The sequence below is a fragment of the Hordeum vulgare genome, chromosome 5H (genome assembly GCF_904849725.1).
Source record: "Hordeum vulgare subsp. vulgare chromosome 5H, MorexV3_pseudomolecules_assembly, whole genome shotgun sequence".
NCBI classification, from domain to species: domain Eukaryota; kingdom Viridiplantae; phylum Streptophyta; class Magnoliopsida; order Poales; family Poaceae; genus Hordeum; species Hordeum vulgare.
In genome coordinates this window covers 288,728,556-288,872,734 of record NC_058522.1, presented here as the reverse complement: position 1 = coordinate 288,872,734, position 144,179 = coordinate 288,728,556, and positions in this window count along the sequence as shown.

Sequence of the window (144,179 nt, the reverse complement as noted above, 5' to 3'; positions counted from 1 at the left end):
AGCGTGTTTAGACTAAAAAAATGACAACGACCCTATCATAGGAATCGCTTCGGACGGTACACAGCCACATCCATAACTATGTGACGGTGCCAGAGCTATAATTTTATGTATTTAGTTCAAAATTGCGTAGTCAAATATACAGTAAGGGTTTGTACTATTTGTTATAGGATTTCTGAGAATGTATGTTGATTGTATCAAAATGCTAGATAGTCAATGGACTACCCAGCTTGTACGTGGCTTCCCCACTCTCGTAAAACTAACTCACACTCACCTTCAAATTGGGCCTAAATTTGATTACTTTTCTTAAGGTAAGGTTTTGTTACACTGGTTTTAGTTTAGGGTTTAATATGACGAAGGTCACTTTTACCATCTCAAACGCTGACAAGCTACACACTTCATGTGCTTCACTTGTCTATCATGAAAGTTTTTATTTTTGTCTTCGATTTGTTCATTTAAAACGTTTTATTTTTAAAACTATGCGTTTAAATCTTGAATCGTTTTCATGATTCTCACATCAAGATCTTTAAAATTCGATCCCACGTTAATAGGGTTCTCCGAATTGTTTTTTCATGAATAAAACCGATAGAACCCCCAAAATAAAAAACCCTGTTAAAAGGTAAAAAACGACAACAACAAAAAAGACGACCTGAAAAGAAACATATGATGAAAAGCATGGTTTTTCATTTTCTTTTTCTTTTTGAGAAGCACGTCTAAGCAAATATGTGCATCCATGAGAAGCAAATCTGAGCACATATGTGATTCAAATAGACACATATTTTTCATATGTGATTAGATAGACACATATTTTTTGCTTTTTGAGAAGCATATATGTACTTCTCGTGGAAACAAAACTATGCCTCCACAAGAAGCAAATATGTGCTTTAGAGCATCTTTAACAAACGCGCTACGGCGCGACGCACAATTTCTTTTACAGCATCGAAATAACCCTTTTGCGCGTCAGACTTGTCAGTTGCTTCACCAGGTACTGTAATTTTTTAGCGCGCTAGAGCGCCACTTCAGCATGTGTGGCAAAATAGAGCGCGCGCCCAGCAGAAACAACATTTTGCATTCAATGTGAAATAAAGAAGATCAAACAAACACAAAATATTTCACCAAAAATAGTTCAATTATTATTACAACTCAAACAAATAATTAAACTTCAATACAACAAATAGTTTATGATCAATACAACAAATGTCTACAAAAATTTAACACTAGAAACAACATACTCCAATATCATCTACAAAAATGAAGTTTAGCAATATATACCTCGCAAGCGTTTTGTCAAACACCTTGTGGGAGCCGAGCTGCAAACCCCTGTCGGGCGCTGTTCGTTGCAGCCACACGGGAAGAGGGGAAGCGGCGCGCGCAATGGGGGAACGACAGGTGGAAGCGCCGACGGGTCGTCGGAGAGGATGGGGAAGTCGCGCACGCGAGTGGATGTTTCAGATCCGGCGGTTGGTGGACATTCGTGCGGGCGAGTCGTTGTTCAGAGTAGCGGACGTTCAAAAAAAGCAGCACACAATGTAGTTCTATTCGGCGCGCAGAGTGGTTTTTAACGCGTGATTTTACGCATGTGCTAGAGCTATCGATTCGGTCACGCGCGCTAAAAACTGTTTTTAGGCGCGGCTTATTTAACGTCTCTGTTGGAGATGCTCTTATTTGAAACCACAAAACATTTTTCCCGACAAACACAATGTGCTTCTCGTAGAAGCCATGACAACACATTTTTTTTTTCACGCGAAAGCATATCTAAATTCACAAGAGTCGAATATGTAATTCTCGTGGAAGCATATATTTTTTCTTTCCTTAAGAAATAGAACTGTACTTCTTACGAAAACAAATATATGCTTATACAAAAAGTAAATTCGTACTTCTCATGAAAGCATAATTTTCTGTCTTTTTTTCAAAAAACATAATTTTGCTTCTCATGAAAGTAAATATATATTTATTATGGAAGCATAATGCTTTTCCATGAAAAAAATATAGTTTCATGATTTTTCTTCTTCTCCAAAACCTAAAAAAACTGGATGAAAGCCAAAAAAAATCAAAAAACTCATCTAAAACCCGAAAACATGTATATAAAAGTAAAAAGTATGTAATCTAGAGAGTATGTCGAGTACGTGACATGTGATGACGGTTGGATGCACTACTTAACCGGCTCTCAAAGCATCAAAAGTGACCCTCAAGGTTTACCGTAAGGGGTAACCTCGAATTAGTTAGCTCTCCTAATATGGGTCGACAAGCGACTGCGACGGCTCGTGTTCGCCGCATTCTGCGTCGAAATGTCGAGGCTACTCGCCGGTTTTCCTCTTCTTCGCTTGAGCCCTACAAAAGATGGTTATTACGTTAAAATAGAAACATTGACGCCCAAAGAACATGTTTGCGAAGGAACTTACCCCTGAAGGCGGATTAAAGGGGGAAGATTTGAAGCAGCGGAGTCGCCAGATGAAGGAGGCGAAACCTGTTAGGCATAAGATCCCAAAGATTGTGTAAATCATAAAGAATCGGTTGCACAAGAAAGGACATCTAGTATAACACATACCTCGCTCTGTCGTTTGCGACCGACCGTTTTCTCAGGCAACCCGGACAAAAGATCACTAGAATGGCTTTGAGTCTGACGTTTTGGTGTAAAACTCGCCTTCTTCAAAAGAAAATTGGGATCCAGATGAGCATCCGGGTGAGACAGGGGAACTTTCCTACAGACTCGCCTTGCCGACCTGACAGGGGAAGAATTTGAGTCGGAAGAAATGGAAATTACCTCGACTTCTTCATCTTGGCTCTCCATGTCACCATCCTATAAACAAAAACGGCAAAGCTTAAGTATGGACCGAGGTAGAATTAAAGGACAAAAAGCATTTACCTCTGAGTGCTCCTCTACCGCACGAGACTCGCCCACAACAAAGGACTCTTTGGTGTCGGCTTTGCCCTTAGCTTTCTTTTTCTTTGGGGCGGTTTTCGTTGTCGTCTTCTTGGCGACGATTTTTAGATCTTCGCTTTCAGAAAGGCGAGTTCTTCTGGTCAACATGATTGGAGACCGGGTCAAAAAACAAGCTCAAAATTATAAAGAGAACAAGACAGGCGAGTCAAGTTATTTTACTTGTGGTGCAGGGTTGGAGACACAGAATGGTTTTAAGCCAATCTTGGCGCAATTCTCAATTGGCTCACCACATTGTTTCTTCACGATATTGACAATATCCTCCTCTGCAATCATGACGTTGTAGAAGCATTGCGGATGGGTTAAGCTGCCATCGTATTCGCACATTAAGCCGCCCCGGCGGCTCAGAGGCATGATCCGCCATTCCACCCAACAACGGATCAGATCAACTCCAGTGAGGCCGTTGGCGGTCAAGGCCGTGAGTTTTGCGAAAACAGGGGCGAGTGAAGCTTCTTCTTCATCAGTTAGCTCAAACCCCATGGGTAGACGTTCGTGCCTAAAACCTGGTAGAGGGTTCTCGGTGGCTGGAGCAGTGTCGTGGCAGTAAAACCAAGTCTTTCCCCAGCCCTTGGGGTGACTAGGTAGAGCGGCAGCCGGGAACCCGCATTCCCGTCGTCTCTGAATGTTTACCCCGCCAAGTTCTAGGGAGGGCCCGTCAGCGAATTCGGTTTGGCGATTCAAATAGAAGAAGTTCCTGAAAAAGTGGACGGTAGTCTCTATCTGCAAGTAAGCGTCACAGAATACTTGGAATTGACAGAGGTTGGTGATCAAGTTCGGGCCTAAGTCTTGGGGATGGAGATTAAAGAAATGCAGTGCGTCTCTGAAGAATTTTGAGTCGGGCGGTGTGAAGCCCCGCTCAATATGGTCAGTAAAAACCACCACCTCCCCGTCGGCGGGTTGTGGACGCTGTTCTCCTAAGGTGACTCGCCAACCGATTGTTTCCTTTGGAGCTAGGGTTCCCACTTTGACGAAATCTTCAAGGACTTCGTCGCTGACCTCAGATGGCAACCAATTACACTTGGAAATGTGACCCATGGGTGCAGAGGCACAAAGGAAGAGGTTTGCATAAAGGCGATTGGCGGGTCGTAAGGACCCGAGGAAATATTAACTCGCCAACAAGTGGTTGGGGAAGCATCTAAACAGAAATGGTGACTCGCCGCAGCCCGGAAGGCACTTAAACAGAAAACTATGGCTCGCGGCAGCCTAAGAGGTGTCTAGATAGAAATCTTGACTCGCCACAACCGGAGAGGCGTCTAGATAAAAGTTATGACTCGTCGCAGCCTAAGGACGAATTGCTTTTCAAGTTTTCCTTAGTAAAATTTCTGGATATGAGGCAAACATGTTTCTCACACGGTACTAGGAAATATGGATCTACGGGTGCCCTAAATAAAAGAAATGTAATAATATAATTTGCAGGTCCTAAGAACACTAAGGATGCAGAAGCACCGCAGCGTCCACGAGGGGATCTTACGAATCCATGGAAAAGAGCAACATATTTGTTGTCATTACTAAACGAATATACTACGGATTTGTACTATGCTATGGGATTCAAATGGTACCTATAAGGATTAATGGCGCAACCTACAGAGGATCGAAGAACTATATTTTGGGGAACGTAGCATGGGAAACAAAAATTTCCTACGCTCACGAAGACCTATCAGGGTGATGATCATCTACGAGAGGGAGATCGGATCCATATACCCTTGTAGATCGCTAAGCGGAAGCGTTAATAAACGCAGTTGATGTAGTGCTACGTCTTCACGATCCGTCCCACGAACCGTCTCATGATCCGTCCCGATCAAGTGCCGAACGGACGACACCTCCGCGTTCCGCACACATACAGCTCGATGACGATCTCCGCCTTCTTGATCCAGCAAGAGAGACGGTGTTAGGGCATATTTATGCCTAAGTGATTTTGGTGATTGATGACAGTACCTCAGTGGACTAATCGTGTGCATTGAGCATTTCAGATAATACATGACAAAGGTACAAGACGATTCGGCACCCCTCCGTGGAATAGAAGCATGGTGTCCTCTACGATTTTCTTTGGTGGTTTTGAGTCGTAGGAACGCCGTACTGTTAAAAGGGGATCCGTGTCAGAAAGGTTTGGGTGGAATCAATCTCGCACGCACACATTTTATCTCCATCTCTTTTCCCTTGCAGCTATGGAGCTTGTTCCCCCTCTGTTCTTTCTCTCCATCTTGCAAAAAGGCCTCTGGCGGTAGTACCGCTGGAGGTGAGTGGTAGTACCGCTCTGGTCCTAGCGGTAGTACCGCTAGAGCTGGCGGTAGTACCGATGGAGTTGGCGGTAGTACCGCCTCAGCCTGGCGGTAGTACCGCTAGCTGGCGGTAGTACCGCCCGTGGGCAGCGGTAGTACCGCTCCAAGACTGTAGTACCGCCTTCCTTGCGGCTGTACTGCATTGGACTTTTTGCGAAGACTTTCTTGGCGGTGGTAGGCCCGGTAGTAGTCCTTGCGCTACCATGGGATCAACGGTAGTACCGCTCTGGTCCTGGCGGTAGTACCGCTGGAGGGGCAGCGGCAGTACCGCTGCTGCCAGCGTTAGTACCGCCCTGCTCGTGCTGAGAGTGAGGGTAACGGGTTGATTTGTTCCCTCACTATATAAAGGATTCTTCCACTTCAAGAACCCTACCTTTGACCCTTCAAGACTCCATTGTTGCTCCCTAAGCTCATATGTGCCCGATCTCTCTCCCTAGCCAATCAAACTTGTTGATTTTCTAGGGATTAGTTGAGAAGGCCTAGATCTACACTTTCACCAAGAGAAATTTGATTCCCCCCACTAATCCCTTGCGGATCTTGTTACTCTTGGGTGTTTGAGCACCCTAGACGGTTGAGGTCACATCGGAGACACATTCCATTGTGGTGAAGCTCCGTGGTCTTGTTGGGAGCCTCCAAGCTTTGTGTGGAGATTGCCCCAACCTTGCTTGTAAAGGTTCGGTCGCCGCCTTCAAGGGCACCTATAGTGGAATCACGACACCTTGCATTGTGTGAGGGCGTGAGGAGAATACGGTGGCCCTAGTGGCTAATTGGGGAGCATTGTGCCTCCACACCGCTCCAACGGCGACGTACTTCCTGTCAAAGGGAAGGAACTTCGGTAACACATCCTCGTCTTCATCGGTTCCACTTGTGGTTATCTCTAACCTTTACATTGTGTATGTTATTGTTGTAGAGTATTTCTTACTTGCCTTAGCGATTATAGTTGGTAGCATCATATAGGTTGCTCACCTAGTTGTCATTTTAGAGAACCTATATGTTGCTAGCCCTAACTTGTTAAGATTAGGTAAAAATTGGTTGTTGCCTATTCACCCCCTCTAGTCAACCATATCGATCCTTTCAATTGGTATCAGAGCCACGTCTCTTTATTAAGGGTTTCACCACCCGAAGAGTATGGATGATGATGAGGGAGGAGCTCATGGGCAACCCGAGGCCATGGCCTTGACTTCGGTCACAAGGGACGACTTGAATGCGGCTATGGCCAACCTCAGGACGTCCTTGATGAACGAAGTCAAGACCATTCTTAAAGAGTTAATTGAGGGAATTAAAAGTTCTCCCGAACCGGCATTGGTGGTTAAACCCACCAATACGGATTCACAGGACAATTCCTCTAAGGAAACGGCTAAAGGTATGCGACCTTCTTCCCCTCTGGAAAATAATGGGACTGGAACCTATGCCTCAGTTCCACCTCCCATGGTCTATGGAGGACCGGTTCCTACACCGCGCATTAATCCTGTTGGTCCTCCTCCTAAGCTTGTTAAGGGTGATTTTGCTAACTGGGTGTTTTCTATTAAGTTTCATTTGAATCACAGCTCAACAAATTTGTGGAGAATCATCGAGCAAGGCTACTATCCTCATGACCCAAGCAACCTCACTCCAAGAGAAGAAGCGGACAATCAATATAATCACTCCACATTATTTATTCTCCAGTCCGTAGTGCCTCGTGAAGATCTTCCTCACTTGCGCCCCTTCACTCTGGCCAAGGACTGTTGGGAGCACATTATAGTGCTGTACAAGGGAAGCTCAAGCATTCAACGGTCCAACTATGAAGTGGTTCTTGATGAGGCCGATGATTTTGTGATGAAGGAAGATGAGGACTCTCGTGGTCTCTATCGAAGGGTGACTGCTATTGCTGTTGCCTTCAAGGATCATGGGAGAAAGGATGTGGATGACACATGGATCAAGCGCCAGTTTCTCAAGGCCATCATGCCATTCAACAAAGCCATGTCATCCGTCATTCGCCAACGGGCAGATTTCCACTCCTTGTCCTCTAGTGAGGTGTTGGATGAATTCATTGCTATGTCAATCATGAACAAGACCACTTATAATTCTCTTGCTCGCGTTCGGTCAAAGACAGCTTCACCCAACCTTGCTTTAAGAGCAAAGGCTGCTTCTGAAGAACAAGAATAGGAGGAGGAAGAGGAAGGCTGCCCTGAAGACACTAAGTATGCTTATCACGAGCACATGGATCTTGCGTCGAGGCAATTCTGGGGCAACAAGAGAAACTCAAGGCCCAATTTCTCCAAGAACAATTCAAGTGGGTTCAAGACCAAGCAACGTGTGAGAACATGCTATAACTGTGGCAATGCGAGTCACTTTTTCGCAGAATGTCCATATGAGAAGAGGGAAGACAATGGGGGCAAGCTCATTCGCAAAGACAAAGCCAAGTCTTTCCCAAACAAGAACAACTTTGTCAAGAAACCCCATCCAAAGGGTATGGTGGCACTTGAAGAGTACCCATCTGATGATGATGATGATGATGACTTGGTAGCAATGGCGACTGTAGCCATTGCCACCCCCTCTCCCAAGATGTCTCTCTCCAACGCCCCCAACGATAACCGCATCGCCAAGTTCCTTATGGCCAAAGGTATCGATCAGGTAACACCCAACATTAAGACCACCATCACTACTGCTCCTTCACTGTTAAACTGTGTTGATAATAGTGATGCTGTGTAACTTAATGAACATGACTTTGACAAATTTCTGTGTAAAGTCAAAGGAGAATCCAAGAAGCACTTTGTTGCTCTTTTGGAACAACTGGGTGAGGCTAATGACCTCATCGAGACTCATGAGGAGACTATCTTCGAGCTGCAAGGACATAGTCATGACTATGCCGATGAGATTGCTGAATTATCTATTGCTCTAGAAAAGAGCGCGGTCTTCGTTTGGCTCTTGAGGAGTCACACACTGATGATTGTGCTAAATTACAAAAGGAGCTAGATCACGCTATTGTCCTTACTCGTATGATTAAGTCTGAAAAGGCTGTACTTGGGGTTGGCCATGACAGACTCAAGGAGGAGTTTGATACACTGGACAAGGCTCACAAGGTCCTGAAAGGTGCTCATTTCTCCCTGAAAGAGTCTCATGATCAACTCCAAGCAAAGCTTACCAAGGAGATCTCTACTTGTCCTCCTTTTGTTATAATTGATAATGCTTGTACAACTAACCCTTGTTGTGAGCATGTACATCTTGTGGAGGAAAATGCTAAGTTGAAGGATCAACTTGAGAAGGGACTTGTGTCATGCATCCAAGGCGAGAAGAACCTAAACGACCTTTTGAGTAATCAAAAGGGAGTTGTAGGAAAGGAGGGACTTGGACTTACATCCAAGTCGAAAAGGAAAAGGAAGAACAAGAACAAGTGATCCTCTACCCTCAAGGACATCTTTGTCAAGGAGGGAGAAGGGACTTAGAAGGAGAACAGGGCCAAGGTGGTGGATGGTGGTGTCAAGAAGGGCAAAACCATTTCTACCAACAGAGCGGGCAAACTTAATCCATTTTATGTTCTATGTCATGCTGGTGATGGGCATGTTTATGCCAAATTTGTTGGTTCTTACTACGAGTCCATTGAATGGGCTATTTGGGTTCCTAAGACCCTTATTTCTAACATTAAAGGACCCATTCAAAAATGGGTACCTAAAACCAAGCCTTGATCTTTTGCAGGAGTTTGCTTCCGGTGGGGTGTCATGGTTGCTCGATAGTGGAGCAACAAATCATATGACCGGAAGCAAGGACTTAGTGGTGGATGTGCATCCTTCCCCATCTATGCCCACCCATGTCCAATTCACTGATGCATAAACATCTAAGGTATTGGGATTTGGTAAGGTGGTCATCTCTCAAGAGTTATCTATTGAGAAGGTCATGCTTGTTGAGTCCCTTTCTTACAATTTACTTTCGGTTCATCAACTTGCAATTATGGGCTTTGCCACATTCTTTAATCTTGATACCATGGTCCTTTTGTGGAGCAAGAATCTTAAAGTAGCCTATGCTGGATATGTCGAAAATGGTCTATATGTGGTGCACTTTTCACAGCGACCCACTAAGACTGCGACTTGTCTAATGGCTAAAGTTGATGTGGGCTGGCTTTGGCATCGCCGACTAGATCATGTCAATATGAGACCTTTGCAAAGTCTCCTCAAAGGGGACCATGTTCATGGACTAACAAATGTAGTTTTGCCAAAGATCGTGCTTGCAATGCCTATATTGAAGGGAAGATTCACGAAACTGCTCATCGTCCAACGACTCTCATTTACACTAAGAGGCCGTTGGAGCTTCTTCATATGGATCTGTTAGGTCCTCCATCGTTTGATAGTCTTGGGGGCAGAAAGTACTGCTTGGTGATTGTTGATGATTACTCAAGATACACCTGGGTATATTTCTTCAAGAGGAAGAGTGAGACTCAACAAACCGTCATCAACTTTGCTAATGAAGCTCAACGTCAACATGAAGCAAAGATTTTGATGATTAGAAGTGACAACAGCACCGAGTTCAAGAACTACACCTTGGATGAGTTTCTTAGTGATGAGGGAATCAAACATCAATATTCAGCACCATACACCCCTTAACAAAATGGTGTGGCGGAAAGGAAGAACCATACGTTGATGGATGCGGCAAGAACAATGGTGGCGGAATTCAAATCTCCGTATAACTTTTGGGCCGAAGCCATCAACACAACATGTCATGCATCTAATCGGCTCTATATCCGCAAAGGCTTGAACAATACCCCATATGAGATTCTCACCGGAAACAAACCCAATCGCAAGTACTTCCGGGTATTCGGGTGTAAGTGTTTCATTCTCAAGAAAGGTGCACGTTTAGCTAAATTTGATTCTAGAGCTCAAGAGGGCAACTTTGTTGGTTATGCTACAAACTCTCATGCTTACGGTGTCCTCAACAAATCCACCGGGCTCATTGAGGAAACATGTAACGTGGAGTTTGATGAAAATAATGGCTCCCAAGTGGAGCAAAGTGGTCTATGTGATGGAGGTGATGAAATTCCCCCCCCCCCAAGCCATAAGAAGAATGGGGATTGGTCAAATACTCCCTATTGAGGAACCCCTTTTGGCTGAAGGAGAAGGAAAATGCTCTACTAAAGTGGATCCATCACCCTCGCAAGCCCCACACGCTTCCGATGAACAAAGAGAAAACCCTCAACCAGCTGAACACGTTCAAGGACAAGATCAATCGCTCAAAGATGGTGATGTACCACATGATGTCCAAGTGCTTACACAAGGTTCCGAATCTACTCAAGATCAAGATCAAGCGCAGCTACAAGATCCAGATCAAATGCAGGCACACGATCAAGATCAAGAGCAGCCACAAGATCAAGAACAAACCAGTGAGCCTGCTCAAGTCGAAAATCAAGTTGATTAGGATGCTGTTTCTCAATTTCCTTCTGCAGCACCTAAGAGGGGTATCGGTGGCAAGGGAGGATCAAAATGCAAGGCCAAGCAAAGTAATCAAGTTGATGCTCCCCAGTTATCAAGTGCAGAACTCTTGGAGCGTCGCGCAGCCAAGATTGCAAACAAGCTGAGTGTAGTGCCCCAAGTGTAGAGCTTTCCCTTTTTGTAACCTTCCATGTGGGACCACCTTGACTTTGTCATGAGAGCTATCTATGCATGTGTGATTTCATGTGTCACCTTGTGTTCTTCTTTTGCATGCATGCATCCATGTCATACCATCCTTGCCATACCTTATGATGCTATGTCTTGATATGATTGCATGTGATCTTGCTAGGTGTGATTTATGTGATCTTGTGATTTCATGTGTTGATGCATATGTGATGATGTGGTGTGAAGTAATGAGGGTGTGGTGCTTGGCATTATTTTCAAACCCCCTTGTGTAGTTTCAAACCCTTTTTATTTTTTTTCCCAAGTTCAAATCCTTTTGCTCCTATGTTGTTATAAAAATGTTACACCTTTAGAGCATTTTAGTTGGTATGTGGGTATGAAGTAGAGGGGTTTTTAAACTTATTTTGTTTGGGGTTTTCCTTTACTTTCAGATTATTTTAATCTGATTGGCAATTATTTTTAGTTGTCAAATATCATTTTGGTATTTTAGAAATTTGGGGCATAATTCCCTTGTGCCCAGGAGTATTTGTTTCTATTTTTCTTAGGCCTTAGTTTTTCTTGGGGATTAATTTGCTGTGGTGGTGTTTTTAAAATTGGCAAGGGCCAGGTTTCCCTCTTCTCTCCCTGGCGTTTGTGGCCCAATTCCTGCCTGGCCCAAGCCTCTTCGCGCCAGAAGCCCAAACGCCGCCCCTCGTCTTCCTCCTGGCGACGTCACTGTGTACGATCAACGCTCCACCACTGATCTCCCTTCCCATCGATCTGGTGGCTCTAAGCTCGCCTCCCGAGACGTTATAAGGAGCCCACAGCCTCCCCACCACTCTAGGGTTCCTCCTCTCCCTCGTCCTCTCCCTCCAGCGCCGCCAGTGAGACTCTCGTCGTCCCTAACGCCATGACCAGCTCCGGGTCGAGCTCGTCGCCGGCGTAGCTACCACCTCATCGCCTCCCCGCAGCTGCGCAAGCAAGAGGACCCAGGAAAGGTTCCATTTTCACGCGGAGCCGGAGCCGGGGCTTCTTCCTCGACGTCCCCGTCGAGCACCTTCTTCCTCGGCCAGCAGCTTTTACCTGCAGCAGTAGACGAGCTTCTTCTTCTTCCACGTCGGGCGCCTCTCCTCTCGACGCAAGGTGAGCGAGACCGTGCCCCCCCTCCTCGTTTCCTCTTCGATAGTGGCGCCGAGCCTCCTGCTCGAGGCTTGCCGGAGTTGCACCGGCAGGCTGTGTAGCTGTTTTTTGCTAGTTGGCGCAGGCAGGGTAGACGTCCACGTTCGTGGCGAAGTAGTCGCGGCCTTGCCGAGATGGCCCCGTGGCTGTGTGCGTAGTTGTAGTAGGGTCCTCCTTCTCCTCGTTTTGCTTCGGCCCTCCGGTGGCGCAGCAGCAGCTACAGCACGATGAGGCAGCCGGCGGTCACCCTGTCGTTGTGCTCCTCTATCGAAGCAAGCAGTAGCTTCGATGATATATGTGTGCGTGACGGTTGTCTGTAGGCGCGGTTTGCAGGAGAGTAGATGTAGCAGGGGCTCCCTCCCCCTCGTAGCGCCATCCCAGATCGGTAGGTCGCCCTCGGGTGGCGCGGCGGTAGCAGCTGTTCGCTCCGGCGTCTTCTCTGTCGCCGGCGCTCAGAGGTGTTGCAGGGACAGCGAGAGCGATGGCATTCCTAGTTTCAGACTTTCCTCTTTGTCAGTAGCAGCAGCGTAGCGTAGTGGCTCGCGACTTGGGGTTGTTCCCGCGAGGTGCTGGGATCGAATCCCAAGGGATACACCTCCCCCTTTTGTTCATTTTTTGCCTGACAGTAGTGTTACAGCAGCAGTGCATATTACCCTGCTGAGTTAGCCTTCTCTGTCGAGCAGGGCATCTCATCCCAGTGGTGTGCGGCAGGGTTGCACACCAGAGGCACAGGGGTTCGACCCCAGGGTGCCCTTTTATTTTATTTCTTTTCCCTGTTATTTATTTCTTTCCCTTTTGCTCTTTTGCTTAGTTGATGGTTGTGCATTAAACTTAGATGGCAGAGGGCTTTTTTTATTGGTTTTCTTTGCTGCTATAGTATGGCCATTTGAGGTGATGTGTGTATGTGTTCTTGTGTGAGAGAGCATGTATGCAGTGTTCATGTGTGTTAGGGTAGATGTGTAGATTTATGTGTGTGTGAGTGAGTGCTTGAGGGTGAGTGTGTGTGCAAGTGTGTGTGTGACCCTACACAGATGCTTGTGCAATTGCACAAGCCCTTGAGTTTAAGCTTTGTGTGATAGTAGTTTTGTGCATGTGTGTGTGTCTCCCCACACACTTATGCATACACACCCATGTGAGTGTGTATGTGTAGGTGAGTGAGTGTGTTTGCTTGTTCTTGCTCAATTGTGGTGTGAGTGGGTGTGTCCATGAGCTTGGTGTTGGACTCATGCCACCATTGGCTTTGTGTTGGTGTGCAATGGAGTATGTGGGAGTTGTTCTAGTGATTTTGCACATGTGATGATGCACTAATCTCTATAGGTGATTCTATGTAGATTTTTTTTCTAGTTTGTGTTCACTTGATCCAAGTAAGTGCTCACATGTTATATATGTTTTTGGGGTAGAATCTCCCAAGGAATCCAGCGGTGAAGTTACTTTTGCCATTAGGAAACTTTAAGGAGTTGACATATTCAGTTTTGTTGCAAGTTTGATCTTTGATTCCATGGAATAGGTGGAGCCCAAGGGCATGAGCTTTTGTGTGATAGTAGTAGGGGTTTTGATCTACACTATAGTGGTGTCATTTATCACTTGGTGTTATGTGTGTGCAAACTATGCCTAGACAAAGTGGGCATGTGGCTGAAAAATTTCAGAGTAGTGAAATCTGAAATTTCAGTAAGTCTGGGATTCTGGAAACATTTTCTTCCCCTATAGATGAGGATATGCTGGTCATTCTGTTGAGAACTAGCCTTAGTTCATTGCTAGGATTTTGAACCTGGTATGTTTGTGAAGCTCCCTTTAAAAGTACAAATCATTTGGAGTCCAGTAGGTTGTGTTTTGGTTGCTGTCAGAAAGCTTCAGAACAGAGACAGAAACTCAGGTGCAGGAATTTTCACTAAGTCCCTGAGATCTGATGGTTTTGGGAAAGTTTGTGGCCTTGTATCTTCTAGAGTTTAATTCCTTTTGCTGTGATTCTTGCTGGTTCTTGTAGTGTTCTTGGTTGGTTTCAGCCACATATATTACTTGTCATGTTTGGAGGCCTGTAGCTATGTTGCATGTAGCTCACAATGCGCTAAGATGCAGATCATGGCAGATTATGTAGTATAGTCATTTTGCTCATTGTGTGAGCTTAGTTGATGTTGTGATGTTCTTCCTTGCTCCAATCCATTCATGTTGGGTTGTTACATGTCTTGGCAACCTGGGAATACCAGATTTGTGCCAATTGTGAGTGTGGTGTTGATTCTTCCACGTAGAGCTTCATATCTTGTTTCGTTGATTCCCGTTGATCCGTAGCTCCGTTTGCAATGTTCTTCATATGGTTTTGCACCATTTTCACGAGCCGCATCTGTTCATGTCATTCTCATGCATGTCAAAATAGCTTAGTGTACAGTTCTGTCCAGAAACTTGCAGTAGTTTATTCTGCTTGTGCTAGTGATAGAAATAGTGGTGCATGCTCAATTTTCATGTCATGCATCATGTGATTGTTGCATATTGTGGTGCTGCTGTTCATTGGATGTTATTATTATGTTGGGTAGCACCGGGATCGGAGAACGAATACGTGGAGTCAGGAGAGTACGTGCAGGACGAACCAGAACCATTCCAAGCTGAGGATATCACAGACAAGATGATATGACCTTGATTCCATCTCTAGACTTGTTATGTTAGTTTCGTTTCCATGTCATATTGCTCGCTGCCTACCACTGAATTAAATTGCCTCTTGAAATGCCATGAGCCCAAACACCGTTCTCCTTCCTAGCAAAACTTGTGTGGCTAAGTAGGCTTGCTCAGCTACTAATGTTAGCATTTCTAGTTGCAGGTGCTTTGCCTCATGTGATAACATGAGCTTGATATCATTATCTTAAATTCTGTTATTTAATTAATGCACCTATATACTTGGTAAATGATGGGAGGCCTAGCCTTTTGCCGGGTGCTTTGTTCCGTTATTGCCGCCTTAGTTACCGGTTACCGGTGTTTGATTCCATAATGATTGCTCCTAACATGTTCGGGGTTGTTATGGGGACCCCCTCGATAAATCGCGTAGTGCTAAGGCTTGTCCGGCAGGACCCAATGTGACGCCCTCGATTTAATCGTACGCTAAACATACACGCAAATGCGTACGATCAAACCCAAGGACTCACGGGAAGATATCACAACACAACTCTAGACACAAATAAAATAACATCAGCTTCATATTACAAGCCAGGGGCCTCGAGGGCTAGAATACGAAAGCTCGATAAACACACTAGTCAGCGGAAGCAACAAATATCTGAGTACAGACATAAAACATGGGGTGCCTTAGAGAAGGCTAGCACAAAAGATACAACGATCGAACGAGGCGAGGCCTCCTGCCTGGGAACCTCCTAACTACTCCTGATCATCAGCGGCCTCCACGTAGTAGTAGGCACCGTCCGGGTAGCAGTCGTCGGCGGCGGGGACCTCCATCTCCTGGGCTCCATCATCTGGTCGCAGCAACGGATCAAGGGGACAAGGGGGGAGCAAAGCAGCGGTGAGTACTCATCCAAAGTACTCGCAAGTCTTACATCAGAACTATTCTAATTATGCATCAGTATCAAAGAAGGGGGGTTATATGTGAACTGACTGCAGCAATGCGAGAATAGAGAGAGAAGGCCTAGTCCTATCGAAGACTAGCATCTTCAGGGTCTTGCAGCAATAGACGAGAGTAGAACAGGGGTAAAACATAAATAGTCATATTGTTGCAGCAATATTAAAGTGAGGTCACGCCTAAGGATCCTCCCTCGACTCCCTCCGAGGAAGCAATCCCGAGGCAAACTAATTCCAGTTAAGTAACAATTGTAGTTGTAAGAGATCGGGGCACAACTCCAAGTCGTCCTGTAACCGTGGACACGGCTATCCGAATAGTTAATTTTCATCCCTGCAGGGGTGCACCACATGTCCCGTCACGCTCGATAACACTCTGGCCGGACATACTTTTCTGGGTCCTGCCCGGCCTCGGAATATCGACACGTCGCAGCCCCACCTAAGACTAATCAGAGAGGCCAGCCCGCCGGTCTAAATCCTAAGCACAAAGGGTTCGTGGGCCCAGTTCCCCTTCACGCTCCTACACGTGGCGTGGGCGGCCGACGTCAGTCCTAGCGTCCCTTAATCACAAGCGCGATGCATCTCGGGACCACTCGGGCGCGCGCCGCTACATTGCTGGCATCTGAAAAGCTTCGTCTGATACCGCGACGCCGAGTACCCATAATTCTTCCCGCATAGCCGGTTAGTGCGAAAAGGTCTCCGACCAACCCAGATCAAATACCCAAATCCATTAGCATTTTAATTAGGCCACCAACACAATCTCACGGGAATCCACCCGTCTTACAACTAATCACCAAAGATCCCAGTAACATGGTCGAGTAACTGTGTGGTTGTAACATCGGGGGGGATCCGAGGTATCACCCTCGTTGGATTCCGAACGATGTACCCGTCAAGGTGGGCTTAGAGGAATCACCCTCGGGGGTCCCACACTTGAGGGGTTGCACGACAGGGGCGTCATCGGGAATGGTGAAAGAGGAATCACCCTCGATAACCACGACCGACTAGCTATACTATAGAGATATCATCAGGAGTACTTAGCGAGGCGTCACCCTCGGTACCCGATAGTATCCCTATAGCGTCGTACAACGGAGGGGGTGTATGTGCTGTGTCGGGTCTGGCTCGTCGATCAGAGATCGAGATTTGAAAACAAGCGGGGCAACTGAACTACGGGGTCAGAGGGGATGACTGCTCCACCTATACTAAGCATATTTAAAGTACATGACTGAAAGTAGCAGTTCATCAAAAATAGGCTATGCATCAGATATAGGAGCTAACTACAACAGTAGCAAAATACTAATGCAAGCAGTAGGAAGAAAGACATAGGCGATATAGGAATGATCAAGGGGAGTTTGCTTGCCTTGCTGCTCTGCGGCAAAGGACTGATCGGCACGGTCGTAGATGTACCCGGCAGCAGCGTCAGTCTTGGGGTCTACCGGTAAGAAGAGGGGGAAGAAACAATAAATAATAGCACCGATGCAACACAAAGCATGACATGGAAAGATGCAGGCTAGACATGAGCTAACGCATCAACATCCGTCATAGACGGGTCGGAAGAATATCTGACGATATTTTTCCGGGTCTCGGGCTACTACCGGTAATACTGGAAACGATGGAAATGTTCCAAGTTTGCTATGCTAGGGACGCGTGACAGACGAATGGACCGTGTATCCGGGTTCGTCTCATTCTACTGATCAACTTTCATGTTGAAATTATTTTGATCTGACTTACGGATTATTTTATATTAATTTTCAAAGATTTATTAATTATTTAGGAATTAAAAACAGATTTAAATGATTTAATAAAAGGCTATTATGGCATCATCATGATGTCATGCTGACATCAATGGTTGACTGGTCAAACTGGCCAGTGGGTCCCCGTTGTCATAGACACGGGTTTTAATTAAGACTAAATATTAATTAATCAGATTAATTTAGTGGGGGACCCACGTGTCATTCTCTCATTAGGTTAATTAATTATTCTAATTAACAGATTAACTTATATATCTATTTAACTAATTCATTAACTCATTAATTAATTATTATATCTATTTATTTATTTATTTAATAAAACATATATTTTTATTATTTATATTAACTATCACGTGGGGCCTCCCTGTCATAGACAGCGGGTGCGTTGGCCCCACCGGTAAGTGACCCTAGGCCAAAAACACATTTTTAATCACAAATACATAACCATACAAATGTTGTATTCCTCCACATACCTATATACGCAAATACATACATACGTACGGGCATCAATGCATACATACATATATACGGAATACATCATTTGTTTTTATTTCTCCTAAAACTCTCATCTCCCTCTCTGTGTTAACAAATATAACAGAGAGGTTCTTTGCTAACTCCACATAGAAGAACCAAATGTTCAATCCTTCCTACCGGAGTCTACCATCGACGGATCAAAACCTCGTTTGCCGGAACGGAACCGGGACGGCGAGGAGAACGACATGGTGGGGGGAGCCCGAGGAGGGGCTCACCGACGTTGACGGGAGGGGCCGGTGAAGCCGGAGTTCGCGGGAAGGGGCGGAGGAGACGGCGTGGAGGCGGACGAGGCGGTGACGGTGACGGTGACGGCGCGGTTCCGGTGGTGATGCCAGTGAGGACGGTTGCCGGAGAAGCCTCCCGGAGGTGGCGAACCGGCGTGACGAGGAGAGGGAGTCTCCCTGCCCGGTCCCTCTTGGACCGAGCGGGAGGGGCTCGCCGGCGGGGTGGAGGGCCGAGGTGGCCGGGGCTTGGGGCCGAGAGGGTGGAGGAGGTAGGGGAGGGGCGTGCCGGCCGGGAGTAGAGGGGCCGACGAGGGGGCGGGGGGGGGGGGGGGGGGGGGGGGAGGCCGCCGGCGGGAGGACCTGGGAGGGAGGAGGCGACGTGGGAGAGGAGGGCTCGATGGGGGGGGGGGGGGCGAACGAGAGGTGAGGGGGGGGGGTCTGGCGTCATGGGGAAGGGGGTGGGGAGTGGGGCTCTCGTAGGCAGGGAGAGAGAGAGACTGCGAGAGGGGAAGGAGAGGTGGCGGCGGGGTGGGGGGATCGGGAGGAGGCAGTGGGAGGGGCTCGCGTGTGGATGCCTAGGGTTTCAGGGGAGTGGGAGGGGGCCCGATGGGGAGGGCCTGGCCAGCTGGGCCACTTGGCCTAGCCCGGCGAGGGGGGAAAGGTTAGCTTTGCTTTCTTTTTTTTCTCTTTTTTTTCTATTATTTATTATTTAATATACTATGTAACTTTCTTTTTAAATACTTTTCTTATACTTTCTTTTACAATTTATTATACATACTTCTAATTCTTTCTTTTATTTATTTATTTTCATTTACTATATTTCCTTTATTCATCTTCTTCAATATCCACATTTAAATATATAGTGTTTACCGATAATCCCTAAAGTGCCCGATTCGATATTATAATCCGTTAGGGAATTTTTTGATAACTCCCCGACGTTTTTATTTCAACAACACGAAAATCTTTTCTCGTCTGACTTTATTTTAAAGCTTCGAATTTGATTCGGTTTCAACCAACACGAGATCATTGATATCACTTCCGATGACGTGGCATCATTAGTGCGGGATCAGTGTCGCTTAATTACAATCATTACTGTAGCAAAAGTCGAGGATGTCACAATTCTCCCCTACTAACAAGAATTCTCGTCCCGAGAATTAAGAGGTAGAGGGAAAAAGTCCGGGGTATTCATCACGAAGATGATCCTCGCGTTCCCAAGTGGCCTCATCTTCAGAGTGATTTGACCACTGCACCTTAAGGAACTTGGTGACCTTGCGACGAGTCTTACGTTCAGCTTGGTCGAGAATGCGGACCGGATGCTCTTTATAAGAGACGTCTTGTTGTAGTTCAAGCATATCATGATCCACTGCTCGAATAGGGTTCTTGAAGCAGCGACGGAGCTGAGAAACATGGAAGACATCGTGAACCTGAGAAAGGTTCGCCGGCAGTTCCAATTGATAAGCCACTCTTCCATGCCTTTCGAGAACAGTGAAAGGACCAATATAACGAGGAGCTAACTTGCCCTTGATTCCGAAACGGTGTGCACCTCTCATTGGTGTGACACGAAGATAAGCCTTTTCGCCAGGTTGATAGACCATATCTTGATGATGACGGTCATACTGACTCTTCTGACGAGACTGAGCAGCCTTCAGATTCTCATGAATAATGCGGACTTGATCTTCGGCATGTTGAATAATATCCGGACCGAAGAGTGATCGTTCCCCAGTTTCTGACCAATTCAGAGGAGTTCGACACCTTCGCCCATACAATACTTCGAAAGGGGCCATCTTCAGACTAGCTTGATAGCTATTGTTGTAAGAGAACTCGGCATACGGGAGAGATTCCTCCCATTTCTTACCGAAAGAAATGACACAAGCTCGAAGCATGTCCTCGAGAATTTGGTTGACTCGTTCAACTTGTCCCTAGGATTGAGGATGAAATGCAGTGCTGAAGGACAGATGAGTCCCCATAGCCTTCTGAAAACTTTCCCAGAATTTTGAAGTGAACAAGCTGCCACGGTCCGAACTGATTACCAACGGAATACCGTGAAGTGAAACAACTCTTGACATATAAAGATCTGCCAGCTGACTAGCATTAATCGTTTCTTTGATGGCCAGGAAATGTGCAACTTTGGATAGTCGATCAATGACGACTAGAATAGCATCATTACCTTTCTGAGATCTGGGAAAACCAGTGACGAAGTCCATTTCAACGTGGTCCCATTTCCACTCGGGAATAGAGATAGGTTGCAGAGTTCCAGCAGGCTTTTGGTGTTCTGCTTTGATACGCCGGCATATATCACATTCTGCCACATAGCGTGCAATGTCTTGTTTCATATTGGGCCACCAGAATCTTTGCCGGATGTCTTGGTACATCTTGGTACTACCCGGATGAATAGACAATGGTGTGTCATGAGCTTCTTCCATCACCTTCCCAGTCATCCTGAGATTTTCCTTCTTATTTGGGACGAATAGGCGACCCTTGAAATACAAGGCGCCACCTTCATCAACAGTGAAAAAGGAGGGTTTACCCTTCGCAATATAGCTCTTAATCCTGTCGACATCATCGTCAAAGTCTTGCAGATTCTTTATGGAGCTCACAAGATCTGGTTCAACCACTAGGTTACTGAGGGAACCCTGATTAACAACACGAAGGTTCATCCTTTGACACTCTTCAGGAGGGGGAACAAGGTAACCCTGAGGAACAATGTGGAGGTTCAGCTTACGGAATTCCTCTTGCAGACGATCGTGAACCTGATGAACCTGGAGGTGGTTGCAGTATGACTTGCGACTTAAGGCATCAGCCATTACGTTAGCCTTGCCAGGGGTATATGATATACTACAGTCAAAATCTGCTATACGCTCCATCCATCTTTGTTGACGCAGGTTCAGCTCCGGTTGAGTGAACAAGTACTTCAGACTTTGATGGTCGGTGTAGATTTCATAGCGATTACCGACAAGGTATTGTCGCCACTCCTTCAATGCATGGATGACTGCGGCAAGCTCGAGATCATGAACTGGGTAGTTCTCTTCATGAGCACGCAGTTGACGTGAAGCATAAGCGATCACCTTGCGATCCTGCATTAGGACACAACTTATTCCTTGACGAGAAGCATCACAGTATATGACGAAATCCCTTTTCGTATCTAGAGGAGCAAGTACTGGAGCGGACGTCAGTTTGTCCTTGAGTGCCTGGAAACTTTCCTGGCATTTATCAGTCCATTCATACTTAACACCTTTGTGAAGCAGGTTGGTTAAGGGCTTCGCAATCTTGGAGAAGTTCTCGACGAATCGACGGCAATAGCTGGCGAGTCCGAGAAAACTTCTGACTTGCTTGACATTCTTCGGGGGAGTCCAGTCAAGAATAGCTTGAATTCGTTCGGGGTTGACCGCAATACCATCCTTGGAAATCACATGACCAAGGTAAGTCACTTCGTCTAGCCAGAACTCACATTTGGAATACTTTGCATAGAGTTTATGCTCCCGAAGCTTATCCAGTACAAGAAGAAGATGTTCAGCATGCTCTTCTTTGTTCTTCGAAAACACCAGAATATCATCCAGATATACCACGACAAATTTGTCGAGGTAGTCCATGAATATATAATTCATCAGTCGAGAGAAGGTTGCCGGTGCATTGGTTAAGCCGAAGGACATGACGGTGTACTCGTATGATCCATACTGAGTAACAAAGGCGGTCTTTGGAATATCCTCCTTGCGAACACGGATCTGGTGGTATCCCAATCTCAAGTCGAGCTTAGAGAAAACGGTGGAACCAGCAAGTTGATCATGCAAATCATTTATCCGAGGGAGAGGATATTTGTTCTGAATAGTGGCCTGGTTGATAGGACGATAGTCTTGAACCAATCAATTTGTCCCATCCTTCTTCTTAACAAAGAGAGAAGGTGCTCCCCAAGCAGAGGAACTCGGACGGATGAAACCCAGACGGAGCGAGTTGTCAATTTCTTGCTTAAGTTCAAGGAGTTCATGTGGTGGCATTTTATAAGGACGCTTGGCAATAGGAGTGGTACCGGGTACCAAGTCAATGACAAACTCGACAGCTCGAGCAGGGGGGATCCCCGGAAGTTCTTCTGGAAAGACATCTTGAAATTCTCGGACCACTGGTATGTTTTCAATCCCTTCCAGAGGCGACGCATTTAATGCATTCAAAGCATACAGTCGTGCCTCAGCATTACGGACGAGATGCGCATGGTATCTTATTACTTCATCTGAAGGGTGTAGGAGGTGGACGGTCTTGGTGGCACAAACGATCGATGCCGTATGAGCTTTCAACCAGTCCATCCCCAATATGAGATCAATGTTGAATGACTTTAGTAGGATGGGGTTGGCAAGGAATTCTAATCCTTCAATTTCAACTGGAACATGGGGGCAAACCACAGAGGTTCGGCATTCGCCCCCAGGGGTGTTTACCACTATCGGGATGTTCATCTCTTCGCTCCTAATGTCATGCATGTATGCAAAATTTTCCGACATAAAGGAATGCGATGCTCCTGTATCAAACAATACAGAAGCAGGTACTGAGTTAATGAGAAGTGTACCCATCACGGTAGCAGGCTGGTCTTGAGCTTGACCCATATCAATGTTGTTGGCCTGACCACGAACATAAGCAGGCTTAGTGTTGAAGTTGCGGTTCTGGTTGTTGCCACTGCCAGTTGCGGGAAGTGTCAGCTGATTCGGATTCTGCCTGCAGTCTCTAGCACGATGACCTGGACGGCCACACTTGAAGCACAGCCCGTCCTCAGGACGGGAAGGAGGAACTCGAGGCGGTGGAGCTGGAAGCCTCGGCTGCCTAGGTGGTGGAGGAGGCAGGTGAGGTGCAGCATAGGACGGCCTCGGAGTAGGAGCAGGTGCATGGTACATGTTATTGGGAATCCAGATCTTCCGCTTCTGTGCAGATGAGCCCGAAGATGAGCCCATGTCACGGTTGCGCTTGCTGCTATCTTTGTATTCCTGCAGACCAGTCTCAACCTGAATAGCCTTGTTCACGAGGGTGGCGAAATCAGCATAGTCCTGAACGAGGAGTGTCAGCTTGATATCAGGGTGGAGGCCTTCACGAAACTTCTCCTACGTGCGTGCATCAGTCGCAATGTCTTCTTCAGCATAGCGAGACAATTCCAGAAATTTCCGCTGATAAGCATCCACAGTCTTATTGCCCTGGACCAAGTTGCGGAACTCACGCTTCTTCCGGTCCATGATTCCCTGGGGAATGTATCGAGCACGGAAAGCAGCCTTGAACTCTGCCCAAGTGATGATAGTTCCATCGGGCTGAGAGCGCCTGTGGCTGTCTCACCATTGAGCAGCGAGACCCTTCAGAAAGTAGGCGGCAAAGTTGACATAGCTCGCCAGGGGCACATTGGCAGACTCCAGCTCATAAGAAATGTCACGGAGCCAGTCATCAGCATCTAGAGGCTGAGTTGAGCTGCGGTAGATCGCAGGGTTGAGACGGCAGAAGTCTTGCAGTGTCACGCCTTGTGGTTGGTTCATGTTCGGCCTTTGGAACTGATCCATGAGCCCTTGCATAAACTGGCGGTTCAGCTCAAACTGTTGGATCATCCCCGCCATATACTCAGGAGGCGGGGGTGGTGCATCGTTGGTAGGGGCACGCGGGCGGCCAGCTGGTCTAACCATCCTATTAAATATTTAGCAGGGGTAGTTTAGCTTAAAGTAATTGCAAAGGCATCGCACGCATTCATGAAGTAATTAAGCATAATGAAAGGGAAATGGGATAGATACTCCATAGTAGTTGAGTTCGACATACAGACCCATACATAAGTTCGATTACAGACTAACGATTACAAACTCGAAATTTGGCGATAGCCCGGACGCATTAGACGATACCCTGGACTCACTAGGCGGTGCGCAGGCACGCGGTGGAAGAGTACCACAACGAGATGTAGCGATAATGCTACATCAACGTCGGAGAGGACGATCGTAGCTGGCGGTGATAGAAGGTAGGGACAGGACCCTGTGTCCCGTTGTGACTCTGGTGAGGGTACCGCATCCAGTCGAGCAGCTGAGGTCCAAGTGCAGGGGTTCTACCCCCAACATCAGTCCACTCGAGAGCTGATGGTAGCTCTGTCCTGCTCGGCTCGCGGATGCGCATAGGTGGAACCCTCGGACAGTGTGATGGCTGCAGCTCTGTCAACGCGTCGTAAAGACGAGCGCGCGTAGCATACAACTCCACAGTCAGAGCTCGGAAAGCACGATCCATTGCCTCAGTGTACTGCACCAGAACCCGCGCGTCGTAGCGACGCGTCACGTAGGGGGCGCAGACAGCGACGTAGGAACGATCGTTGCGCTCCCGAACGTCAGAAGCGTAGGCAGTGAGGTCAGATCCAGTCTCATCCCCAGCAGGAGCATGCGGGATGTATCTGAAAGGGCTCTCCTCCAGGTGAGGGTACGCTCCACGAAGAAGGGTGATGGCGATGTAGGCCGCATCATGGACGGCCATCTCGACCGACACTCCAATACCACAGAACACGTGGCGCTCGAGGGTCTCGCCGCCCCTCTGGTCGAAGATGCGAACCTCAGCCTGGTACTAGTACTGGTTGTACTCGCGGAAATCCTCGAACACAGTGTACTCGGGGTACCAGCGATATCCCAGCCTGGTCAGGAGATCGACCAAAATGGCCGGGAACCCAGTCGTCTCAGTGGCCTGTGTCAGGCGCACGTGCTGTCTTGCGGGACGCATCTGAAAATAAGATTGACGGATGTCAATGACAGTGTGTGTAATACATATTCAGGAGAAAAAGAGTAGATAGTCCAGCGCTCCGGATCGATGTGATTCGAGAACCTAATGTTAGAGTTAGTAAAATCTTTGACCCGAAAGAGAAGAGAAAGTAGAGCCCAGAGTATAGGAAAGGAGTAAAAGATACTAATACCACCCAATTGAGATGTGGGCCCGTAAGCCACAACATCAGTGTTAGTAAAGTTTTTCAAACACTAGACTCAACTTCGGCCAAGGAGTTGGAAAGGGGGCTACCTACAGGCAGTTGGCTCTGATACCAACTTGTGACGCCCTCGATTTAATCGTACGCTAAACATACACGCAAATGGGTACGATCAAACCCAAGGACTCACGGGAAGATATCACAACACAACTCTAGACACAAATAAAATAACATCAGCTTCATATTACAAGCCAGGGGCCTCGAGGGCTAGAATACGAAAGCTCGATAAACACACGAGTCAGCGGAAGCAACAAACATCTGAGTACAGACATAAAACATGGGGTGCCTTAGAGAAGGCTAGCACAAAAGATACAACGATCGAACGAGGCGAGGCCTCCTGCCTGGGAACCTCCTAACTACTCCTGATCATCAGCGGCCTCCACGTAGTAGTAGGCACCGTCCGGGTAGCAGTCGTCGGCGGCGGGGACCTCCATCTCCTGGGCTCCATCATCTGGTCGCAGCAACGGATCAAGGGGACAAGGGGGGAGCAAAGCAGCGGTGAGTACTCATCCAAAGTACTCGCAAGTCTTACATCAGAACTATTCTAATTATGCATCAGTATCAAAGAAGGGGGGTTATATGTGGACTGACTGCAGCAATGCGAGAATAGAGAGAGAAGGCCTAGTCCTATCGAAGACTAGCATCTTCAGGGTCTTGCAGCAATAGACGAGAGTAGAACAGGGGTAAAACATAAATAGTCATATTGTTGCAGCAATATTAAAGTGAGGTCACGCCTAAGGATCCTCCCTCGACTCCCTGCGAGGAAGCAATCCCGAGGCAAACTAATTCCAGTTAAGTAACAATTGTAGTTGTAAGAGATCGGGGCACAACTCCAAGTCGTCCTGTAACCGTGGACACAGCTATCCGAATAGTTAATTTTCATCCCTGCAGGGGTGCACCACATGTCCCGTCACGCTCGATAACACTCTGGCCGGACATACTTTTCTGGGTCCTTCCCGGCCTCGGAATATCGACACGTCGCAGCCCCACCTAAGACTAATCAGAGAGGCCAGCCCGCCGGTCTAAATCCTAAGCACAAAGGGTTCGTGGGCCCAGTTCCCCTTCACGCTCCTACACGTGGCGTGGGCGGCCGACGTCAGTCCTAGCGTCCCTTAATCACAAGCGCGATGCATCTCGGGACCACTCGGGCGCGCGCCGCTACATTGCTGGCATCTGAAAAGCTTCGTCTGATACCGCGACGCCGAGTACCCATAATTCTTCCCGCATAGCCGGTTAGTGCGAAAAGGTCTCCGACCAACCCAGATCAAATACCCAAATCCATTAGCATTTTAATTAGGCCACCAACACAATCTCACGGGAATCCACCCGTCTTACAACTAATCACCAAAGATCCCAGTAACATGGTCGAGTAACTGTGTGGTTGTAACATCGGGGGGGATCCGAGGTATCACCCTCGTTGGATTCCGAACGATGTACCCGTCAAGGTGGGCTTAGAGGAATCACCCTCGGGGGTCCCACACTTGAGGGGTTGCACGACAGGGGCGTCATCGGGAATGGTGAAAGAGGAATCACCCTCGATAACCACGACCGACTAGCTATACTACAGAGATATCATCAGGAGTACTTAGCGAGGCGTCACCCTCGGTACCCGATAGTATCCCTATAGCGTCGTACAACGGAGGGGGTGTATGTGCTGTGTCGGGTCTGGCTCGTCGATCAGAGATCGAGATTTGAAAACAAGCGGGGCAACTGAACTACGGGGTCAGAGGGGATGACTGCTCCACCTATACTAAGCATATTTAAAGTACATGACTGAAAGTAGCAGTTCATCAAAAATAGGCTATGCATCAGATATAGGAGCTAACTACAACAGTAGCAAAATACTAATGCAAGCAGTAGGAAGAAAGACATAGGCGATATAGGAATGATCAAGGGGAGTTTGCTTGCCTTGCTGCTCTGCGGCAAAGGACTGATCGGCACGGTCGTAGATGTACCCGGCAGCAGCGTCAGTCTCGGGGTCTACCGGTAAGAAGAGGGGGAAGAAACAATAAATAATAGCACCGATGCAACACAAAGCATGACATGGAAAGATGCAGGCTAGACATGAGCTAACGCAGCAACATCCGTCATAGACGGGTCGGAAGAATATCTGACGATATTTTCCCGGGTCTCGGGCTACTACCGGTAATACTGGAAACGATGGAAATGTTCCAAGTTTGCTATGCTAGGGACGCGTGACAAACGAATGGACCGTGTATCCGGGTTCGTCTCGTTCTGCTGATCAACTTTCATGTTGAAATTATTTTGATCTGACTTACGAATTATTTTATATTAATTTTCAAAGTTTTATTAATTATTTAGGAATTAAAAACAGATTTAAATGATTTAATAAAAGGCTATTATGGCATCATCATGATGTCATGCTGACATCAATGGTTGACTGGTCAAACTGGCCAGTGGGTCCCCGTTGTCATAGACACGGGTTTTAATTAAGACTAAATATTAATTAATCAGATTAATTTAGTGGGGGACCCACGTGTCATTCTCTCATTAGGTTAATTAATTATTCTAATTAACAGATTAACTTATATATCTATTTAACTAATTCATTAACTCATTAATTAATTATTATATCTATTTATTTATTTATTTAATAAAGCATACATTTTTATTATTTATATTAACTATCGCGTGGGGCCTCGCTGTCATAGACAGCGGGTGCGTTGGCCCCACCGGTAAGTGACCCTAGGCCAAAAACACATTTTTAATCACAAATACATAACCATACAAATGTTGTATTCCTCCACATACCTATATACGCAAATACATACATACGTACGGGCATCAATGCATACATACATATATACGGAATACATCATTTGTTTTTATTTCTCTCAAAACTCTCATCTCCCTCTCTCTGTTAACAAATATAACAGAGAGGTTCTTTGCTAACTCCACATAGAAGAACCAAATGTTCAATCCTTCCTACCGGAGTCTACCATCGACGGATCGAAGCCTCGTTTGCCGGAGCGGAACCGGGACGGCGAGGAGAACGACATGGTGGGGGGAGCCCGAGGAGGGGCTCACCGACGTTGACGGGAGGGGCCGGTGAAGCCGGAGTTCGCGGGAAGGGGCGGAGGAGACGGCGTGGAGGCGGACGAGGCGGTGACGGTGACGGTGACGGCGCGGTTCCGGTGGTGATGCCGGTGAGGACGGTCGCCGGAGAAGCCTCCCGGAGGTGGCGAACCGGCGTGACGAGGAGAGGGAGTCTCCCTGTCCGGTCCCTCTTGGACCGAGCGGGAGGGGCTCGCCGGCGGGGTGGAGGGCCGAGGTGGCCGGGGCTTGGGGCCGAGAGGGTGGAGGAGGTAGGGGAGGGGCGCGCCGGCCGGGAGTAGAGGGGCCGACGGGGGGGGGGGGGGGGGGGGGGGAGGCCGCCGGCGGGAGGACCTGGGAGGGAGGAGGCGACGTGGGAGAGGAGGGCTCGATGGGGGGTGGGGGGCGAACGAGAGGTGGGGGGGGGGCTGGCGTCGTGGGGAAGGGGGTGGGGAGTGGGGCTCTCGTAGGCAGGGAGAGAGAGACTGCGAGAGGGGAAGGAGAGGTGGCGGCGGGGTGGGGGGATCGGGAGGAGGCAGTGGGAGGGGCTCGCGTGTGGATGCCTAGGGTTTCAGGGGAGTGGGAGGGGGCCGATGCGGGAGGGCCTGGCTAGCTGGGCCACTTGGCCTAGCCCGGCCAGGGGGGAAAGGTTAGCTTTGCTTTCTTTTTTTTTTCTATTTTTTTATTTTATTTAATATACTATGTAACTTTCTTTTTAAATACTTTTCTTATACTTTCTTTTACAATTTATTATACATACATCTAATTCTTTGTTTTATTTATTTATTTTCATTTACTATATTTCCTTTATTCATCTTATTCAATATCCACATTTAAATATATAGTGTTTACCGATAATCCCTAAAGTGCCCGATTCGATATTATAATCCGTTAGGGAATTTTTTGATAACTCCCGACGTTTTTATTTCAACAACACGAAAATCTTTTCTCGTCTGACTTTATTTTAAAGCTTCGAATTTGATTCGGTTTCAACCAACACGAGATCATTGATATCACTTCCGATGACGTGGCATCATTAGCGCGGGATGAGTGTCGCTTAATTACAATCATTACTCTAGCAAAAGTCGAGGATGTCACACCCAACTTTGGTGTTAATTTGCTAATCACTTAATAGTAAACTGCATAGGGAATAGCTACCCCGAGGACTTTAATCAATAACTCGGGCTAGTGCTCCTCATGAGTGTTGGTCCAAATTAGAGCACTGTGCGGGGCCAACTCAAGGCAACTTGAGAGATTTCTATCAGGCCACTGTACGCGTCGCTCATCCGTCGTGTCCCGAGACTGAGATACGCGGCTCTTATCAGGGTCGTCGACACGTCGGGAGGTCCTGCTAGCCTTGCCTTACCTTAGCGGTATATCTTGCGTATAGGAATCCCAGTGAAGCTTTGGTTTCCCCCAGAGTTGAGGTTTTCCTCTAAGGAATCCGACGAGATCACGAGATTCGTGATAGAGGATGCCTTTGCGGCGTGTGTTCGTTTGTGATGGACTAGTTGGAGCACCCCTGCAGGGTTTAATCTTTCGGAAAGCCGTGCCCACGGTTATGTGGCAACTTGGAATATTTTGTTAACATCCGGTATTAGAGAACTTAAACATAAGCTAATAAAATTGCCAACTGTGTGCGTAACCGTGACTGTCGCTTCAAAGATCTCTCTTCGATCGGGAACATGGTGGGGTTATGAATGCCGTAGGTAGGGGTTCAGGATCACTTAGTGATCAAGTAAATCCCGACCGCTAGCGTAGACCACCTTCCCTTCTACTTTGCGTAAGTTAGCCATTTAATCAAGCATAGGATGCTGCAGCCTGATACACTTCTCCCTTACCCTTCCCAATAACATGACTAGTTCTGGCACCAAGGTCTTAGATTGCTGAGTCCCCGTGGCTCACAGATTCCTCCGAAACTCCCAGCAGGTACAGGTACCCCAGAGACAGATGATCCCGACGGCACCCAGCTGGCGTGGCAGTACGACGAGGAGACAGACCGCCTCTACGTGAACTATCCTGAGGACTGAGTCGTGGTCGTGATCGTGGGCCTGCAGGCAGGGTAGCATAGCATTTCCATGTTTTGTAGTCCGTAGCGGAACTACCTTGATTGTATCTGTGTTGTACTCTGAGTTATTAATAAGAAGACAGTTGAATCCCGAATTGTCTACTTTTATTATTATTTGTGCTATGTTACTTGCTTGCGAAACGCTACGATGCGCTTCTTTCCTATTCGGGGGCCTCAACCCCCATATCGGAAAGGACCGCATCATGGTCGTTACACTGAGAGTCAAGTCACATCTTATGAAGAACGTGCTTGGCAGTTTAAAAAGGGGAGTATCCATTCGTCAACAAATTTCAAATTATTGTGAGCATCATGCGTTTGTTTCGTATTGTGAACCTCAACAGGTACAGGAAGCGCTCGATGATGAGGATTGGCTTATGGCCATGCATGAAGAACTCAACAACCTTAGTGCCAAGACCAAAGGAGGAAGATAATGTCATCAGGACCAAATGGATATTCAAAAACAAGCAAGATGCCAATGGTATTGTGGTTCGAAACAAGGCAAGATTAGTGGCTCAAGGCTACTCCCAAGTCGAGGGTATCGACTACGATGAAACCTTTGCCCCCGTTGCTCGTCTAGAATCTATTTGCATGTTGCTTCTCAGAATAATTTCAAATTACAACAAATGGATGTGAAAAGTGCTTTTCTTAATGGTCCTTTAAATGAGTTGGTTTATGTCAACCCCCCCCCCCCAGGATTCGAACATCCCAAGCTCCCCAATCATGTATACAAACTTAATAAGGCACTCTATGGCCTTAAACAAGCCCCACGTGCGTGGTATGAGTACCTTATTGAGTTGTTACAAGATCGTGAGTTTGAAATTGGGAAGATAGATCCCACTCTTTTTACCACGAAGTTCAAAGGGGATTTGTTCATATGCTAACTATATGTTGATGATATCATTTTTGGTTCCCCTAACGAATCTTTCAATGAAGAATTTGCTACACTAATGACCGAGAAATTTGAGATGTCAATGATGGGAGAGTTGAAGTTCTTCCTCGGGTTCGAGATTAAACAAGGTTTAGAAGGGACCTCCATCAAACAAGCCAAGTACACCCAAGACATGCTCAAGAGGTTCGAGCTAGAGGATGTCAAGCCGGTCAAGTTTCCCATGCCAACCAGATGCAAGCTTGACAGTGATCCCAATGGTAAAGCTGTGGATCAAAAGGTATATTGTTCTATGATTGGATCCCTTCTCTACCTTTGTGTATCTAGACCGGATATCATGTTGAGTGTAGGGATTTGTGCATGGTTTCAATCTGCACCAAAGGAAAGCCATTATATGACTGTCAAACGAATCTTTTGATATTTGTCTCATACCCCAAACTTTGGCCTATGGTATCCCAAAGGAGCAAACTTCAACCTAGTGGGCTACTCTGACTCAGATTGGGTGGGAGACTAGGCGGAGAGGAAGTCAACTTCTGGAGGATGTCAATTTCTTGGTCGTTCACTGGTAAGTTGGTCTTCAAAGAAGCATGGCCGTGTCTCACTGTCTTCCACCGAAGCCGAGTATGTTGCAGCTGCGAGTTGTTGTGCACAGTTGCTATGGATGAGGTAAACTTTAAAGGATTACAATGTCACTTGTGACAAAGTGCCTCTTCTATGTGACAATCAAAGTGCTATAAAGATTTCCCTCAATCGGGTGCAACATAGCAAGACCAAGCACATTGATATTCGCCATCACTTCATTGTGAGCATATCAAGCGTGGTGACATAGAGGTTCACTTCATGAACACTAAAGAGCAACTTGCAGATATTTTCACTAAGCCCCTAGATGAAGCAAGGTTCCGGGAGTTAAGGGATGAGCTAAATATCATTAATTCAAGTAATGTGGATTGAAACTAGGCGCTCTGCACCTCACTCTGCATTATATCTTGCTCTAGGTGTAGGCATGGACATAGGTGGAGTGTTGTTCTCTCAATGAACTTTCCCTCCCCCCATTATGCATAAATCAATCAAGTCTTTCACTTTGACCATTATTAAATGGTACTTGTGCTTCAAAGACGAGCGTTGGTCCTGAACCCAAGGATAATTCTTCGCGGTGTCATACCTTTGTCTAAAACATAGGTGGCTCCGGCCACCGCCCACCTTTCTCTCTCGTTGAAGAAAGGTTACAAAATGACTAGTCAGCAAATTTTGCTTGTGTTTTCCCTTCCTCGACACTGACTAGTCGTTGCTCAATACATTTTTCACATCGTTCTAAGCCTCTATGTGTTTTTCTGGAGCGATACTACCGCCAGGACCCCAGCGGTACTACTGCCTTGGGGAGCGGTACTACCGCCAGGATCCCAATGGTACTACCACTGTGGGAGCGGTACTACCGCAATGACCAATCGATCCTAGGGCTATGTTCAATCTCTTTTAGGGCTGTTTCAAGGGGAGCGGTACTACCGCTATGACCCCAGCGGTACTACCGCCAGGGTAGCGGTACTACCGCTATGATCCCAGCGGTACTACCGCCCTGCCCGTGCCCTAAGGGCTATATAAAGGGAGGGGGCCGTTTTTCTTGCCCCTGTTTCTTCTTCTTCGTGGTGCTCTCTCCCTCTATACCGAAATCTCCCCGATCGGATCTCCCTCCGCGTAGCCTCCCCTCTCTTTCCAGTTGGAGGGTTTTCTCCCCTCCTCCTTCCTCCTTCAAGTGCAATGGAGTCCGGTACAACTCCTCTCCTTCCTCTCTTTGTTGGTGTTTTTGCTTCTAGGGTTAGGAGCTTGATGTACTCATCCATGGATACACTATATACTTAGTTTTTGGATGGAATGGAGGAGAAATCTTTGGAGATTTTAGATCTAATGTTCTTCCTTGCATTCATCTGACATGCCCTAGTATTCTCCATGTTTTGAATCTGATACTTCTTGCCACAAGCCTTTTGGATTTGGTTTAGATGTGGATCCCATTGACTAGATTTGTCTCCATCTAAATAACCTAGAGTTCCACATGTTTTAAAGATCTTGTGATTCTTGTCAAAAATTTATATGCTAGATATGGATCTCTGAATAAATATAGTTATTTTACATGATTTAACTCTATCTCGATATGCAAGTCCACCCCCGAGCAGTACTACCGCTCCGCTTTACCGCTGAGGGGGCAGCGACACTACCGCTGGCCTGGCGGTACTATCGCTATGACCCCAACGGTACTACTGCCAGGGCGAGCGGTACTACCGCCCCTCGGCACTTTGTTTCGATTTCCTTTGGAAACTTGTGTTTCTTTTTATGAGTTTTGAACGTTGCCATGACTCCTTTTGTCGCTCTTTCTGTGTGTGTGTCTTGTGTGTCACAGGTGGTGGTTCTCGTCGCTCGAACCCAGTGCGTGACACCCAGTCAAAGCGGTACCGCAATACCGAAGCTCCAGAAGGTTCCGCCACTTCCAATCTCAACCCTCCAAAGCGCCCATTCAAGAAGACTGCCACAAAGTCCAAGGAGGCCAACCTCAACCTCCGCACTATGCCTCCTAAAGAGTTTCAGGCACTCCATGGCCGCGACCGTTATGTCCATGAAAGAGCTCACCTCAAAAACCCTGATCTATTTTGGTCAAGGCAACAAGCAATGATTTATCGTGACGTGATTCTGAACTTCAAGAAGGCTTATGTCCCAGTGCAGTGGATTGACCTCCCTCACCTTCAGCGGGATCTTGCGTACTTTGGTGAGGCCCTCACCTTGATTCAGCAACTTGGCGTTGAGGACATCATCACCTTCCATAATGACTTTGATCCAGAGCTTGTGGCCCAGTTCTATGTTACTGTTCACTTTCACTATGATGAAGATCGCACTATGACTTGGATGGCGTGTGGTCAGAAATTGACTGGAACATGGGTTGAATTCATGCATCTCCTGAAGGTAGAAGACAAGGGGCCGCAAACAGCTGTTGGATTGCGTCCTCATAACCAACCTGGCCCACCCCCAAGAACAGGCTGCAACATCTCTATGTGAATAAGAATGTGCTTCCCCCGCACTTGGATATTATGCATCGGATCTTCCGCAACACGTTGTTTCCTCGTATTGGCAACAAGGACGAGGTTCACTCCCTGGTGGATTTGCTTCTGATGTGTGAGGAGGCAAGTACAAAGAACACCAGGCATCTCGACATATCTGATGTGATGTTCAATGAGCTCAAGAATTGCATCCTGTTCCGTAGGGTTCCCATCTATGGGCCTTACCTGTTCTATTTTATCCAGAAGAAGTGGGCAGAATCCTTTCCATAAGTGCCTCTCCCTATTGAAGCTGACTATACCACCCATGATCCTATCAAGCTGCGTCAGAAGGAGAAGTGGGCCAACACCTCAACGTCTACACAACCCATGGAGACTGACACAGAGACTGCTGCTGCTGGAGGAGGCCCTGCTTCGCATACCCGCTCCTCTGCTATGCCATCTTGGGCTGTGAAGCTGAAAGATCAGATGAAGACCCTCTTCTGCATACATGCCAAGGGACCGTATCAGTCTCATGTGGCCTAGAAGGAGAACCGTCACAGGCACAAGTGTGTCTTGAGGACACTTGATGTGGAGATCTCGAGCGGCTCTGAGAACATCATCACTCCAGAGACTGACTGGATGAAGGCTCAAGGCTACCAGTGGGATGGGTCCGATATTGAGGAGGAGGTTTCTGACGAGGACACTGAGGAGGAGGAGGATGAGGAGGATGTAGATGCTACGGACGAGTCTGATGCGGCTGCTTGAGTGACCACGTGTGTCCTAGGTGTCCTCTCTGCCCCTTTTTGGTGTCTTGATGCCAAAGGGGGAGAGAGTGTAGGGATTTGGATTTGCTTGCTTTATATTTTTCTTAGTATTTCTATGCTTTGAACTTGGCTGGTCTTATCGTGTTTGCTACCTTTCATGGGTGTGATGTGAGACTTTGTTTTAATTGTGAGACTTTTCTTTAGTCATATGGTGTGAGTCATATGCCCTTCATTATCTCTATTAAATTATCTTCATGCTCACATGCTTTACCTTGCTTCCTCTCTCCAATGTTGTATCAGGTCGTTGCAAGGAGTACCAGCTTATGTTTTCTAGGGGGAGATCTCTCCTTGGGCTAAGTGCACTACCATTCATAGCACTATCCTAAAATCATGCACTCATCCAGGGGGAGCTAGTCCCTGGACCATAGACTTTGGGTTTGCAGTTATATTCAGTATACTTTCTTTTGTGCAAATCCGTTATTGTCATCAATTCACAAAAAAGGGGGAGATTTTTAGGGCATATTTATGCCTAAGTGATTTTGGTGATTCATGACAGTACCTCACTTGACTAATCATGTGCATTGAGCATTTCAGATAATACTTGACAAAGGCACAAGACGATTCGGCACCCCTCCATGGAATAGAAGCACGGTGTCCTCTACGATTTCCTTTGGTGGTTTTGAGTCATAGGAACGCTGTACTATTAAGAGGGGATCCGTGTCGGAAAGGTTTGGGTGGAATCAATCTCGCACGCACACATCTTATCTCCATCTCTTTTCCCTTGCAGCTATGGAGCTTGTTCCCCCTCTGTTCTTTCTCTCCATCTTGCAAAAAGGCCTCTGGCGGTAGTACCGCTGGAGGTGAGCGGTAGTACCGCTCTGGTCCTAGAGGTAGTACCGCTGGAGCTGGCGGTAGTACCGCTGGAGCTGGCGGTAGTACCGCTGGAGCTGGCGGTAGTACCACCTCAGCCTGGCGGTAGTACCGCTAGCTGGCGGTAGTACCACTCGTGGCCAACGGTAGTACCGCTCCAAGACTGTAGTACCGCCTTGGTTGCATCTGTACTGCGTCAGCCTTTTTGCGAAGACTTTCTTGGCGGTGGTAGGCCCGGTAGTAGTCCTTGCGCTACCATGGGCTCAATGGTAGTACCGCTATGGTCCTAGCGGTAGTACCACTGGAGCTGGTGGTAGTACCGCTCGAGGGGCAGCGGTAGTACCGCTGCTGCCAGAGGTAGTACCGCCCTGCTCATGTTGAGAGTGAGGGTAACGGTTGGATTTGTTCCCTCACTATATAAAGGGTTCTTCCACTTCAAGAACCCTACCTTTGACCCTCCAAGACTCCATTGTTTCTCCCTAAGCTCATATGTGCCCGATCTCTCTCCCTAGCTAATCAAACTTGTTGATTTTCTAGGGATTGGTTGAGAAGGCCTAGATCTACACTTCCACCAAGAGAAATTTGATTCCCCCCACTAATCCCTTGCAGATCTTGTTACTCAGGGGTGTTTAAGCACCCTGGACGGTTGAGGTCACCTCGGAGCCACATTCCATTGTGGTGAAGCTCCGTGGTCTTGTTGGGAGCCTCCAAGCTTTGTGTGGAGATTGCCCCAACCTTGCTTGTAAAGGTTCGGTCGCCGCCTTCAAGGGCACCTATAGTGGAATCACGATACCTTGCATTGTGTAGGGCGCGAGGAGAATACGGTGGCCCTAGTGGATAATTGGGGAGGATTGTGCCTCCACACCGCTCCAACGGAGACGTACTTCCTGTCAAAGGGAAGGAACTTCGGTAACACATCCTCATCTTCATCGGTTCCACTTGTGGTTATCTCTAACCTTTACATTGTGTATGTTATTGTTGTAGACTATTTCTTACTTGCCTTAGCGATTATAGTTGGTAGCATCATATAGGTTGCTCACCTAGTTGTCATTTTAGAGAACCTATATGTTGCTAGCCCTAACTTGTTAAGATTAGCTAAAAATTGGCTGTTGCCTATTCACCCCCCTCTAGTCAACCATATCGATCCTTTCAGACGGGGATGTAGATGAGTTCTCCGGCAGCGTGACAGCTCGCCGGTGGTGGTGGTGATCTAATCCTGCCTTGAGTCTTAAGGGAGCCTCCTTGGCTTCGGCCGAAGTGGAGGAGGGAGGAGTCCTCCTCCAATCCCAATTGGATTAGGACTCCTTCCTAAATTTCCAACCTCTTTTGGATTTTCCACTTTTTCCTCATGGGATTTCCTTGGATGAATTTTTCAGCCCATTATGCCTTATTGCGCATCCAATAAACCCATGTGGACCCCTTGGGGCGTGGTGGGCCCACCCAGTGGGCCCTCGGTACCCATTCGTCACTCCCGGTACACTGTCGGCAATGCCTGAAAACCTTCCGAAATCCAAACACCAACTTCCTATATATCAATCTTCGTTTCCAGACCATTCCGGAACTCCTCGTGACGTCGGAGATCTCATCCGGGACTCTGAACAGAACTTTGGTCACCAACACATATAACTCAACTATACCGAAACATCACCGAACCTTAAGTGTGCAGACCCTGCGGGTGCGAGAACTACGCATACATGACCTGAGACACTCCTTTGTCAATCTCCAATAGCGGGACTTGGATGTCCATATTGGATCCTACATATTCTATGAAGATCTTATCGCTTGAACCTCTATGCCAAGGATTCATATAATCCCGTATACCATTCCCTTTGTCCTTCGGTATGTTACTTGTCCGAGATTCGATCGTCGGTATCTCCATACCTAGTTCAATATCGTTACCGGAAAGTCTCTTTACTCGTTACGTAATACAAGATCCCGTAACTAACTCCTTAGTCACATTGCTTGCAAGGCTTGTTGTGATGTTGTATTACCGAGTGGGCCCCGAGATACCTCTCCGTCACACGGAGTGACAAATCCCAGTCTTGATCCATGCCAACCCAACAGACACCTTTGGAGATACCTGTAGAGCACCTTTATAGTCACCCAGTTACGTTGCGACATTTGATACACACAAGGTATTCCTCCGGTGTCTGGGATTTGCATGATCTCATGGTCATAGGAACAGATACATTGACATGCAGAAAACAATAGCAATAAATTGACACGATCATATGCTACGTTTATAGTTTGGGTCTTGTCCATCACATCATTCTCCCAATGATGTGATCCCATTATCAAGTGAGAACACTTGCCTATGGCCATGAAGCCTTGACCATCTTTGATTAACGAGCTAGTCAACTAGAGGCTTACTAGGGACAGTGTGTTGTCTATGTATCCACACATGTATTTGAGTTTCCGATCAATACAATTCTAGCATGGATAATAAACAATTTATTATGAGCAAGGAAATATAATAATAACTAATTTATTATTGCCTCTAGAGCATATTTCAACAGTCTCCCACTCGCACTAGAGTCAATAATCTAGTTCTCATCACTATGTGATTGTAATGAACCTAACACCCATACAATTATGGGGTTTGATAATATCTTGTTTGTGAGAGAGGTTTTAGTCAATGGGTTTGAACCTTTCAGATCCGTGTGTGCTTTACAAATATCTATGTCATCCTATAGATGCTGCTACCACACACCATTTGGAACTATTCCAAATGACTGCTCCACTATACGAATCCGGTTTACTACTCATAGTTATTCGGATTAGCGGTAAAGCTTGCATCGACGTAACCCTTTACAACAAACTCTTTAATCACCTCCAAAATTGAGAAAAAAAATCCTTAGTCCACTAATTACTAAGGATAACTTTGACCGCTATTCAGTGATTCAATCCTGGATCACTCTTTGTACCCCTTGACAGACTCATGGCAAGGCACACATCAGGTGCGGTACACAACATGGCATACTTTAGAGCCTACGGCTAAGGCATAGGGGACTGATCCGTCTCCAACATATCTATAATTTTTGATGGTTCCATGTTATTATCTTGTCAAACTTTGGATGTTTTGTATGCCTTTTATATCTTTTTTGGGACTAACTTATTAACTCAGTGCCAAGTGCCAGTTCCTGTTTTTTTTCGTGTTTTGACCCTTTTCAGAGGAGAATATTAAATGGAGTCCAAAGGGAATAAAACTTCTGAAAAGATTTTTTCCGGAACAGAAGATACGCAGGGGGCGTGAGAACCAAGGCAGAGGCCACCAGGGGAGGCCACAAGCCCCCTAGGCGCGGCCAGGGGGCGCCTAGCAGGCTTGTGGGCCCCCTTTGGCTTGTCTGCCCTACCTCTTCCGCCTATAAATCCCTAAAAAATACAAACCCACGGGAGAGATCCACAAAAATACTTTTCCGCCGCCGCAAGCTTCTGTCTCCGCAAGATCCCATCTGGGGCACGTTCTCGTGCCCTTCCGGAGGGGGGATTCGGATACGGAGGGCTTCTTCATCAACACCATTGCCTCTCCGATGATGCGTGAGTAGTTCACCATAGACCTTCGAGTCCATAGCTAGTAGCTAGATGGCTTCTTCTCTCTCTTGGATCTTCAATACAAAGTTATCCATGATCTTCATGGAGATCTATCCGATGTAACCTTCTTTTGCGGTGTGTTTGTCAAGATCTGATGAATTGTGGATTTATGATCAGATTATCTATGAATCTTATTTGAGTTTCTTCAGATCTCTTATATGCATGATTTCATATCCTTGTAATTCTCTTCGAGTTGTGGGTTTTGTTTGGCCAACTTGATGACCTCACGCAGTGACAGAAGGGGTAGCGAGGCGCGTATCGTGTTGTTGCCATCAAGGGTAAAAAGATGGGCTTTACATCATGTCATCTTGCTTAAGGCGTTACTCTGTTTTTCATGAACTCAATACACTAGATGCATGCTGGATAGCGGTCGATGTGTGGAGTAATAGTAGTAGATGCAGAAAGTATCGGTCTACTTGTCTCGGTCGTGATGCCTATATGTATGCTCATTGCCTTAGATATCGTCATGACTTTGCGCGGTTCTATCAATTGCTCGACACTAATTTGTTCACCCACCTAATATTTGCTATCTTGAGAGAAGCCTCTAGTGAACACTATTGCCCCGGGGTCTACTTCACATCATATTTTCAGCCTTACACTTTTACTTCGTTGCACTTTCCGCCTTGAGATCTCACTTTGCAATCAATCTTGAAGGGATTGACAACCCCTTTATAGCGTTGGGTGCAAGCTCGTTTGTGTTTGCGCAGGTACTTTGGACACTTGGCTTGATTCTCCTACTGGATTGATACCTTGGTTCTCAAACTGAGGGAAATACTTACTGCTACTGTGCTACATCACCCTTTCCTCTTCAAGGGAAAAAGCAACGCAAGCTCAAGAGGTAGCAAGAAGAATTTCTGGCGCCGTTGCCGGGGATGATTAAGTCAAGAATAGTCTCCAGTCAACGTGTCAATTTCTGGCACGGGGGATGATTCTAAGTGAAGCTCATCCAAGTAAGTGTCGCAAACTCATCTCTTGCATTTACTTTCTTGCCTCTCGTTTTCCTCTCCCCCACTTCTGAAAAACAAAAATTTACAAAAATATTTGCCTTTTTCGTTCGCCCTTTTCTTTCGCTTGCTTTCTGTTCGCTTGTGTGCTTGTCTGCTTGCCGAAGTCACCATGACTGAAAACACCAAACTTTGCGACTTCTCGAATACTAATAATAATGATTTTATTAGTACTCCGATTGCTCCCGCCACTAGTGCGGAATGATACGAAATCAATGTTGCTTTGCTGAATCTTGTTATGAAAGAGCAATTCTCCGGCCTTCCTAGTGAAGATGCCGCATCCCATCTTAATACCTTCATTGAGCTTTGCGATATGCAAAAGAAGAAATATGTGGATAATGATGTGATTAAATTAAAGCTATTTCCGTTCTCGTTGCGAGATCGAGCAAAAACTTGGTTTTCATCTTTGCCCAAAAATAGTATCGATTCTTGGAACAAGTGCAAAGATGCTTATATATCCAAGTATTTTCCGCCGGCTAAGGTTATCTCTCTCTGTAGTGATATCATGAATTTTAAGAAACTTGATCATGAACATGTTGCACAATCTTGGGAGAGAATGAAATTGATGATTAGAAATTGCCCCGCTCATGGCTTGAGTCTTTGGATGATTATACAAATCTTCTAATCTGGTTTGAATTTCGCTTCTAGAAATGTCTTGGACTCCGCCTCCGGTGGAACGTTCACGGAAATCACATTAGGAGAAGCCACAAAACTCCTAGACAACATCATGACAAACTATTCTGAGTGGCACACTGAAAGGTCACCTACTAGTAAAAAGGTACACGCTATAGAAGAAATTAACTCGTTAAGTGCTAAGATGGATGAGTTAATGAAATTGTTTGCCAGTAAAGTTGCTCCTTTAGATCCAAATGATATGCCCTTGTCTTCCTTGATTGAGAGTAGCAATGAGAGCTTGGACGTTAATTTTGTTGGTAGGAATAATTTTGGCAACAACAATGCTTTTAGAGGAAACTATATTGCTAGGCCTTTTCCTAGTAATCCCTCTAATAACTTTGGCAACTCCTACAACAATGCTCATGGAAATTACAATAAATTACCCTCTGATCTAGAGAGTAATATCAAAGAGTTTATCAACTCGCAAAAGATTTTCAATGCGTCCATAGATGAAAAACTACTCAAAATTAATGATTTGGCTAGGAGCGTTGATAGAATGTCTATTGATATTGATGCTTTAAAAGCTTGATGTGCGCCTCCCAAGATCAATATGGATGAAACTTTGAAAGCTATGCGTGTTTCCATGAATGAGAGTAAGGAAAGAACCGCCCAAATTCGTGCTAGACATGAATGGCTTAAAAAGGTGTGTTCTCGTGATGAGAATCACGAAGATCTTAAAGTGCTTGGCGTGACTCCCATTGAATCCTTGTTTTCTAGTGTCAAACCTAATGATGATGGGGCTGGATATGAATCCACCTTTGTTGAAAAACGCCCCAATGATTCGGAGTCTATCTATCTTGATGCTAAAAGCATTGAAAGTGGAGTAGAGGATATTTCCTTGATGCATTAAAACTTTGAGTAGTAATGAAACTACTACTTTGTATTTCAAGGAATTCAATTATGATAGTTTCTCTTTGATTGAATGTATTTCCTTGATGCAATCCATGCTAAACTCTCCACACTCTTATAGCCAAAACAAGGCCTTTACCGATCATATCGTCGATGCTATGATAAAATCTCTTGAAGAGAAACTTGAGTTGGAAGTTTCTATTCCTAGAAACCTTCATGATGAGTGGGAACCTACTATCAAAATCAAGATAAAAAACTATGAATGCAATGCTTTGTGTGACTTGGGTGCTAGTGTTTCCACGATTCCAAAGTCTTTATGTGATGTTCTAGGCTTTAATGAGATTGAGGAGTGCTCTCTTAATTTGCATCTTGCGGATTCTACTGTCAAGAAACCCATGGGAAGGATCAATGATGTTCTTATTATTGCAAATAGGAACTATGTACCCGTGGAATTCATTGTGCTTGATATTGATTGCAATCCTACATGTCCTATCATTCTTGGTAGTCCTTTCCTAAGGACTATTGGTGCTATCATCGATATGAAGGAAGGGAATATTAGATTTAAATTTCCTTTAAAGAAGGGCATGGAGCATTTTCCTATAAAGAAAATAAGATTGCCTTATGAATCCATGATGAGGGCCACTTATGGTTTGAGCACCAAAGACGACGATACGTGATTCTATCACCTTATGCCTAGCTAAGGGCGTTAAACAATAGCGCTTGTTGGGAGGCAACCCAATGAATTTATCTTTGCTTTTTATTTTTGTTTTGTTGCGTCCACACCATCATAATTCTGTTATGATTGTGTATTTTGTGTTTCTTTTTGTGTTTGAGCCAAGTAAAACCTTTATGACTAGTTTGGTGATGGTTGTTTGATCCTGCTGGAAAAAGACAGAAACTTTTCGCTCATGAAATTATTTTTCATTTTTATCCAGAAAGAGCTTTTGAGTTGATTCGTTTTTCTGCTGGTTGATATGCCATTTTCCCAAACTCTCATAATGTTTCAGAATTTTTGAGATACCAGAAGTATACAAAGTATACAGATTGCTACAAACTGGTCTGTTTTTGACAGATTCTGTTTTTGTTGTGTTGGTTGCTTGTTTTGATGAAACTATGGATAATATCGGGGGGTACTAGCCATGGAAAAGTGAGAATACAGTAACCTAACACCAATATAAATAGAAATTAAGTTTGCTATAGTACCTCAAGAGGTGGTAGTTTGTTTTCTTGTGCTAATGATATCACGAGTTTCTGTTTAAGTTTTGTGTTGTGAAGTTTTCAAGTTTTGGGTGATGTTCTCATGGACAAAGGGATAAAGAGTGGAAATAGCTCAAGCTTGGGGATGCCCAAGGCATCCCAAGCCAAATTCAAGGACACCAAAAAGCCTAAGCTTGGGGATGCCCCGGGAAGGCATCCCCTCTTTCGTCTTCAATCCATCGGTAACATTACTTGGAGCTATATTTTTATTCACCACATGATATGTGTTTTGCTTGGAGCGTCTTGTATCATAGGATTCTTGTCTTTTTGTTGTGCCACAATTATCCTTGCTGAACACCTTTTGAGAGAGACATGCACTCATCGTGAATTTGCTAGAATACTCTTTGAGCTTCGCTTATATCTTTTGAGTTAGGCAATTTAGCTCACATGTGCTTCGCTGAGATCTTTTAGAGCAAGGCGGTGTCATATTTTGGAGAAATAAGAACTCTCGATCTTCACTTATATCTTTTTGAGAGTGATCTCTTTGAGTAACTTGGTAGTTGGCTTATGCTATGAAAGTAGTCCCAAAGGTGATAGGCACCCAAAGAGGATACAATGGAACTTCCATCTTCTTGTGCATTGATTAGAAAGAGAAGTTTGATTCCTCTCAATTAGTTTTGAGACATGGATTTGGTGATATTAAGAGTTATGTTAGTAGGGTGTTGTGAATCTAGAAATACTTGTATTGAAGTTAGTGATTCCCGTAACATGCACGTATGGTGAACCGCTATGTTAGGAAGTCAGAGCATAATTGATCTATTGATTGTCATCCTTTCTGTTGCGGTCGGGATCGCGCAATGGTTAACACCTACCAACCCTTCGCCTAGGAGTATGCGTTTAGCACTTCGTTTCGATTACTAATAAAAACTTTCGCAATAAGTATGTGAGTTCTTCATGACTAATGTGAGTCCATGGTACAGATGCACTCTCACCTTCCACCATTGCTAGCCTCTCTAGTGCCGCGCAACTTTCGCCGGTGCACAAACCCACCATATGTCTTCCTCAAAACAGCCATCATACCTACCTACTATGGCATTTTCATAGCCATTCCAAGATATATTGCCATGCAACTCCCACCGTTCCGTCTCATGAATTGTGCCGTGATACGTCTCCATCGTATCTACTTTTCCAAACTCTTTTGGCCTTGTTTTGGACTCTAATTTGCATGATTTCAATAGAACTAACCTGGACTGACGCTGTTTTCAGCAGAATTGCCTTGGTGTTATTTTTGTGCAGACATCAAAGTTCTCCAAACGTCCTGAAAATTTACGAGGAGCAGTTTTGGAAAATAAGAAAAATATTCGCGCCAAGTTCCACCTGAGGGGGTGGGCCAGTGGGCCACAAGCCCTGGCTCCGCCACCTCCCCCTGGTGGCAGTGGGCAGGCTTGTGGGGCCCACACGGCTCTGCCGCCCCCAATTCCAGCTCTATAAGATCCCTTTCGTCCAAGAAAAAATAAAAAGAGAAGTTTTCGTCGCGTTTGCGATACGGAGGCGCCGCCACCACCTGTTCTTCATCTGGAGGGCAGATCTGGAGTCCGTCTTGGGCTCCGGAGAGGGGAAATCGTCGCCATCGTCATCATCAACCTTCTTCCCTCTCCAATTCCATGAAGCTCTTCGTCGTTTGTGAGTAATCTATTCGTAGGCTTGCTGGGCGGTGATGAGTAGGATGAGATCTATCATGTAATCGAGTTAGTTTTGTTGGGGATTGATCCCTAGTATCCACTATGTTCTGAGATTGATGTTGCTACTACTTTGCCATGCTTAATGCTTGTCACTAGGGCCCGAGTGCCATGATTTCAGATCTTAAATTATTAAGTTGTCACCAATATATGTGTGTTTTAGATCTGATCTTGCAAGTTGTAGTTACCTACTATGTGTTATGATCCGGCAATCCCGGAGTGACAATAACCGGAACCACTCCCGGTGATGACCATAGTTTGAGGAGTTCATGTGTTCACCAAGTGCTAATGCGTTGGTCCGGTTCTTTATTAAAAGGAGAACCTTAATATCCCGTAGTTTGCTTTTGGACCCCGCTGCCACGGGAGGGATGGACAATAAATGTCATGCAAGTTCTTTTCCCTAAGCACGTATGATGACACACGAAATGCATGCCTACATCACATTGACGAACGGGAGCTAGCCACATATCTCTCCGTGTTATAGCTGTTGCATGATGAATATCATCCAAACAAATCACCGACCCATTGCCTACGAGTTTGTCCTACTGCGGTTACTTGTTTTGCTCTACTGCTGTTGCTACTACTGTTGCTACTGCTATTACTTGTTTTGCTCTGTTGCTGCTACTACTGTTGCTACTTCTATTACTTGTTTGCTCTGATGTCACTGCTGCTGTTCCTTACCGCTGCTATTGCTCATTACACTGCTGCTACGTGCTACAATCTTGGTTCGCTGGTCGTTGACGGGAACTGACAACTTCCGTCAACGAGGCAACTTGGCGCCATTGATACAATCGTTAGGCATAGTCTGCCGTCAACACATCGTTTCTGACACCGTTGTTATCATACTACTTTGCTGTTACTACTTTGCTTGTAGATACTAATCTTTCAGGTGTGGTTGAATCTGACAATTCAACTGCCAATACGTGAGAGTATTCTCTCACCTCCCGTCGTGCGAATCAACAAATTTGGGTTGAATACTCTACCCTCAAAAACTGCAGCGAACCCATGCGCTGGTGGGCCATCAACAACATTCTTCTAGTTTCGTTGCCGGGGAGTGCTAGCAGCATTCTTCTGGTGCTGTTGCAGGGGAAGGTTTGTTGTCATCAGCATTCGTCTAGCCATTGCGAAAGATTGCAATCAGCATTTTTTGGCGCCGTTGCCGGGGAGGTATTGCTATATTCTCTGAGTCACTTGGGATTTATATCTGCTGATCACTATGAAGAATCTAAAGGATCCGAAGACCAAAGTCTTGCCCTCAACTACAAGGGGAGGTAAGGAATTGCCATCTAGCTCTGCACTTGATTCACCTTCAGTTATGAGTAAGTTTGCGACATCACCTCCTGCTAGAAATCTTTATATGTCGCCTGTGCTTGATGATGCTTATGATGCTACTGTTAGAGATGCTATGCTTGATACTATGCCTGATGATGCTATGCTTGATACTATGCCTGATGATGCTATGCTTGATACTGCTAGAGATGCTATGCTTGATACTGCTTTGCCTGATGATGCTAGAGATGCTATTTTGCCTGATGATGCTATGCTTGATACTGCTAGAGATACTCCTTTGCCTGATGTTCCACTAGGAGTGTTCCTTGATGCTCATATTGCTAGAGTTACTGCCAATGCTCGTGATGCTTCTGAAACTGCCGATACTATTGAGATAGAACCTTCTTTTGCTCCTGCTAGATCTAGCTCTCCTATATATGAATTGCCTGATATACCTGAGGGTTACGTTATGGATGGAGAGATAGCGGAGGATTTTCTTGCGTGTAAGGATGCCTATGATGCTGAGAAATTACTTCTCAAGTCGAAGGAAAAATCTCGGGAAGCTAGGATGAAAAATGACCCGAAGTTTGCCACTTCACCTATCTTTGTCACCGATAAGGATTATGAATTCTCTGTCGATCCTGAGATAATCTCTCTAGTCGAATCTGATCCTTTTCACGGTTATGAGTCTGAGACGGTCATAGCCCATCTTGCGAAACTACATGATATAGCCAACCTTTTCACTAATGAGGAGAAGATCCGCCACTACTATATCCTTAAGTTGTTTCCTTTCTCTCTAAAGGATGACGCTAAAGCCTGGTTCACCTCTCTTGCTCCTGGATGTGTGCGTAGTCCCCAGGAGATGGTCTATTACTTCTGTGAGAAATATTTCCCTGCCCATAAGAAGCAAGCTGCCTTGCAAGAAATATACAACTTTGCTCAACTCCAAGAAGAGAGTCTTCCACAAGCTTGGGGGAGGCTCGTCCAGCTACATAATGATTTGCCTGATCACCCTCTTAAGAAGAACAAGATACTTGATATCCTCTATAACGGAATTACCGATGCCTCTAGAGACCACCTAGATAGTTGTGCCGGTTGTGTTTTTAGGGAATGAAATGTAGAACAAGCTGAGACCCTACTGAATAACATCTTGATCAACGATAATGCTTGGACTATTCCCGAACCACCTCCTAAGCCAACTCCGAAGAAAAGAGGTATTCTATTCCTCAGTCCCGAATATATGCAAGAAATCAAGAAATCTATGCAAGAGAAAGGCATTAGATCTGAAGATGTCAAAAAGCTACCACCTATCGAAGAGATCCATGGTCTCGATAACCCGATACAGGTAGTAGAAGTGAATTCTCTGCGTAGGTTTGATGAGAGTGATATTCCTTTTGATAAACTTGCTAGCCTATGCTTTGATGAATTTGACAACTTTGTTGCCAAACAACAGAGTTTCAATGATTATGTTAGTAGACATTTGGAACAAAGTACTCGTATGCTTAGCCATTTAAGTGCTTGTATAGACAGAAATGTCAATGATCTGAAGCTTCTGAGTAAACATGCCTCTATGATTACTACTCAGGTAGAACAAGTACTTAAAGCTCAGAATGACCTGCTCAATGAATTAAATGAAAACTCTGTCAGAGTCATTACTAGAGGAGGCAAAATGACTCAGGAACCTTTGTATCCTGAAGGTCATCCTAAGAGAATTGATCAAGATTCCCAAGGAATCAATGCTAATACACCCTGTCATCCTAAGGAGAAGAAGAAGGATGATAGAAAACTGCACGCCAGTTCATCAAATACTGTCACACCTGAAGAACCTAATGATATTTCTGCGTCTGATGCACAAACCCAATCAGGTGATGAACATGAACCCGGTGACAATATGGAGAGTGATGTTCATAATAATGCTCAACCTAGCAATGATGAGGATGTGGAGATTGAACCTACAGTTAATCCTGATAATCCATAACCTAAGATATACGACAAGAATGACTTCACTGCTAGGAAGCATGGTAAAGAAAGAGAGCCATGGGTTCAGAGACCTATGCCCTTTCCTCCTAAGCCATCCAAGAAAAAGGATGATGAGGATTTTGAGCGCTTCGTTGAGATGATAAAACCCATCTTTCTGCAGATGCGGTTAATGTATATGCTGAAGATGTCTCCGTATGCCAAGTACATGAAAGATATCGTGACTAATAAATGGAAGATACCAGATCTTGAGATCTCCACCATGCTTGCCAATTACACTTTTAAAGGTGGAACTCCTAAGAAACTTGGTGATCCCGGAGTGCCCACTATACCTTGCTCAATTAAAGGAAATTACGTAAGAACTGCCTTATGTGACCTTGGAGCCGGTGTTAGTGTTATGCCGCTTTCTCTTTATCGTAGACTTGAATTGGATAAGTTGACACCCATTGAAATTTCTCTGCAAATGGTCGACAAATCAACTGCTTTCCCTATCGGCATTTGCGAGGATGTGCCTGTTGTGGTTGCTAACACCACTATCTTAACAGACTTTGTGATCTTGGATATTCCCGAGGACGATGCCATGGCTGTCATCCTCGGAAGACCGTTTTTATACACTGCAGGGGCTGTTATGGATTGCAACAAAGGCAATGTCACTTTCCACGTCAACGGTAATGAGCACACAGTGCACTTTCCGAAGAAACGATATCCAGTACATTGCATCAATGCTATTGAAAAGACTTCATCGATTCTCATTGGGAGCTTTGAATGCCCTATTCCTCGTGTCAAGATGAAGTATGATTTGCTTGTTGGGGAGATACATATCCCCATTGAGGTGACTTAGTGGCTATTAGAAAATTCTCCGTTGCGATTCGAGAAGGTTTTGTCATAAGGACTTGATCAATCCCATGGACGGATTTCTTTCGATGACCATGAAACGGATGAATCAAAGAGTCACATACCTCTGTTTTGAGCTTTCATTTTCTTTTGCTTAGAAGAAAAATGATAGAATTAGTTTAGTTTTTCCTGTTTTTTGTTTTAGCGTCCCGGAGAAAAACACCTCGAAAATAAAATTTCTCCGATGGTCCTGAAAATTTAGTATGATTTTTTATGGAATTTTTGAAAATTTCTGGGCGTGAGAGCTGGCCTGGGGGTCAGACCAGTGGGCCACAAGCCCTGCCACCGCCACCTACCCCCTGGTGGCGGAGTGCAAGATTGTGGGGCCCACAGGCACCCCTCCACTCATTCCAGCTCCTAGCCTCTTCTTCCACCTCTAGAAAAAATTGTTTCGCAGCTCAAACCCGTGTTCTTGCTCATTTGGCTGTGATTTTCGATCTCCTTGCTCAAAGCAGCATTCTCCGAACCGTTTTGGGGAAATTACTCCTTGGTAAGTGACTCCTCCATTGGTCCAAGTAGTTTTTGCTCTAGTGCTTTATCCTTCGCAAATTCTTGCTACCTTGGTGACCCTGTTCTTGTGCTATAAATGTTGATTTTAGCTGGTCCCAAGTAGTTTTAGCGCGTGATACGGTCTCTAGGCACTAGTAGGAGTAGTTGCTACAAGGTGTGGTGGGTCTTTATTCACTTTTTTTCTTGAACTTCCAAAATTTCAGCATAAGGAAATTATGTTCAGGAGGAAGTTTCATGGTGGTTCCTCAAGTAAGAAGGGTCCTCGTCTCTCTTTTTGGGAGCTCGAACCTTTTCAACTAAGGGACGCACCGGTGAAACCATGTGAATGGCCTTCCAATGAGTTCATGATCGAAGCAGGTTTCAAGGATGAGTTTGATGCACTCGTCCGCAATGCCGGGTTAGAAGAATTCCTCTCAGATAAATGTGAACAGTATGCTATGCTCACTGCCTTTTTCGTGCGTAGATTTAAATTCTCATTTGGCCGTGACTCATCCATACTATTTGATCTGTACGATAAATCATATACCGTGGATCTGGAGGATTTCAATAGGATTTGCAAGATACCCGATGGGGGTAGTGTTAATGATCCTCCTAAGTCTTCGGTCAGAGACTTTGTCTCCAGTATAACTGTTGGAGAAACCAGAGATATCACGCAAGCCACCATAGGAAGCATCCATTTCCCTGCCTTGCACTACCTTGCCCTCTTCATAGGTAGGTGCATTAACGGCAAGGGTGCACATTGTCACCTATGCGCTTCCGACCTTAGTATCCTTAAGAGCGCAGTAACAGGTGACAGGAGCTTCAATATGGGAGCTATAATAGCAAGGAGGCTGAATAAAAATGCCAGTGAGGGGGATTTCTTTGTGGAGTTTATGCTACACGCTTTGCAAATTTTCTTGGGGTATCCATCCGTCCAGAAGACCCTCCTCTCCGTACAGCCTACCTTGATCGTGTCGCTCTAACACGCTACCAGTTCCTTGAGAGAGATCATGGATCCCTCCTATACCGCTTGATATTTAACCGAAACGTGTTTTCCATATTACCCTTCCTGCTCCTGCTTTCTTTGACTTTCAGGTAAAACGAAGATACTACATAACCATAGGAGAGGCAGAGGAGTATGAGAGGGAGGCGACGGCTGCTCGACTTCGTGAAGCAGCTATTCAGGCAGTGGCTGCAGCACTTCCGTATAACACCCATTATGACTTTGGATTTCGCCAGGATCACCCATGGGAGTAGACCAAGCTAGGCCAAAAGCCTAAGCTTGGGGGAGTACGTGTTCTCACTGACTTTACATTCATGCTTATGCTTTCACTTTGTTAGCCGGTGTTTACACTTTGCCACTGTATTATCCATGCTAGTTTCTTTTCGTTTTCTTGTTCTGTGTCCTTTTGAGAAAACCCAAAAAGATTTTTCTTTCTTCTTTTGCTTGTTGGGAGCTTTCCCGTGTAAATAGTTTTCTTTTTCTGTGTCAAGGAAGAAGATATTTGGTTACAATGTTTATTGGTTCTTGCATGCTTACCTGTTTAGCTTTCAAAGAGCCATATTACTTTGTCTTCTCCTTTGTGTTTGCCTGTAGATTCAACTTAGTCCAATGCGCTTATTATCATTTTCATCGTTCGATCGTGCAAATGAAAGGCAACAATGATGATATATGATGAAGTGACTCAGACTGAAAAGATGGTATGTACTCTATCTATTTTTTTTTGTAAATATAACTAACTTGTCGACCCAGATTTAGCTTTGTTGTGAGAGAACCATGTTTGCAATGACAACTTAGAGATCATAGTTTCTGATGCCATGCTTATTTAGCTCAGAGCTTATAATGGTTTGTCTTGGATGCGAACATAGATTTTGAGATGACTATGATGTAGTATGATAAGATGGTATTCTCCTTTGAATGTTTCAAGTGGCTTGACTTGGGGCATGTTCATGCATGTAGTTGAAATAAATCAACATAGCCTCTATGATGTTCGTGTTCATGGTGATTTATATCCTGTTCATGCTTGCATTCAATGTTAGTCAAGCTCATTGCATCTTGATGACTGTTGTCGCTCTCTAGTTTGTCGCTTCCCAGTCTTTTGCTAGCCTTCACTTGTACTAAGCGGAATACTGCTTGTGCATCCACCTCCATAAACCCAAAAGTTTTTCCATGAGAGTCCACCATACCTACCTATTTGCGGTATCTACCTGCCGTTCCAAGTAAATTTGCATGTGCCATTCTCTAAACCTTCAAGAAATAATCTGTTTTGCTTGACCGAACATAACTGTAAAACAAGACTCCCCCCGGATTGATGTTAGTATGGACGGTACCCGAGGATTCGGCTAGCCGTGGAGTGTGATTGATTGGTGGTGGGGGAGTTAAAACTTTACTTTTCTGTTTCGGAACCGCCTTTAGCATGAGTAGCATGGAAGTTATTGAGAACTATTGGTCATTGCGTTGACAATGAAAGCATGCCACCCAAAATTATTATCTCTGTTTTCAAAGCTTGAGCTCTGGCACCTCTGCAAATCAATGCTTCCCTCTGCGAAGGGTCTGTCTATTTATTTTCCTGTTGACTCATCCTCCTCTTATATAAGCACCAATTAGAGAGCACCTTTGTCATTTTATGCTTTTCTTTTGATTGATATTGAGTATGACTATGACTGGATCTTCGTTGCTATGGATTACAATGTTTAGTCAGCCCTTGTTCTTTGAAAGTGTTCTGCATTTATGTTTTGTGGTCTCAGAAAGAGCTAGCGAGATACCACCTATTCATATTGCTTCATGCTTGTTTTGATTGAGGTGTTGGTATTTGAAACTCATTATTATTTGCTCATTAGCTGATTATGCCATTGATATTAGTTTACCGTGCGACCTTTGTGTCATTTGCTTATGTGGTTAACTTGTGATCTTGCTGAAATTCTTGTTATGAGTTAGACATAGTTGCAACAACAAGATCAAACAGAGTTTGTCAAAGTTTTTCTTTCTCTCTCAGTTTGTCAACTGAGTTGCTTGAGGACAAGCAAGGTTTTAAGCTTGGGGGAGTTGATACGTCTCCATCATATCTACTTTTGCAAACTCTTTTGCCCTTGTTTTGGACTCCAATTTGCATGATTTGAATGGAACTAACCTGGACTGATGCTGTTTTCAGCAGAATTGCCTTGGTGTTATTTTTGTGCAGAAATCAAAGTTCTCCAAATGTCCTGAAAATTTACGGGGAGTAGTTTTGGAAAATAAGAAAAATATCTGCGCCAAGTCCCACCTGAGGGGGGTGGGCCAGTAGGCCACAAGCCCTGGCTCTGCCACCACCCCCCTGGTGGCGGTGGGCAGGCTTGTGGGGCCCACACGGCTCTGCCTCCCCCAATTCCAGCTCTATAAGATCCCTTTCGTCCTAGAAAAAAATAAAAAGAGAAGTTTTCGTCGCGTTTGCGATACGGAGGCGCCGCCACCACCCGTTCTTCATCTGGAGGGAAGATCTGGAGTCCGTCTTGGGCTCCGTAGAGGGGAAATCATCGCCATCGTCATCATCAACCTTCTTCCCTCTTCAATTCCATGAAGCTCTTCGTCGTTCGTGAGTAATCTATTCGTAGGCTCGCTGGGCGGTGATGAGTAGGATGAGATCTATCATGTAATTGAGTTAGTTTTGATGGGGATTGATCCCTAGTATCCACTATGTTCTGAGATTGATGTTGCTACTACTTTGCCATGCTTAATGCTTGTCACTAGGGCCCGAGTGCCATGATTTCAGATCTGAAATTATTATGTTGTCACCAATATATGTGTGTTTTAGATCCGATCTTGCAAGTTGTAGTTACCTACTATGTGTTATGATCCGGCAACCCCGGAGTGACAATAACCGGAACCACTCCCGGTGATGACCATAGTTTGAGGAGTTCATGTGTTCACCAAGTGCTAATGCGTTGGTCCAGTTCTTTATTAAAATGAGAACCTTAATATCCCGTAGTTTCCTTTTGGACCCCGCTGCCATGGGAGGGATGGACAATAGATTTCATGCAAGTTCTTTTCCCTAAGCACGTATGACGACACACGGAATGCATGCCTACATCACATTGACGAACGGGAGCTAGCCACATATCTCTCTGTGTTATAGCTGTTGCATGATGAATATCATCCAAACAAATCACCGACCCATTGCCTACGAGTTTGTCCTACTGCTGTTACTTGTTTTGCTCTGCTGCTGGTGCTACTATTGTTGCTACTCCTGTTACTTGTTTTGCTCTGCTGCTGCTACTACTGTTGCTACTGCTACTACTGTTGCTACTGCTACTACTATTGCTACTGTTGTTACTTGTCTTGCTCTGCTGTCACTACTGCTGTTCCTTGCTGTTGCTATTGCTCATTACACTGATGCTACCTGCTACAATCTTGGTTCACTGGTCGTTGACGGGAACTGACAACTTCCGTCAACGAGGCAACTTGGCGTCATTGATACAATCGTTAGGAATAATGTGCCGTCAACAGATCGTTTCTGACACCGTTGTTATCATACTACTTTGCTGTTACTACTTTTCTTGCAGATACTAATCTTTCAGGTGTGGTTGAATCTGACAATTCAACTGCCAATACTTGAGAGTATTCTCTCACCTCCCATCGTGCGAATCAACAAATTTGGGTCGAATACTCTACCCTCGAAAACTGCTGCGAACCCACGCGCTGGTGGGCCATCAACAACATTCTTCTAGTTTCGTTGCCGAGGAGTGCTAGCAGCATTCTTCTGGTGCCGTTGCAGGGGAAGGTTTGTTGTCATCAGCATTCGTCTAGCCATTGCCAGAGATTGCAATCATGCCGTCACTCTCATATTGCTATTGCATGATCGTAAGATAGCTAGCGAGTCATACGCCAAGCTAGATCGTTGCACATCCCGGTACACTGCCAGAGGCATTTCCTATAGAGTCATCATTGTTCTAGCATTGAACTTTGAGTAAATTAAAGTGTGATGATCATCATTATTAGAGCATTGTCCCATGTGAGGAAATAAAAAAGAGAGGCCAAAGTTGGCCACACAAAAAAAGGGAGATATGGAAAGAGGCCAAAGAGCACAAAAAAGAGAGAGAGAGAAAAAGAGAGAAGGGACAATGCTACTATCTTTTCCATACTTGTGCTTCATAATAGCACCATTTTCTTCATGATTGAGAATCTCTTGATTTGTCACCACCATATGCTAGTGGGAATCTTCATTATATAACTTGGCTTGTATATTCCAATGATGGGTTTCCTCAAAATTGCCATAGGTCTTCGTGAGCAAGCAAGTTGGATGCACACCCACTAGTTCTCCTTTTGAGCTTTCACATACTTATAGCTCTAAGTGCATCCATTACATGGTAATCCCTACTCTTTCACATTGATATCTATTAATGGGCATCTCCATAGTCCTTTGATACGCCGAGTCAATGTGACCATCTCCTCCTTTTTGTCTCACAACCTCCACCACACTCTATTCCACCTATAGTGCTATATCCATGGCTCACGCTCATGTATTGCGTGAGAGTTGAAAAAGGTTTGAGAAAGTAAGAGTGCGAAAACAATTGCTTGGTCAACACCGGGGTTGTGCATGATTTAAATTAGTTGTTTGGGGATGATGGAGCATAGCCAGACTATATGATTTTGTAGGGATAACTTTCTTTGGCCTTGTTATTTCAAAAGTTCATGATTACCTTGCTAGTTTGCTTGAAGTATTATTGTTTTCATGTCAATAGCAAACTATTGTTTTGAATCTTACGGATCTGAACATTCATGTCACATGAAAGATGTTACAAAGGACAAATATGCTAGGTAGCATTCCACATCAAAAATTCAGTCTTTATCACTTCTCTACTTGAGGACGAGCAGGAGTTAAGCTTGGGGATGCTTGATACGTCTCCAACGTATCTATAATTTTTGATGGTTCCATGCTATTATCTTGTCAAACTTTGGATGTTTTGTATGCCTTTTATATCTTTTTTGGGAATACTTATTAAATCAGTGCCAAGTGCGAGTTCTTGTTTTTCCGTGTTTTTGACCCTTTTCAGAGGAGAATATTAAATGGAGTCCAAATGGAATAAAACTTCCGAAAATATTTTTTCTGGAACAGAAGATACACAGGGGGCGTGAGAACCAAGGCAGAGGCCACCAGGGGAGGCCACAAGCCCCCTAGGCGTGGCCAGGGGGGCGCCTAGCTGGCTTGTGGGCCCACTGTGGCTCGTCTGCCCTACTTCTTCCGCCTATAAATCCCTGAAAAATATAAAACCACGGGAAAGATCCATGAAAATACTTTTCCTCCGCTGCAAGCTTCTGTCTCCGCAAGATCCCATCTGGGGCACGTTCTGGTGCCCTGCCGGAGGGGGGGATTCGGATACGAAGGGCTTTTTCATCAACAGCAGTGGCTCTCCGATGATGCGTGAGTAGTTCACCATAGATCTTTGGGTCCATATCTAGTAGCTAGATGACTTCTTCTCTCTCTTGGATCTTCAATACAAAGTTATCCATGATCTTCATGGAGATCTATACGACGCAATCTTCTTTTGCAGTGTGTTTGTCGAGATCCGATGAATTCTGGATTTATGATCAGCTTATCTATGAATCTTATTTGAGTTTCTTCTGATCTCTTATATGCATGATTTCACATCCTTGTAATTCTCTTCGAGTTGTGGGTTTTGTTTGGCCAACTTGATCTATGATTCTTGCAATGGGAGAAGTTCTTGGTTTTGGGTTCATACCATGCGGTGACCTCACCCAGTGACAGAAGGGGTAGCGAGGCACGTATCGTGTTGTTGCCATCAAGGGTAAAAAGATGGGGTTTACATCATTGGTTTGAGTTTATCCCTCTACATCATGTCATCTTTCTTAAGGCGTTACTCTGTTCGTCATGAACTCAATACACTAGATGCATGCTGGATAGCGGTCGATGTGTGGAGTAATAGTAGTAGATGTAGAAAGTATCGGTCTACTTGTCTCGGACATGATGCCTATATGTATGATCATTGCCTTAGATATCGTCATGACTTTGCGTGGTTCTATCAATTGCTCGATAACAATTTGTTCACCACCGTAATATATGCTATCTTGAGACTAGCCTCTAGTGAGCCCTATGGCCCCCGGGTCTACTTCACATCATATTTCCAGCCTTACACTTTTACTTCGTTGCACTTTCCGCCTTCAGATCTCACTTTGCAATCAATATTGAAGGGATTGACAACCCCTTTATATCGTTGGGTGCAAGCTCGTTTGTGTTTGTGCACGTACTCTGGACACTTGGCTTGATTCTCCTACTGGATTGATACCTTGGTTCTGAAACTGAGGGAAATAATTACTGCTATTGTGCTGCATCACCCTTTCTTCTTCAAGGAAAAAACCAACGCAAGCTCAAGAGGTAACAGGGACGACCTTCGTCCTTTGTCTTTCTTCTGCCGTGGTCGGCCTTTGAGTCTTACTAAAATTCACACCTTACAACACAACCAAGAACTCCTTCTTTGCTGATCTATTTTGAACTCCTTCAAAAACTTGTCAAGGCATGCATTTCATTGAAAGTTCTATTAAGCGTTTTGATCTATCTCTATAGATCTTGATGCTCAATGTTCAAGTAGCTTAATCTAGGTTTTCCTTTGAAAAACTCCTTTCAAACAACCCTTTATGCTTTCTAGAAATTCTACATTACTTCCGATCAACAATATGTCAACAACATATACTTATCAGAAATTCTATAATGCTCCCACTCACTTCTTTGGAAATACAAGTTTCTCATAAACCTTGTATAAACCCAAAAGCCTTGATCATCTCATCAAAGCGTATATTCCAACTCCGAGATGCTTGCACCAGTCCATAGAAGGATCGCTGGAGCTTGCATACTTGTTAGCATCCTTAGTATCGACTAAACCTTCTGGTTGTATCACATACAACCTTTCCTCAAGGAAACCGTCGAGGAAACAATGTTTTGACATCGTATGTGCAATATTTCATAAATAATGCAACAACTGCTAACATAATTCCAACAGACTTTTAGCATCGCCACGAGTGAGAAAGTCTCATCATAGTTGATACGTCTCCATCGTATCTACTTTTCCAAACTCTTTTGCCCTTGTTTTGGACTCTAATTTGCATGATTTGGATGGAACTAACCCGGACTGACGGTGTTTTCAGCAGAATTGCCATGGTGTTGTCTTTGTGCAGAAATGAAAGTTCTCGGAACGTCCTGAAAATTTGCGAAGAATATTTCTGGAATATATGAATAATACGTGTGCAAAGATCCACCAGAGGGGATGGGCCAGTGGGCTACAAGCCCTGTCGCCGCGGCCTCCCCCCTGGCCGCGACGACGAGGCTTGTGGGGCCCATGTGGCTCTGCCGCCCCCAATTCCAGCACTATTTATTCCCCTTCGTCCCGGAACAAGAGAGAAGAGTTCATCACGTTTCACGATCCAGAGGCGCCGCCACATCCCGTTCTTGCCTTGGAGGGCAGATCTGGAGTCCGTTTTGGGCTCCGTATCAAGGAGATCGTCGCCATCGTCATCATCAACCTTCTTCCCTCTCCAATTCCATGAAGCTCTTCATCGTTTGTGAGTAATCTATTCGTAGGCTCGCTGGGCGGTGATGAGTAGGATGAGATCTCTCATGTAATCGAGTTAGTTTTGACGGGGATTGATCCCTAGTATCCACTATGTTCTGAGATTGATGTTGCTACTACTTTGCCATGGTTAATGCTTGTCACTAGGGCCCGAGTGCCATGAATTCAGATATGAAACTATTATGTTGTCACCAATATATGTGTGTTTTAGATCCGATCTTGCAAGTTGTAGTTACCTACTATGTATTATGATCCGGCAACCCCGGAGTGACAATAACCGAAACCACTCCCGGTGATGACCATAGTTTGAGGAGTTCATGTGTTCACCAAGTGCTAATGCGTTGGTCCAGTTCTTTATTAAAAGGAGAACCTTAATATCCCATAGTATCCATTTGGACCCCGCTGCCACGGGAGGGATGGACAATAGATGTCATGCAAGTTCTTTTCCCTAAGCACGTATGACTATAGATGGAATGCATGCCGACATCACATTGACGAACGGGAGCTAGTCACATATCTCTCCGTGTTATAACTGTTGCATGATGAATGTCATCCGACAAATCACCGATCCATTGCCTACGAGTTTGTCCCACTGCCATTGTTACTTGCTCTGCCGTTACTACTGTTGCTGCTACTGTTACTTGCTTTATCCTGGTGCTGCTGCCGCTACTGTGCTACTATTGTTACTTGCTGTTGCTGTTACTTGCTACTGCTGTCACTATTGCCGTTCCTTGCCACTGCTATTACTCGTTAGACTGCTACTACCTGCTACAATAGCTTCTGGCGCCATTGATACAAGAGTTAGGAATAGTCTGTCTTGTCAATAGATCGTTTCTGGCACCGTTGCTATCATACTACTTTCCTACTGATACTTTGCTTGCAGATACTAATATTTCAGGTGTGGTTGAATCTGACAAATTCAGCTGCTAATACTGGAGAATATCCTTTCACTCCCATCGGGTCGAACCAACAAATTTGGGTTGAATACTCTACCCTCGAAAACTGCCGTGATCCCACACGTTGGTGGACCATTGCAGGACAATTGCTAATTGTTGAGCAACTGGGAGCAGCTCTTTTCTGGAGTCGTTGTCGGGGAGGCATCAAGTCAGGAATTGTTGCACGTCAATAGCATTTTTCTGGCGCAGTTGCCAGGGAGGCATCAAGTCAGGAATAGTTGCGCGTCAACAACATTTTTTTGGCGCCGTTGCCGGGGAAGGATAGCTATATTCTTTGAGTCACTTGGGATTTATATCTGGATCACTATGAAGAATCTGAAAGATCCAAGAACCAAAGTCTTGCCCTCAACTACGAGGGGAGGTAAGGAACTGCCATCTAGCTCTACACTTGATTCACCTTCAGTTATGAGTAAGTTTGCAACACCACCTCCTGCTAGAAATCTTGATATGTCGCCTGTTCTTGATGATGCTTATGATGCTACTGTGCGTGATACTGCTAGAGATGCTATGCCTGATACTGCTAGAGAAGCTATGGCTAATACTGCTATCCATGATGCTATGCTTGATACTGCTTTGCCTGATGATGCTAGAGATGCTATTTTGCCTGATGATGCTATGCTTGATACTGCTAGAGATACTACTTTGCCTGATATGCCACTAGGGGTATTCCTTGATGCTCATATTGCTAGAGTTACTGCCAATGCTCGTGATGCTTCTGAAACTGTCGATACTATTGAGATAGAACCTGCTTTTGCTCCTGGTAGATCTAGCTCTCCTAGATATGAATTGCCTGATATACCTGAGGGTTATGTTATGGACGGAGAGATAGCTGAGGATTTTCTTGCATGTAAGGATGACTATGACGCTGAGAAATTACTTCTCAAGTGGAAGGAAAAATCTCTGAAAGCTAGGATGAAATACGACCCGAAGTTTGCCACTTCACCTATCTTTATCACCGATGAGGATTATGAATTCTCTGTCGACCGTGTGGTAATCTCTAGTCGAATCTGATCCTTTCCACGGTTATGAGTCTGAGACGGTCGTAGCCCATCTTACCAAACTACACGATATAGCCACCCTTTTTACTAGTGAGGAGATGATCCGCACTACTATATCTTTAAGCTGTTTCCTTTCTCTCTAAAGGATGACGCTAAAGCCTAGTTCACTTCCCTTGCTCTTGGATGTGTGAGTAGTCCCCAGGATATGGTCTATTACTTCTGTGAAAAATATTTCCGTACCCATAAGAAGCAAGCTGCCTTGCAGGAAATATACAACTTTGCTCAACTCAAAGAAGAGAGTCTCCCACAAGCTTGGGGGAGGCTCATCCATCTACAGAATGCTTTGCCTGATTACCCTCTTAAGAAGAACGAGATACTTGATATCTTCTATAACGGACTTACCGATGCTTCTAGAGACCACCTAGATAGTTGTGCCGGTTGTGTTTTTAGGGAACGAACTATAGAACAAGCTGAGATTCTACTGAATAACATCTTGATCAACGATAATGCTTGGACTATTCCCGAACCACCTCCTAAGCCAACTCCTAAGAAAAGATGTATTCTATTCCTCAGTCCCGAAGATATGCAAGAAGCCAAGAAATCTATGCAAGAGAAAGGCATTAGATCTGAAGATGTAAAAAATCTACCACCTATCGAAGAGATCCATGGTCTCGATAACCCGATACAGATAGTAGAAGTAAATTCTCTGCGTAGATTCGATGAGAGTGATATTCCTTTTGACAAACCTGCTAGCCTATGCTTTGATGAATTTGACAACTTTGTTGCGAGACAACAGAGTTTCAATGATTATGTTAGTAGACAATTGGAATAAAGTACTCGTATGCTTAGTCATTTAAGTGCTTGTGTAGACAGAAATGTGAATGATCTGAAGTTTCTGAGTAAACATGCCTCTATGATTACTACTCAGGTAGAACAAGTACTTAAAGCCCAGAATGACTTGCTTAATGAATTAAATGACAACTCTGTCAGAGTCATTACTAGAGGAGGCAAAATGACTCAGGAACCTTTGTATCCTGAAGGCCATCCTAAAAGAATTGATCAAGATTCTCAAGGAATTAATGCTGATACACCCAGTCAACCTAAGAATAAGAAGAAGGATGATAGAAACCTACATGTCAGTTCACCAAATACCGTCACACCTGAAGAACCAAATGATATTTCTGCGTCTGATGTAGAAACACAATCTGGTGATGAACATGAACCTGGTGACAATATGGACAACGATGTTCATAATGATACTCAACCTAGCAATGATAAGGATGTGGAGATTGAACCTACGGTTAATCCTGATAACCCACAACCTAAGAGATACGATACGAATGACTTCATTTCTAGGAAGCATGGTAAAGAAAGGGAGCCATGGGTTCAGAGACCTATGCCCTTTCCTCCTAAGCCATCGAAGAAAAAGGATGATGAGGATTTTGAGAGCTTTATTGAAATGTTGAGACCCGTCTTTCTGCAGATGTGGTTAATTGATATGCTCAAAATGTCTCCATACGCCAAGTACCTGAAAGATATCGTGACTAATAAACGGAAGATACCAGATCTTGAGATCTCCACCATGCTTGCCAATTACACTTTCAAAGGTGGAACTCCTAAGAAACTTGGTGACCCCGGAGTGCCCACTATACCTTGCTCCATTAAAGGAAACTACGAAAGAACTGCCTTATGTGACCTTGGAGCCGGTGTTAGTGTTATGCCTCTCTCTCTTTATCGTAGACTTGAACTGGATAAGTTGACGCCCACTGAAATTTCTCTGCAATTGGCCGACAAATCAACTACTTTCCCTCTCGGCTTTTGCAAGGATGTGCCTGTTGTGGTTGCTAACACCACTATCTTAACAGACTTTGTTATCTTGGATATTCCCGAGGACGATGCCATGGCTGTCATCCTCGGAAGACCGTTTTTGAACACTGCAGGGGTTGCTATAGATTGCAACAAAGGCAATGTCACTTTCCATGTCAACGGTAATGAGCATAAAGTGCACTTTCCGAAGAAACGATATCAAGTACATTGCATCAATGCTATCGAAAAAACTTCATCGATTCTTATTGGGAGCTTTGAATGCCCCATTCCTCGTGTTAAGATGAAGTATGATTTGCTTGTTGGGGAGATTCATATCCCCATTGAGGTGACCTAGTGATTATTCAAAAATTCTTCATTCTCTTTTGCGATTTGAGAAATTTTTGTCGAGGGGATTTGATCAACCCCATTGACGGATTTCTTTCGATGACCATGAAATGGATGAATCAAAGAGTCACATACCTCTGTTTTAAGCTTTCACTTTCTGTTGCTTAGAAGAAAAATGATAGATTTAGTTTAGTTTTTCCTGTTTCCTGTTTTAGTGTCCCGGAGAAAAGTACCCCGAAAATAAAAGTTCTCCGATGGTCCTGAAAATAAAATATGATTTTTTCTGGATTTTTTGAAAAATACTGGGACTAAGAGCTGGCCTGGAGGCCACACAAGTGGGCCATAAGCCCTGTCGCCGCGGCCTCCCCCCTGGCCGCGGCCACCAAGCTTGTGAGGCCAACAGGGACCCCCTTCACCCATTCCAGCTCCCATCCTCTTCTTCTACCTCCAGAAAGAAATCGTTTCGCAGCTCAAACCTGTGTTCTTGCTCATTTGGCTGTGATTTTCGATCTCCTTGCTCAAAGCACCATTCTCCGAACCGTTTTGGGGAAATTACTCCTTGGTGAGTGACTCCTCCATTGGTCCAATTAGTTTCTACTCTAGTGCTTTATCCTTCGTGTATTCTTGCTACCTTGGTGACCCTGTTCTTGAGCTTGAAATGTTGATTTTAGCTGGTCCCAATTAGTTTTAGCACGTGATACGGTCTCTAGGAACTAGTAGGAGTAGTTTCTATGAGTTGGGTTAATCCTTACTCACTTTTCTTTCGAAGTCTCTAAAAATTTCAGAATTTTTCAGAATTAGAAAAAGGAAAAGATGAGGAGGTTCTTGAGAGGCTCTTCAAGCCGTAACCCCAAGGAGGATGAGAAGAACCACCCCAAGTACGTGGTTCCTCGAGTCACAGAAGTTCGAGCGTGCGAGTGGCCAAGTGATGAATTTTTGCGCGCCGCTGGGCTTTATGAAGACTTTTATTACTTGGTGGAGAACGCAGGTCTTACCGCGTTCGTTGAAGATAAGTGCCCACAATATCTCCTCCTCACCAATATTTTCGTTCAAAGCTTCAACTTTTATCTGAGGAAGAATCCTCCGATGGTTGAGTTCATGTTATACGATATCCCCCAACGCATGACACTACATGATTTTTGCAATGTGCGCAAATTACCTTATGTTGGGGATATTCATGATCCTCGTCCACGGGACTTGGAGGCTTTCATAGGTACTATTGCTGTTGGAGAGGAGAGAGGAGTGTCTCGCGCTAGAATTGCTAGCATACATTTTCCTGTGCTTCGGTACTTCTCATTATTTGTGGGAAAATGTTTGATTGGCCATGGGGAGGCTGGATCACTTAGCTCTCCAGACCTTGCGGTTTTGCGCGAAGGCCTTTATAACAATAAGACTTATAGCTTAGGTGCTATAGTAGCTCAGCGGTTCAACACAAACCATTCCAAAGGTGTCGTCTATGGAGGTATCTATGCTACTTGTCTTGCTAGGCACTTTGAGATACCTATTAGACTTCGCGAGGAAGAAGAAATGCTTCTTCCAGAGAAATATATGGATTATGACAACATGGTTCACCATGATTTTTTTGGATAGAGATGCTAGTAGACGGATGATTTATAACCTGGTATTTAGTCAGGGTACTCGAGAGACTATTACTTTGCATGCTCCTTCTTTGTTCAACCTTTATGCAGGCATGTACATTATTATGCCCTCGGACATCTACGCGTATTGGGGCTTGGCCCAACCACAATTTCCCGTGCCCGAGCCGGGAGTCGAGTACCAGACGCCAGTTTATCAGTGGGAGCCAGAGGAGCTCACACAGCAGTGGCATCCACAGTCTGCTCCAGAGTATCCCGGAGCTGGTTATTTCCCTCCTTGGGAGTAGACCAAGCTAGGCCAAAAGCATAAGCTTGGGGGAGTACGTGTTCTCACCGACTTTACATTCTTACTTATGCTTTCACTTTGTTAGTCGGTGTTTACACTTTGCCACTGTATTATCCATGCTAGTTTATTTTCTTTTTCTTGTTTTGTTGCTTTGTGACCTTTTGAGAAAACCCAAAAGGATTTTCTTTTCTTCTTTTTCTTGTTGGGAGCTTTCCCGTGTAAATAGTTTTCTTTTTCTTTGAGTCGAGGTAGAAGACCTTGGTTACAATGTTTAGTGGCTCTCGCATGCATACCTGTTTAGCTTTCAAAGAGCCATATTACTTTGTCTTCTCCTTTGTGTTTGCCTGCAGATTCCAGCTTTAGTCCAATGCACGAGCACTCTTATTATTGTTCACATCGTTCGATCGTGCAAGTGAAAGGCAATAATTATGATATATGATGAAGTGACTGAGACTGGAAAAGTTGGTATGAACTCTATCTATTTTGTTTTTGTAAATATGACTAGCTTGTCGTCCCAGATTCAGCTTTGTCGAGAGAGAACCATGTTTGCAATGACAACTTAGAGATCATAGTTTCTGGTGCCATGCTTAATTAACTAGGAGCTTATAATGGTTTGTCTTGAGTGCCAACATAGATTTTGAGATGACTATGATGTAGTATGATAGGATGATATTCTCCTTTGAATGATTCAAGTGGCTTGACTTGGCGCATGTTCATGCATGTAGTTGAAAAAAAATCAACATAGCCTCTATGATGTTCGTGTTCATGGTGATTTATATCCTGCTCATGCTTGCACTCAATGTTAGTCAAACTCATTGCATCTTGATGACTGTTGTCGCTCTCTAGTTGGTCGCTTCCGAGTCTTTTGCTAGCCTTCACTTGTACTAAGCGGAATACTGCTTGTGCATTCACTTCCATAAACCCAAAAGTTTTTCCATGAGAGTCCACCATACCTACCTATTTGAGGTATCTACCTACCGTTCCAAGTAAATTTGCATGTGCCATTCTCTAAACCTTCAAGAAATAATCTGTTTTGCTTGCCCGAACCGCTTATGTGGTGACTGGGGGCTATTGGTATCTTCCATGTTAGGCGTGTTATCCTCGACATGTGTTTATTCACTGTCATTCACGAGAAAGGGGCCGGTAATTGGAATGCCCAGTTCCATGCTTAAATCGAAAACATAACTGTAAAACAAGACTCCCCCCGGATTGATGTTAGTATGGACGGTACCCGAGGATTCAGCTAGCCTTGTAGTGTGATTGATTGGTGGTGGGGAGTTAAAACTTTACTTTTCTGTTTGGGAACCGCGTATAGCATGAGTAGCATGGAAGATATTGAGAACTCTTGGTCATTGCGTTGACAATGAAAGCATGCCACCCAAAATTATTATCTCTGTTTTCAAAGCTTGAGCTCTGGCACCTGTGCAAATCAATGCTTCCCTCTGCGAAGGGCCTGTCTATTTATTTTCCTGTTGAGTCATCCTCCTCTTATATAAGCACCAATTAGAGAGAACCTCTGTCATTTTTATGCTTTGCTTTTGATTGATATTGAGTATGACTATGACTGGATCTTCGTTGCTATGGATTACAATGTTTAGTCAACCCTTGTTCTTTGAAAGTGATCTGCATTTATGTTTTGCGGTCTCAGAAAGAGCTAGCGAGATACCACCTATTCATATTGCTTCATGCTTGTTTTGATTGAGGTGTTGGTATTTGAAACTTATTATTATTTGCTCGTTAGCTGATTATGCCATTGATATTAGTTTACCGTGAGACCTTTGTGTCATTTGCTTATGTGGTTAAGTTGTGATCTTGCTGAAATTCTGGTTATGAGTTAGACATAGTTGCAACAACAAGATCAAACAGAGTTTGTCAAAGTTTTTCTTTCTCTCTCAGTTTGTCAACTTAGTTGCTTGAGGACAAGCAAGGTTTTAAGCTTGGGGGAGTTGATACGTCTCCATCGTATCTACTTTTCCAAACTCTTTTGCCCTTGTTTTGGACTCTAATTTGCATGATTTGAATGGAACTAACCCGGACTGACGCTGTTTTCAGCAGAATTCCCTTGGTGTTATTTTTGTGCAGAAATTAAAGTTCTCGGAACGTCCTAAAAATTTACGGGGAGCAGTTTTGGAAAATAAGAAAAATACCTGCGCCAAGTTCCATCTGAGGGGGTGGGCCAGTGGCCCACAAGCCCTGTCACCGCGGCCTCCCCCTGGCCACGGCGAACAGGCTTGTGGGGCCCACGTGGCTCTGCCGCCCCCAATTCCAGCGCTATTTATTCCCTTTCGTCCCGAAAAAAATCAAGAGAGAAGAGTTCATCGCGTTTCACGATCCAGAGGCGCCACCACATCCCGTTCGTGCCCTGGAGGGCTGATCTGGAGTCTGTTTTGGGCTCCGGATTAAGGAGATCGTCGCCATCGTCATCATCAACCTTCTTCCCTCTCCAATTCCATGAAGCTCTTCATCGTTCGTGAGTAATCTATTCGTAGGCTCACTGGGCGGTGATGAGTAGGATGAGATCTATCATGTAATCGAGTTAGTTTTGACGGGGATTGATCCCTAGTATCCTGTTCTCAGATTGATGTTGCTACTACTTTGCCATGCTTAATGCTTGTCACTAGGGCCCGAGTGCCATGAATTCAGATCTGAAATTATTATGTTGTCACCAATATATGTGTGTTTTAGATCCGATCTTGCAAGTTGTAGTTACCTACTATGTGTTATGATCCGGCAACCCCGGAGTGACAATAACCGGAACCACTCCCGGCGATGACCATAGTTTGAGGAGTTCATGTGTTCACCAAGTGCTAATGCGTTGGTCCGTTTTTTTACTAAAAGGAGAACCTTAATATCCCGTAGTATCCATTTGGACCCCGCTGCCACGGGAGCGATGGACAATAGATGCCATGCAAGTTCTTTTCCTTAAGCACGTATGACTACACACGGAATGCATGCCTACATCACATTGAAGAACGGGAGCTAGTCACATATCTCTCCGTGTTATAACTGTTGCATGATGAATGTCATCCGACAAATCACCGATCTATTGCCTACGAGTTTGTCCCACTGCCATTGTTACTTGCTATGCCGTTACTACTGTTGCTGCTACTGTTACTTGCTTTGTCCTCCTGCTGCTGCCGCTACTGTGCTACTACTGTTACTTGCTGTTGCTGTTACTTGCTACTGCTGTCACTTGCTACTGCTGTCACTATTGCTGTTCCTTGCCACTGCTATTACTTATTACACTGCTACTACCAGCTACAATACCTTCTGGCGCCATTGATACAACAGTTAGGAATAGTCTGCCTTGTCAACAGATCGTTTCTGGCACCGTTGCTATCTTACTACTTTGCTACTGATACTTTGCTTGCAGATACTAATCTTTCAGGTGTGGTTGAATCTGTTAAATTCAGCTTCTAATACTGGAGAATATCCTTTCACTCCCATCGTGTCGAACCAACAAATTTGGGTTGAATACTCTACCCTCGAAAACTGCCGCGATTCCACACGCTGGTGGGCCATTGCAAGACAATTACTAATTGTTGAGCAACTGGGAGCAACTCTTTTCTGGCGCCATTGCCGGGGAGGTATCAAGTGAGGAATACTTGCACGTCAACAATAGTCCACTTGTCGGACACATCTTTGCAACACGTCGAGCTTTCTTAACGGTGAGTTTCACCATCATTGTATGTCTTCCTTTAAAAATCCATCTGTACTTAATAGTCTTACGACCATCAAGTACTCTTTCCAAATTCTCCACTTTGTTTTCATACATGGATCCTCTCTCAGATTTGATGGCCTCCGGCCATTTGTAGGAATTCGGGCCCACCATCACTTCTCCATAGCTCGTAGGTTCATTGTTGTCTAACAACATGACCTCCAAAACAGGGTTACCGTACCACTCTGTAGTAGTACGTGACCTTGTCGACCGACGAGGTTTGTAGTAACTTGATCCGAAGTTTCATGATCACTATCATTAGCTTCCACTTCAATTGGTGTAGGCGCCACAGGAACAACTTCCTGCACCCTGCTACACACTGGTTGAAGTGACAGTTCAATAACCTCATCAAGTTCCACCACCCCACTCAATTCTTTCGAGAGAAAACTTTCCTCGAGAAAGGACCCGTATCTAGAAACAAACACTTTGCTTCCGTATTTGAGATAGGAGGTATACCCAACTGTTTTGGGTGTCCTATTGATATGTCTCCAACGTATCTATAATTTTTGATGGTTTCATGCTATTATCTTGTCAAACTTTGGATGTTTTGCATGCCTTTTACATATTTTTTGGGACTAACTTATTAACTCAGTGCCAAGTGCCAGTTCCTGTTTTTTCCATGTTTTTGACCCCTTTCAGAGGAGGATTTTGTATGGAGTCCACACAGAATGAAACTGCCAAAAAGATTTTTTCCGAAACAGAAAAAGATCGGTGAGCCGGAGAATCAGGGCAGGGGGCCACCAGGGACCCCACCAGCCCTCATGGCGCCGCCAGGGGGGCCGCAGCCCCCTGGCTTGTGGCCTCCCTGAGGCTCTGTTGCCCTAGGTTTTGCGCCTATATATTCTCTAAAATTCCATACAAAATCAGGAGATCATCGAAAGTACTTTTCCGCCGCCGCAAGCTTCTGTCTCCGCAAGATCCCATCTGGGGCACGTTCTAATGCCCTGCCGGAGGGGGGATTCGGATAAGGAGGGCTTCTTCATCAACACCATGACCTCTCCGATGATGCGTGAGCAGTTAACCATAGACCTACGGGTCCATAGCTAGTAGCTAGATGGCTTCTTCTCTCTCTTGGATCTTCAATACAAAGTTATCCATGATCTTCATGGAGATCTATCCGATGTAATCTTCTTTTGCGGTGTGTTTGTCGAGATCCGATGAATTGTGGATTTATGATAAGATTGTCTATGAATCTTATTTGAGTTTCTTCTGATCTCTCTTATGCATGATTTCATCTCCTTGTAAATCTCTTCGAGTTGTGGGTATTGTTTGGCCAACTAGATCTATGATTCTTGCAATGGGAGAAGTGCTTGGTTTTGGGTTCATATCGTGCGGTGACCTAGCGAGGCACGCATCGTGTTGTTGCTATCAAGGGTAAAAAGATGGGGTTTTCATCATTGGTTTGAGTTTATCCCTCTAAATCATGTCATCTTGCTTAAGGCGTTACTCTGTTCGTCATGAACTCAATACACTAGATGCATGCTGGATAGCGGTTGATGTGTGGAGTAATAGCAGTAGATGCAGAAAGTATCGGTCTACTTGTCTCAGACGTGATGCCTATATGTATGATCATTGCCTTAGATACCGTCATGACTTTGCGCGGTTCTATCAATTGCTCGACAGTAATTTTTTCACCCACCGTGATATTTTCTATTTTGAGATAAGCCTCTAGTGAACACTATGGCCCCCGGGTCTACTCCACACCATATTTTCAGCCTTACACTTTTTACTTCGTTGCACTTTTCGCCTTCAGATCTCACTTTGCAATCAATCTTGAAGGTATTGACAACCCCTTTATAGCGTTGGGTGCAAGCTCTTTTGTGTTTGCGCAGGTACTCTAGACTTGACGAGATTCTCCTACTGGATTGATACCTTGGTTCTCAAACTGAGGGAAATACTTACTGCTCCTGTCCTGCATCACCCTTTCCTCTTCAAGGGAAAAACTGACGCAAACAAAAGAAGTAGCAAGAAGAATTCCTGGCGTTTCTAGGGAAGGACTTTTGTTGCCATAGCAGAAGAATTTGTGGCATCGTTGCTGGGGAGGATCAAGTCAAGAACTCATCCAAGTAAGTGTCGCAAACTCATCTCTTGCATTTACTTTGTTCGCCAGTTGCCTCTCATTTTCCTCTCCCCCACTTCACCGATTTTCCTTTTTCGTTTGCCTTTTTCGTTTGCCCTTTTCTTTCGCTTGCTTTCTGTTTGCTTGTGTGCTATGTGCCTTCAATATGCTTGCATCTTCGCTTGCTTAAAATCTAGTGATATGGATCCTCACCCACTTGCTAATCTCTTTAAGAGATCCACTTATGTGGAACCAATTGCTAGTGAGTTGAGTGCACTTGACTTTCTCTATGGAGTTTTGTTTGAGATGCGTGAATGTGAAAATCGTGATGAAGAAATTTATGAAATGATTTACGAGGGCTCCTTGAATGAAAAGCATGATTGCAATGATTTTATTATAAATTCTATTAATGACAATCATGCTAAAAATATGCAAAACCCTAAGCTTGGGGATGCTAGTTTTGGTATGTCCACTACTTGTTGCAAGGATATTTGCAATAATATTGAAAGTGGGTTTGGAGAAGTCATGACTTTAGTTGATGATAATCCTACTAGTTTTGAAGAGCGTCAACTTTGCATGCATGTGGATCATGAAAAGAATATCCTTTGTGATAGCTATTTTGTTGAATTTGATTATGATCCCACATGTAATTGCTATGAGAGAGAAAAATATTGTGGTAGAAACTTTAATGTTACCAAATCACCTCTCATTATGTTGAGATTGATATTGTATCTTTCTTCCTCCTTGCATATGGTAACTATTGGTTGTCTTGACAATCTGATTTCCTATGAAATTCCTGCATAGGAAGTATGTTAGACTTAGATGTGATTTTCACATGCTTTATGATGCTCTCGTTGTGCTTCAATTCTTGTCTTTTGTGTGAGCATCATTGAATTATCAATGCCTAGCTAAGGGCGTTAAACAATAGCGCTTGTTGGGAGGCAACCCAATGAATTTATCTTTTTCTTTCTGTTTTGTTGCGTCCACACCATCATAATTCTGTTATGATTGTGTCTTTTATGTTTCTGTTTTGTGTTTGATCCAAGCAAAACCTTTATGACTAGTCTTGGTAATGGTTGTTTCATCCTGCTGGAAAAAGACAAAAACTTTTCGCTCACGAGATGATTTTTCATTTTTATTCAGAAAGAGCTTTTGAGTTGATTCTTTTTGCTGCTGGTTGATATGACTTTTTACCACGTAGTCGTAAGTTTCCAGATTTTTTGAGGTACCAGAAGTATACGAAGTATACAGATTTCTACAGACTGGTCTGTTTTTGACAGATTCTGTTTTTGTTGAGTTGGTTGCTTGTTTTGATGAAACTATGGTTAGTATCGGGGGGGGGGGGGGTACTAGCCATGGAAAAGTGAGAATATAGTAGCCCAACACCAATATAGATAGAATTAGAGTTTGGTACAGTCCCAAAAGAGGTGGTAGGATGTTTTCTTGTGCTAATGTTATCACGAGTTTCTGTTTAAGTTTTGTGTTGTGAAGTTTTCAAGTTTTGGGTGATGTTCTCATGGACAAAGAGATAAGGAGTGGAAAGAGCTCAAGCTTGGGGATGCCCAAGGCATCCCAAGCCAAATTCAAGGACACCCAAAAGCCTAAGCTTGGGGATGCCCCGGGAAGGCATCCCCTCTTTTGTCTTCAATCCATCGGTAACATTACTTGGAGCTATATTTTTATTCACCACATGATATGTGTTTTGCAAGGAGCGTCCTGTATCGTAGGAGTCTTTTCTTTTTGTTGCGTCACAATCATCCTTGCTGCACACCTTTTTGAGAGAGAGAGACATGCACTCATCGTGATTTTGCTAGAATGCTCATAGTGCTTCACTTATATCTTTTGAGCTAGATACTTTTGCTCTATGTGCTTCACTTATATCTTTTAGAGCACGGCGGTGCGTGACTTGGTAGTTGGCTTATGCTATGAAAGTAGTCCCAAAGGTGATAGATACCCAAAGAGGATACAAAAACCTCCATCTTCATGTGCATTGAGTAGAAAGAGAAGTCTTGATTCCTCTCAATTAGTTCTGAGACGTGGATTTGGTAATATTAAGAGCTATGTTAGTAGGGTGTTGTGAATCTAGAGATACTTGTGTTGAAGTTAGTGATTCCCGTAGCATGCACGTATGGTGAACCACCATGTTAGGAAGTCGGAGCATAATTGATCTATTGATTTTCATCCTTTGTGTTGAGGTCGGGATCGCGCGATGGTTAACACCTACCAACCCTTCCCCTAGGAGTATGCGTTTAGCACTTTGTTTCGATTACTAATAAAAACTTTCGCAACAAGTATGTGAGTTCTTCATGACTAATGTGAGTCCATGGTATAGATGCACTTTCACCTTCCACCATTGCTAGCCTCTCTAGTGCCGCGCAATTCTCGCCGGTACACAAACCCACCATATGCCTTCCTCAAAACAGCCACCATACCTACCTACTATGGCATTTTAATAGCCATTCCGAGATATATTGCCATGCAACTCCCACCGTTCCGTCTCATGACTTGTGCCGTCACTCTCATATTGCCATTGCATGATCGTAAGATAGCTAGCGAGATGTTTTCAACGTCATACGCCATGCTAAATCGTTGCACATCCCGGTACACTGCCGAAGGCATTTCCTTTAGAGTCATCATCGATCTAAGCTTTGAGCTGTGAGTAAATAAAAGTGTGATGATCATCATTATTAGAGCATTGTCCCATGTGAGGAAATAAATAAAAAAGAGGCCAAAGAGCCCAAATAAAAAAAGAGAAAAGAGAAAAAAGAGGCCCAAGTGCCCAAATAAAAAATAAATAAATAAAAAGATAGAAAAAGAGAGAAGGGACAATGCTACTATCTTTTTCCACACTTGTGCTTCGTAATAGCACCATGTTCTTCATGATTGAGAGCTTCTTGCTTTGTCACTACCATATACTAGTGGGAACTTTCATTATATAACTTGGCTTGTATATTCCAATGATGGGCTTCCTCAAAATTGCCCTAGGTCTTCGTGAGCAAGCAAGTTGGATGCACACCCACTAGTTCTCCTTTTGAGCATTCACATACTTATAGATCTAGTGCATCTCTTGTATGGCAATCCCTACTCATTCACATTGATATCTATTAATGGGCATCTCCATAGCCCTTTGATACGCCGAGTCAATGTGACAATCTCGTCCTTTTTGTCTCACAACCACCACCACACTCTATTCCACCTATAGTGCTATATCCATGGCTCACGCTCATGTATTGCGTGATAGTTATAAAAAGTTTGAGAAAGTAAGAGTGCGAAAACAATTACTTGGACAATACCGGGGTTGTGCATGATTTACATTAGTTGTGTGAGGATGATGGAGCATAGCCAGACTATATGATTTTGTAGGGATAACTTTCCTTGATCTTGTTATTTTGAAAGTTCATGATTACTTTGCTAGTTTGCTTGAAGTATTATTGTTTTCATGTCAATAGAAAACTATTGTTTCGAATCTTACGGATCTTAACATTCATGTCATGTGAAAGAAGTTGCAAAGGACAACTATGCTAGGTAGCATTCCACATCAAAAGTTCATTCTTTATCACTTCCCTACTCGAGGACGAGGAGGAGTTAAGCTTGGGGATGTTTGATACGTCTCCAACGTATCTATAATTTTTGATGGTTTCATGCTATTATCTTGTCAAACTTTGGATGTTTTGCATGCCTTTTACATATTTTTTGGGACTAACTTATTAACTCAGTGCCAAGTGCCAGTTCCTGTTTTTTCCATGTTTTTGACCCCTTTCAGAGGAGGATTTTGAACGGAGCCCAAACGGAATGAAACTGCCAAAAAGATTTTTTCCGGAACAGAAAAAGATTGGAGAGCCGGAGAATCAGGGCAGGAGGCCACCAGGGACCCCACAAGCCCTCATGGCGCGGCCAGGGGGCCCGCGGCCCCCTGGCTTGTGGGCTCCCTGAGGCTCCGTTGCCCTAGGTTTTGCACCTATATATTCTCTTAAATTCCATAAAAAATCAGGAGATCATCGAAAGTACTTTTCCGCCGCCGCAAGCTTCTGTCTCCGCAAGATCACATCTGGGGCACGTTTTGGTGCCCTGCCGAAGGGGGATTCGGATACGGAGGGATTCTTCATCAACACCATGACCTCTCCGATGATGCGTGAGTAGTTCACCATAGACCTACGGGTCCATAGCTAGTAACTAGATGGCTTCTTCTTTCTCTTGGATCTTCAATACAAAGTTCTCCATGATCTTCATGGAGATCTATCCGATGTAATCTTCTTTTGTGGTGTGTTTGTCAAGATCCGATGAATTGTGGATTTATGATCAGATTATCTATGAATCTTATTTGAGTTTCTTCTGATCTCTCTTATGCATGATTTCATATCCTTGTAATTCTCTTCAAGTTGTGGGTTTTGTTTGGCCAACTAGATCTATGATTCTTGCAATGGGAGAAGTTCTTGGTTTTGGATTCATACCGTGTAGTGACCTCACCCAGTGATAGAAGGGGTAGCGAGGCATGCATCATGTTGTTGCCATCAAGGGTAAAAAGAAGGGGTTTTCATCATTGGTTTGAGTTTATCCCTCTACATCATGTCATCTTGCTTAAGGCGTTACTCTGTTCGTCATGAACTCAATACACTAGATGCATGCTGGATAGCGGTCGATGTGTGGAGTAATAGCAGTATATGCAGAAAGTATCGGTCTACTTGTCTCGAACGTGATGCCTATATGTATGATCATTTCCTTAGATATCGTCATGACTTTGCGCGGTTCTATCAATTGCTCGACAGTAATTTGTTCATCCGCCATGATATTTTCTATTTTGAGAGAAGCCTCTAGTGAACACTATGGCCCCCGGGTCTACTCCACACCATATTTTCAGCCTTACACTTTTTTACTTCGTTGCAATTTCCGCCTTCAGATCTCACTTTGCCATCAATCTTGAAGGTATTGACAACCCCTTTATAGCGTTGGGCGCAAGCTCTTTTGTGTTTGCACAGGTACTCTGGACTTGACGAGATTCTCCTACTAGATTGATACCTTGGTTCTCAAACTGAGGGAAATACTTTCTGCTCCTGTGCTGCATCACCCTTTCCTCTTCAAGGAAAAAAATCAATGCAAACAAGAGAAGTAGCAAGAAGAATTCCTGGTGTTGCTAGGGAAGGACTTTTGTTGCCGTAGCACCTATGAAGATGCATTTATCTGCTTTGGGTTCGAGCTTATCATGCTAAAACTTTTCCACATAAGCATCGCAGCCCCAAACTTTTAAGAAACGACAGCTTAGGTTTCTCCAAACAATAGTTGTCATCTCAACGGAAATACGTGGTGCCCTATTTAAAGTGAATGCGGTTGTCTCTAATGCATAACCCATAAATGATAGTGGTAATTCGATAAGAGACATCATAGCATGCACCATATCAAATAGGGCAGGGCTATGACGTTCGGACACACCATCACACTATGGTGTTGTAGGTGGCATGAGATGTGAAACAATTTTCAGATTGTCTTAATTATGTACCAAACTCGCAACTCAGATATTCATCTGTACGATCATATCGTAGACATTTTATCCTCTTGTCACGACGAACTTCAACTTCGCTCTAAAATTACTTGAAACTTTCAATAATTCAGACATGTGTTTCATTAAGCAAATACATTAGTATCTACTCAAATCATCAGTGAAGTAAGAACATAACGATATCCACTGCATGCCTCAACACTCATTGGACGGCATACATCCAGATGTATTACTTACAATAAGTTACTTTCTAGTTCCATCTCACTGGAAAAACGAGGCCTTCAGTTATCTTGCCCATGTGGTATGATTTGCATGTCTCAAGTGATTTAAAATCAAGTGAGTCCAAATGATCCATCTGCATGGAGTTTCTTCATGCGTTTATACCAATAGGTATGGTTTGCATGTCTCAAACGTTTAAAAAATTGAGTGAGTACAAAGATCCATCAACATGGAGCTTCTTCATGCATTTTATACCAACATGACTCAAGCGGCACTGTCACAAGTAAGTGGTACTATCATTACTACTTTGTATCTTTTGGCATCAATATTATGAACATGTGTAGCACTATGATTGAGATTCAATAAACCATTGAAGGTATTTATTCAAGCACATAGCATAACCATTATTCTCTTTAAATGAATAATCGTATTGCAATAAACACGATCTAATCATGTTCATGCTCAACACAAACACCAAATAAAAATTATTTAGGTTTAACACTAATCCCGATGGTAGAGGGATCGTGCGATGTTTGATCACATCAACCTTGGAAACACTTCCAACACATATCGTCACCTGGCCTTTAGCTAGTCTCCGTTTATTACGCAGCTTCTATTTTGAGTTACTAACACTTAGCAACTGAACAAGTATCTAATACCCTCGTGGTACTAGGAGTACTAGTAAAGTACACATCAATATCATGTATATCATATATACTTCTATCGACTTTGCCAGCCTTCTCATCTACCAAGTATCTAGGGTAGCCCCTCTTTAGTGACTGTTCCCCTCATTATAGAAGCACTTAGTCTCAGGCTTGGGTTCAACCTTGGGTCTCTTCACTAGAGCAACAACTGGTTTGCCATTCCATGAACTATCCCTTCTTGCCCTTGCCCTTCTTGAAACTAGTGGTTTTGCTAACCATCAACAATTGATGCTCCTTTTTGATTTCTACTTTCGCGGTGTCAAACATCGCGAATAGCTCAAGGATCATCATATCTATCCCTGACATGTTATAGTTCATCACGAAGCTCTAGTAGCTTGGTGGCAGTGACTTTGGAGAACCATCACTATCTCATCTGGAAGATTAACTCCCACTCGATTCAAGTGATTGTAGTACTTAGACAATCTGAGCACATGCTCAACGATTGAGATTTTCTCCCTTACATTGTAGACAAAGGATCTTGTCGAAGGTCTCATACCTCTCAACAAGGGCACGAGCATGAAATCCCAGTTTCATCTTTTGGAACATCTCATATGTTCCATGACGTTCAAAACGTCTTTGAAACCTCAATTCTAAACCATTAAGCATTACACACCAAACTATCACGTAGTTACCAAAAACGTGTATGTCAAATGTTCGCAACATCCACACACGATGCTCGAGGTTCAGCACACCGAGCGGTGCATTAAGGACATAAGCCTTCTCCGCAGTAATGAGGACAATCCTTAGTTTAGGGACCCAGTCCGCATAATTGCTACTATCATCTTTCAACTAAATTTTCTCTAGGAACATATATAAAAAATAGTAGAGCTACAGCGCAAGCTACACCATTATTTGCAAAGACCTTTTGACTATGTTCATGATAATTGAGTTTAGCTAATCATATTACTAATAACTCCCACTCAAAATAGACATCCCTCTAGTCATTTGAGTGGCGCATGATGCAAATCCACTACCTCAAGTCCGATCATCACGTGAGTTGAGTATAGTTTCAGTGGTGAACATCTCCATGTTGATCATATCAACTATATGATTCATGCTCGACCTTTAGGTATCTTGTGTTCCGAGGCCATGTATGTATATGCTAGGCTCGTCAAGTTTAACCCGAGTGTTCCGCGTGTGCAACTGTTTTGCACCCGTTGTATGTGAACGTTGAGTCTATCACACCCGATCATCACGTGGTGTCTCTAAACGACGAACTGTCGCAACGGTGCATAGTCGGGGAGAACACAACTTGATCTTGAAATTTTAGTGAGGGATCACCTTATAATGCTACCGTCGTCCTAAGAAAAATGAGGTGCATAAAAGGATTAACATCACATGCAAATCATAAGTGACATGATATGGCCATGATATTGAGCTTCTTGATCTCCATCACGAAAGCATCGGCATGATCTTCATCGTCACCGGCGCCACACCATGATCTCCATCACTGTGCCGCCATCAAGGTTCTCGTGCTATCTATGCTATCACTACTAAAGCTACTACCTAGGAATATAATAAACACATCTACCAGCACAAACGTTAGTTTAAAGACAACCCTATGGCTCCTACCGGTTGCCGTAGCATCGACGTGCAAGTCGATATTTAACTATTACAACATGATCATCTCATACATCCAATATATCATATCATGTCTTTGTCCATATCACATCACATGCATACCCTGCAAAAACAAGTTAGACGTCCTCTAATTTGTTGTTGCATGTTTTACGTGGCTGCTATGGGTATCTAGTATGATCGCATCTTACTTACGCAAAGCCACAACGGTGATATGAAATTTGCTATTTAACCTTCTCCAAGGACCGCCTCGGTCAAATCCGAATCAACTAAAGTTGAAGAAACAGGCACCCGCCAGTCATCTTTATGCAACAAGTTGCATGTTAGTCGATGAAACCGGTCTCTCGTAAGCGTACGAGTAAGGTTGGTCCGGGCCGCTTCAATCCAACAATATAGCCGAATCGAGAAAAGACTAAGGAGGGCATCAAAAAGAACATCAACTTCCACAAACTATTTTGTGTTCTACTCGAGATATCATCTACACATGAACCTAGCTCTAAAACCACTGTTGGGGAACGTAGCATGGGAAACAAAAATTTCCTATGTTCACGAAGACCTATCATGGTGATGATCATCTACGAAAGGGATATAGGATCCACAAACCCTTGTAGATCACTAAGCGGAAGCGTTAATAAACACGGTTGATGTAGTGGTACGTCTTCACGATCCGTCCCACGAACCGTCTCACGATCCGTCCCACGATCCGTCTCACGATCTGTCCCGATCAAGTGCCGAACGGACGGCACCTCCGCGTTCCGCACACGTACAGCTCGATGATGATCTTCGCCTTATTGATCCATCAAGAGAGACGGGGATGTAGATGAGTTCTCCGTCAGCGTAACGGCGTGCTGGTGGTGGTGGTGATATATTCCTGCAGGGCTTCGCCTAAGCACCGCATAAATTCGATCTAGAGGAAGAACTACGAAGTAGAGGTTTAGGGTTGCACGTGGGAAAGTTGTGTCTCGAAAACCCTAAAACCTCTAGTATATATAGGAGGAGGGGAGGAGCTAGCCTTGAGGCTAAAGGGATCCTCCTTGGCTTCGGCCGAAGTGGAGGAAGGAGGAGTCCTCCTCCAATCCCAATTGGATTAGGACTCCTTCCTAAATTTCCCACCTCTTTTGGATTTTCCACTTTTTCCTCACGGGCTTTCCTTATGCCTTATTGCGCATCCAATAAACCCATGTGGACCCCTTGGGGCGTGGTGGGCCCACCCAGTGGGCCTCCGGTACCCATTCGCCACTCCCGGTACACTGTCGGCAATGCCTGAAAACCTTCCGAAATCCAAACACCAACTTCCTATATATCAATCTTCGTTTCCAGACCATTCCGGAACTCCTCGTGACGTCGGAGATCTCATCCGGGACTCTGAACAGAACTTTGGTCACCAACACATATAACTCAACTATACCGAAACATCACCGAACCTTAAGTGTGCAGACCCTGCGGGTGCGAGAACTACGCATACATGACCTGAGACACTCCTCGGTCAATCTCCAATAGCGGGACTTGGATGTCCATATTGGATCCTACATATTCTATGAAGATCTTATCGCTTGAACCTCTATGCCAAGGATTCATATAATCCCGTATACCATTCCCTTTGTCCTTCGGTATGTTACTTGTCCGAGATTCGATCGTCGGTATCTCCATACCTAGTTCAATCTCGTTACCGGAAAGTCTCTTTACTCGTTACGTAATACAAGATCCCGTAACTAACTCCTTAGTCACATTGCTTGCAAGGCTTGTTGTGATGTTGTATTACCGAGTGGGCCCCGAGATACCTCTCCGTCACACGGAGTGACAAATCCTAGTCTTGATCCATGCCAACCCAACAGACACCTTTGGAGATACCTGTAGAGCACCTTTATAGTCACCCAGTTACGTTGCGACATTTGATACACACAAGGTATTCCTCCGGTGTCTGGGATTTGCATGATCTCATGGTCATAGGAACAGATACATTGACATGCAGAAAACAGTAGCAATAAATTGACACGATCATATGCTACATTTATAGTTTGGGTCTTGTCCATCACATCATTCTCACAATGATGTGATCCCATTATCAAGTGACAACACTTGCCTATGGCGAGGAAACCTTGACCATCTTTGATCAACGAGCTAGTCAACTAGAGTCTTACTAGGCACAGTGTGTTGTCTATGTATCCACACATGTATTTGAGTTTCCAATCAATACAATTCTAGCATGGATAATAAACGATTTATTATGAACAAGGAAATATAATAATAACCAATTTATTATTGCCTCTAGGGCATATTTCCAACACTATAGCACTGCCCTAAGAACCAAGGTGATGGGTAAACTAGATCTAAGAATGAGAGGAGATTTACCTGGTGAATGTAGATGATGGAGGAGGTGGCCCCATTGAAGATCTGCGCCGAGCACCAAGCCTGAACGATCCAGGTGCAGTAGATCCGAAGCGGGAGCAATCTGGCGGCGGAGCATTCGCAACACCATCTCGAGGAAGAAGAAGAGAAGCGACAGTGCGGGCGAAGGAAAGGCCCCCTCCCCTGTGGCTATTTGAAGTCCCCAGGCTGGAGCTGGAACGGCAGTCGCAGGAAACGAGGAGACACATTAAAAATCGGCAATGATGGTGCCTGGATTTTCGGGTGACAGGATAAAGTCAAAAAATATTCGTTGTGATAATGTCACCAGATCCCTGAAATGATGGGATAGATGATGTCACATATGAGTAATCTGGGGATTTGGACGAAGCATGGAGATTTGCGGCTTGTCACTTTTTGAGCAAAAAGGCCAAGTCAGAAATTCCATGTGAGTCGCCATGGTCAGGAGTAAAGATCTATTGGCGTGAATAAATTAAAGACAATATGTGGCCTAATGTTGGGGATATTACCCGTTGTGTGACGCGCCCTATTTAGCGGGGTCAGGTTCATGGCGACTCAAGGCCCAAGAACACATGAGGCGTGAGGTGATCTTCGTCCTTAGGGCTGGTTCAGCCCATGAGCCCTGAGGGCGACTCAAGACCCAAGAAGAGGAAGACTCGCTGGGAAGATTTCCTTACTTGAGAGACACGGCGGGTTAGATATATATCGGGTCACGATTCATTATGTGATCTGGACTCCTGTAAACCTAGGGCCTTGAACTATATATAAAGGCGAGTCTCTAGAGTAGAAAGTTAAGTTACAATCCATCGAGAGCTAGGTCAGGCGAGTTACGCACCCTTGTAATCGATTCCACCATCAAATATACACAAAGCAAGACGTAGGCCTTTACCTTCATCGGAGGGGCCGAACCTGGGTAAACCAGAGTCTCGCTTACGCTCAACCCCTTTGAGTCGCCACCAAGGTGTGATGGCTCCATCACTAAGTCCTTTCATGAGGACATCTGCCGTGACAAAACCAGGACAATTAGGTTTACCTTAATGATTTTTAGTAGTTGCGAATGCTTGCTAGAGATCCAATCATAAGTTCATATTATCCAAGTATCGCAAGTATGTTAGATCATGCCTCTCCCTCATATAAAATTGCGAGAATGATTATCGATCTTGTTATCAATTGCCTATGATGATCCCGCATAGTGATACACTCATTTTGCATCATGAATTAGTACTGATATTTGTGTTGATACTATCCATTATCCATTATTATCATACAATTATTATGCCTTTTCTCTGAATATGCAAGATACATCACTGAGAGGGAAATATCTGGAAACTGGATTGTGGACCGGGAAACCGAGAAAAAGGTAGAAAAATCAACTTTCTCCAAATGACCTAAAACTTCACGGAGAATTTTTTCTGGTATTTGAAAGTTTTTGGGCCAAAATTTACCAGAGAGGGGCCACCGTCTGGGCACAAGCCAACACGGCACCCCCTAGCGGCGCCCCGATGGCTCGTGGGGCCCCAGCTGTACCTCTGGCGTCCATCTTTCTATATGGTGTGTTTTAACCTAGAAAATATCATAAGTTATCTTTTGGGATGAAGTTCCGCTGTCTCACGGAAAAAACCTAAGCACATGCCCTTTTTCTCTCAAGTTGAAAGATCCTTGAGGGGGAATTCCCCTCCGGGAGGGGGAAATCGAAGCTATCGTCATCACCAACTCTTCCTCCTTCGTGGGAGGATCAATATTCCCCAGCACCATCTCATCTCCAACCCTAGTTCACCATGTGTATTCAATCTTAGTCTCCAAACCTCAGATTGGTACCTGTGGATTACTAGTTGTGTTGATTACATCTTGTAGTTGATGCTTGTTGAATGACTCGATGGATGATATTTTGCTCAGATCCTTAATTTTTATGATTACACCTCTAATCTTGAACATGTTAATGATGTGTGAGTAGTAGTTATTGTTACAAAGGACATGGGAGATGTCTTCTTATAAGTAATCATGTAAAGTTGGTATTCGTTCGATATTTTGATGATATAGATGTTGTTACTTCTCTTAGTGGTGTCATGCGAACGTGGAATACATGATACTTCACCATGTTACGGGACTAAGGGAAGTCATTGTGGAGGAAAAACTAGATGATTGGTTGCGAGAGTGATAGAAGCTTAAACCGCAGTTTATGCGTTGCTTCATAAGGGGCTGATTTGGATCCACGTGTTTCATGTTATGGTTAGATTACTCTTAATTCTTCTTTTGTAGTTGCATATGCTTGCGAGAGGGGGCAATCATAAGTAGGTTGTTAGTTCAAGTAAGAACATCACCTTAGCACCGGTCAACCCACATATCCAATCATGAAAGTAGCAAAAACGAATCAACGTAATATGATGAATATGACCAGACAGAAACTCTCATGTGTCCTCGGGAGCGCTTGTTTTATATAAGAGAACTTTCAGGCATGTACTTTGCTCTAAAAAGGATAGGGATACATTGGTGCACCTTTTCTACTAATGTTACTTGTCACTTGTTACAAGTTATCGTGCTACAAAACCATCTATCACTGTACTTACAACACTTGCAGAGAATCCATTGTCGAAAACTACTTATCACTTCCTTCTGCTCCTCGTTGGGTTCGACACTCTTACTTAACACTCTTACTTATTGAAAGGACTACGATTGATCCCCTATACTTGTGGGTCATCAAGACTCTTTTCTGGCGCCGTTGTCGGGGAGTGAAGCACCTTTGCTAAGTCGAAATTGGTATGGAAACATATTCCATACGTGCTGAAATTTACTATTGCTTATCACTATGAATGGTCACCCTTTGAGTGGCTTGTTCGGGCATCTTCGCCTTGAACAAAAGTTGAGGAAATTGTTCCTCAACCTATTTAACCTACCAAAAATATTTATTATGAGATTCCTTCGGGTATGGTAGAGAAACTACTGGCTAATCCTTATAATGTTTCAACTCATCCTAATTACCATTTATGTCGAGGAGATTTTTGGATTGTTTAAGCTTTTAGGTCTACCCGAAGACAAAATTAAGAAGAAATTTTATCTTTACCTTTGAAGGGAAAACACAAATGTGGTACAAGCTATTGGATGATATTGGATCATGGGATTGGAATCACTTGAAGATGGAATTTCATCACATGTTTTATCCTATGCATCTAATTCATCATGATCAAAATTTTATTTATAATTGCTGGCCTCGTGAAGGAGAAAGCATCGCTCAAGCTTGGGGAGTCTTAAATCTATGATGCACACTTTCCCTAACCATGAGCTTTCAAAGGAATTGATTATACAGAATTTTTATGCAAGGCTTTCTCATGATGAACAAACCTTACTCGAGGCTTGTGTTGTTGGTTCCTATATGAAGGAGACTATTAACTTCAGATGAGATCTTCTGGAAAAAATCAAACACAACGGTGAAGATTGGGAACTCGATGAAGGTAAAGAGTCAGGTATAAAGCTTAATTTTGATTGTGTCAAATATTTTATGGAAACTTCTCATTTTCATGAGTTTAGCAGCAAATATGGCCTTGACTCTGAGATATTAGTTTCTTTCTGCATATCTTTTGCAACCTATGTTGACCTTCCCAAGGAAAAGTGCTTAAAATATCATCCTTCCATCGAAAAATCACTTGAGGAACCAGTTAGAATTAAGAAGGAAGAAATAATTGTTAACCATGTTGATCCAATTGTTTCTACTGCTTAAATCGAGAAACCTTCTTTCCTTACTAGGATTAGAGAACATGCTAAGGCTACAAAAGTGGTTAATTAGAGTTATGTTAGAACACCTACACCTTTTGAACAAATAAATGTTGGGCCTAATGTAGCTATAGTTAAAGATCTCCTAGTTGATAATATTGATGGCAGGTTATTTACCTCTATGGTGAAGCTGCTAGAATTGCAAGACCTATTAGAAACAAACGATATGAACTAGATAAAATCGTTAGTAGGCACACGTATCATCTCAGTTAAAATTGGAGGTCATTGCTATCATGGCTTGTGTGATGTTGGTGATAGTATTAGTGCTATACCATTTACATTATATCAAGAAATTATGATGATATATTATCCTCTCAAATTGATGATATTGATGTCATTATTAATCTAGCAAAACGTGATACTATTTCGCCACTTGGGATTGTTAGAGATGTTGAAGTCTTGTGCGGAGAAGTCAAGTACCCCACTAACTTCGTAGTACTTGGTTTGGAACAACATAACTTTGGTCTCATCATATTTGGTATACCAATCTTGAACACGGTTAGCACTGAAATTAATTGTGATACTAAGAAGGTCAAAGTGAGATTTGGTGATATTTCTCATAAGCTTCTCTAAGTTTAGAAAACAGCCACAAGAGAAAGAATTTCCTAGTTAGGATGAAATAATTGGTCTTGCTTCTATAGTTTTACCTCCTACCGATCCATTAGAACCATATTTGCTAGACCATGATAATGAAATGCATTTGAATGAAAGGAATGAAACTAATCATATACTCCTTGATCAACAACCTATCCTTAAGCACAATTTACTAGTCAAAAATGTAGGTGATCCTCCTCCACCCAAGGGAGATCCCGGATTTGAGCTTATGGCTTTACCCGATACTTTGAAATATGCTTATATTGATGGCAAGAAGATATATCCTTTTATTATTAGTGATAACCTTTCAGAACATGAAGAAAACAGATTATTCAAAACTTTAAAGAAGCACATGGCTACTATTGGATATACTCTTGATGATCTTAAAGGCATAAGCCGCACTCTTGGTTAGCACAAGATTAATATGGAAACTGATGCTAAACCAGTTCTTGATCATCAACACCATCTCAATCCTAAGATTAAAGAGGTAGTTAGAACTGAAACACTAAAACTTCTGGAGGCATGCATAATCTATCCTATTGTTGATAGTTGATGGGAGGTCCTGTTCATTGTGTTCCTAAGAAAGGTGGTATAACTGTTGTTCCTAATGATAAAAATGAACTGATTCCACAAAGGATAGTAACTGTTTATAGGTTGGTATTTGATTTCAGGAAATTGAATAAGGCTACTAGAAACGATCATTACCCCTTGCCTTTTATTGATCGAATGACAGAAAGATTATTTAAGAACACACACTTTTGCTTTCTTGATGCATACTATGAATTCTCTCAAATACGTGTGTCAAAAGAGGACCAAGTGAAAACTACCTTTACTTGCCCCCTTGGAACTTATGCTTATAGGGGTATACCTTTTGGTCTATGCAATGCACCTGCTACATTTCAAATATGTATGGTAGTTATATTCTCTGACATCTGTGAAAAGATTGTTGAGGTTTTGATGGATGATTTTTCTGTTTACGAGACTTCCTTTGATGATTGCTTGAGCAACGTTGATGGGGTTTTGGAGAGATGTGATGAAACTAATCTTGTCTTGAATTGGGAGAAGTGCCACTTTATGGTGAATGAAGGTATAGTGCTTGGGCATAAAATTTTAAATGCGGTATTGAGGTGGATAAGGTCAAAGTTCATGCAAGAGAGAAAATGCCTTGCCCAAGAGATATCAAAGGTATAAGAAGTTTCTTTGTCATGTTGGTTTCTATCAGCGTTTCATTAAATATTTCTCAAAGATTTCTAGGACACTAACTAATCTTCTCCAAAGAGATGTTTCTTTTGTTTTTGATGATGATTGTGTAGAAGCCTTTGAAATAGTTAAGAAAGATTTAATTTCAGTATCTATTGTCCAACGACCACACTAGAACCTACCCTTTGAAATTATGTGTGATGCTAGTGATTATGCTGTTGGTTTGTTCTAGGGCAAAGAATAGAAAAGAACCCTAGACACCGCTCAAAAGAATTATGCTACAACTGAAAAGGAATTTTTAGCATTTGTGTTTGCATGTTATAAGTTTAGGCCTTACATTGTTGACTGTAAAGTAACTATTCACACTAATCATGCTGCTATGAAATACCTTATGGAAAAGAAATATGCTAATCCTAGACTCATTAGGTGGGTACTTTTACTTCAAGAGTTTGATATGCACATCATTGATAGAAAGGGAGCTCATAACCCTGTAGCAGATAACTTGTCTAGGATGGAAAATGTTCTTGATGACCCACTTCCATTGATGATAATTTTCCTGATGAGCAACTTGTTGTTATAAACACTTCATGTAGTACTCCTTGGTATGCGGATTATACCATAACATTGTTGTTAAATTTATTCTGCCTAGCTTCACCTATCAACAAAATAAAAAAAAATTCTTTGATTTACGACATTACTTGTGGGATGATCGACATCTTTATAAATGAGTAGACGATGTTATTATATGTATACCTAAGAATGAGCATGAACAAATTCGAAGGAAGTACCATTCCAAGGCCTATGGAGGGCACCATGTTGGTGACAGAACTACACACATGGTATTACAATCCGGTTTCTATTGGCCTACTCTTTTTAAAGATGCTCAAAAGTATGTCCTTTCTTGTGATGAATGCCAATGAGTTGGCAATATTGGTAAATGTCAGGAAATACCTATGAACTATTCACTTGTTATTGAACCATTTGATGTGTGGGGATTCAACTTTATGGAAACTTTAGATTACTCGAATGGATATACTCATATTCTAGTTGTTGTTGATTACATTACTAAGTGGGTAGAAGCTATTCCAACTAGTAGTGTTGATCATGACACTTCTATTAAAATACTTAAAGACATTATATTTTCGAGGTTTGGTATCCCTAGATATTTAATGACTAATGGTGGTTCACATTTTATTCATGGTGCTTTCCATAAAATCCTAGCTAAATATGATGTGAACCACGTAATTGAATCACCTTATCATCCTCAATCTAGTGGTCAAGTTCAACTGAGCAATCAAGAAATAAAATTAACCTTGCAGAAGACTATCAATAGAATTAGAAAGAATTGGTCTAAGAAACTTGATGATACTTTGTGGGCTAATAGGACTTCTTATAAGAATCCCATGGGGATGTCCCCATATAAAATGGTCTATGGAAAAGCTTGTCATTTACCTCTTGAGTTAGAACATAAGGCTTATTGGGCAATTAAAGAACTTAACTATGATTTTCAAACTTGCTGGTGAGAAGAGGTTATTTGATATTATCTCACTGGATGAATGGAGAACACAAGCTTATGAAAATCCTAAGTTATTTAAAAAAGGTTAAAAGATGGCATGAGAAGAGAATTCGAATACGAGTATTCAATGTAGGAGACTTAGTGCTTTTGTACAATTATTGTTTTAGATTTTTTGCAGTGAAACATCTCTCCAAATTGGAAGGACCTTATGTGGACAAGGAGGTTTATCGCTCCGATGCTATAAAAATTATTAACTTCGAAGGTAAAAACCCGAGAGTGGTGAATGGGCAAAGAATCAAACATTATATTTCAAGTACACCCATTAATGAGGGAACTAATTGAAAGTGCGTTATATCGACTAGAGGGGGGGGGGGCGTGAATAGGAGATTTTTAGAATTTCATCGCTGAGGAAATTCCTTTTGAGGAAATTCCTCACTAATGAATAACTTGCAGCGGAAACAGCAAAGGATCAGGGGTGCAAAGTATCACTACAACAGTTTTTTAGATGAGGAATATGAAAAACAGTTTGCACAGTACCAGACACAGAGTAAGCAGGTGAGGATTAACTCGCGTGAAGAATTTGAGGTTGAGGAAATTCAGAGAAAGTCTTCAGCAAATTCTTCAAAAAGTGACAATGAAAATGTTCAACATACAATATTGAGGAATTGAAAGAGTTGAAGAAATAGAACCTGTATCACAGTGAAGACAGTGGTTGATGACCCAGTTCCAACTGTTGTGACAGTTGTACATCTGGTTTGGAGCGGCTTGATATTGAAAACAAAAGACACACAGTTCCGGGACACACAATCCCTACCGTATTCTCCTTGAGCTAAGGACACACAGTCCTCACCCAACACTCGTGGTAAGTCTTCAGGGCAGACTTCCAAACCCTCACAAACTTGGTCACCCGGTGATCCACAATTGACTGCTCGATTGCTCTGGACCATGACGCCTAACCGTTTGGAGGATGCACAATCATCAAAGGTAAAAGGCTTCAGTTCCACACAGGAACAAATTCTTAAGTGATGCTCAATCACTTGGTTTTTGGTTTGTGGTTTGGTGTTTGGGGTATTTCCTCACTGATGATTTACTCTCGAACTCTCTACGGAATTTTGGTTGCTCTAAATGACAAGTGTCAGTTTCTTAAGATACCTCTTACAAGTGTCAGTTGCTCTAAATGCGAGGATTTGATATTTTTGTAGGTACCTCTTACATAGTCTTGTGGATCTTCCTACGGGATTGATACCTTGGTATCATAGCTGAGGGAAATACTTTCCATCGTTGTGCTACATCTCCCTTTAAGCTTGGAGGGAAACCAACGCAAATCAGCGGGGATTCAAGATTTCTGGCACCGTTGCCAAGGAACATCAAGTCAAGATCTATCAGGTTCCGACGCATAAATTCTCATCTCCTTGCAATTACATTATTTTCCATTTTCCTCTCGTTTTCCTATCCCCCACTTCAAAAATATATTTGCCTTTTTATTTTCCTTCTTTCCATTTTCCTTTTTCTTGCTTGCTTGCTTTTATTGCCTTCATGTTAACACTCGAAAACAGAAAAATAAACAGGAAAAGTAAATACATACAGATACTCATCCACTTGCAAATCTTTTCAAAATATCTAATTATCTTGAACCAATTGTTAGTGAGTTGAGTGCTCTTGGTTATTTTTATGAAGTTTTTCTTGAAAATCATGAATCTGAATATTGTGATGAAGTGTTAAAAGAATAATTTTATAAAGTGAGTCACGGTATCTCCTTGAATGAAAAGCATGATTGCAATGATGTTATTATAAATACTATTAATATCGATTGTGCTAATAATATGCAAAACTACAATATTGGGCATGGCAATTTTGTCATGTCCACTACTCATTGTAATGATCATGATTAGGGTGATGCTTCTTATTATCTTGAGAATTTATTTAATCCCCATGATGACTATGATATTGATAATAATGTTTGCAACAGTATTGAAAGTGGTGTAGAAGAGTGTCAACTTTTGGTAATAATGATCCCATTATTTCGAAGAATTATCTATTTCTTGAATTTTTCAATAAAAGTGGGTTTGGAGAGTTCATGACTTTAGTTAATATTAGTCCCACTACCTTGGATGGTTATAAGACTTTTATGATCATGAATAAATTATTTTATGTGATAGATATATTTTTGAATTTGAATATGATCCTACACGTAATTATAATGAGGGAGGGAAATATGGTTATAGAAATATTCATGTTACTAAATTATCTCTCTTCATGTTAAGATTGCTATTGTTTCTTTCTTCTTCCATGCATATGTTAGATATTTCTTATTTTGATAATTTGTTTGCTTTGAGGTCCATATGCATCGGAAGTATGTTAGACTTAAATGTGTTTGTCATATGCTACATGATGCTCTCTTTTTGTTTCAACTACTATCTTTTATGTGAGCATCAACAAAATCTCGAGAATATCTTAATGGCTATAAAGAAAGAGCTTGTTGGGAGGCAACCCAATGAATACAATTTATTTTTCAATCTTTCTATATGTTCTTGAGTGTTTACAGAATTATGTTACTATTATGGTTGTGTTTTTATGTTTTAATTAGTGTTTGTGCCAACTAAAGCCTTTATGATCATGTGGGTGATAGTTGCTTCGATCTTGTTGAAAAACAAAAACTTTTGCGTCGAGTAGCAGAAATTCTAAAAATCACATAAGAGACGAAAGTGTCTGAATTTTGTAGACAAGTTTGATATAAAAATTACCTACGTTTTCCTAATTGTTCAGAATTTTTGGTTTTACATAAGTATGAGTAAAATTCGAATCTTTACAATTTATTCTGTTGTTGACAAATTCTATTCTCTTTGCATTGTGTGCTTATTTTGATGATGCTATGGTTTGTATCGGGGGGTATAAGACATGTTAAAGTTATATTACAGTAGGTATAATTCAAAATAATAATTGAAATGGGTTTTCAACACCACCTAAAGTAAAGTTTGGTTTTCTTATACTAATGGATCTCACGAAGGTTTTGTTGAGTTTTGTGTGATTGAAGTTTTCAAGTTTTGAGTGAGATCACGATGGATGAATGAATAAGGAGTGATAAAATCCTAATATTGGGGCCCCATGGCACTCCAAGGCAATATGCAAAGAGTACCATGCAACTAAGCTTGGGGATGTCCCGAATGACATCCCCTCTTTCTTCTAGCAACCATCGGTAATTTTACTTGGAGCTATATTTTTATTCATCACATATCATGAGTTTTTCTTGGAGGGTCTTGTCTTATGTGAGTCTTTGCTAGCTTTGCTGGTTAGTTTGTCATAATAAACCTTGCTGGACACACCCATTTGACAGAGCCAAATTATGCTATGATTTGTTAGAATCGCTCTTCATGCTTCACTTAATTTTTTAGAGCCATGGAATTGCTCTAGTGCTTCACTTATATGTTTTGGAGAACGGTGGTGCTATTATTTTGAAGAAATTTGCCCTCATGCTTCACTTAGTTTATTTTGAGAGTTAGTAGAAATTTTAAAGAAATCCTCTCCTGCTTCACTCATATTATTTTGAGAGTTGAAAATTTTAAAGAAACTGGTGCTCTCGTTCTTCACTTATATTTGTTTGAGAACTTGTTATTTGCAATGGAAATTTTCTTTAAATAAAATTAGTCCCAAAGTGATAGATATCCGCGGGAGATATAATAAAAACTTTCATGAAGATCATTGGATGTTGAATTTGATTCTTTGCAATAGTTTTGCGATATGAAGATAGTGATATGTGAGTTATGTTGATGAGTAATTTTGCTTTAGTAAGAATATTAGTGTTAATGTTTGTGATTCCCTATGCATACACATGAAGTCAATAGTTATGCTATGAAATTACATCCGACTTTGTTGCATTATTTGGTGTTAGTTATGTTTAATGTTCGCTTATGATGGTTTTCTTTCCTTGATTGGGCGCTTCTCAATCTATTTGCTAGCCTTCACTTGTACTAAGCGGGAATACTGCTTGTGCATCCAGATCCTAAACCCAAAGTTGTGCCAAATGAGTCCACCATACCTACCTATATGTATTTCAACGCCATTATAACTAAATTTGCAAGTGCCAAATATAATGTTCAAAATAATATTCTATTTTGTGTGCCCGTACCGCTCATGAAGCGGTGAGGGGTGATCGATATCTTCCATGTTAAATAGGTTATTCTCAAGATGAGTGTTTATTCACTTGTCATTGCACGAGAGTATGGTGGTAATAGGGATGTCCAGCCCCGAAATGCAAAGAAAGTTTATTTTATGTTGTCAATTAATAAATTCCTTAGAAAGTGTTGGTATGGACGGTACCCGTGGATGCGGCTAGCCGTGGAGTGTGAAGGAATGGTCGAAAAATGAATAAACTTTATTTGTAGTTTCGGAACCGCCTATGATTTGTTTAGCATGGAAGATATTGGGAACTCTTAGTCGTTTTCATTGACAGGAAAAGCATACCACCCAAAATATTTTAACTCTAAAATTTTCACTCTGAACTCTGTCACCTCTACAAACCTCTGCTTCCCTATGCGAAGGGCCTATCGATTTACTTTATGAAATTTTTATTTTTGAATTTGAGCCTCCATCTTCTCTTATAAAGCACCAACTAAGGAACATTGTTATCATACTTTAGCATTGTATGTAGCTAATATTTGGGTGTGTTGCACGAATGGATCAATGATGGAGCATGATGGGCTAAGGATGGCGTTCTTTAGCATTGATATTTTGAAAGACTTTGTTTCTTGTTGATATGCTTGAGTATTGAAGTTTTCATGTAAAATTATAGACTCTTGCTTTGTATCATCTACAAGTCCATCTGTCCATGCTAAAAAGAAAAGAATACGATGATCATGTTAGGCAACATTCCACATAAACAAAATCTGTTTTTACCATTTACCTACTCGAGGACGAGCAAGAATTAAGCTTGGGGATGCTGATACGTCTCCAACATATCTATAATTTTTTATTGTTCCATGCTGTTATATTACAATTCTTGGATATTTTATGATCATTTTATAGTAAATTTATATCATTTTTTGTGACTAACCTATTGACATAGGGCCCAGTGCCAGTTGCTATTTTTTCCTGGTAGAAAATCAATATCAAATGAAGTACAAATGCCACGAAACTTTTTGGAGATTTGCTTTGGACCACAAGGAAACTTGAGGACCAAGGATGATCAGCAGGGGAGGTCCAAGCGGCCCACGAGGCACTAGAGCGCGCCCTGGGCCCTCGGCATGGTCTGGTGGGTTGTGCGGGCCTCAGACACCTCCTCCACCGCCTTTGAGATCTATAAATACCCTAATATCCAAGAAACCCTAGAGAAGAAGATGAAAAATCATTTCAGCCACCGCAAGTTCCAGAACCACGAAATCCAATCTAGAGCCCGCTTTGGAGAGGAACACAATCATGGAGGGGTTCATCATCCTCATTGGTGCTCCTCCGATGATGCGTGAGTAGTTCTTATCAGATCTACGGGTCCACGTGCAGTAGCTAGATGGCTTTCTCTCTCGTTTTGCTTCTCAATACAATGGTCTCTTGGAGATGTATTTGATGTAACTCTATCTTTTGTGGTGTGTTTGTTGGGATCCGATGAATTGTGAGTGTATGATCAGATCAACGATATAATACCTATTGTTGATTATTATAGCCTCGTATTTCTTTGCCGGTATTTGTGTTTTGTGTTGCCAACTTGATATTTTTATCTTGCAATGGGAAGAGGTGCTTTGTGATGGGTTCGATCTTGCGGTGCTCAATCTCGGTGAAAGAAAGAGACATGACACACTTGTATCGTTGTTATTAAGTATAAAATGATGGGGTCTATTTCTTCATGAATAGATCTTGTGTACATCATGTCATCATTCTTAAAGCATTACTCTGTTTCTCCATGAACTTAATACACTAGATGCATGTTGGATAGAGGTCGATGTGTGGAGTAATAGAAGTAGATGCACGAAAAAGTCGGTCTACTTGTCTTGGACGTGATGTTTATATACATGATCATTGTCTTCGATATCATCATAATTATTCGCCCTTCTGTCAATGGCCCAACTTTAATTTGTATACCCACCATTTGCTATTTTCTTGAGAGAAACCACTAGTGAAACCTGTGGCCCTCGGTTCTATTTTACATCATCTATTTGCAAGATCTATTTTGCTATTAGCGTTTCCATTTTATTTTCTCTTTTATTTTCAGATCTATATTATTAAAAACCCAAAAATGGCTTGCTGAATTTATTTTCCATCACTTTAGTTGAATCTATCAATCTATCATTTTACTTTACCCACGATGGATTGACAACCCCTACACGTGTTGGGTTGCGAGGATTTTTTATTTGTGTGCATGTACCGCTTACATAGTCTTGTGGATCTTCCTACTTGATTGATACCTTGGTTTCATAACTAAGGGAAATACTTGCCATCTCTATGATACATCATCCTTTAATCTTGGAGGGAACCAAGAAAAATCAGCGGGGAGTAGTGCTTCACATCCGGGATGTTCAAGGTCCCAAGAAGGAGGGAAGCGAGAAGGCCAGACTTGCAGTGGTGGAACAAGATATCTTAAAGTGCCAAGGGATGGTGGAGCGTGGTTTGAGTGTTAACCACTCTATGATCATGGATTCCCTCCAGGAAAACAAACTGCACACAAAGAGCATGGGGGAGATTCTTTCTAAACTTCAAGATCATATTGATCACCCCCAAGATCAAATCTATGAATTCCATGGCCAAAATTGTGAGTATGAATGTAGGTTTCAGAGGATGAGCTTCGGTGGTGGTTTCAGGACTACCGAGACAAAATTTTATTTCTGTGACAGGGAGTCTACGCCCTGGAGTACTGAGCACAGTCCTGTTACACCACCACCATCACCTGAAGAGAACGCTTGAGTAGATGGGTATGTGCATGACCCTTGGCTTGTTCCAAGCTTGGGGGAGGTGCCCTGGTATCGTATCACTATCACTTCCATCATTACTATCTATATTAGTTCGATCCTTAGTTTTTTTGTGATTTAGAGAAATAAATTTCAAATTTTCTTTGCTTAGAATTTTCGCTTTGAGTTGCACCTATCGTTGTAATTGGGTATGCAAGTTATATAATAAAGATTAGTTAATTTTTGTGGTTTACCTGTGGGCACCCATCATCATAGTACGTTAATAAAAATAAAGATATATATCATATACCCATCTCATGAGAAGTAATGACTTCACACAAAAAGGGTATACGTGATAAAAGTTTTTCATAGTAAAAAAACATAGTATTAGTCATTGTTGCAATCTAAGCAATATTATGATAGTGGAGAGGAGACTCACATATAAATACATTATCCTGGACATCTTCTATGATTGTGAGCCTTCATCAAATATTATACAATGATCAAGTGTTGATATTGGACATGGAAGACGACGTAATGATCATGGTAGTTTATATTCACATAGAAGTTACATGGTCTTAGATCGTTCAACACATGATGCTTCCTTTAGATCCTTTGCTAGCCCAAAAATTCCGCACTACGTAGAGATACTACTTGTGCATCCATAACCTTGAAATCCAGTTTCTTGCCATGAGAGTCCACAATACCTACCTATGGGTTGAGTAAAATCTTTCAAGTAAGTTGCCATCTGTGCATGAAGCAATAAAAATTGCTCCTAAATATGTATGATCTTTTATTGCAAGGGAAAATGAGCTTTCTATGATCTTGTGATGCCAAAGAAATAAAAGTGACATAGTGCATAATAAGGTTTGCTATTATGAGAGGCAATACAAAGTGGCGCTCCTTTGCATTAAGAGTTCACACATCCAACAAATTAAAAGCGCATGACAACCTCCGCTTGTCTCTACGAAGGGCCTATCTTTTACTTTCACGAGTTGAACTCTCCGATTGAGTCAATAAAGTATATCCCTCTTCCAACCTATTAGTCCTATAGTAGCAAGCACCATGTGTTGAGGAAAGATTTAGTTTTATATATCCAAGTGGATGTAGATGATCATGATTCATTATTGTTGACATTATCCTAGAGGTAAATAAGTTTGGTGGTGATCCATTCAAGCCCCTATCTTCCTATATGTCCTATGGAAACATGAGCTCTAAAAATATGCCTTGAGCGTGAGAAATAATAGAAGATTAAATGATAGTTGATTATGTGAACTTGCCAACAAGAAAGCTATTACATAGACTCCTCTCTGAATTATGATGAATTACGATTCCCCAATTACCGAGAATATGGTTTGTTGACTATCGATAAAGTTTATGCTTCATACTACAATCGTTGTGAATGGATCGTCACTTGTTTATGAGAAGTTATATGATAAAATACTTGCTTCTATGCTAATATTCATGATACTCTCATGCTCGTGTTATTTTTTCATCGACACTATCTCTCAAATCATGTGGTCACTATTTTTTAGCTCGACTTCCGCTTGACGACAAGCGAGGTCTAAGCTTGGGGAGTTGATACGCTCATTTTGCATCATGAATAACTATTAATATTTGTGTTAATACTATCCATTATCAATTATTATCATACAATTCTTATGACTTTTCTCTCTGAATATGCAAGGTACATCACTTAGAGGGAAATATCTGGAAACTGGAATTCTGGACCGGGAAACCGAGAAAAAGGCAGAAAAATCAACTTGCTCCAAATGACCTGAAATTTACAGAGAATTTTCCTAGAATATATGAGAATTTCTTGGACAAAAATATACCAGAGAGGGGCCACCCATTGGGCACAAGCCAACAGGGCGCCCCTGGCCGCCCGCATGGCTTGTGGGGCTCCAGCTGACCCTCTCACGGCCATCTTCTTATATGGTGTCTTTTTCCCTAGAAAAAGCATAAGTTATCTTTCGGGATGAAGTGTCGTCGTCTCGAGGCGGAAACCTGGGCACGAGCCCTTTTTCTCTCAGTCTGAGAGATTATGGAGGGGCAATTAAAGCCATCGTCATCACAGCACCATCTCATCTCCAACCCTAGTTTATCATGTGTATTCAATCTTTGTCTCCAAACCTCAGATTGGTACGTGTGGATTACTAGTTGTGTTGATTACATCTTGTAGTTGATGCTCGCTAGATTACTTGGTGGAATATATTATGTTCACATCCTTAATTATTATTATTACACCTCTGATCTTGAACATGTTGATGATGTGTAAGTAGTAGTTATTGTTCCTGAGGACATGGGAGAAGTCTTTTTATAAGTAAGCATGTAAAGTTGGTATTCGTTTGATGTTTTGTTGATATGGATGTTATTACTTCTCTTAGTGGTGTCATGTGAACGTCGACTACATGACACTTCACCATGTTATGGGCCTAAGGGAAGTCATTGTGGAGTAACAAATAGATGATGGGTTGGGAGAGTGACAGAAGCTTAAACCCCAGTTTATGCGTTGCTTCATAAGGGGCTGATTTGGATCCACATGTTTCATGCTATCGTTAGATTATTCTCAATTCTTTTTTCGTAGTTGCGGATGCTTGCGAGAGGGGGTAATCATAAGTAGGTTGTTAGTTAAAGTAAGAACAACACCTTAGCACCGGTCCACCCACATATCAAATCATCAAAGTAGAAAACGCGAATAAACCTAATATGATGAACATGACTAGACAGAAATTCCCATGTGTCCTCGGGAGCCGTTGATTTATATAAGAGAACTTTCAGGCCTGTACTTTGCTCTAAATAGGATTGGGATACGTTGCCGCACCTTTGCTACTATTGTTACTTGCCACTTGTTATGAATTATCTTGCTGAAAAACTATCTATAACTGTTACTTATAGCACTTGTAGAGAATCCCTTGCTGAAAACTACTTATCACTTCCTTCTGCTCCTCGTTTGGTTCGACACTCTTTCTTATTGAAAGGACTATGATTAATCCCTTATAGTTGTGGGTCATCACACACCATACCATCATTATTCCACACTCGCTATTTTTTATACATTGTGATATATTCTAACTCTATTTAGTGCAACAACTATTTTTCATATTTTCGTTGTTCAATATCATCCAAAGCTATCCTCTTCATACTCGCAACAAAGTTTTATTTCTCATTTCTAGACAAAAGCAAACACTCGGTGTACGTAGAGTCATATCGGTGGTAGATAGGTCTCGAGAGAATATTGATCTTACCTTTAGCTCCTTGTGGGTTCGATAGTCCATACTTACGACTTCCATCTTTGGAAAGTGCTATGATGATTCCTTACACTTGGGGATTACCACCCTACTCCTCGCATTGAAATCTATTGATGGGTATCTCCATAGCCCGTGGATACACCTAGTTTACACGAGACTTTCTTCTCTACTTTTACCCCTTCGAAACCTACCAACATATTCTATTCCACCGATATGCTATGTCCATGGTTCATGATCATGTATTTAATGAGTAATAAAAATCTAAAGCACATTGAAAAGTACGATTCAATTGCCTGGCTTAACACCGTGGTGCTTAACATTTGTATTTATGTGGTGAAGACGGAGCCATGCCATGCTAATATGAGAAAATGAATGGAGGGTAAACATTCTTGAAGGATAACATATTTTGAACATTGATGATTATGTTACTTATGTTCATGGATATTACTATGTTTATGTTTGTTAATTCATAATTTCTCAATGATCGTACCTCCAATGGATTACATGTTTGGTAGCATGTCACATCAAAAATTATATTTTATCATTTACCTACTCAAGGACGAGTAGGAATTAAGCTTGGGGATGCTGATACGTCTCCAACTTATCTCTAATTTTTTATTGTTCCATGCCATAATATTATGATTCTAGGATAAATGTTTGACATTTATTTGTTGATTCATATTAATTTTTTAGCACTAACCTATTAACCCATTGCGAGTCGTTTTTTCTGCATGTGTTTGGCTTTTCAGGTTTACAGTACCAAACCGAGTCCAAATAACACAAAACTTTTTGATGATTTATTCTGGACCAAAAGAAGACCTGGAAGCTTCGGGAGAAGACCAGGGGCTGAACAGGAACCCCACAAGCAAACAGGACTAGCCCAGGGGGCTGGTGGCGCTTTGTTAGCTTGTGGCCCCCTCTCGGCTTTTCTCACCTTGTACTCTGGCTTATAAATTCTCATATATTCTGAAAACCCTAAGGGAGCTCCCGAAACACTTTTTCGCCAATGCAAGTCTTTATTCCGCCGTGTGCCCATCTAGAGCCCTGTCCCGACGTCCTGCCGGAGGGGGTATCCATCACAGAGGGCTTCTACATCAACATTTCTCCTCCCATGGTGATGTGTGAGTAGTTCATCGCGTACCTAGATGGATCTCTCGCTCTCTGTCTATGATCTTCAATACAAAGTTCATCGCATCTTCGCGATGATCTATCCATTGCTGTCATTTTGTGCGGTGCATTTGTTGGGATCCGATGAATTGTGGGTTTGTGTTTAGATTATTCATGAAAAATATTTGAGTCTTCTCTGAATTACTATTTGATTCTTATTTTCATGATTATTTAATTTTGTAATTCCCTTTGATCTATTGACTTGGTTCTGGCTACTAGATTGATGAATCTTCAGTGAAAGAGGTGCGTTGTAGAAGGTTTGATCTTGCGGTGCTCAATCCCAGTGAGAGGAAGGTACATGACATGCATTTGTATTTCTTCCAGTATGGATAAAACGATGGGGTTGATTCATATTAATAAGATTTTCTTTGTCTACATCATGTCATTATTCTTCAAGCATTTCTTTGTTTTACTTAATACTCTAGATGCATGCTCGATAGCGGTTGATGGTTGGAGTAAAAGTAGTAGATGCACACAGGAGTCGGTCTATTTGCCTACAGACGTGATGCCTATATACACATGATTATTGCCATGAATAAATATTAAATAACTATGCGCTTTTCTATCAATTGCCCAACACTAATTTGTTTACCCATCGTATGCCTTCTTCGAGAGAGAATCCACTAGAGAACACTATGGCCCCCAGGTCTATATATATGTGTGTGTGTGTGTGTATTTATATATATATATATATATATATATATTTCTTTATTTATTTACAAAATCTACTATTTCCTTCTTGCCTTTATTTTCTTTTCATTTATTTTTCGTTTTATAGTTATCAACTATCAACGAGACTACTCATTTGCTTGCAAGTAACAAGTTCAAGGGGATTGGCAACCCTCTTGTGTGTGCTGGGTGCAAGTGTGTGCTCTTTTGTGTGTAGGTGCTGAAGATGGGAAGTTGTGTGATCCTTCTATTGGTTTGATAAACTTGGTTCTCACTAAGGAATATACTTATCTATATTATGCTGCATCATCCCCTCCTCTTTGGAAAAAAAACCCAACGCAGATCACAAGTATCACCCAATCACGCATTTCATGATGAAATTGGGTGAACTGTGCAAATGTTGATGCTCCTCCATGCTCAAGCACAACATTTTCACCCTAAAGCTGAAACACTTGGTCATAGGTACGTCCCGGGCGCTCATCTCTACGATTGTATTTCGCATGACCGCACAAGCAGCCATCACCTCCCACATCTTCTTGGTCCTCCAAGTTCTAGCAAGATACCGAACAATGCCCCATCGAGATTGTGGAACACCAAAGGAATGCTCCACATCATTTCTAGCACTCTGTTGCTCTTGGGAAAATCTCTTCTATTTCTCTCCTATGGGGTTGGATATTTTCTTCATAAGAGTAGTACACCGAGGATAAATAACGTCAGCTAGGTAGTAACCTTTGGTTGTAGTTGTGGTCATTGATGTTAACATTGGCCTCCGGGCAGTTGCTGTCTGCAAGCCTTACAAACACCAGAGAGCATTGAAGAACATTGATATCATTATGAGATTTGGCCATGTCGAAGAAAGAGTGCCAAATCCTGAGATCTTGTGAAGCCATGGCCTCGAGTATGACGGTGCAAGCTTTGAAATGGCCCCTATACTACCCCTACCATGTAGAATGACTATTCTTCAACTCCCAGTGCATACAATCTATGTTACAATCTATGTTACCAAATGCTACAGATACAACCCGCTTGTTGACGATGAATGCCAAGAGAACAGTTATTGTATGCACTGTCGAACAGCTTGCGGGCATCATCAAAGAAGATGGTCGGTGAAACCACACACCTCCTCTCGACCTAATAGGAGGCCCCAACCACTAGTGGAATTCAGTTATTTGTCGTCTGCTGGCTGATGGCAAAGACCCTATTTGCCGTCAGTCACCAAATAACGGACGGCAAAGAGCAGAATGATGGCAAAGATCCTCTTTGCCATCAGTCTCCTCTTTGTCGTCTGCTGGCGCACGACAAAGAGCAGGAGGGTAGACGACAAAGAGCGCGGGGTGGCCCACCACACACCCCTTCCACCCCATAACGGGCGCTCTCTTTGCCATCTGCCCTCCGGCTCTTTGTCGTCGGGGGGCGGACGACAAAGAGAGGGCCCCCTAACGGCCGTCTACCCCACCCCACGCCCCTGTCTACGACAGGCCGTCCGGTTCCTCGCCCCCTCTCTCTGTCTCTCTCACCCCCTCTCTCTGCCCCCCCCCCCCGCCCACCCCAGTGCCGCCTCCCCTCTGCCCGCCCCAGCACCGTCGCCACCCCTCCTCCCCGCCCCCTCCGCCGCCCCAGCGCCGCCTCCCCTCCGACCGCCCCAGCGCCGCCTCCCCTCGGCCCGCCCGAGCGTCGTCGCCACCCCTCCGCCCGCCCCAACGCCGCCTCCCCTCCGCCCACCCCAGCGCCGTCGCCACCCCTCCTCCCCGCCCCCTCCGCCCACCCAGCGCCGTCGCCACCCTCCTCCCCGGAGCTCGGCCTCCCCTCCTCCCCGCGCCCCTCCTCCCCGGCTGCCCACCGGCCCGGCTGCCCTCCTCCTCGGCTGCCCATCGCCCCGGCTGCCCACTGCCCGGGCTGCCCCTCCTCCCCGGCTGCCCACCGCCCCGGCTGCCCACTACCCTCCTATTAGAGGTGAGTTTTTTGTTTTTGCTTTTTGATTAGATTTAGTTAGTTGAGTTAGTTGATTGATTCAGTGGATTTAGCTAGGTTATTTGTTACTCCCTCCGTAAACTAATATAAGAGCATTTAGAACACTATTTTAGTAATCTAAATGCTCTTATATTAGTTACAGAGGGAGTATTTGTTAATTTAGAGGTAGATTATATTTTGTTAATTAGTGCTAGGTAGAATAAAAGAAGAATAAGTAGATAAGGGAAGAAGAATAAGAAGAGGAGGAGGAGGAGGAGGATAAAAAGAAGGAGAAGAAGAAGAAAAAGAGGAGAGAGGGGAAGAATAAAGAAGAGGAAAAAGGAAAAGAAGGAAGAAGAAGAAGAAGAGGGAAATGGAAAAGAAGGAAGAAGAAGAAGAAGAAGAAAAGGAAGGAAGGAAGGAAGAAGAAGAAGAAAATGAAGAGGAGGAAAAAAAGATGATGAAGAAGAAAATGACACCCTAACACCCCGACACCTCGACACGATGCCCGAAACCCCGACATGACATCCTGACGACACCCTGGCAGAAAACTCCGTGCAGCTGTTAATAATACGCCCCCGACGCCACTGACCCCCAACCCCCGACCTCCGACACCTCTTCGGCCTCTTGTTGACCAAAAAGTCCCCCGACCACCAACCCCCGACGCCACTGACCCTGGACCCCCGACGACACTGACCCCCGACCACCGACGCCACTAACGCCCTAACTTCGACGCCACCGACACTCGACACCACCGACCCTCGGCGTCACTGACTCCCGACACCACTAACCCCCGACCCCCGACAACTCTTCTGCCTCCGGTTGAACGAGAAGGTGCTTTTCGGCCTTCCACAAGCCGACGGAGTCATAGTTTTGTAAATTATGAGTTAGGTCATATATTTTCCGATTATGTTTCAAAAACATCATATTTGTGTTGATCGTGTGAATTTCAATGTGCAGTTGTTCGACGACCTCCACGTGCGTTGGACGAGCTCCGCCCCTACGTTTGTTGGTGAGCACAAATGACTTCTCCTCCTAACCCCTTAATTTGCTCTGTTCCGGTCTTTGTGCCGATGAAACTTGCTAGCTATAGGTTTCTTGAATCATGAGTATGCGTGACCAGTATGCGTCTCCCGTTCGAAAGGGCAACATCTATAAATATGCATGTCTTTGCATATTTATAACCGCCATCCTTTTGAATTGTCCAACGTTATCCATGGACAGCCCGAGTATGTGTAGATTGGGTTCAATTTCCCATATGTTGTGCTCTGGATCCGATGCCGAAATTCGGCAGTGCCTCCCTGTTGTTCTCCGGGTACACATCCTCTCTGCTTATTGCCGAGACATGTATCAGGAGAACAGCGGGGAGGTGCTGCCGAAATTCTGCATCGGATCTGGAGCAGAGCATGGGAAAACGAAACCAATCTAGAAATACTCGGGTGGGATTAGGACCTATCTTTACCTATTAGCGTGTAGGTTGCATGGACGTAATAAAACTGACAAACTTGATTAGCGGATGAATATAGATGACAAATTATATATTTATTTGTTGTGCGCCCATAAGTAGCTAGGCAACATGAGTGATCGTGTTTGGATGTACACTGGTCACCCTAGTCAGAAAGATATGACCAATGAATGGTTAACAAAAACCAGGGGGTTTGTGAGAGCCGCATTTGCAAATGGCCAGCAAAAAACATGGTGCCCCTGTCCCAACTTGTCACATCCCTAACCCTTAAGCAAGATAGCATTGTGCTCATGCCTTCTTTGCATTTGCATCTAAGAAGTTTCAACAAAAACAACAAAGTGGCAAAGGAAAAACTCAAAACCCTAGCCACCATTTCAATTAAAGGAAATTTCAAACTAGTTCAAAATCAATGAACCCAAAATGGCCTCAAGAAATGTTCAAACTTTCTGATAAATCATGAAAGTAAATGAGCATTGGAGAAAACTATTTTCTTGACACTTTAAGCATTTTAAATAAATGCAAAAGCCACTGGTTTCAAACTTTAAAATTTGAAATCAGAAACTATTATTTTCCAAAAATGTTGAAAACCTTGGAAATGAGTGGGGATATTATAACAAATATTTCAGGAGGTCTAAATTAGTTTTTACTTTTTGTTTTGGAGCTGAATTAATTAGCAAAACAATAATTAGCAAAACAGAAAAACAAAAACAGAAAAAAAAGGAAAAACCTTACCTGTCGCCTAAGCCTGGCCCGGCCCATCTCCCCGCTCGTCCCCTCCCTCGCGCCAGTAGGCAGCAGGAGGTGGCCGCCGCCCCCTTCGGCGCGGCCACGCACCTGCGTGCCTGCTTGGCCGCCGCCTCGCGCTGGCGACGACGGGGATAAGCTCCCCAGAGCCTCCCCTATCCATTCCCCGCCTCGGTTCTCTCCCTCCTCCCGGAGCTCCTCCTCCTCCTTGCTGCCGCCATTAGAGCCGAGCTCGAGCTCGAGCTGCCCGTGCCCCTGGCCATAGGTTTCCCTCCCAGAGCACGCCATTAGCTCCGCCTCGTCGCCCTGGTTATCTCTGCAGAAGCCGAAGCTTCCTCGAGCCCTGCAACGCCCGCAACGCCGTCGTCTTCCACCTCCGGCCGCCGGACCTCTCCCGTCGATTCGTCGCCCCCAGGCCTTCCCCGAGCCGTCTAAGCTCTGCTCTGCACTCCCCGTGAGCATGCGGTCGCTTCCCCTAAGTTTTCCCCCTCGATCCCCTCCTCTAGCCCTAGTTTTACCGGAGCCCGACGAGGACCGCCGCTGCCGCTCGTCGCCGCTAGCCCTCCGATGATCAGCCCGTCCTTCCGAGGGCACCAGCAGCTCCAGGACGACGCGTAGATGCCGTAGCAGCTAAGAACCGAGCGTAGATCCCCCTGATTCAAAGACCCCGATGACGCCCGAGCTTCGGCCGCCGCTCCGGCTCGTCGCCGACGCCTCTTCCAGCGACCCTAGCCTCCCCAGTTGGTCCTGCCAGTTCGGCCACTTCACGAGCATGCTGTAGCTGCCAACCGCGTGCGTTTTGGTGCTGTGCAGCGCCGTCTAGGTCACCTCTGGCGAGCCCTCCGCTGCGGTCTGGTCGCCGGCGACCACCCTCCGGTGGGCGTCGACGTGGCCGACCATTAGGGCGTAATCGCCCTCCCCTCAGTCGCTGCCAGAGGGCCCCATGCCTGGTGAAACCCCAATTAGGGGCTGGTCAGCGCGGGATTAGTCCCAGAGAGGCTGACCAGTGGGCCCCCCCTGTCAGGTTTGACCTGAGCAGGTCGACTGACCTGCTGATGTCAGCCTGAGGCAATAAATAGAATTTCCAGTTTAAAACTAATTCAGGAAATTGCTAAAATTTGTAAAAATCATAGAAATTAATCTGTAACTCCAATGAAAATAATTTATATATGAAAAAGTATCAGAAAAATTCAAGGATTCTGATTATGCTATTTTCAACTATGTTTGAAAAGGTTACAGAACCCTAAATTGTGAAATAAGGAATAATTCAATTCTTTTAATCACTTTATAAATGGAATTTGCAAAAATATTCAAATTTCATTATATATGCAATGATCACACACTGTCCTAATTACAAATCAGTATCATAACATGACATTTCATGCATGTTAGCATCAAGTTGAACCGAGCATCAGGTCGAATCAATTAACCGGTATCCGAGAATACCCCGTTTGAATTGCTATTCGAATGTGATTCAAATCAACTCTAAACCTAATACATGTTGAAAATAATAACTTATCACCTGCATTCTCATGCCATGCTCATGCATCATTTTGAGTGCATATGATTGTTATTGAATGTTGCCATTTGTTTCGGTAGGCTCCGCACCCCCGGATTCCACCGAATATCCGTCTGACGGATATCGTTCCTCCTCTGAGCAACAAGGCAAGCAACCCTTTTGATCATCCCGATAACTCCTATGTTCTTGCTCCTGCATCTATTCATTGCATTAGGATCAAATGCTTCAACTGCTTTTGCCACGATAGTTGAACCCACTTCCTTTGCATGACTTAACCTTGTCACACTAAATAGCCAAACCTTGCAACCTAGCATACCTGGTAGTTGCTTGAGCTATGATGTGCCTTATCCTGCTATGCATGCTATGCTTAGAGTTGTGTATGGTCTGTCATCTGGGAGATGAACATAAATGTGGAATGTGTTCGGTGAGCAAAGGTTGTGTGTTGAACTTGATTTGGTAAAGGTACCGGTGAAAGGCTGTGTAGGAGTACATGGCGGGTTGTTTCATTGGAACCGTCCTTAGGAACTGAGTTCCGTGTATGTAATCCAAGACTAGATACTACCACATGCTGGGCCCTGAAATATGACCCCGCTCGGCCTATTAATCGCGTAGTACTCGGTCCAGGAGTTGCAAGTAGTTTCTGGTGTTTATAGTAATGCTGGAGGCCGTGCATGGTGCTGACCTGAGAGGTGGACCGTGATGCGGTAGGCAGTGGCACGGTGTACCAAGTGGCACCCGGATGGTGGGCTTGGGAACCCTGCACACATCGTTTGAGGCCGTGGCGGAAACCTCGGCCGGACTTCCGTACGGGTTACTCTCAGATAGGCGATAAACCTGGACTAGGTACTAGTGTGGTTAACGGTCGTGGCCGACTCCCTCGCTGGGCTTCCGCTTGAAGGTTGCCGAGGTGCATGACATGCACATGGCGATAAGTGGCGAGAGCGTGTGTGACGAAGTACACCCGTGCAGGGTTATGATCTATTCGAATAGCCGCGTCCGCGGATATGGACTACTTGGAGACATATGTTGTTCATAGATAACTTCAAAGGCTACTCATAAAATTTGTCAAGATAAGCGTGAGTGTCGTGGATGGCATTTCCGTGTGGAGACGGAATGATTCCACGATAGTGTATTGCTGTGGTGTTAGTGGACTCGTGTGCGAGAAATCAAGTTGTCAAAACTAATTTCAAAATGCAAGTTGTCTAGCCACGAGTCAAATGCTGGCTTTCCGCCTGAAACCCCACAATACCTTTTGATACCTTGCATGAGTAGTTAGTTCTCCTAAAGTCTTGCTGAGTACCTTCGTACTCATGTTTGCTTAATAAATGTTGCAGAGGTTGCTAATGACCCTAATGGAGGGTTCTTCGTAGACATCGACGACGACGAGTAGCTGGTGTCCCAGCTACGATCTGGCCCTACGTCGGCTCTGTAGTATAGTCAGGCCATGTGCCTTCTAGTTGCCCTGTCTGTACCCAGATAGTTTATAACTCTTCCGCTGGCTTGTATTTGTATGATTGTTATTATGGGTCGTGAGACCCTTAATGTGTAATATTATGTGTGTGGCTCTTCCGAGCCTCTTAGATAAAGGTTGTATGTTTATAGTTATGTTGTGATGCCATCGATGTATCTATACATATCGTTATGCCATGCGTACGTGTGTCTTACTTGATATGTATGGGGTTCGATTACCTAGTCGTGAACTTTAGTAGCACTCCTTACAAGGAAATGCCCCTTTGTGATCCAACGAGCCTTGGTAGTTCGCTACTGCTCCGGACACATTGGTTGACCGGCATGTGTCCTTCTTAGCTGCTGTGTCTGTCCCCTTTGAGGAAATGTCACGCGACGTAATGGAGTCCTTGTAGCTTGCTATGACTCGTCTACGTTCGTTGATGACCGACACCTGCTTTGTTGGGTCATGTATGCCTGTCCTTGTGCGGTACTGCCACTTTGGTTTATGACTAGACATGTCGATCCGGGTTCTTTGACATTGGATTGCTAGCGACACTATCACATACGTGAGTCAAAAGACGCAAACGGTCCCGGCTAAGGTAAGGCTGCAGCCGTGGAGTTAACCGTGCGTGAGACCACAAAGGGATGCGATGTGTTACAAGCTGGATTCCTATGGCTTAGGATCGGGGTCCTGACACAACTGCAACAACTGGAAAAAGCAGACAGAGTTTGAAATGGGTAAACACCTGCAGAAGTGGGGTTTTACGCCTAATTATATGGTCTGGACTTTTCATGGTGAGTCTGACCAACGTTCCAGAGCTGAGGTGATTCGTCATCGCATCGATGAGAATGGTACCGGGATCGAAGACATGGTGCAAGACTTTGATGATGCTCGGGATTCGGACGATGAGATGGAGGAATCTGCAAAGGCCTTCTATGAAATGTTGGAGTCTTCAAAATGTCCTCTCCACGAGCAGACTGAGCTTTGTCAGTTGGATGCCATCACACAAGTAATGGATCTGAAGGCTCAATTCAACCTAGGCAGAGAATGCTACGACGCGACGATGACGATATTTGGACGCTTTCTACCCAAAGGCCATGTACTGCCTGCAAACTTGTACCAGTCAGAGAAAATCCTCCATGGACTTAAGATGCCCTATGAGAAGATACATGCCTGTGAGAATGGATGTGCCTTATTTAGGCTTGAGTATGCGGTCTTGAACTATTGTCCCATTTGCAATTCTTCCAGGTATATTGTGGTAGACAACGGTATGGGTGAGAAGAATCAGACCAAAATCCCCATTAGTGTTCTTCGGCATCTGCCAATCGTATCAAGACTTCAACGTCTTTTCATGGTCGAAGAGACGGCCAGACAGATGACATGGCACAAATTGAGCAAAAGAACCGAACTAGATGCGGATGGGAACAAGATGCTTGTACACACTTCAGATGGTTTTGCGTGGAGGCACTTTGATGCATTATATAAGGATAAATCAGAAGATCCAAGGCATCCTAGAGTTGTCGTCAACACGGATGGGTTCAATGTGTATGGTATGGCGGCAGCACAATACAGTTGTTGGCTTGTATTTGTCATTCCACTCAATTTCCCACCCGGAGAGATTATGAAAAGAAAGAACATTTTCCTGACGTTGATAATTCCAGGGCCCAACTATCCGGGGAAGAATATGAATGTGTACATGCAGCCGCTTAAGGATGAGTTGCAAGAAGCCTGGGATAATGGGATCAAGACCTACGACGCCGCTACCAAAACAAATTTCAAAATGCATGTGTGGTACATGTACTCGACGCATGATTATCCGACGTTTGCGCTATTCGCTGGCTGGTGTGTGCATGGAAGGTTCCCGTGCACCACATGCAAGGCAGCTCTTCAGTTCCGTTGGCTGCAGGATGGTCACAAGTTTTCGTGCTTCGACATGCATAGACAATTCCTGGATCCTGACCATAAGTTCAGAAAAGAAAGAAGAATTTCATCAAAGGTAGAGTTGTCAAAAACACTGCACCAGCTGCGTTGACAGGCCAACAGACCCTTGATCAGTTAAACGCTCTCGAGTCTGATCCTTTGCATCCAGGATACTTCAAAGGGTATATTACGGAACACGCCTGGACTCACAAGTCATGCTTATGGGATCTCCCTTACTTCAAAGACCTCCTTTGCCCACACAACATCGACGTGATGCACACTGAAAAGAATATTGCGGAGGCCATTTTTGGTACATTGCTCGGCATAGAGGGGAAGTCAAAAGATAATCCTAAGGCTAGAATCGACCTGGAGGCTCTATGTGATAGACCGTTACAAAACTTGCGACAACGGAAAGGAAAGCAAAGCATAGCGAAGCCAAAGGCATGGTTCAATCTTGAAAGGTCAACTATGAGGGAAATGCTATTGTGGGTGAAAATGCGGTTGATGTTCCCCGATGGGTATGCTGCGAATCTAAAGAGGGGAGCGAGTCTTGAGAAATCAAAAATATTTGGTCTCAAGAGTCATGATTGGCACATATGGATTGAGCGGGTAATGCCGGTGATGTTGCGTGGCTTTATCACTGAGGATGAATGGCTAGAACTAGCAGAGCTGAGCTATTTCTCCCATTCTCTTTGTGCGAAAGAACTATCGCCTGGCATGCTAGATGAAATGGCAGAGTTGGCGGCGGAGTTTATCTGCAAATTAGAAAAGATCTTTCCACCGGGTTTCTTTAATCCAATGCAGCATTTGATTTTGCATCTCCCGACCGAGGCAAGATTGGGGGGCCGTTCAAAATCGATGGTGCTACTCAACTGAGAGGATGCAAAAGACGCTTCGAGCTAAGTGTAAAAATAAACGTAGAATTGAAGCATCGATGGCCGAGGCATTCATTACTGAGGAGGCGACAAACTTCGTGACAACACACTACGAAGCAAAAATCATCATTTGCATAACCCGAAGCCTCGGTACAATGATGGTGATCCAAAAAAAGTTTGATCCAACCTCCGCCTATTCAAAGGGAAGCTCGCACCATCTGGTGCTTCAAAAGGGAAATCGTTGCATGTCGAAGAATGGCTCTTTCTTTGTCGGCGGGTGGTGGGATGTGTACTTCCATTCCTGCCTCGCCTCTTCGGAGAGCTTTGCTCTCTACTCTGCATGGAGTGGCCGCTTCTTCGACGCGCCCCCCATGAGAGGAGGTCGAACGCCCGCGAAGCTGAGAGGTACTAAAGGTATTACTCATGTTGGTATTTATGTTGTACTCATGTTGGTATTTATGTTGTAGGCATGATGGTGTTTATATACATTTTATTACTCATGTTGGTATTTATGTTGTACTAAAGGTACACGTGGTCGCGGGAGAGGTAGGGAGGTGGATGCCACGCCTTCCTCGCCGCCACCCCAAGCTGATTCACCTGAGCACATGACTTCTAGGGTCGATTCGTCTAAGGTGGAGGCTACACGGTCTCCGGTTCCCGAGCCTTAGGTCGACGAGCCTCAGGTCAACGAGCCTTTGACCCACGAGACTTGTGTCCCAGAGGCTTCGTTCTAGGCGACTCTGGAGCAAAGCAGGGATGAGGGTACGTCCCCAGAGACCAAGTGGGATACCTGGGTTGAGCCAAGTGGCCATGTTGATAGCGACAAGGAGCTGGGTGAGGGGGCTACCGTCTACAGCGTGGTAGTTCGGGGCTCCCGCTCGTGTCGGCGACCCACAAGCAGAGGTGGTCGATTAAGCCAAATGGAGACAAGTAAGTTAATTTACTCTTATTTAACCTTTTTCCTTCACGTTTTCTCAAATATCTAATGTTTTGGCTTTAATTTGTCATACTGCAGGGGTTGGATTGTTGCCAAGGGTGTCCGCAAGCCCAACAACGTCCTTGGTGTGCTTTGCCGTCGAAACTTCCCAGGGTTTGTTACGTTGCCCGGTCGGGAGCGAGAGGTAGGAATGACCTAGGAGCACTACTTGGGTGCCCCGGCCCCGCCGGAGGTGGAGATCGACGGTGTTTTGTGCCACATGAGGGCCGACATGGTGATCCAACAGTTCTTGGTAATTTCTCCTTTACACAATTATAAATCAACCATAGCTAGTTATTGTACTAATCGGCGTTGTCTCGTTTGCACACCTACTACAGGTGTGAGGAGGGATACGAGGAGGACGCGGCAAAGGTTATCGAAACCGAATGTCGCCGCCTACTTCAAAACTTTCGGCATGAGGCTCGGGTGCAGGCTGTTCGAGACTACTATGCCTCGTGGCATATTAGGAAGGACAAGGCGAAGTGCTGTGATTCTAAAATGGAGAAGGAGCATTACATGAAGGTAATTACATATTATTAAGGCTTTGTAGTAAGTTTCCTTGATTTGGTTCTTACGCGCTCAAATTTCTCTTTATTAACTTAGGTGCCCCCGAGATGGTGTGTGGATAAGATGGATTGTTGGGAGGCCTTGGTGGATCAGTGGTGCTTCGAAACGTGGGAGGCCAGCCACAACAACGCCAAAGAGAGGCGTGGAAAAATCGTTGGTGTGCCACACCATCAAGGGAGCGTCAACTTAATCCAATTTGGCGAGAACTGGGTATGTGGTTTGCTTCATGCCTCATGCAATTCATTCTTAATGCTATCTTGAGCCCTTTACTAATAAAATTTTCCTCTCTCCCTCTTTTAGGCGCGTCACAATAAGACAGAGGTGCCACAGATGTACGACCTGTATGCGATGGCCCATACTGCCTCATACAAGAAGGTCAAGGCATTCTTTGAGTCTAACCTCGAGCATCCAGAAAACTTCACCAACATCTCCTCCCACCACAAGCTCGCGAAGTACAGAGATGACGGGAAGGCGAGGAAAGGGGAGGCCTTTAACCCGAGCGAGGGGCCTATTGATCCAGAGCTGGTGATGGTAGCTGGCAACGGGAGGCCCCATGGCACGATCGCCATTGGAGACGACCTTATACGTTGTCCTAGCACTCTCCGGCAGATAAAGGCACACCAAACGAGCTCCTGTCCTGAGATAACACCTCGTCCATGGCCAGTCGAGCTCGCCATTGAGGTTAGTTTAATGGAATCAACTATCTTTTCGCATTATGTTGTGCGTTGGAACCAATATGATTACAATACTAACAATGAGTTGTGTTGCAGGCTGCTATTCTGAAAGGGAGAGATGCAACGCAGGCGGTTTTGGCGAAGAAGGATTAGGAGATGAAGGAACTGGAGGAGAGGACGACTGCATTGGTGGAGGCAGAGAGGGCACAAAATGATGCGTCTAACAGAGCCATATACGAGCTCTTCGTGGTAAGTTTATTCTATATATTATTTCAAATCTTGCATTTTAATGTCTGTTTCATTAATAACTAAAACGTTTGACTTGTCGAAACCAAATGTACAGTCTATGTGCGAGAAGACCGGCCAAGTCCCTCCGGCGATGCTAGTCATTAACATGGCGGGGATGGTGAGTTTCATTTCAATGCAGTGATCTTAAGAGTGTCCTCATGCTAACGACACATTGCAGACAATGTTTGGTGCAGAATATCTCCCGAAACGCATCGCACGACCCTTCTACAGTGGAGCCTTCTCTAGGGCAGCCTTCTCAGGGTGAAACAAGCCAGAGCCACCGTGCTTCACCGCCGTGATGACGATAATGGTATGTTATCCCCCTTCTTCTTCTCTCCTCTTTATTTTCCTTCTTCTTCTCCTTCTTCTTTTTATTCTTGTTCTTCTTCTCTTCTTGCTTCTTCTCTTACTTCTTCTACGTAGCTTATTTTCCCCAACATAGACATACTTAGCTAATTGTCCACCAAAATGACATAATTAGCTTAGTTAGGTAAAACATCATAAGAACCTTGGTTAGCTCATTAAAATGACTAATTTAGCTCCAAAATGACATAATAAGCTCATAATGGCCTATTTAATAAACAATGACCTATACTTACCTGATTATCCTCCAAAATGACATAATTATCTCCAAAAAGGCATAATTAGCTAATTTAGCTCGAAGAAGAGGACAAGAGGAGAAGAAGGAGAAGGAGAAGAAGAGAAGAAGAGGAAAAATGAAAAGAAGGAAGAAGAAGAAGAAGAAGAGAAGAAGAAGGAGAAGGAGCTATCCCCCCTCTTCTTCTCTCCACCTTCTTTTTCCTTCTTCTTTTCTTATTCTTCTCCTCTTCCTTCTCCTCCTCCTCCTTCGTCTTTTTCTTCTCCTTCTTCTTCTCTTTTTGCTTCTTCTCTTTCTTCTTCTACGTAGCTTATTTTCCCCAACATAGACATATACATACTTAGCTAATTGTCCTCCAGAATGACATAATTAGCTTAGTTAGGTAAAAACATCATAAGAACCTTGGTTAGCTCATTAAAATGACTAATTTAGCTCCAAAATGACATAATAAACTCATAATGGCCTATTTAATAAACAATGACCTATACTTACCTAATTATCCTCCAAAATGACATAATTAGCTCCAAAAAGGCATAATTAGCTAATTTAGCTCGAAGAAGAGGATAAGAGGAGAAGAAAGAGGAAAAATAAAAAGTAGGAAGAAGAAGAAGAAGAAGAAGAGAAGAAGAAGGACACGGAGAAGAAGGAGAAGGAGCTAGCCCCCTCCCTCTTCTTCTCTCCACCTTCTTTTTCCTTCTTTTCTTATTCTTCTCCTCTTCGTTCTCCTTCTCCTTCTCCTCCTCCTCCTTTTTCTTCTCCTTCTTCTTCTCTTTTTGCTTCTTCTCTTTCTTCTTCTACGTAGCTTATTTTCCCCAACATAGACATAGACATACTTAGCTAATTGTCCTCCAAAATGACATAATTAGCTTAGTTAGGTAAAAACATCATAAGAACCTTGGTTAGATCATTAAAATGACTAATTTAGCTCCAAAATGACATAATAAGCTCATAATGGCCTATTTGATAAACAATGACCTATACTTACCTAATTATCCTCCAAAGTGACATAATTAGCTCCAAAAAGGCATAATTAGCTAATTTAGCTCAAAGAAGAGGACAAGAGGAGAAGAAAGAGGAAAAATGAAAAGAAGGAAGAAGTAGAAGAAGAGAAGAATAAGAGAAGAAGAAGGAGAAGGAGAAGAAGGAGAAGGAGCTAGCCCCCTCCTTCTTCTTCTCTCCTCCTTCTTTTCCTTCTTCTTTTCTTCTTCTTATCCTCTTCCTTCTCCTTCTCCTCCTCCTCCTCCTCCTTCTTCTTTTTCTTCTCCTTCTTCTTCTCTTCTTGCTTCTTCTCTTTCTCCTTCTACGTAGCTTATTTTCCCCAAAATAGACATAGACATACTTAGCTAACTTTCCTCCAAAATGACATAATTAGCTTAGTTAGGTAAAAACATCATAAGAACCTTGGTTAGCTCATTAAAATGACTAATTTAGCTCCAAAATGACATAATAAGCTCATAATGGCCCATTTAATAAAAATGACCTATACGTACCTAATTATCCTCCAAAATGACATAATTAGCTCCAAAAAGGCATAATTGGCTAATTTAGCTCGAAGAAGAGGACAAGAGGAGAAGAAAGAGGAAAAATGAAAAGAAGGAAGAAGAAGAAGAGAAGAATAAGGAGAAGGTGAAGAAGGAGAAGGAGCTAACCCTCCTTCTTCTCTCCTCTTTCTTTTCCTTCTTCTTCTCCTTCTTCTTTTCTTCTTCTCCTCTTCCTTATCCTTCTCCTTCTCCTTCTCCTCCTCCTCCTTCTTATTTTACTTCTCCTTCTTCTTCTCTTCTTCTTCTTCTATTTATCTTCTTCGACGTAGCTTAGACTCATCCAACAAAGACTAAATTGGCTAATTATCCTACAAAATGACATACTTAGCTTAGTTAGGTGAAAACATCATAAGAACCTTGGTTCGCTCATTAAAATGATTAATTTAGCTCCAAAATGAAATAATAAGCTCAAAATGGCATAAGAACCTTGGTTAGCTCATGAATATTGTATACTTAGCTTGGCTTCCACCTAAATGACATAATTAGCCAATTTAGCTCCAAAATGCCTTAATAATCATAGTTGGCTCCAAAATGACATATTTTATCCAAGTTAGCTCTAGAATGGCCTATACTTAGCATCGCTTCCACCTAAATGACATAAGTAGCTTAGTTAGTTCCAAAATGGCCTATTTAATAAAAAATGACCTATACTTAGCTAATTATCCTCCAAAATGACATAATTAGCTCGAAAAAGGCATAATTAGCTAATTTAGCCCGAAGAAGAGGACAAGAGGAGAAGAAAGAGAAAAAATGAAAAGAAGGAAGAAGAAGAAGAATAGAAGATGAAGAGAAGAAGAAGGAGAAGGAGAAGGAGGAAGAAGAAGGAGAAGAAGGAGAAGGAGGAGAGAAGCTCCTTCTCCTTCTTCTCCTCCTTCTTCTCCTTCTTCTTGTCCTTCTTCTTTTCTTCTTATTCTACTCTTCCTTCTACTTCTCCTCCTCCTCCTCCTCCTCCTCCTCCTCCTTCTTCTTCTTTTTCTTCTCCTTCTTCTTCTCTTCTTGTTTCTTATCTTTCTTCTTCTACATAGCTTATTTTCCCCAACAAAGACACACTTAGCTAATTATCCTCCAAAATGACATAATTAACTTAGTTGGGTAAAAATATCATAAGAACCTTGGTTAGCTCATTAAAATGACTAATTTAGCTCCAAAATGACATAATAAGGTCAAAATGGATTAATAATCATAGTTGGCTACAAAATGACATATTTTATCCAAGTTAGCTCTAGAATGACCTATACTTAGCTAAGATCTCTCCTAAATGACATAATAATGCTATGTAACTCCAAGATGACCTATTGCACCTAACTTAGGTATTAAATGGCCTATACTTAGCTAAGTTCTCTCCGAAATAACCTATACTTCTCTTCTTCATCTAGTATTCTTCTTCTAACTTTCTTATTTGCCATTTTGCAGATTACATTCACTTCACGGGAAGCTTGGCTTATATTGATGGAATGCTTGAATATGGTTTCTTGTACCATGGCTTCACGGAAGCTTGTATTGAAACTATTGTAGTATATGGATATATATGAAACTTTGTATATGCATGGATGAAACTGGTGTAATATATGGTTTGGTACGGATGCAACTTGCGTAATACGTATGTACTATGGATGAAAGTTATTTTAATATGGTTATGAGTACGGAAACAAATTTATTTCTGTCAAATATATATTGTGAAAAATGCTGGATATAATAGAAAATAAAATAAACAGGGGCTGTTTTGAGCCTTTGCCGTCCGCCCACCAACGGCAAAGGCCATAGGGCACACGGCAAAGGTGGGAGGGGCTGGGTGCAAAGGTGGAGGGAGAGAGGGCTGGGTGCCCCCTTTGCCGTTGGCCTCAAACATGGCGGACGACAAAGAGAGGAGGGCAGACGGCAAAGGAAGGAGGGCTGAGGGCAAAGGTGGGAGGGAGAGAGGGGCTGGGTGCCCCCCTTTGCCGTCGGCCCTAAACATGGGTGACGACAAAGAGGGTAGGGCAGACGGCAAAAAGGAGAAGCCTGCTGTTAGCACTTGACGGAAGCGTCTGTGGATCTGCCGTCCCATTTTATTTGTCGTCTGCCCCCTCATGGCAAAGATTCTTTGCCGTCCACCTTACAAAAGCAGATGGCAAATAACCTCTTCACCGGATTTTTTTTGCCTTCTAGTTTGCCGTCAGCTGACGGACGGCAAAGCCTTTGCCGTCCAGGGTTCCCCCCTTTGCCGTCAGCCATGGCAGATGATAAATTCTCAGATTCCTGTAGTGAACGACATCCGGCGAGCGAAGCGGCATTGCCAAAGAAGTTGGACGGGGCCACGGGGGCGAGGTGGTGCTGGCAGCAACGTTGGGGGTTGCTACAATGGCCCGACGGTGAGGCGGTGGTAGTGGCAACGATGGAAGGTGGTGTGCTGCGGGGGACGGCTGGTGAGGGCAGCGGAATTGGGCGACGACATCGACTGGGTGGGGTGGTCAGGTGCTGGCTGTCGTTGGAAGGAAGAGAATGGCTTATGTGCCACCGACTCACACGCCACGTGAAGGAGTAGATGGGTGTCCCGCGTGTCCATCTCGTGTTCGCACCTACGCAAAGTAGACTCAAATTTGGGCCGGTAATGGGTCGCCTGATAGACAAAAAGCGGACACGTATCTATTTGGATCAACGTGTTAGGCCTATTTTTTGTCCATTTTGACTTAAACGGACACGTACAGATGAAATGAGTTGACGCAGTTGGAGTTGCTCTTAGAAAAATCTTTGCAGGAATCGACATCGGTTGTTCATGTGACTTGATGACTGTGGAAGGTTGTTCACAATTAGCAATGTTTCACTAGAAGGCTGGCCTCCTATGACGCGTTGTGAACAGTACTGATACAAGGAAGGGGTCACTTTAGTTCTAGACAGTGCGACGGCAGCGACGACAGTAGGATTCATCGCTGATCAGGTGCGGTACGAGGGAGCTTCAAGGTTTGAACACAATGACGGTCGAGAAGGATGGCTCATGCAAAACACAACGCGGTCCAAGTGCCATACCAGCCCAGAATGGCGGTCGTAGTTTAAATACCGTTCAGTAACATAGAAAGAGAGGTGGCGAGGCTTTGGACGACAACTTCGGCTGAACCTGTTCTGTATTTTGAATTCATTGTGAGGGTGGTTGGTAGGAAACACATGCTTCTCAATTTCACCATGAACACGTGCTCAATTCCTTAGATCGCTCCCTCTCCTAATACTTGGTATCAGATTCGGTGGCCCTCGAGCTGCCACGACACCAATATGCGACGCGGTGGCATGATCGACGGCGAGCGGCGGTGATGGATAAGTTGTCCCACGAGGGATGTGGCGTGTATTCCCTGCTAAGGGCGGATTTCACCGCCGATCTAGATCAGCACTTCTGAGATCATGATGAGAGCCTCTTACAAGCAGTCAACAAGCTCATCGAAGCCAATGATACGTCTCCAACGTATCTATAATTTTAGATTGTTCCATGCTATTATATTATCTGTTTTGGATGTTTTATATGCATTAGTATGCTACTTTATATTATTTTTGGGACTAACCTATTAATCTAGAGCCTAGTGCCAGTTTCTGTGTTTTCCATGTTTAAAAAAATGTAGATAAGGAATATAAAACGGGGTCCAAACGGAATAAAATCTCTGGAATGATTTTTCTTGGACCAGAAGAAACATGCCAGACTTGGAGAAAGGGGCAGGAGACCTGCCGAGAGACGACAAGCCTGCAGGGCACTCCCCCTGGCTTATGGGCCCCCTGTAGCTCTCGTAACCCTAATCCTTGACCTATAAATTCCCAAATATTTCTCCAATACTAGAAGGAGACCAAAAAATACTTTTCTACTATTGGGAGCCTCTGTTCCCGTGAGATCCAATCTGTGAGCCTTTTTTGGTAATCTTCCGGAGAGGGAAGCGATCACGGAGGGCATCTACATCAACTCCATTGCCTATCCGATGATGCGTGAGTAGTTCACCACAGACCTACGGGTCCATAGCTATTAGCTAGATGGCTTCTTCTCTCTCTTTGTTCTTCAATACCATGTTCTTCATGATCTTCATGGAGATCTATCCGATGTAATACTCTTTTACAGTGTGTTTGTCGAGATCCGATGAATTGTGGGTTTATGTTCAGATTATCTATGAATATTATTTGAATCTTCTCTGAATTCTTATATGCATGATTTCATATCTTAGCAAGTCTCTTCGAGTTATTGATTTGGTTTGGCCAACTAGATTGGTAATTCTTGCAAAGGGAGAAGTGCTTAGTTTTGGGTTCAATGTTGCAGTGTCCTCACCTAGTGACAAAGTAGGGGTAGCGAGGCACGTATTGCATTGTTGCCATCGAGGATAAAAAAGATGGGGTTTTCATCATATTACTTAATTTTATCCCTCTACATCATGTCATCTTACCTAATGCGTTACTCTGTTCTTCATGAACTTAATACTCTAGATGCACTCAGGAGTCGGTCGATGTGTGGGGTAATAGTAGTAGACGCCGAATTGTTTCGGTCTACTTGACACGGACGTGATGCCTATATGCATAATCATTGCCTTGGATACCTTCATAATTATTCGCTTTTCTACCAATTGCCTGAAAGTAATTTGTTCACCCACCGTATTATTTTCCTTCATGAGAGAAGCCTCTAGTGAAACCTATGGCCCCTGGGTCTGTTTTCCATATTATACTTTCAGATCTATAAACCAAAAATAACAAAAATATATTGCTGCCATTTATTTACTTTTGTTTTACTTTTAGTTCTAGCAATCTTTTATCTATCTCTATCAGATCTCATCTTTGCAAATAACTGTGAAGGGATTGACAACCCCTTTTTAGCGTTGGGTTTAAGTGTTTGATTGTTTGTGTAGGTGCTAAGGTTGGGGCCTTGCTTGGTCCTCCTACTGGATTGATACCTTGGTTGTCAACAAACTGAGGACAATACTTATCTACTTTGCTGCATCACCCTTTCCTCTTCAAGGGAAAACCAACACAAGCTCAAGAAGTAACATCCAACATAGCCATGCTCGACGGGTTGTTGATAGCTCGTGTCGATGGGGTGCAGGACAAGCTTGGCCTCGAGCTCGAGGCCATCCCTGGAGACCGGCAGAAGGAACCGCCAGTGCACGGAGAAGCTTCGGCTTCTCATCTTTGTTCGGGTGGCCGCAACTTTGCCGCAGACTCCGTTGGCTTCGACCAGGATCACCAGGGGAAGGCACATACCGCGTATGTCCCTCCTCCGGTCAAAGGTGCGCATGATTCTAATTTTCTAGTTTGTTATCCTTCTGCGAATGATGCGCCTTACCCTGGTGCTGCTGATGCGCTATCATTTGGTGTTCGAGTGGATCTTCCTTGATTTGATGGTGCAAATCCTCGTCTGTGGCAAACTCGATGTGAAGATCAGTTCAAGCTTTGGTGTACTCCTCAACATCGATGGGTCTCGTTGGCTACATCACAATTTGAAGGTGTGGCTGCTCGATGGCTCGAATCAATGTAACACAGATCCCCACAAGCTTCATGGTCTGAATTTTGTGCAAGCCTACGGAGTCGATTTGGAAGGAACCGACACCAAACTCTTCTCCGCCAATTGTTCCGCATCTCGCAAACTGGCACTATTGTTGATTGTGTGGATTGGTTTGCTGACATGTATGATCAGTTGTCAGCCTATGAGGAAGCTCCTAATCATTTGTACTACACCAATCAGCCCCGAGACTTGGATTCATCTTACGATCTAGCACTTTTAGACGAGGAATTGGGTGGAGGAGCAACAATTCTGAATGCTCGAGCTAGACAACGTTTGGGTTACTTCCACTTCCTCTGCCGCCCAAGGCCCATTTTACTAAAGAAAGGCGGCCATCTGAACCTTCTAAAACTGTAGCATATGAGGATAAAGGGTCTGCTCTGAATGCTTATCGTAAGTCCAAGGGCCTATGATTTGTGTGTGGTGAGATATGATCTAAGGATCATATGTATAAATCATCAGTTCGGTTACACTTGGTTCACGAGCTGATTGACCATATCAAATCGGAACAAACGGATATATCTCCTACAACTGATCCAGAGCAATTGTCTGTCTGTAGTATGCACTTGTCTGATGCTGCTGTGGGGAAACATTCCAAGGAACCAACCTTATAGTTACTGATTGAGGTGCAAGGAATGGAGCTTTTTTTTCCGATGGACTCATGTGACGCACTCGATTTGATCGTACGCTAAACATACACGCAAATGCGTACGACCAAGCTCAAGGACTCACGGGAAGATATCACAACACAACTCTAGACACAAATAAAACATACAAGCTTCATATTACAATCCAGGGCCCTCGAGGGCTAGAATGCAAAAGCTTGATAAACACACGAGTCAGCGGAAGCAACAAATATCTGAGTACGGACATTAAACATGAGGTGCCTTAGAGAAGGCTAGCTCAAAAGATCCAAAGATCGGAACAAGGCGAGGCCTGCTGCCTGGGAGCCTCCTAACTACTCCTGGTCTTCAGCGACCTCCACGTAGTAGACACCATCGAGGTAGCAGTCGTCATCGGCGGGATACTCCATCTCCTGGGCTCCAACATCTGGTCGCAGCAACGGATCAAGGGGACAAAAGGGGGAGCAAAGCAACCGTGAGTAGTCAACCAAAGTACTCGCAAGACTGACATCAAAACTATGCTAAGTATGCATCGGTATCAAAGGAAGGGGTTTATATGTGGACTGACTGCAACAATGCGAGAAAGAGAGGGAAGGCCTAGTCCTATCAAAGGATAACATCTTCAGGGGTCTTGTAGAAATAGACGAGAGTAGAACATGTAACACAATTAATAGTCATATTGTTGCAGCAATATTAACATGAGGTCACACCCCGAGATTCTCCCTCGACTCCATGCAGGGAAGCAATCCTGGAGCAAACAATCCAGTTAAGTAACAGTTGTAGTTGTATAAGATCGAGGCACAACTCTAAGTCTTCATGTAACCGTGGACACGGCTATTCGAATAGATAAGTTCTCCCCTGCAAGGGTGCATAACATATTTCCTGTCACGCTCGATAACACTCTGGCTAGACACACTTTATTGGGTCATGCCCGGCCACGGAATATCGACACGCCGTAGCTCCACGTAGACTCAATAGAGAGGCCAGCCCGCCGGTCTAAATACTAAGCGCGTAGGGGTCATGGGCCCATCACCCTTTGCACTCATGCACGATGCGTGGGCAGCCGAGGTCATTACTAGCACCCCTTATTACAAGCGCGATGCATATCCGGACCACTCGGGCGTGCGCCGCTCCATTGTTGACGTCTGAAGAGGTTCGGCTGATACCATGACGTCGAGTACCTATAATTCTTCCCACGTAGACGGTTAGTGCGTAATAAGGCCTTCCGACCAACCCAGATCGAATGCCCAAATCCATTAACATTTTAATTAGCTCAACGACACATCCACGCGGGAATCCACCCGCCTAACATCTATTCATTAATGTTCCCAATATCATGGTCAAGTAACTGTGTGGTTGTAACATCAGGGGGATCAGAGGTATCACCCTCGTTGGATCCCGAACGATGTAACCGTGAAGGTAGACCTAGAGTAATCAACCTCGAGGGTCTCACACTTGAGTGGTTGCATGAAAGAGTCATCGTCGGGAGTGGTGAAGGAGGAATCACCCTCGATAACCATGACCGACTAGCTGTACTATAAAGATATCATCCTGAGTACTTTGCGAGGTGTCACCCTAGGTACCCGATAGTAGCTCTACAGCGCCGCACAACTAAGGGGGGTGTAAGTGCCGTGTCGGGTCTTGGCTCGTCGATAGGGATCGAGACTAGACAATAAAGCGGGGCAAATGGACTAAGTGGTCACACGGGATGACTGCTCCACCTATACTAAACAGTTTAAAGTGCGGTACTGAAAGTAGCAGTTCATCAAAAATAGGCTATGTATCAGATATAGGAGCTACTACAACAGTAGCAAAATTCTAATGCAAGCATGAGGGAGAAAGAAATGGGTGATATAGGGATGATCAAGGGGGTTTGCTTGCCTTGTTGCTCTGCGGCAAAGGGCTGGTCGTCAGGAGGGTAGACGTACCCGGTAGCAGCGTGAGTCTCTGGGTCTACCGGTAAGAAGAGGGGGGAAGAAAAAATAAATATAACACAGATGCAAACATTAAGCATGACATGTCAAAGCAGCGGGGTAGGCATGAGCTAACGCAGTGCTATCCCTCATAAACGGATCGGGAAATATTTTTCGGGTCTCTCGTTACTACCGGTCATATGAAAACGGTGGAAAAGTTCCACGTTTGCTATGCTAGGGACGGATGACAAACGAACGGATAGCGTATCTGGGTTCGTCTCGTTCTCCTCATCAACTTTCATGTTCAAAATATTTTCATGTGGTCTACGGATTGTTTAATATTAATTTTTAAAGTTTTATTCAAAATTCAGAAACTAAAACAAATAATATTAATTCAATTAAATGCAATTATGACATCAACATGATGCCATGCTCACATTAGCAGTTAACATGGTTTGACTCGTCAAACTGACCAGTGGGTCCCATGTGTCATAGGCACATTTAGTATTAGGGTTAAATAAATATTTAATCAAGTTAATTAGCAGGGTGGGACCGAGGTGTCATACTCTCCTTAGGGCATTTAATTTATTATAATCAAGAGATTACCTAATAATTTATTTAATTAAATATATCTAATCTTTAAACATTATGTTTACAAATTACTTATTTATTATTATTTATGATTTATTTTATTTTTATTTTTAGTTTTATATTTATTATAACCCTTTTGTTTATTTACTTCTTCTACTCTTTATTGCATTTTAGTTTTAGAAAATATTAGTCATTATTTATTTTCTACAACTTGAACATTTTAGTTTTGATAATTGGGAACTTTTATTGTTTTACTTTATTTGAAAATCTGAATTTGAGCAACTTTGAACTAACGCAAGATTAACAATAGCAATCACGGTGATGTGGCATCATTAGCATAGGGTTACTGTAGCTTAATTACAGAGATCACTCCAGCAAAAGCTGAGGATGTCACAACTCTCCCCTACTAACAAGAATTCTCATCCCGAGAATCAAGAGGTAGAAGGAAAGAGCTCGGGGTATTAATCACGAAGGTGATCCTCGTGTTCCCAAGTGGCTTGATATTTAGAATGATTTGACCACTGCACTTTAAGGAACTTGGTGACTTTGCGACGAGTCTGACGTCCAGCCTGGTCAAGAATACAGACCGGATATTCTTTATAAGAGAGGTCTTGTTGCAGCTCAAGCATATCATGATCCACTGCTCGAATAGGATCTTTGAAGCAGTGGCAGAGCTGAGACACATGGAAGACATGGTGAACCTGAGAATGGCTCGCCGGCAGTTCCAATTGATAAGCTACTTTTCCACGCCTTTCGAGAATAGTGAAAGGACAAATATAGCAAGGAGCTAACTTGCCCTTCATCCCAAAACGGTGTGCACCTCTCATTGGTGTGACACGAAGATAAGACCTTTCGCTAGATTCATAGACCATATCTTAATGATGACGGCCATACTAACTTTTCTGACGAGACTAAGAAGCCTTCAGATTCTCATGAATAATGCGGACTTGATCTTTAGCATGTTGGATGATTATCTGGACCGAACAGTGATCGTTCCATTGGACGGTGGCTCGGGAATTTCATATGAAGCCAAGTGCAAAGGATACTTTGGAGTCAAGGATGTACAGGATAGTTACGTTTCGATCTTGTGGAACTTTGGATTATGGGTCCACCATGTGGCCGAGAGTAGGCAGAGCGGTGGCACCTTATACGGTCTTGGTAACAAGATATGTCAGAGGATAACCTGCCAGTTATGTTGGCAACAACATCGGTACCAAGGGCGGGGGATGAATAGAACCATTTTCCTGCTCGCTGAAACGAGGCGACTAATAGGCAAGGCTCTCGTCCACCGACGGCTACAAGAATGTTATCCACAATAGTAACATGGTCTTACTGACAGAGTTGTATACCAAGGTTATTACCTAAGCAGGGAATTAACACTTCTTGGATAAGTTATGCCACAAGAAAGGTCAAACGGACCAATGGGAAGGAAAATGTGTTCACACCCACAAGTATTAAAGTATACCATTCCCGAGGAAAAATAGGGTATGGTATACGTGATAGGTCATCAAGTACATAACCATTTAGATAAAGAGGCAAGAAGAATCATGATGTTTACCCATACCATGCGGTTTGGTTAATTGATCAGGAAAAATTTAGCATTGCGCTTCCAATGTTCATGTTGACAATTGAAGTACCACATTCGTGCTTCGAGGTAGCATCGACATGGCCATCATATGAGGGTCGGACTTTGGGTACATAAGGGACCCATCAGGATCAACTTATAAAATAAATCATACGATTTCCCCATGGAAGAATGGTTAACCCTTCCAAGGAAGATAATATAACAATAGGTCCTTCGGCCCGGTGTGCTAGACAAGACATCACCGTACCGGGTTACATAAGACCAAAGTTATAATTATTGGAAAATGTTCCAACCATCATATTTGCCCAAGATTCAGATCTGATTGGTGTCAGGGAACCTCAGGCTCAGGATGCGTGAGAAGAAAAGATGATGATGCAAGATTCTCATGATATGAACTACACAAGAAATCCTTGGATCATGAGTTGGATTGTATGACACATGAACACAATGTCAAGACATTCGTGCCCACGTGGAATTCCTACAACGAAATGCAACTGAGTTGTGATTTGAGAACCATCATTAAGGATATCAAGCTCCTTGTGTAAAGCATGTATTACACTTATGAAGGAACTTATTTTCCTTAATCAAATCATCAAGTGGCTTGGCGTGCTAAGAGAAATTATATGGAGTGAAGATAGCAAATCTTCAAAACATATACCATTTTGCACATGCGTGAATGACTTGGGATAATACTAGATGAAGCAAAACAAAACTTTCACATATTCACGGTGGCAAGAATGCACGTGAACCTTGGGAAAACACTTCTTCTAGCAAACATATCCTTCATGATCTAGGCACAAGGATAATGCTTTCAAGAGATTCATTGTGGAACATGGAGAAGTTGAGGGTGTCGCTGGTGGGCTCAACAACAATCCCTCAAGATTTTGACATGGATGAATTTCAAAAATATATAATATCAAGGAGATAGCATTTGTCAAGTCAAATGGTATAATGTCGTATGCTCGAGGGAACAACAACAATTAGACACTCGTCGAATGGTGCGCTCGGAAATACGTACTGAGTAGCACAACCAATGCTAAAATGATGAGTCAACACCCAACACACTAAGAATGAAACAATCAGTTGTTAACCTCAAGGCAATAGGGTTGTCAGAAGTATTGGAATCACATATGAGAGTCCACTTGTCGGTATTCCGGTTAGAAACAACACGAGACCAAGAAATGGATGGTGATGGCGAGAAGTATCACTTATATCAAGAACTACTTAAGAGGTGCAACAATGTGCACAGTATTATTGACATAAAGATGGTAATACTCCAAGGTAGAAGATAACATAAGCTGGAAAACAAGGAACTCAAGGGACAACACAAAAAATGAACAAGTTTGTGTTTGGAGGGAAGGCAAAAATGTTGCTGATGAGAACGCAAATCATCGAGGGGCAAGCATGGTATTTCTCATCATGCATTCGATCGATACCCTGGAAGAGCTCAGAATGTTGATGATGATCAGAACATATTTTTCGAGAAGTTTCATAAAGATGTAATCATTCAACGACAACAACAAACATGGGAATGATGAAGCGAAAGGTTGTCGGAAACACAGTTAAGACTTGCTAGCTCAGAATCAAAATTGCCTTTCAAAACAACCAACATGATGTGGAAAGCTCAACGTGAGTTTAATGCACAGTTGGAAATGTGTTCCACAGATGGAGGACATAGATATCATGGTTAAGCTCCAACATGACGATGATTATGTAGCTTAATAGCTTGGAATGATATGATCGAGTACAAACTCGTAAGCAAAGAAGATTACTAAGAGTTGTGGAATCACAATGCGTACTAGATTTAGATATCGGTGTCCTTGAGTGTTCAACAACTCAAAACACGAGGAAACTGGAATCAGTGAAATGTCATAGTTGATGAGGAGCTCATAAGAAGTTATATAGCTCCGTGATATTTTCAAGATACCAGGGACAATACTTGGAGGTAGATCAAAATAGAGGTTAGACTGGTGTATTGATCTGTGGAAGGCAAAGACTTTAACTTTTCTACATACGGGATCAAAGAAGAACAATCATGGCCAGAACCATGGTTGGAAATTACCAAATTACAAATGCAAGATCAATCATACAATGAATGATTATTGATATGAGAAGTTTCTATGATAGGATCAACGTCGTCTCCATGGGCATGAACACAAGTTCAAGGTCGACTCCCACTTCATCAATGCATCACCTTCCATTTACTTCTCGCCTTTGATCAGGTTGTAGCTTTGAAAGAATATCCGGCAAAACACCACAAGAGGAAGACTCGTGAAAACTCTTGGGATCACAAAGATTTAGGAAGGCATAGGTTCAACCCATCGGGGAATCTTAGGAACATATACCACAAAATTCAAGAGTAATTAATACATGCTTGAAGAGCATGGCTGACAAAAGCATAGGATACAACTTATCAGAGGGAGAAGACACAATTTACTAATGGCATCATGTATCAAGGGAAGAATACCACAAGAATTTTTGAATGTGAAGGATGCCGTCGAATAATAACCCAACAATGGGTCTGACGGTTCACAAAGGACCTGATGTGAGTATCGGTACTCAATCAAAGGGAGACAGAATGCAAGGCAACGGATTATAGAACATCTGAAAAATATCGATACTTAAATACATATGATCTCCAGGTTGGTGTGTCCGTTTCAGATGCTCCGATCAAATACAAGTAAGCTGAATGGACTTAGTTGGACAATCAATCAAGGTTGATTTGTCGAGAACCAACTCATGTTCGGAAAGTCGTCTGAGCTGAAAAGATAATTTATGAGAATCAATTGAAGATTGTGTGCATCCACACAAAGATAGAATCAATAAGATCACAGGAAAATCACAAAGGATTTTAATGAATGCGGCTAGACATAAGGATTTAACCATAATGCAAGCATGCGAAAAAGGTCAGGGGCAGTAGGCTACTGAGGATTTCGAAAGATCGAATAGCAATTCGAAGAACTTTAGAAACCCATGAACAACTGATGATGGACGAATCCCCGATAAGATAATTCGTTGCATCTTGTAAAACAAGAGCAATTGGAAAATAAAGTATGAACGAATTTGCATGCAGTCATTCATAAGGGTTGACGGAGGAAGGGAAATCGCAGAAGCAATGAGCACTAGCTCTCGAGAGAACATCAGAGAGTATCTTCGGAGTCTTCTGAGGAATCAAGCTATCGTCTCGAATTGTGGGGTTCTTCGGGAGGAAGTATTTATTTTGAGTTAGCAAAATCTTTAACCCGAAAGAGAAGAGAGAGTAGAACCCAGAGTATAGAAAAGTATCAAAAGATACTAATACCACCTGATTGAGATGTGGACCTGTAAGCCACATCATCAAGGTTAGTAAGTTTTTCAAGCACTAGACTCAACTTCGGTCAAGGCGTTGTAAAGGGGCTACCTACAGGCAGTCGGCTCTGATACCAATTTGTGACGCCCTCGATTTGATCGTACGCTAAACATACACGCAAATGCGTACGACTAAGCTCAAGGACTCATGGGAAGATATCACAACACAACTCTAGACACAAATAAAACATACAAGGTTCATATTACAAGCCAGGGGCCTCGAGGTCTAGAATACAGAAGGTCGATAAACACACGAGTCAGCAAAAGCAACAAATATTTGAGTACAAAAATTAAACATGAGGTGCCTTAGAGAAAACTAGCACAAAAGATACAACGATCGAAACGAGGCGAGGCCTCCTGCCTGCGAGCCTCCTAACTACTCCTGGTGTTGAGCGGCCTCCACGTAGTAGGCACCGTCGGGGTAGCAGTCGTCGGCGGCGGGATACTCCATCTCCTGGGCTCCATCATCTGGTCGCAGCAACGAATCAAGGTGACAAAAGGGGGAGCAAAGCAACCGTGAGTACTCATCCAAAGTACTCGCAAGACTGACATCAGAACTATGCTAAGTATGCATAAGTATCAAAGGAAGGGGTTTATATGTGGACTGTCTGCAACAATGCGAGAAAGAGAGGGGATGCCTGGTCCTATTGAAGACTAGCATCTTCAGGGATCTTGCAGCAATAGACGAGAGTAGAACAGGTAACACATTTAATAGTCATATTGTTGCAGCAATATTAACATGAGGTCACGCCCCGAGATTCTCCCTCGACTCCCTGCGAGGAAGCAATCCCGGAGCAAACAATCCAGTTAAGTAATAGTTGTAGTTGTATAAGATCGGGGAACAACTCTTAGTCGTCCTGTAACCTTGGACACGACTATTCGATTAGGTAAGTTCTTCCCTGCAGGGGTGCACAACATATTCCCCGTCATGCTCGATAACACTGTGGCCGGACACACTTTTCTGGGTCATGCCCGGCCTCAGAATATCTACACGTCGTAGCCCCACCTAGACTCAACAGAGAGGCCAGCCCGCCGGTCTAAATCCTAAGCGCGGAGGGGTCATGGGCCCATCACCATTTGCACTCCTGCATGATGCGTGGGCAGCCGAGGTTAGTCCTAGCAGCCCTTATTACAAGCGCGACGCATATCCGGACCACCCGGGCGCGCGCCGCTCCATTGTTGACATCTGAAGAGGTTCGGCTGATACCACGACGTCGAGTACCTATAATTCTGTCCACGTAGACGGTTAGTGCGTAATAAGGCCTTTTGACCAACCCAGATCAAATACCCAAATCCATTAACATTTTAATTAGCTCATCGACACATCCATGCGGGAATCCACCTGCCTAACATCTATTCATTAATGTTCCCAGTATCATTGTCAAGTAACTGTGTGGTTGTAACATGAGGGGGGTCTGAGGTATCACCCTCATTGGATCCCAAACGATGTAACCGTCAAGGTGGACTTAGAGGAATCACCCTCGAGGGTCTCACACTTGAGGGGTTGCATGACATAGTCATTGTAGGGAGTGGTGAAGGAGGAATCACCCTCGATAACCATGACCGACTAGCTGTACTACAGAGATATCATTCCGAGTACTTCGCGAGGTGTCACCCTCGGTATCCGATACTAGCTCTATAGCGCTGCACAACTAAGGGGGGTGTAAGTGTTGTGTAGGGTCTTGGCTCGTCGATCAGGGATCGAGACTCGATAATAAAGCGGGGCAACTAGACTAAGGGGTCAAAGGGGATGACTACTCCACCTATACTAAACAGTTTAAAGTGCGGTAATGAAAGTAGCAGTTCATCAAAAATAGGCTATGCATCACATAAAGGAGCTAACTACAACAGTAGAAAAATTTGAATGCAAGCTTGAGGGAGAAAGAAATGGGTGATATAGGGATGATCAAGGGGGTTTGCTTGCCTTGTTGCTCTGCAGCAAAGGGCTGGTCGTCAGGAGGGTAGTCGTACCCGACAGCAGCGTCAGTCTCGGGGTCTACCGGTAAGAAGAGGGGGGAAGAAACAATAAATATAACACCGGTGCAAACATTAAGCATGACATGTCAAAGCAGGGGGGTAGGCATGAGCTAACGCAGTGCTATCCGTCATAGATGGATCGGTAAAAAATATATCAGATGATATTTTCCGGGTTTGTGGCTACTACCTCTCAGATGAAAATGGTGGAAAAGTTCCACGTTTGCTATGCTAGGGACGCGTGACACACGAACGGATAGCGTATCCAGGTTTGTCTCGTTCTGCTCATCAATTTTCATGTTCAAAATATTTTCATTTGAGCTACGAATTATTTAATATTAATTTTTAAGTTTTATTCAAAATTCAGAAATTAAAACAGATTATATTAATTCAATTAAATGCAATTATGACATCAACATGATGCCATGCTAACATCAGCAGTCAACAGGGTTTGACTGATCAAACTAACGAGTGGGTCCCATGTGTCATAGGCACATTTAGTATTAGGGTTAAATAAATATTTAATCAAGTTAATTAGCAGGGTGGGACCGAGCTGTCATACTCTGCTTAGGGCATTTAATTTATTTTAATCAACATATTACCTAATAATTTATTTAATAAAATATATCTAATATTTAAACATTATATTTACTAATTACTTATTATTATTATTATTATTTTATTATCATTACTATCATGATTTCTTTAAATATTAAATCCTAATTATCCAAAACAGTAATTACTGTTCAATTAATTAATTAATTAATATTAATTATTGATAAAACTATTTTTACTTTTATTTCTGCAGGTTTTACGAGGGCCTCACCTGTCATTTGGTGGGAGTTGTGGGGCCCAACTGTCATTGGGACAGCGAGACCTACCTAAACGCACACACAAGTTTTGTACACATACATTTACACATACATACATTTTTTACATTGCATACATATATTCATATACACATTCAGGCATACATACATATATATCTTCATACATGCATCTGACACGGGTTATTTATTTTGCCAAAATCACGGTTATTCACTTTGCATGCAGGGCATACAAATGCAGCAATAAAACAACAACAACTAGTGCATCTAGCTGCAAGCCGACGTAGAAGGAGGGGCTCGGGGCCAGCGCGGCCATGGCTGGGCTATCCGGTGTGCGACCGGAGAGGGGGAGGGGAAGAGCCCCGAGGGCTCACCGGCGTTGACGGGAAGGCCCGGTGCAGCCAGAGTTCACGGGGAGGGGCGGAGGAGGCGACGTGGTTGGTGTCGGAGGAGGCCGGTGAAGGAGGGGCTCGGCCGGCCGGTGGTGTGCTGGTGGTCGGAGAGGTCGGGGGCAACGAAGGGTCACCGGGCTCGGCGCGGGGTGGTCCTCGCACGGCGGGGCGCTGGCAGTGCAGGGTTGGCCCGGCCAGATCCGGTCGAAGGAGGGGCTCCGCCTCCCGGAGGAGGTGGCCGGAGGGCCGGCTGGCGCAGGAGGGCCGGAGGGGGCGCCGGTGATGGGCTCGGTATAGGAGGCTCGGTTGGGAGGCGCTGCTGGGGATGAGAGTGGGAGGCGATGGGGTCGGCTGGGCCGGGGCCTTTTCTATTTTATTATTTATTTATTTATTTATTTTTAGTTTTAGTATTAGTTTTGTTACAAACCTTTTGTTTATTTACTTATTTTACTCTTTATTGCATTTTAGTTTTAGAAAATATTAATCATTATTTATTTGCTACAACTTGAACATTTTAGTTTTGATAATTGGGAACTTTTATTATTTTACTTTATATTAAAATCTGAATTTGAACGGCTTTGAACTAACGCAAGATTAATAGTAGCAAGCACGGTGACCTGGGATCATTAGCATAGGGTTACCGTAGCTTAACTACAGAGATCACTGTAGCAAAAGCTAAGGATGTCACAACTCAGGTAGTACACATTGCTTTATCGACAATGCTTTGCAACATCGACTCAACAATGTTGCAGAAGACTTCTCCTGTGTCAGTAGATGTAGCTGGTGGAGGTACATTGAAGTGTGATGCAGTTTTATCCAAGAGCTTATGGAAATGTGACTCAGTTTAGTTCACCAGTGAGTTTAGACTATTGCCTCTAGCCAGTTATGATGGAATCATTGGGCTAGATTGGCTTGCTCAACACAGTCCCATGCAAGTGGATTGGGTACAGAAGTGGATGTCATTTCCTTATCAAGTTTCATTGGTCACTTTACACGCGTTGTTACCTGAGGATGTGGCTGTCGCATTTTTCTCCATTTCACTTTTGAGACCTATGGAGAAGCAAATCCAACATCCACAGCTAAAAGTTTTATTGGATACACATGATGTGGTGTTTGAAACTCCAAATACATTACCTCCTTGAAGACTTAAGGATCATACAATTCCATTGATTCCAGGGGCTAGACCAGTATCTGTTAGACCTTACAAAATTGCTCCACATTTAAAAGATGAATTAGAGAGACACATCAAGGAGATGTTAGACTAAGGGATGATCAGACATAGCAACAGTGTTTTCTCTTATCTTGTCCTGTTAGTTAAAAAGAAAGAAGATGGGACTTGGAGAATGGTGATTGATTACTGGCAACTCAATGCTATTACAATCAAAGGTAAATATCCAGTACCTATATAGATGAACTACTGGATGAATTCGTAGGGGCATGTTGGTTTTCCAAATTGGATCTCAAGGCTGGCTATCATCAAATTAGGTTGGCACCTGGGGATGAGTATAAGACAGCATTCTAGACTCACAATTGACACTATGAATTCAATGTGATGGGCATGGGGTTGACAGGGGCACCAGGTACATTCCAAGGGATAACGAACTATGATCTTGCACCTGTTTTGAGGAAGTTTGTAGTGGTATTCTTTGATGATATATTGGTATTCAGAAAGACACTGAAAGAGCATTGTGACCATTTGGATGAGGTGTTATCTATTTTGCACAAAGAGCAATGAAAGTGAAGATATCAAAATGTGACTTTGCTCAACCAAAGATTTCTTATCTGGGGCATGTTATATCTACACAAGGTGTGTCCACTGATCCTGACAAGATCTTAGTTGTTCAGCATTGGCATGTTCCAAAGAATATCAAGGAGGTAAGGGGTTTCCTTCGATTATTAAGTGGGTACTGTAGGAAATTCATTAAGCATTATGGCATTATTGCCAGACCTTTAACTGAATTGCTCAAGAAGGGTATTCCTTTTGTCCGGACCAGTATAACAAAAGAAGCTTTTGTCACACTTAAAAAAGCTTTAGTGTCTGCTCCTGTTTTGGCTCTACCTGACTTCACTAAACCATTCATGATAGAGATTGATTCTTGTGATTATGGTGTGGGTGCAGTTTTAATGTAGCAGGGACATCCACCAGCCTTTATTAGTAAGACCTTGGATCCAAAGAACAGAGCTCTATCAGTCTATGAGAAGGAATATCTGGCTATTCTACTAGCAGTAGATAAGTGGAGACCATATTTGCAAGTGCAGTAGTTTATCATCAAAACAGATCAAAGAAGCTTGGCTCACTTGCAAGACCAAAGGTTACATACAGTTTGGCAACAGAAATGCCTCACTAATTTCTCGGATTGAATTATGAAATCCAATATAAACAAGGGAAAGAGAACACTACAACTGATGCTTTGTCTAGAAGACCTCCTTATGATTCTCAATTATTCTCAATATCAAGTAACCAACCAACTTGGATGGCTGAAATTGTAGCTAGCTATGAGAAGGATGAGAAGGCATTAGAAATTTTGCAACAAATTAGCTATTGCCCCAGCTTATAAACCACCATATACTTTGGTTAATAGGTTGTTGAAGTCTAAACAGAGTATATGGGTAGGTCCTATTCTTGCATTACATCACAAGATTTTTGCAGCCTTTCATGACAGTCCTATGGGTGGTCATTCTGGATTCCCAGTTACTTATAAGAGAATCCATGCACTTTTCTCTTGGTCTGGTATGAAGAAGTTCATTTAGTTCACGTGTTGTCTTGTTTGATCTTTCAAAAGGCTAAACCAGAGAGGGTGGCATATCCTGGCCTTTTGTCGCCATTGTGAGTTCCAAGCAAAGCATGGGAAACTGTTTCTATGGATTTCATCAGTGGTCTTCCTAATTCTTCTCAGTATGATTGTATTTTGGTGGTGATAGACAAACTTACCAAGTATGGGCATTTCATAGCTATGAAGCATCCCTTTAATGCCAGAAAGTTGCTGAAGTGTTCTTGGATAATGTATACAAGTTGCATGGATTTTCCAAGGTGATTATATCTCATAGAGATCCACTTTTCACTAGCCAATTTTGGAAGATGATGATCAATAGGACTGATACTTAGTTGAACATGAGTACAACTAATCATCCTGAAACTGATGCTCACACACAAAGAGTCAATCAGTAGATGAATGTTACCTTAGATTCTTTAGCAGTGCTCAGCCTCATAATAGAGTAAATGGTTACCACTCTATGAGTTTTGGTACAATTCAAACTAGAATTCTGCTTGGGGAAAATCTACTTTTCAAGTTTTGTATGGCTATACACCCAGATATTTTGGTATTAGTGAAGCAAATACTATTGATCCAATAGGAATGTAGGAATGAATGCAATCAAGACAATTGGTGGCTGAAACAGCTAGGCAACATCTCTTGAGTGCCCAACAAAAAATGAAGAGTCAGGCCGACAAGGATAGAACTGAGAGATTATTTCAAGTTGGGGACCTAGTCTTCGTCAAATTACAACCATATGCTCAGCATTCTGTTTACTCCACGAGGAACCAGAAGTTAGCATTCAAATTGTTTGGGCCATTCCTGATTGTGGAAAAGATTGGGGAAGTAGCTTAGAAGTTGGATCTTCCACAGAACAGTCGAATTCATCCAGTTTTTCAAGTGTCTTAGCTTAAACGTTTTCTTCCTCCTGAGACAAGTGTGCAGTCAAGTTTGCCATCTCATCAGATATCTTCCTGTTCAGATTCTGCAGGGTCGGATACGGCAAATGGGCAACCAGTCAATGACTCAAGCTCTGGTCAAATGGTGTGATTCGACAACTGATGATGCTACGTGGGAGGATCTGGAGTTCTTGAAGCAGCAATTTCCTCATGCACCGGCTTGGGGACAAGCTGATTTTTAAAAAGGAAAGATTATCAGCAGTACTGATACAAGGAAGGGGGTCACTTCAGTTCAAAACAGCACGACGACAGCGACCATAGCAGGATTCGTTGTTGATCAAGCGCGGGACGAGGGAGCTTCAAGATTTGAACCCAACGGCGGCCCAGAAGGATGGCCCGTGCGCAACGCAACACGGCCCAAGTGGCATTCTGGCCCAGAGTGGCGGTCGTAGTTTAAATACCGTTCAGTAACGTAGCAAGAGAGGTGACGACTGACGAGGCTTTGGACGACAGCTTCGGCTGAACCTGTTCTGTATTTTGAGTTCGCTGTGAGGGTGGTTGGGAAGAAACACATGCTATTCAATTTCGCCATAAACACGAACTCAATTCCTTAGATCGATCCCTCTCCTTACACGCATGTCCATTTCGTGCCCTGTCAGAATCTGCGGAGTATATCCTTGCAAATTGTTCATACATTCAGCAGGCTTTGCCTGCTGGTTCCGGCTCTTCTCTGGGATGTCATCAGACAAACCTCAGTTGTACCGGGGTTTGTGAACTCGGGGCGGCTCTCCTCTGTGCAAAGTTCGTTTTATAATACGTATCTCCACCGTACAGAATTTGTGGAAGCGGCACTACGCCAATGCTTCCCGCAACAAAGATGGACCCATGCCAGCCGTTTCTGCCGACTTGGCCCAACGTTTCTGGCAAAGCTCTTGGTGAGGATTGGACATCAGCTTTGCTGTCATTTCTTTGTGGCTTGTATAGTTGGTTTTAGCTGTTAGATTTTGGCCTTTTTTTCTTCCTTTGCTTAGCCTCGTCATGTGCATAATTTTGCTTCTCTTTAACTGAAGAATTGTTGAGGACGGCTTAGTCCCTTTAATAAGAAAGAAAAGGAAGTTGGGTAGCAAGTTGTTGGATAATGGAGATGCTACCACACAAATTGTTGTGAGGTGTACTACTCTTGGTCATTGCTAAGTCCAGTGGACGTAAAACAGTGGTAAGATCAGAGGCGTGCGCGCGGTTGATATCAGAAATTCAAAACCACATGATCATATTCATGCGTGCTAACCTTTGCTCAGCATGCTCGTGTTCTTCGGCTACAAGTTGTACAAATGGGTACTGAGAAGAATCTTTTAAACTGTAGACCACATGGTCCTTTCAGGCTGAGCAACTGTTGATGAAAAAGAAAAGACAGTGCCCAGTGAAAACTGCAAGTATTTCGTTTCTTGTCAGCGGCTCAAACACGGTCCAGGAAAAGCATGTCTCTTTACAACTTTGGGAACCCACAACGACTTTTGCTAAAGTTAAGCCCGATCTGATTCTAAATGGGAAAAAACTTCTGATCTGACCTTTTGTTACCACCAGACTTTTTAACGGTAAGGTATGACAACCTACCGCCGAGGTCCCTCGCGATAGGAAAATGGCCTACCGCCACAGGTGCTGGCGATAGTGTGTGTAGCCCTATTGTCAAGGGTCCGGCGATAGGCACGCATGCGCATTGTGTTTGCAACTTCCAATTTTTTTGCGGTACGCGTGCAACTCTACGGTTAAGGATCTCGACGATAGGTTGTTCTACCCTACCGCCAAGGGGTCCGGTCGTAGCAAAAATGTCAGATCCGAAAAAAAATTCCTCATCGGGATCAGACCCGGCTTAACATTAACAAAATATCAAAACAGTGAATTTTGCCACGACATGACTATACCACTGTAATTTTTCAGTCATATAAATTATATAAAGAACTAGGCACAGGTATGGACTTTCCAATATGAACACCTTTTTGTACATCCAAATAGACCGGAACACTTTTCATGTGTTGATCACTGAGAGCATTGGACTTAGCAAATCCTGCGTTAAACGTCCTTACCCGCGTCTACAAACGCTGACCGATCATTTCTCAGATGTTAGTTCTTACAGAACCAGATACCTTATTACTGAATCGTTAAATTCATATTATCACATGTAATGTAAACTTAACTCTACGTGATACATCTTGAATTCAAACGTAGCATGCTGCTACTTTATCATGCATGTCGTCAGAGTATTAAAAATTAACATGCTCGACTATTTTAATACATATCATCAAACTATTAAAAATTGGCATGTTCTACATACTAAGCTGTGAAGAAAGATCATCTACTGTCCTTGCGCTTGTGGTCGCTCTTGTTATCTTTGGAGCGGAAGTAGAGGGTCGAAGATGTAAAATGGATCGAGTCGATTCTGTTCATCACCAGAGTTGTCCGACCCATCACTGTCCTTTTTCTCCTCTTTGTGGGCAGTTCGGCCATGACACGGACTGCCCGGATTTGCATCGGACAAGGCAAGCGTCCTTTCCCTTTATCGATTCTTGAGGATGTGTACATGGATGCCATCCTCATCCAAGGCAGCCTGCCACTACACCTTCGCCATAAGGTGAGCCGCAACCTACATGTCATATGACTCGCATCGCCAGCATGGCGCTCCATAACACCAGACGACTCGTGATGCGTGTCGGCATTGACCTCCGACTCGAAGCTCGGCGCCGCGGGAGATGGCGCCACCAAATAGGTTGCGCCTTCACACTGGAATTGGGGTGCTAGAAGGACCTCGCCATATCCGGCAAGGCCGCAGTCACGCGCCTCCAGTCACCTGCCCTGGCGGACCCGAGCGTCATTTGCGCCAATGCAATGGATTCCTGCTGGATCGACTCTAGGCTCGGCTGGGCGCACTCCTCTCGGGAGTGGTAGGGAGCCATGCGGACGGCCATCTCCTCCTCGTCCTTGCATGGGACGATGTCCCAGTCAATGGATCAGAGGAGCTCAGAGTCGGATCCACTTTACATCATTTCGGAGAAGGCCGGAGATGCCAGAACAAAGATTGGGACAGAATGGAGTGCGTTTGGGATGCGGATGAGGACAAATATATGTAGGGTCAGTATGGATTAGCGTGAGCCGAATCCGATGTGCCTCGGACACGTTTGGGCCTCCCCACATCCACTCAGGTACCAGCTGAATATGAGGAGTGCTAGTCAATTCAGACGTATAAGGCTAATATAAAGGGTATCCTTGGGTCGAGATTTTATTAACGGTCACTAATCGAGTCGTCCGTCCGGATGTATAAAGAGTGTTTAAGGAGTCTAGTTGTAGATGAAAAGCAATTCCTCATGATCTATACATCTAGGACGGACAGCAAACAAGCTCAGGTGCCATGAACTGGGTAGTTTTGAGAAAACTAAGAGTATTTACAACCGGATTTGGCAAATTTGTCACCCTACATGTCTGCGGACGTGCCCGAGCACGTCAACGGATGCAGCAAGACCGTCCCTCATATGACGTGCCCGACAGCCACATATCTCAAATATGGACACTCAAATACATTTAAAATTCATGTACGTCCATTATGCACATCATTGTTGAATGTAGGTATCAAAAATACATAGTTCTTACATAAAATTTATTTTAAGTGCATATGAAAACGGCAACGAAACCATGAAGATCATCCGAAAAAGGGTCTGAAGCAAAGTAGTCATGGTGTAGTAGCCATTCTTGAGAGACCCTACCCCGATTGATGACTCTTTTCCCTTTGATTGAGCCCTTGAAGTTGTGAATATGGTCCACCTTCCGGTCCATTTTCTCTCGCATGCGCATGAGCATGATCATGTCCACTTTTTCATCCAAATCCGACGAATCAAAAACCTCATCCTCAATCATTTTATCAAGCTTCGTCGGTCCATACTCCTCGGCCGACAAAGCAATGGAATTCATCATTTTCCTACAAATAAATCATACAAACTCTGGTCGGACAGTGTGTCAAACACATCGAAATCAAGGGGCAACCTGATAGTTACCGGATGTACCGTGGCGGCATCCGGGCGAGAGATGATGTTCGCGGCGGCAAGCACGGAGAAAGGATTGATGTGTAGGTGCTAGCGGCGTGGAGGCTCGGAACGACGACAAATCAAGGGTGATTTCAAGGTCGAGAGACGTCCGAGACGGAAGAGGAAGAAGAGAGGGGAGAGAAAATGGATCTCATAGGTCGAATGGGTGTACTTAATGCAATTTGTGATGACGTAGGCCTGTCGGGGCAGAAGAAACGGATGCGTGTGGGCATCCTATTTGTGCCCTATATTGAAGATGCATATGAGGGACGCAGATTAGCTGAGTCATTTGAGGCTGGTTTGAGGCGCTAGTCTGGATCGGTGTTTTGACCGGTCAGTGAGGGTGAGATCCATCACACGTTTAGAGCATCTACAACCGGACTTGGCAAATCCGGATCGTCAAACGCATGCGGACAGATCCGGGCGCGTCCACGGACACTAACTGGTCAAGGCTCAAATAATGCATTCTACAAGCGGATACCTCAAATTAGAAATCTCAAATCCATACTATTACATGCAACGTAAACCTAATAGTAACCGGAGCTCGTCCGCCTCCGCGGAGCCCATGTCCGGCGACTGGCTGCGCCCCTTGTAGTGTCGGTTCGGTCGCCGGCCAGGTAGAATACAACATGGGACACTAGCTGGTTCACAAGAGTCTCGCTCCTGACATCTTCCATGCCATAGTCTTCCTCGTCGGAGCCCATACCCGGACGGTGCTGTGGACGTGAGATCGATGATGGACCTCTTCTGGGAGGAGCCGACGTCCACCACGAGGCGATTGCGGCGCCCACACTAGTCCATCATGCGGGTCGCCATGGAGTGTGACTCTGCCTCTCTAACATCCATCGCCGTGAGGGCCTCTGCCGCCTCCCACGCCCGCTGCCTCGCACGGCGGACACATTGCACCATGTTTGAGTCTGCAGACGCTCATGGTGCGTCCCCGACGCGTCGACTAAGGGGTTGGTTGCGTGTCCGCCACAAGTTCACACGCCGGACGGGCGGTGCCGTCTCCGGTGAGGCAGCGATGCCGGATCCATGCACCAGTTGTGCGGATGCACAAGATTCCAGTTGTTGTGAGTCGGAGCACTGTCGTCGGGCGGCCGTCTCCCGAGAGCGATGGAGTGCAAGTCGAACGACCATCTCCTCCTGAGGCTGCATGGAATGAGCTCGTGGTCTTCGGTTATGTAAGTAAAGGACTCATATCCGTTGTCCGTCATGTGGGAAAAGATATGAGACGGGTTTGGAGTGTCCGGTTGTGTATGCTCTTAGATGGGGTTGGTGTAATCTGTGCCGAAGGTAGGAGATGAACTCATGCACACAAGATAGAAGAGAAGTACACGGGAGTTTTTGGCACCGCACAACTTGTGCCTTTTCTGACTCTCTTTCTCTTAATTAACCAAAGTAATTACAGGGGTATTTAAAAGGGAAGCAAACGCATGGGCCAAGTCACACAGCGGTCTTATCCTAAACTTAGGCTCCACGCACACATGTACTCCACTAAACAAGTGCATGCACATCCAGCCACTCCGAGACCAAATCAACGTCTTTGCTTAACTAACTCAGCTCACTTTGAGCTAGTCTCTTGGCACGACAACGTACAGATCCCTCTCGCTCTTGGCTGCATGCATGTATTGATCAAATCTACCTAGTACTTATGCATGTACTCACAACTCCTGGCTTCACTTGACCGATGATCAGCTCACACCATTGCCGATCCATCAGTCCACTTCACCATGATGCCATGCATCGCTGTACTAGACTTAGACTGAACAGACCCAAATGAAAATAAACTAGATGAACTACTAAACAACAATGGTTAACACCAACAATCACCCCCTTAACCTTGTTGTGCTTTATTCGGGACTCCATGGCGACCTTCAGTACAGCCCCGGCTTGTCGTCGGCGGTCGCGTCGGCGAGACGTGCTCGCTCCTTCTTCGGCTCGATACAATCCCTCGAGTAATGCCCGTACTCTTGGCAAGTGAAGCAGCGGACCTTGCGAATGTCGAAGTTTGTCTTCTTCTTGCCAGCGTCACTGCGGTAGCCAGCAAGCCACTCCTCATTCGTGAGGAGCAGGCGACTCCCACCACCCTGGTCGTAGTTGCTGGCGCCCTCGTCCAAGTCGCTCCGATCCTCCGCCGTTTTAAGCCTTCCCACAAGCTCTTCAATTGACATGGTTTTAAGATCAAGAAGCTATTCAATGGCAATAGCTACATGGGTATACTTGGACCGCACGATGCGAAGAAGCTTCTTCACGACCTTCACCTCGTCGAGGTTCTCGCCGAGCATGTGCAGCTTGTTGGCGATCCCGTTCATGCGCATGACGAGCTCGTCGAGGGTCTCGCCGCTCCTCATGCGGACGGCATCAAACTCCTTGAGAAGAGTCTGCGCCTTGGCCTCACGGACGCGGGCATGGCCGCCCCGCATGATCTTGATGGCATCCCATGCCTCCTTTGCCGTCGCCTTCACGTCAAGCGTGGAGTGCATCTCCTGCGGCACGGTTCGCAGAATTACCGCAAGCGCCGCCCTGTCCTGGCTGAAGCTCCCACCTCCCTTGATGGCGTCCCACACGCGTTGGGCCTTCATGTTCACCTTCATGATCAACGACCACTTGAAGCCGTCAGCAACGGGTAGACGACCTGATGGACGACCTCGTGCTGCACCACCACATTGCGGCGACCACGTCGCGTCGGGCTCCGGCCGCAGCGTACCGGCGAGGCCGAGACACGACAGTGACCCGGTGACGGAGTGTGCGAACCTTCACTCACCATGGCTCTGGTACCAAGTGTAATCCTCTCGCTCTTGGCTGCATGCATATATTGATCAAATCTATCTAGTACTTATGCATGTACTCACAACTCCTGGCTTCACTTGACCGATGATCAGCTCACACCATTGTCGATCCATCAGTCCACTTCACCATGATGCCATGCATCGCTGTACTAGACTTAGATTGAACAGACCTAAACAAAAATAAACTAGATGAACTACTAAACAACAATGGTTAACACCAACAGTTGGGGTCAAGACAGTTCGCCTCGCTGTAGTATGCGTACGAGCACACGGCCCTCCACAAGTGTCGGCATTCCGAGGTTCGACACAAAAGAGTGTTGCTAGAAAGATTGCTCAAGGAGATGAATATTATTGACATTTCAACTGATCGTTGGCTTGGCGTCAAGTGGGGATAAAAAATAAATACTTTGATGACTCTTGGCCATTGACCATCTGTTTCACGAACCAAATTCACACGGAGCTAACCTCACTGGCCTTCGTCAACCCCAGGCACTTACTGATATCGTGTGTATTTGGGTGCTGACTCATACTCAATCAAGAGGTGACACATTGACCCATGGTGATTTTGTGGAACAAGATATCCTCCTTCTCTAGTCTCACTGCCATCATCTGAGTATCTCCTTGCCTCCCCACGTTGGCCCATAATGATCCTCCCACCAATCTGCATGCGTGTGTTACTTACCACTCTCCATGTTGAATGACGGAAGATGGGTGGGCGGCTCCTTTTAGCTGAAGCAATCGAAAGGTGTCGGGTAACGTTTATGACAACAAACAGAAAACATCGCTATCTGCATGGAAGCCAAAAGTAACTACCTCCGCCGAGTAAAATGCAATGTTGATCCTTAAACTTGGTGGCAGTGTTCAGAATGGCCCTAGAACTTAAACTTGGTGGCAGTGTTCAGAATGGCCCTAGAACTTGCGAAGCGCCTCAATACGGTTCCGAAAATTACCAATACTGCTTCTCTATGGTCCTTGAACTTGTCACCACGGTCCTCGGCTACGTATCCGCATACGCAACACGTACACCGCAGCGTACCACAGTCAGCATGTCAACGGAGGGCCCGTAGTCAGAAGATTTGGACGTTCCCGATCACACCCCCGAGATCCTCGCCATCAACTACAACCACCTCAATGGCCGAGGGATGGCGCCGGCGGCCGAGTTCGACGACCGCCGCGACACTCAGGAGGACCACGAGAGTAGAGAGCAGGATGACTCTGGCTTGGGCAGGGGCACGCTCCGTCGTGCGCTCGCGGTCACTGGTGTCCCTGGAGCACCGGGGGAGGGAAAGCACCGGATTTCCCTCAACGTCCCTCATGGGCAGCTTCAAGTAGAACACCGTCTCTGACGCCCGCCTGGAGGAATTGTCAAAAGAGACGTTGTGCAGACAGCAGGTGGAGGTCGCTGGATTAGCTAGATGTGCGAGACATCAAGCATGCCGAGCCGCTTGAGCCCGGTGAACTCCTTCCGCATCACACCCAACAGGCCATTGCAGCTCAGGTCAAGATCAATCTGACCTGGAATCGTGCCGATGCACGCTGGTGTCGCGTTGGACAGCAAGTTGTCACCGAGGTCCAGTAATTGAAGCCGCGTACACGAGCCGATCTCTGGAGGTATCGCACCGGAGAGCCGGTTGCCGCCAAGAAAGACCATGGCGAGCGAACCGAACATGCCCACCGCCGAGGCATACGCAAGTCTCGGCGAGTTGCACACATGCACGCACGTGTGCTAGAAAAAATCGATCATGCTGCTAGTATTCTTGTTTGAGCTAGCTTTGCACCTATGACGTACCGTACATGTTTTGGGGTTCGGGTCCACTAGCATTCCAACACTAAAAGACGGGATGTGGCGGTGATGCAGTTCATGGACAGGTCGGTGACGTCGAGTCCCCGTGCACTTGCCCAGCTCTAGCGGGATGACGCTGACAAAATTGTTCTGCCACGCGCCGAGATGGAGCTGGATAGCGCATTGTCGTCCAGGTAGATGATTAGCTCGAGCAGCGTCGTGAGATTGCTGCTAGCTTTCGGGATGGAGCCCTTGAGGTTGTTGGAGTTGACGGTGAGGCTCTCCGGGTGCGATTGGGGAATGAGCTAGGTATTTTGAGCAGGAAACGACCAAATCTTTTGACATCGGGCCCTTTGCTGACGTGGCGGCTGCGGTATGCTGGGGTGTACGCAGCACATGCCCGGATACGTAAACCAGGACCAGCGTGACAAGTGTCATGGGAATGACCCTGACAATAGTACCTAGGGGTATGAACAAAGGGTCGAAGTTTAACTAGGCGCAGCGGATGCACTCAGATTTACGAGTTCAGGCCCCACTCCGAGGTGGTAACAGCCCTACGTCTCGAGCCCTGAGGCTGGTTTTTTCTTATGGGGGTGTAAAAGATGACAAGTGCTGAACCCTTTAGTTGGAGCCCTAGAGTGGCTTATATAGTAGCTGCCACGACCATCCGAGCTTCATTACAAGGCAATTAATGGCAATAAAGATGGGAGTTACTAGAAACAACAGCTTTAACCCTTGGCGTCACTGATAACGTGAGTCTTCACTGCACTTCATGTGGTGGATTAAGTCCTTAGCTGTTGTTGCCTTATCGGTGCCTTCGCATTGCTGTGGACCGAGTGATGGGATGCGTCCGACTAACACAAGGTGCTCCGAGTGACTCTGAGCAGGCCGAGTGATGGTTGTCGAGCCGAATGAGGTCGAGGCTTCAATGGTGACTTGAAGGACAATGATGTCCGTAAGGGGTCCTAGGTTGGCCTAAGGAAGCAGGACAGTAGGCCTACCCCTAATGTACAACCACATCAGTAGCCCCCGAATCGGTTGACGTTTTGTAGACCGAGTGAATGACTTCCTCCAATGTCTTCGGTGTCTTGGAAATTCTTGGGTTGTAGCACGGAGCTGGGTCATTCGTACTTTCGGAAAACCTCCACGGATTCAAGAGTGATGAATTCCGACTGTCCAGTCATACGGGTACGGCTGCAGTCGACACTGATGGACTATCTTTCGGGAAGATAGATTCCATGAATTGGGCATACAAGAGTCCGGAACTCCGTGAGCTCAATCGACGAGTAGGGATGGACCCTGACCTGTATTGGGGGAAGGACGATCGGGTCGTCCACATTGATTTTCCGAGTGATCGGGGTCCTACGGGGGGACGAGCGAAAAGATCATTCGACTCACCTCGTCACGTGCCGTGGATACAGGATCCATTCAGGATGTGAAGTGGGACAGATTTTTCGCGATTTTTTGAATCAAGGGAGCGCGCTAGGGTGGCGGTTTCGGCAAACAGCGGGTA